This window comes from Sciurus vulgaris (genome assembly GCF_902686455.1).
Source record: "Sciurus vulgaris genome assembly, chromosome: 4".
Classification (NCBI taxonomy): domain Eukaryota; kingdom Metazoa; phylum Chordata; class Mammalia; order Rodentia; family Sciuridae; genus Sciurus; species Sciurus vulgaris.
The window spans coordinates 137,636,122-137,780,300 of record NC_136464.1 but is presented as its reverse complement, the minus strand read 5'-3'; the positions used below and the strand labels follow the sequence as shown (position 1 = coordinate 137,780,300).

The window sequence follows — 144,179 nt, the reverse complement described above, 5'->3', positions numbered from 1 at the left end:
ATTTAGATTCAGTTAAATATGGATTAGATTATGAATTATTGATTAAAACAATTGATAACACTTCTTGCGCACCATTATGCATCTGGCCTTATGTTAGATGCTTGTCATCTCACTTAATCTTCTTATTAAGTCTGTGTAGTAGGTAGCTTTTCTTATTGCTTTTTCATAGATGAGGAAACTGAGGTTTAGAGAGCATTTTGGTTTGTTCTTGCTGCTATAAAAATACCTTTGGGTAATTTATAAATAACAGAAATTTATTACTTAAAATTCTGGAGACTGAGATCAAGGCATCAACAGATTCAGGATCTGGTAAGGGCCTGCTCTGCTTCAAATATGGTTCTTCTCACTTTGTTCTCACATGGCAGACAGGGAAGTCAGCTCTTTTCGACCTCTTCTTAGGGGTTTTAATCCCATTCAAGAACACAGGAACTCATGACCTTAATATCTCTTAAAGGGAGGTGATTAGAGTGTAAGTTCTAATATATGAATGTGGGGTGGGGTACCAACATTCAGACCATAGCAGAAAGTGTAAGTCACTTGGCCAAGGCCATTCAGTTGGTAAACATTATGGCCTAGATTCTAAACTTCATGATTTTTCTGTTAGTTCTTGAGATGAAATCTTCCATTTTTTAATAGAACAAAGACCTGAGGAGGCCCCACATATTGGCATTTGAGGATTTATTTTAATGAAGAGGCCAAACATCAAGAAGCTTCTTAGAGATGATAAATATGAAATTAAGAAAATGCAAGGATGGATGCAGAAGAGAAAAGGCCCAGAAAATGAAGCCAAGGAACTAGCAGGATAAACAGGGAAGCAACAAGTCAGTGGTTTAGGACAGGACAGAGGAAGGGGAGGTCACAAAATGTTGAGGAAACAGGAGAAGCGAGGGGCAGCCACTGTGTTCTTTAAGGAGGAGAATCAGAAGGAGCCATGTGAAACCTGAACTGGTGGTTATGAGGGAATTTATTGGTAGAAACAAAGATTTAAATCGCATGCTTCATGTTAATCTAATTTACAGTTTTAGGTAATGTAAACTAAGGGTAACAAATTCAGAACAGATGGCAGGAAGCAAGATTTACAGATAGCAAATCACCAATGTCTATGGAATGGACACCCTGCAGGGACAGTTCTCACTTCCAGGGGGCTTCATGACCCTCAAAGGTAATTTACATGTGACAGTCATGGGCAGAAAGCACCTGCTAACAAAGTTTCCGGCAAGAGTCTGTTGACTCATTTGGCATGATTTGCTGATTATATTTTGGGAGAAGCACAATAACCTCCTGATAGGAACATTGTCTCAATGACTTAAAAAACAGATGTAGTGTGATAATCTAATGGCAAACCCCTTTCCTCAATTTTCTCTCCAAATGTTTGCTTCTGCTTTGGAAATCTGTTTGGAAGTGTTTGGGCAAGCACTGTTGTGCATGCAGCGTTGGAACTCACTCTTTGACTGAAATAGGTATTGGATGGAAATCAGATTTGAAAATTTCTCCTCCCATTGCCACTCCCATCAAAATGTTAAGGCAACTGTTCGAAATACCAGATTTAAAGATGGTTTTGATGGTGGCACACAGCACAATGACACTTGGATAGATGAAAGACAGAACTCTGTGTTACTTACAGTTCCCAAGGAGAGAAAGCTGCCAGGCGGGGCTACACTGAGGTTTGCACCTGGGGACAGGCCAACAGCTGGTTGGAAATGTAGGGGGCGGTTTGTGTCTGGCAAAGAGAATTTCGGTAGAAAGTTTAACAGGCTTCCTGGAGATGGGCTAATTTCAACAATTCCTTGGGGTCTCTGGAGTGAAGATGCTGTCTCTAGTTGTTTGGTAACTGGCCCTAAGGAGATAGGGGTGTTGCCTAGGACCCTGGAGAGTGGAGATCTTATAAGCAAAGTGGTAAGAGTTGTGTTTTAATAAATAACTTGCAAGAAGGATGCAGAGTTCCTATCTCTGATTTCAAGAATGAGTCAACACAGCACTTGTGAAATATTAAATGACACTGTTAGGATTGCCGAAGTACTGGATCTTGAAACTGAGGAAGAATGTTTTTTCTCAGGCTCTTTCTGCCTTTGAATTTTACAAATGCTTGAAGGCGTTAAGACCCCTTGTAATAAGGGAGGTGTTTATATTCTCTTCAGGGATTCCAAACTTTCTTCAGCTGCTCTATTCTTGTTGCGAATCCCTTATTCTTCCAAAATCGTCTTTGCATTATTCACCCATCCTTCATCCAGTAACCATTTGCCTCCTCTTCCTTGATTCATTTTTGCCTTCCATCCCTACAACTGTCACCTAACCTCAGGGCTACATTGCTGCATAATTATTTTTATACCTCTTTAAACCTCTTTCCCTTCTTATAGTCCAGGGATCAGCAAATTAAAGCCTACAAGCCAAATCAAGGATATGCTCTGTGTTTACAAATAAATCACTATTATTTATCTATTAATTACTTAATTAATTAATTTTGGTACTCGGGTTTGAACCCAGGAATGCTTAACCACATTCCAATCCTTTTATATATTTTATTTAGAGACAGGGTCTTGCTGAGTTGATTAGGCCCTCACTAAGTTACTGAAGTTGGCTTTGAACTTGTGATCCTCCTGCCTCAGCCTCTCAATCTGCCGGGATTACTTTACACCCTGGTGTGCCACCTCGCCCAGCCTATAAATGAGTTTTTATGGAAACACGATCACACACTTGTTTATGCATTATCTATGACTGCGTTCATGTTACAAGGGTCAAATGGAGTAGTTGCAACAGAGTCTGTGGCCTGCAAAACCTGAAATATATACTGTCCATCTCTACAGAAAAAGTTTGTCAACAGCTGTGTCTTGTATATGATACCAAATATCTGTTCAAAATTCAGATTATGTCAATCTAGGAGGTAATGAAAGAAGAGGAAGGAATGATGGTCATTGAGTACTTCCTGCAGCTCTGCACTGGACACTTTACATAAATAAAACCCAGGTTTACATACTCAAAGGAGTAAGCAGTACAATTTCTTGTACTGTTTTTTGAAATGTATCAAGTTAATTTTAATCATAATTTTTTTAACAAAATCACATCCTCTTAGATGTAAAAAATTTAATCTCAGTCAACTTGACTTTATTGTCTCTTCTTTCCTTGAGATTTTATTTGCCCTCTGGATGAGGAGAGGTGTGTAGTACCAAGATTTTGCATATGCTGTGCTGCGTCTGATCATCATCATTAACTTCATTCCCTCCAGGTCATTGTCACTCACCCAGGAAGGTCTTGCTACTTTGGGTCTTGTTCCTATTCTGAAGGCCCCTTTGGGCATGCTTGTCTTTGTATCTTTTCTGCCATTCTGGGGTTTCCAGAAAATGTGTGCTACCTGGGGTTTAACCTGTGGGAAGCCTCATCTGCCCCCAAGTCCCTGTAGGTACATGCAGTGTTCTACTGCTTCTTGGTTACACTGAGCCAGGAGAATATAGTAAGACTTTTTTCTGTTCTAGATTCATATCATTTCTTCACAAGGATCTTGCTGACTCCTAAGAAATGAGGCACAGGCCATTTTATCATCTCCAATCCTATGAATCTATTCAGTGGTTCTCTTTACTCCTCCCAGAGCTTGGCTGGATATAGGTTCCCCTGCCCCTACCCATTATCTCATTTAGTCCATACAATAGAACTGACAGGTAAAGATTTCTGCTTCCATTATGTAGATGAAGAAATAGATACAGATGAGTTAAGTGTTAAGTGGTGGTAAAAATACGAATTCTGGCCTAACAGCCCCCAGATGAGTGTTCTTCCCTTGATACTGCACTACAGTATGAATTTTACTCTAAGGTTTGACTCTTGCATCTCTATTCTGCTCTTCTTTCTTGTTTAATATCTACTCTGTAAGTTACTAATCTTCCTGCTCCCTTTGGTTATGGTGATTTCATAGCTTATTGGGCTACATGAATTATGAAATCAAAAGTTAAAAATGTGAACTGAACAACTCTATATTTTCATGTGTTCACTTAATCATAGAACAAATATTCATTGACCCAGTGAGTACAGAAGAGTGTATTAAGCACTGTATTTCTCTTTCTATATTATATGGTTAGGATCCACAGGAAGTATATAATATAGGAATAGAAAAAAACATTCAAATAGTCTTTGATTACACAAGATGTATTGTTAATACAGTTGAATTCATAGCGCAAGAAATTCACTGTAGTTCCACAGAGAACATTTAAGTTGCATGGAGGAAATCAGAAAGGTTCCAGAGAAGAAGTGATATCTGAATTGGTTCTTCGAGAATGATTCTTTGAGTGCAAAAGAAGATATGGAAGAGCCTTTCAGGTTGAAGGCACTGTGTAAGCAGAGGGATAGGTAGAAAAAGAATGTCTTCTACTACTGGGTTGGCAAATAGATTGGAGTGTTAAAATTACAAGGCAAAAGGAAGGATGTAGAAGGATATGGGCCTCAAAATATAAATCAAGACCTGAACCTGAAAAAACATCTAATGTCTTGCTTAGAAGTCAGAACAAAAGGGAACCACTGATGACTTCTGAAGAGGGGAGTGTCACTGTCAAAACTCAAGTCAACGCCTTGGTAATTCTGGCATGAGATCTGTAGTGAGCGAGAAGGACATGCAAATCTTTGGCTAAGATTCGCAATGCTGATTATTTCTATATTCAAATGCATTGTCTATATTACCATGTTTTCACATAACATGGGCAAAGTTGTCTCACTCGTGGGTGTGAGAATGAGTAGAGATCCAGACTGCAGCCATGTCTGGATGCCCACTGAAGATGTTGGTCTCATTAGTCCAGAAGTACTAGTTCTTCTTCTTTTTTTTAAAAATTCCTCTTTTATTTTATTTATTTATTTATTTTGATTCATTTTAAACAATGGGATAAAACTTATTTCTCTAGTTGTACATGAAGTAGATCATACATGTTTGTGTAATCATACATGTACATAGGGTAATGATGTTTGTCTCATTCTGTTATTTTTTCCTTCCCCCACCCCTCCCACCCCTGTTTCCTCTATAAATCCATTCTTCCTCCATTCTTGCCTCCCTCCCACCCCCCATTATGTATCATCATCCGCTTATCAGAGAGATCATTCGACCTTTGACTAGTTATTTAATTTCTTTTATAAGTGTTTTGCTATTTTGTGATGGATAATAATGGACATGTCAGAATAACTATATTACAACTTTCTGAGAAATACTTACCTACTACAGATTATGGCGACCTAACTTTTAAGCTAATGTAGTCTACCCTTCTTGTGAAACCTATACTTATTACTAAGATTTGTTCTAACTACTTTTCTTCCTTCCTTCCTTCCTTCCTTCCTTCCTTCCTTCCTTCCTTCCTTCCTTCCTTCCTTCCTTCCTTCCTTCCCTAGGTAAAGGATGCTACATAAACAGTTAATTCTTAATTTGCTCTTTCAGGCAAGTCTTTCCAAAATCTTCTGCCATAGTATACATTTCAGAGGTGATTATTTGTGCTACAGCATAGTTAGCAAATGATCTATTTTCATTATAGAAACAGTGGAAGGAAAAGGAAAAGAATAAATGCAAAAATGATCAATTTCCACCTTTGACCTCATCATTTAAAATAAAAAAAAAGTGTGTTTCCTTACTCTGAACTGTGTAAGGCATTTGGATTATAGATTTATTTGAAAAAATGGGTTATATGCCACAGGCTGGATGCTGTATTGGAAGGTTAAGTTCAATCCCAGGAACACATCATTTAATCTTAAAGTCAAACTTAAACTGTGTATTGCAGATATCAGCAAAACTTTTTTCACATCTAATCTATGTAAGGATTGTAGTACATGCTATGGATGATACAAACATATTTGAGACAAGGCATATGCAATTGATTAAAAATTGTTCTGTCAGTGTTTGCTAATCACATTAATAGAAACTAAGGATAGATTTACTTAATATAGTATTTAACAGGCCAATAGAGGGGGAGTTTTCTATTTTCTATTAAAGAACTGGTGGGGATTAGCCTCTGTTGATATGACATCTATTACTTTATTCTCATGTCTGATCAGCCACAATTTCATTCATTTAAAATACTATTTGAACAGTGATCTGAGATGGTTAAAAATGTAAAGAATATTTTTAATTTGTAGTGACTTTTACTTTGATTAGTTGTTAAATGAAGACAATTTCCCATAACTTGTTTCAGAGATGAGAAAATTATTTATGGATGAGCTTAGTCCATTAATTATTTCATGTACCTGAAGACCTTTAGGGAATGCTGTGACTTCACAACATGGCCCTAGAGTGTTAAATTTTTGCATTTGATTCCTGGCATTTGCCGAAGATGAGTAAAATTGGATGACTCCCTGTTGACTATGCATCTGAGGCAGCCACTGTGTGTTATTTCCCTAGAGAGCAAGAATTCTATAACATCCTGATTTTAGTCAAATTATACCTCTTTCTCCCCTAAGATTTTCACATGCAAGTGGATTAGATAAACTGTATGAGTTCATAGTGAGAACCCTCTGGGAATAGATAAATATCCCTATATTGCTTTAAAGATTATTTTTAATTATGGAATATTTCAAACATGCAGAAAATCATAGAAAATAATTTAATAAAAACGATTGACCCTGAACCTAGATTTAATAGATATTAATATTATGCCATATTATTTTGCTTCAAATATTTTATTCTCTCTTTTAAAGAAATAAAATAATTATTCATCCAGCTGACTCTTCTCCTTCGCCTCCCTGTCTCCAGAAGTAGTTTTTATTCTCAGTTGGTTGACCCATGTCACTTCCATAAATGCTTAAGATTTTGCTTGCTATGTAGACATCAAGAAATGAAAAAATACTGTTATTTATGGTTTGTAATTCTGCATAAGTGACATCAGAATTTGTATATTGCCTTTCACAGTCAGCATTATATTTTTGAGACTGAAGCATTTTGATGCATGTAAATCTAATATACTCACTTTAACTATTGTATAATATTTGATTGTCTGAATCAATCATGGTTTATTTAAAATCTTTTTTTTCGTTCTCATCACTGGGATTTCTTTTGTACATGTACATGTTTTTTTGGGGTGAACACATAAAAGGGGAGTCACTGTGTCATGATTTAGCATAGGCTCCACTGCTGAAAGTCAGCTAATCTGTGATGGCACAAAGAAATTTTTGTAGACATAACGATCCAGAGCATGTGCTCACGTTTATGGGTGTGTGACAGTAATTTGTATGTGTCAACCTGACAGGGTCACAGGATTCCCACATAGATGGTTAAACATTATTTTGGGTGTGTCTGTAAGGGTGAATCTGAAAGATATCAGCATTTGAATAGGTGAACTAAGTAAAGCAGATGGTTCTCCCCACTGTGAGTGAGCCTCATCCCAACTGGAAGAGAACAAAAAGATGGAGGAAGGAAGGATTTGTAGACTTTCTGCTTGACTGCTTCAGATGGGGGATATCTTCTCTTTCCCTCAGAGGTCCTGATTCCCATGCCTTTGAAGCCAGAATTGAAGACAGGCAGTTAGTGTAGACAGATGATCTGGTCAGCTTGAGAAAATGGAGGCTGATTTGGATCCGGAAGTTGGAGACCTCCCCTAGGAGATTGGAATGTTAATGTCTCCAGAGCCCTTTGATTACCAAGACTACCTGCCTTTACTGCCCCTCCCAAAAGGTTGCAGACAGGGAGTTGTTAATTAATGACTTCTGGGCTGCTTCCTGCCTGGATCACTCCATTTGGTCCTTCCCTCTGCCCATCTGCTTCTCACCTTTTGGCCATCCCACCCGCATCTCCTAGGCCTAGTCACCTACACACCAGGAAGGAGAGAGATAAGGGGGGAGAGAGCAGGAGGACAAAGAAAGTAAAATATATAAAAGGGGCAGAACGCTCTCACTTCTTGAAATACCAGAACACCAGTTATGGTCCCCTTCTCCTTCCTGGGAGAAGTCTGTGTTACTGAGTTTAAATAAAACCTGTATTATATGCTTGCCTCAGAACTTCAACATTTGCGGAAGTAGAACTTGTTACCCGTAACTGGCAGTATCACCTTCATACTGGGATTGGAATTTATACCATTGGTTCTCCAGCTCTCAGGCATTCAAATTATATACTGGCTTTCCTGTGTCTCCAGCTTGCAAATGGCAGGTCATGGGACTTCTCAATTTCCTCATAACCACATAAGTGCCAGTACTTTACAATACCCTCCTCTCTTTCTTTCTCACTCTCTCCTAAAATATATACCCCATGGCTTTGTTTCTCTGGAGAACCATGAGTAATACAGGGTGGTTCTCCTCAATGGGGTGACTCAGGGACTGAGGGACTCAGTCTTCTTTTAACAATGCTCCCATCTTCATCCGTGTGCTTCACAGTCTGGGTGCAGCTACAGGAAGCGAAAGACATCATGAAGGAGACAATTCACCCTTCTAAAAAAGCTCTAGGTCAGAATTGGTATTAACCTCTTCTAGTTTTCCCAGAAGGATAACTGATTCATTATTTGTGCTTGTGCTTTGGGCAGTTATCTTTGCTATGGAACCTTCCATGGTAGAGGAAGAGTTATCTTTTCCATGGAACCTTCCATGGTAGAGTTGACCTCACTTTCAGGTCAACTTTCATACAACAGCCTGAATTATTATGGAAGACAAAACTGGCCTAGGTTTCCTCCTATGGACTAAGGCAGAGTCTGTGTAATCACAAATATGTTGTCCTGTTCCTGGATTAATACATAAAACCAGATGGAGATTCATACCAAAACATAAAAAAATCAACCTTGTTTCTTAAGACAGACCCTAATAGTTTGTGGGCTTCATTCAAGCTACTCAGATCTGGATTGTAGGTGCATAGGCATGGCTAAGGACAATACTGCAGCTGGCCTCATCCTACTACCTAGAGTCCTATTGATATCAACCTTAATTAAATGCTGTATGAGGCAAATTGACAGCCTCCATTGGTATGATTTATCATAGTGACTGATTAGTTGGTATAGTAATAGAAAAATTTACTAGAAACAGAGATGATGTGGAAAGGAGAATGTGTATTATTGGATGACAGTTCTCTACCAATCTCTGATATTTCTGCACAACTTGCAATCAGAGGTAGTAACTACCATCATTCTGGCCTATCGCTGTCATGCCTACCTTTTCTGATGATCATGACTGTCTTTCAGGAGAAATGTGCAGTCATGCTTAGTGTCTATTATATAATAATTTGATTCCCTAGGCTTAGAGTTCTTGTCCTATAATTCAACCAACTGTGTCTGCTGGTATTGCTTTGTCCTCCTCAAATCTCCCTGTGGAAACTGGAGCATAGGGAACTGGTACAAGAAAATGCTGATACTCTGGACATTGTTATTGCTATGAGTAATAAAGACCTTTGCCTCTGACCCAGGAGTTTTGTGTCTTCAGTTGGCATCCATGATAATGTAACAGGCTAACTTGTTAGCTTTCAAGTAGGGTAAAATGTTAGATCTTTCAAAGTGCTTGTCAGTGATAAAATAAAGATAATACAACTTGGGTGATCTTGGGAAAAGTACCTAACCACTTCTGTTACTTTGTATATTTTTTGAGTACAGGGATTTGGGCTATACTGTTAGGACTTTGAGTCAAAAGGATATTCCATATTGTAGTCCATTGTTGAAGACATAGAAGATATTTTAAATACAGTCTCTAGGTTAGCTAGTGATTTAAGGAAAATCTACATTTTGGGTGACCTCTATTTCAGCAGACTGTAAATCAAAGCAGTTCTGACCATTGGGATTGTCTGAGAAGTATCGAGGCAGTATGAATCTGCATTTTATTACCTACCAAAGAGTCAGAGAGATCAGAAACTGAGCAAAGGGCACTGACTCAAGGCACTTAACTCAGGACTCCTTGTTTGTTGTGAATATCAAATCAGTTGACTTTTTTGTTGGGTGAAGATGTTACACTGGCAAACTTGGTTGTTAATGATACTTCTCCATGTGAGATTCTATAAGGCTTGACTAGAGGGTAGAGGGCAGGGAGAATCCCAAGTGAAAAGAGGCCAGAAGAGATCTGTTTATTACAGGGTCCTGAGGCATGGCTGTGACTGAGGCATTTGCTCTTTGCTCCTCAAATAGTTCTCTAACTCAGATGCCATTCCTCATACACATGACAGGAGGTGATGGGTCAAACATGGGGAGGACTTGATTGACAGGGCAGAGGCCCAAGCCTGGAGGGAAGACAAGGGGGAGGGCAATGAAAGACACTGGAGAGGGAAACTGCTGCTCAGGCAGAGGCAACCCAGTGCTGGAAGAGCTGGCTCTCGCCCTCCTTTCCCTAATCTCTACATTCAAGTTATGTGCCTCAGGGCCTGTGAGTCATCTTTGCTCATTTACTGCTCCTTTTCTGGAACACTGAGCAGCACTGGCTTGACTGGGTGTACAGATACCTTTTCTATTTCTAAGGCCAATGAAGGAAGGGACTCCTGTCCTTCCCGGTCATGCAGATAGAGGGTTTTACGAGGGCATGTCTAGCTGTCTTTCAGGTCAGAATACTGCATGCATATTTTTTAACATTGTAAGAAGGTGCTCAATCCTCACAAACTCTCTGAGGCTCTTAAATATTCTTGAAATGCTGCTGCTACCTTTTCACGCAGAATTTTATCCTCCTATGAAGTGCGTTTTCCTCTGCATTTTTCAGGCCTACAATTCTCTAACTTAAAAAAAAAAAAAAGTAAAAGTAAGTTCAGCTATCAAGGGAATTTGCTTTTTTCTCATTAAGACCCTGAACCACAGGAGTGTCTGATTAAATTAACCACAAGGTCCAGAGCGCAAGCAGTGTTCTGTTTAATCTTCAATTTTCTTATCCATACAGGAGCGATGCAAACACTTTTCTCCCTTCCCATTATGCTGGGTTCCCTTGGCACGGAATACTTCCTTGTTGCTGGCTCTGAAAAGACATGTGTCTCAGAGAATGTCGTCAGGGTTGATCAGTGTTATATATCTTTGAGGACATTTGTTGCCTATAAAACAAGTTAGGAGAGGGAGGAAGAAGAGCATATTTCATATTTTCATAATCACATTTACTCTGAAATAAGGTGTATCCAAATATTCAATATGTGAAAAGGGAGCATCATCTCTGCTTTTTCCTCTTCCCTTCCCACCTGACGGCATTTTTTTCTCACCTATTTTATCTTTTCATTTTCGTTCTGCACTTCACCTTGTCCTCCCCTCTTATCTGCTTCTCTCTGAATTTATTAATCAGATCATCCATCTTTACTGTGTAGGCAGAGCCGTCACCACAAATCCTGCAGCTTCTCAGAATGACTATAAAGTAAACCTCTTTCAGAAGCCTCAGAATGGTGACTGGTTGCATAAAGTAGATTATGCCTGTCTGGAGTTCTCTAGAAATTGTTGTATTCCACTTATTACCTGTCTTTGAAATGAAAATATCAAGATAGTTTATCTCTGAAATGCCCCTCTCCAGACTAAGGTCCAAAATGTAATAGTATCATGAATTCTGTTTAAAACAAAATCTGTTTATTCAAGATACTCTCTTCAACACTGTCCCTCAGAAATACTCTCAATAAAGCTATACCTTTTAGTATTTTTATTACCCTAATTTATTGAGACCAAAATCAATTTATTGAGCCAAAAGAATGCTTGATATTGAAGAGATGGGGAGGGAAGAAGGAAGGGAAGAAGTAAGGGAGACAGAGTGAATGACTTGTTAATGGGTTTATAATCTCTAAGTCCACTTGAAGATGAAAGCATTTCAGAAATGTGATTTGCTCTTTTGTTTCTGTCTCTGTGTTTTACAAATGTATACCACCTGAGAGACTGAGGTTGTCCATTTCTCTGAGGATTCCACTTCATGCCCTGTATGACTAAGACTTAAAGACAGAGAGATCTAAAACCAATCACTTATTTCTTTCTTCTCAGATGAGTAGTCAGAATTACTAGAAAAGTTAAGGGCATTTCTTACCACTGTCCCCGCATCTACAGCAATGGTTCTCATCTGAGGAAGATTTCCCCTCACTCCCTCCAGGGGATACTTGGCAATGTCTGAAGACATCTTAGAATGTCACAACTGTAGGAAGGGGACTGTCACTGGCATCTTAAGGGTACATAATAGAGGTACCACTAAATGTCCAACAATGCCTAGCACAACAAAGAATTTCCTGGTCCTTAAGTCAATACTACTAAGTAGGTTGAGAAAACCTGATTCACACTAATTAGACACAGGGGCAGGTGGTGAAGGTGAGCCACTAGGAGAGAAGAAAAAAAAAAAGGAAAAAAACAAAACCAAACCAAACCATTCAGTCTCTTTGGGCATTCGTAAGCAAAAATAAAAAATAACAGAGGAAACAACCCTCTCTTCCCATTGGTTTCTGACCTCGTAGAATCAGAATCCTTAGGAGGAGAACCTGGCCATTTATATTTTCTCTAAGTTCTACAAAATATTCTATTTTAATAAGCATAGTGCTGTGAATTTAGTGCTACTCAGTGACTTACTTGTCTTTGCTGATGGTTATCTTGGTGATTGCCCAGCCGATCTGCTCTTGCATCAATTTGGATCCCAGCCCATGTTGACATTTGTTAGAATTTTAAAAATATTTACTTTCCCAATTGTTGTAAGTAGATATTTTAGACATGACTGTGAATAATCTGAAAAAGTGGCAAGCTGTTGCTATAAAAATTTAGCACAAGTTTTCATAATAGAATTTTAAGATTTTGGACATTCAACCTGGGCCTCAGATTCTTATTGCAAAATGGAGATAATAGTAAAATCATCACCTTTATAAATTCAAATATAAAATTAGGATATGTAAAAAGTACTTAATAAATTGAAATTAAAGAAACATATTGATATAAGATTCTTACTATTTGACCCTTATATATACATGTCATTTTTGATAACTTGAGCCTTTGAACTTGACCTTTCATTTTAGAGGGCTTTTTGAAAACTGTAAGTTTTGAGAAAAAAACTTTCTACCCTGATGCCTGAATCCTACACAAAGACTGCAGGCTTTGTGTAACCAGAACTCATCAGTCCCATGGATCTATGCTATTTTTCGCATTCAGTGTTTAAATATTTTGAAAAAAATCAGTTGCTAACACTTAAAACTCAAGTGATTTCACTTAAAAACTTGAAATTCTGAATTATGTTTAACCTGCATTCCCCTAGTGCAGCAGTTTCAGCTTAGTAACCTTGTCTAAATCCATAGCCATGTAAATTTGTCATCCTGCTTTGCAGCCATGGCTTTCAAAGTTTGGCCCAAGGCCAACAGAGTTAGCATTGTTTGAGAATTTGTTAGAAATGTAAATTCTAGGTTGTCACCTCAGACTTATTGAATCAGAAACTCTAGAAATATGGCTTACCTAACTGTTTTCTTAAACCTCCTCAGTGACTTGGGAACTCACACTAAATCTTGAGAACCACTGCTATACAACGTCACAGTCAAATGGTCCACTGCCTCCTTTCTGAGATTCTCTGGTGTCGCTCGGTAAAGCCAATCTTGTGTCTAATTGTTATAGACTTCTGCCTTTTTCTGAGCCACACTTTATTTTTCCTGTGCCTTTCACCATTACTGGCTTTTCTTTCTTGGCTCTTTTTGAACTTGTAACTAAGAAAAACAATATCCTTGTGATTCTTAAGTTTTCACCCAGCAGTGGCCATTTGTGAAGAGAACCCTCCTGCCCCCACAGCCTTCTTCCCTTTGAGGCCATACTTAACTCCTGTCTGGTGAGTTTATCCTTAAAAAAACTTCATTTCTCCTCTTTCAAAACTAGGCAGTTATAAGCAGCCCTGGAAAGAATGCAAATTTGTGCTTTTATTTTGACATTTCCTCTGACATTGATTAGATGATTTCTGATCTGTTTATTGTTTTGTACAAGAGTGTGAAAACTTCTAGAGATTACTCTCCATTGGTGTTTCCTTGTTGAGGGAAAATTCATCATGTAAAAACTAACTGTTATACTATGAAACCAAATTCTTGTGAGATTTGTAAATTAAATTTTCTTTCCAACTTTTGTTTAATATATTCAGTGTCACCTTGTAAGGCAACTGAGATAATTTTGTGTACCCTATCAATTTGTTTCTTGTTTGACATCTGTGTTTGTTTATGTAGCTTTCAGAAGTGGAGAATTCTGTCACCAATTAATGTTGATAGTTTTGAGTTAGAGAGAAGAGTGTATGCTTACAAATGAAAGTTTTTGTTTTTAAGTTGTGTTTTATTGTAGCTGAGTGTGTTCCAAGAAATATTCATTGACTTTATTGAATACTTCAGTTGGGTAATGGAATCACAGGCTTTCAGAGCACTAGTGCTTGAATACAATTTTATTTGTAAAAAATTCCTCTGCTGTTGAAGAGTGGGGCAATTGAAATACATTAAAGGAAGATCTTTAAGTAATTTACTGAGTGTAATATTTCCTTGTGAAGGTAAACCACTGAGGTAAGGAACTTTTGAAGGAAATTGTCCATCAATTTGAAGGATATTTGTCCATCAATTGTCCAGTTTGGTTGAAGAATCGCCTATGGAATGTGTTCAAAATATTTTAGTAGCATTGAGGTTGGGATAGGGAGAATGTATTTTATAACCTTTTCCAGGTGATTTTTAATATGTAGCTGAGTTTGGGAGCTTCATGAAAATCACATATTGTTTCTTCTATGAAGATTCAGAAGAGAAAAAAATTTCAGCCTGTGGAATCCGGAAATATGTTTCTCCAAAGCATCTGCTACCTTTTGAACTGGTGGGCATTATAAATCTTACAAATTTTTTTCCCTGTTTCATTTGACTATTAGTAATTTCAGTGGTAATACTGATTCCATTGGCTTTTGCTCAGGATTGGATTTTCTACAAAATATTTGTAACCTATTTTTTTAAGCCCTCTGGCTTTACGTTTGTATCTTTTACATATTTTTCTTTTTTGTTTTTTACTCTGATATCTGTTTTTTATTTAATTTTGATCCTATAATTGTTTTGTTTTTTTTTTTTTTTTTTGGCACCAGGGATTGAACCCAGGGGCATTTAACCACTGAGCCTTTTTATCATTTTATTTGAGACAAGGTCTTGTTAAATTGCTGAGACAGGCTTTGAACTCATGATCCTTCTGCCTCAGTCTCTGGTTATGATCTTATAGTATTTTAAATGATTTTTGAGGTCATAATAAATATCTTTTAGTCTTAAGAATAATATAAACAAATATAATAATTATAGCAAAAGGACGGTCAAGTTATTAATGGGGCTCTTTTAGGGAGTATTAATTAGTAATCCTGAATTGACTGCTACTTTACTTTTTCCATATATAGTATTATTATTCTTTAACAGTGAACTAAGGAAAGAGAACCATGTTTGCAGAGTATCTAGAATTATGTGTTATATTCCCCTTTATGGGTTTTATAGTGCACATTACAGTTTAAAGACTCTGAAAAGACCTGCAATAAAGACAGTTAAAAAATCTTTAACCCAACATTTCCCAAACTTTTCAAAACTAAGGAATCCCTCTCTCCCCCCAGAACACATTTAACATTTCCAGAGCAATATTTTACTTGCACAATGGTATATTATTACTATGTTTGCAAGTGTTGAAGTCGGTATGAATGAAAACACTGATTGAACAGAAATTATTGGGCACAGTTGGTAGAAACAAACTGAATTAAGTGAGTAAACTTCTAGAAATGTGTGCCAGTCAGTTGGTACTTGTGAAGAAAAAGACTACTGCATATTTGTGTTCTTTCAGTCACTGAAGTAAAAGAACCAAAAGCTCCAATTTGAAGCACAAGCAAGTTAAGCTGAGACACTAACTCATCTTTACTATGGGTCCATCTTCTCGGTACTCATGCAGTATCCCATGATGCTATTAAATGAGGTAAATGGTTATCTCCTCTAATGTCTGGGGAAAAATCTGAGTAGGTTTATGTGTTGGACAGAGGTTAAATCAACTGGGGAAAATTTAATTTAAGAATATGAAAAAGTTGAACTGTCCCTGAGGTTAGGAGAGTTCTAGGTTTTGCAGACATATTATTATTCCTGACCACTTTGGTCAGAGTGTGCCTAAATTATTTCCTACTTATATTTCCAGGAGAAAAATAACAATAACAATAATAATTTTATTCTAAGGAAATTCTGCTCTGGTGAAGGAAATTTTTCATGTGACATCTTATTGGTCACTTAGTCATTTCCACTCAGAGTCCACTTTAAATCATGTTACACATTACCTTACCTCTAAATAAATAAAAAGTTGACAGGACTGGGGAAAACCTGATCTAATACAATTCAGTTTGGAAACAGCTAATGTGCGAAGCTGTAACTTAAATTATTTATGAAAATAAACATTGAATCTAGTGCCTAAACTATTCAGAGAGGACTTAACAAGAGACAGACATGAAATTGGAACAACTAGTACCATCTGTTCACAGGAAACTGTTCATTGTAAGAAGGTACCATACTTTATTGTGTGGAGGTGCCATACTTCATATTGATGGGAAAGTGTCATATCAATAAGAACAAGACCAGTCAATGCAAATTCTGTGACCCAGAGAAGTAAGTGGGCTGAAAGAGTTTGGGTAATCATTCACAAGGTAATTTAAACTCCTGACATCTCAAGAAGGCCAAGTTCATGATTTCTTTCATCATTAAGTTAATCATTTGATCCCATTCTCCTCTCCTGGGAAGATTTATTAACTGAAAATCTTCTCTGTCAGTCTCTCCTTTCTAATCAAGAAAATCCACCTTGTTTGATATCTCTTTGTCAGCTTAGTTTTGTTTAAATTAAATTTCTGGTAAAAACCCTATCCAAATGGTATTCTATATAAAAGAAACATCATCTACCTGAAGCCATTAGTAATAATATGCAAGACTTGACAATCTAAATATATAATTTTTATATGGAACTGGGCTTCATATAGTAGCTAAGGGAAGAGAAAAATTGAAGACTTAAGTTTACAGATTAAAAAGATTGTCCAGGGTATAAAGGGGGTCAAGGTGTTAGGTCTTAGCAGGATGATGCTATTTCTTCCTTGTCTGTCACACAATTAGAAAAGAAGCAGAAAATGTAAAGATAAGGAATGTGAGGTAAGGTTGGTGTTGTGGAGAGAGCAATGGCCTGGCAATCTGAAGAACCAATTCCTAATGCTAACAGTAAGAAACAACATTACTCTGATTACCTCAACAGGTCCAGGATAGTATGGTATGCTTGCTATATCTTGTCATTTAATCTCCATAAAGCCTCTTTCAAATGATATTAGTATCTCCAATTTGTAGGAAAAGGAGGCTTAGAAAGGTTTAGTAACTTCGTTAAGGCCACATAGTAGTAAGTGAACAGGCTATAATTCAGATTCAGAATGCTGCTTTGTCTCAAACTCTCTGCTCTTATTGTTCTTATTTCCTTTCTTTGCAGATTCCTGATTTTAAGAAATGGACTAAAATAATCTTCTAGCAGAATGATGGTTGCATTGGTCAGAGTAAGCTAAGTTGTAATGCAATATTTAAAGCAATATTTAAAGTAACAAAACATTTATTTAGATCCTACGGTTGCAACATTTAAAGTAATAAAGACATTTATTTAGACCCTACAGATACAACATGGGTCAGCTGAGATTTTTATTCTATGTGTCCATAGTCCTCAGAAACTCAGGTTGATGGGTTACATGTCTCTTCCAACTCAATGGGAACTCAGTAGGAAGAACAAGTATTGTGGTCCACAGTGCAGAATCACTGGTCCAGATGACTGGCTGCATATCATTTCTATTTCCAACTATATGAGGTCTATCAGACTTGGCCTCACCCGGCCACAGGGAAAGCAAGAGCACAATTTTACCAAGCCTCCTCTTACCAAGGAGGCGAGAAGCAGGTGGGTGAAACAATTGAATGACAACCCAGTGGTGGTGCTGGGTGTGTGTGGGGGGTGATTTTCTTTATTCAGAATGATGTCAATTTTCCTCCTTACTGTTTTCAGTTTCCTTTCCCATCAGTTATTGGTACTTTCAGCTTAAGTTCTATGTAACTTGGTTTCCCAGCATGGATTATCCTATTCTCTTCCCTGCCTCTAGCTGGTTGAGTGTTGATAGATTAATTCCTTGACCTCTCCAGGCCTCACTTTATCAATCATAAAATAAGGAGTTGGATTAGGAAAACTTCAAGAGACCTGCCAAATGGAACATTATGTGACTTAATGAGAAGGCAAAATAATCCTTCTCCTTTGATTATCTTGCACTGACCAGGCAGGTAACATAGGCTATGTGGCTGGGGAGACATAATCCAGCAATGTAGAGATAAGAAGCTGAGGATACTGGTGCTGAGCTAGGAGGGATATTAAGGATGAACTGCTGAGGTGGAATTTAGGCTCCAATCCAAGAATTCAAAGGCAGGTAAGAAATAGTGAGGAAATGATCAAATCTAGGATCTTCAGATTTTCATTTTTTATTTATTGGTCATTTAGTGATTACTATGTGTGTATATATATATATGAAATTATAAATAGAAAATTCTATATGTGGAATTTTTTACACACACACGCACACATGTATACATATACATACACACACACACACACACAAGAGAAAACATTTAATTACTAACTTGAAAGTTCAAGTACCAAGTCTCTTTTTAAGATATCAGTGAAATACACCTAGGGCTTGTTTTACAGGTAACACACTGTGATTGTGATTGTTACATAAAAATGTCTTTCACCAAGTGGCAAGGTAATTAAATTACAGAATAAGATTTTCCAAAGCTGAATAACTTCTCATTAGTCAAATCAGAAAAACAATAGAAATAAGGGACAGCAATTGTCTTGGTAAGACATGTTTCCAAGAATTCAGACCTTTCTCATTGCTCTAACCTGCATTTTTAACTCATACATCTTTCAGAAAGCACACTGATTCATGCATTTGGGTGTATGAATTTAGCAAAGCAAGGAAGGCCAGAGAAAATGTACAGTTCTGATGTGCCACAGTTAGGGAGAGCTCTTAAGATGAAGACAAGATTATTGGTAATAAAAACATGGTGTACAATGAATCAAAATGCAATCTGTAAAAATAAATAAAAAGAAATAAAAAAAGGAATGATGGAATACAGACTTTAGATCCTGTAAAAAGACTATGGACATATTGGTTCCACTTACAAATGTATGAAGAATGTGCCAGAAAGTAAAGCTCACCTAAAGAAATCAAAGGTAAGAAATGGAGAGTGATTCCTGATCAGCTAGCTAAGAAACGTGCTTAGGTCCAGATCCATGCTAAGACATGAAGCCATTTTATACTTCTGGAATTTTCCATTACACGAGAGAATAATTTTCCTTTTGTTTAGGATAGAGTTCCTTGTATTTCTTCCATTTGCATCAGAAAAATGGTTGACTTGTACATGGGGTGTGGATTAGTGTGCTGAGATTCAGAGAAATCCTGATAGGAGACAGTTTGAGCAAAGACATCTAGGTAGAAAATTCTAGAGTGTTTTCAAACTAGACTGTACATCAAATGGAAAAATAGAAGGTAGGTCTAGAGAGGAAGTGCTTTGAATTTTCTAAGGAGTGTGAATTTTATTCCATAGAAAACGAAGAACAGTGGAAAATTTGGCGCAGGACAGTGAAATGTATGAGCTGTGCTTTCTGATGTTTCCTCTACATAAAGCAGGACTTAGAAAGAGGATATTTAGTTTATTTTAAAAAAGAAAACATGCAAATCAATAACCAGTCACTTTGTAGTAAATGGGAAGTTAGATTATATACGGGATGTGATAGGAGGAGAAAGTGAGGAAAGATTTTGAGATTTTAAGTTTTTTCACTGTCTGGTGAAATGGTCGACACTGTATGTTTGAAAGACTGGTTAGATAGAGGAAGGGAAGAATTCTATAGGCAGAATCTTAAATAGAGAGGAAGTGAATACATTGATGCTGATAGGCTAAGGATATGATGAATCCCTTAATGTTGACAGTGTAGAAGAAGGCATATTCCTAATCAGTCTTTAGGATTCAAACTCAAATGATATTTGCATGCCTGAAACCTAACTGGTGAAAGATGATTCCCTTTTCTATTAAACTGATGTTTTTTATTTACTTATGCAGTGCTGGAGATCAAACCCAGGGCCTTGTGCATGCTAGGCAAGTGCTCTACCACTGAGCTACATCCTTAACTCTGATAAGTTTATTTTGAAAGAAACTCCTTCTAGACCTGGGAAAGGGTCAGCTGTAAGGCTGCTTAGCCCAGGGCAGGCACTGGCAACCTGTAGGGGCAGGCCCAGGTAGCAGGAGGTGAATCTCAGGGCTGATGGTTATTATTCCAACCATCTCACAAAATTCCAGTAGGCTGTGTGTTTTTCTTTTCTCTTCTCCATTTTCCACCTTTTCATATGATGTCTCTTAATTTCCTAGATATACACATTGCCTTCTCTTTCTTCAGGTTTTCTGAAGTACAACCCAATCTCTCCTACCCCTAAACCATCAGTCCCATAGGTTCCACTGCACCATTATGATTAAATTTGCCTTCCTTTAGAACCACTGATTTTCAAAATTGTTTCTTTTTCTCTCCAATTTTTTTCTCCTTTACTTGCAAACCTAAGTAAAAAACAACAACAACAACAAAAATTAAAGAGGGCCTGATTGTAGCCTAGTATCAGGAGAAAAGTTATATATATATTCACTTGGCAAGACTACAGCACATAATTATTTAATCAAACTCTAATCTTTGTGTTACCATGGGATATTTTGTAGATGCGGTTAACATTTACAATCAGCTGGCTTTAAGTAAAGGAGATTACAGTAGATAATGTGAGCAGGCCTCATATAATCAGTAAAAAGTCCTTACAAATAAAAACTCAGGTTTCCTGGAAGACGAAGAAATTCTGCTTCAAGACTATAAACTCTGCTCCTCTTCAAGAGTTTCCAGGCTGTGGGCATGCTCAACAGATTTAAACTTGCCTGCTTCCACGTGCATAAGTTACATGTATAAGTTAATCACATCATGTCAATCAATCAGGCAATCAATCAATCTATCAATCATCTGTTTGTCTACTTATTTATCTATGTATGTGTCTATCATCTATCCCCTATTGGTTCTGTGTTTCTGGAGAGCCCTGTCTGACATAAGCTCTTTCAAATTATCCACCGGTGGTATGATTGTCTAACAGCTAAATTTAAGCTAAGATTAAACACCATTTGTGAAAGAGTACTACGTATTTTCAAGAGAAACTTAAGTTTGCTTTCATGGTGAAACTTCAAGGGGGTGCTTCCTAGTCCCACTATTTGTATTGTTTCTTATAACTAGAATTAGGAACATCTATTGGTGGAGTTGCCATAGATCTGATCAAGAGCTGAAAGTGTCAACTTAAAACCTGAAACCTAAATGGTGAAAGATGATTCCCTTTTCTATTAAACTGATAAGTTTTTTATTTACTTATGCAGTGCTGGGGATCAAACCCAGGGCCTTGTGCATGCTAGGCAAGTGCTCTACCACTGAGCTACATCCTTAACTCTGATAAGTTTATTTATTTATTTTTTTAATTTTAATTAAAAATCATAAATTTACATAGGGCAATGTTGTTTGATTCATTCTGTTATTTTTTCCCTTCCCCCCTCCCCTCTCACCCCTCTTTTTCCTCTATACATTCCTTTCTTCCTCCATTCCTACCACCCTCCTTATCCCTAACCCTAAACCTAACCCTAACACTAACACTAACCCCTCCTACCCCCCCTTATATGTCCTCATCCGCTTATCAGCGAGATCATTCGTCCTTTAGTTTTTTGAGATTGGCTTATCTCACTTAGCATGATATCCTCCAGTTTCATCCATTTGCCTGCAAATGCCATAATTTTGTCATTCCTCATGGCGGAGTAATATTCCATTGTATATATATGCCACAGTTTCTTTATCCATTCATCAACTGAAGGGCATCTAGGTTGGTTCCACAATCTGGCTATAGTGAATTGAGCAGCTATGAACATTGATGTGGCTGTATCTCTGTAGTATGCTGATTTTAAGTCCTTTGGGTATAGGCCAAGGAGTGGGATAGCTGGGTCAAATGGTGGTTCCATTCCAAGCTTTCTGAGGAATCTCCATACTGCTTTCCAGAGTGGCTGCACTAGTTTGCAACCCCACCAGCAATGTGTGAGTGTACCTTTTGCCCCACATCCTCACCACCACCTATTGTTGCTTATGTTCTTGATAATCGCCATTCTAATTGGGGTGAGATGAAATCTTAGGGTAGTTTTGATTTGCATTTCTCTTATTACTAGAGATGTTGAACATTTTTTCATATATCTGTTGATTGCTTGTACATCTTCTTCTGTGAAGTGTCTGTTCATTTCCTTAGCCCATTTGTTGATTGGATTATTTGTATTCTTGGTGTAGAGTTTTTTGAGTTCTTTATAAATTTGGGATATTAGCGCTCTATCTGAAGTATGAGTGGCAAAGATATTCTCCCACTCTGTAGGCTCTCTCCTCACATTACTGATAGTTTCCTTTGCTGAGAGAAAGCTTTTTAGTTTGAATCTATCCCAGTTGTTGATTCTTGCTTTTATTTCTTGTGCTATGGGAGTCCTGTTAAGGAAGTCTGCTCCTAAGCCAACAAGTTGAAGGTTTGGACCTACTTTTTCTTCTATAAGATGCAGGGTCTCTGATCTGATTCCGAGGTCCTTGATCCATTGTGAGTTGAGTTTTGTGCAGGGTGAGAGATAGGGGTTTAACTTCATTCTGTTGCATATGATTTTCCAGTTTTCCCAGCACCATTTGTTGAAGAGGCTATCTTTTCTCCATTGCATATTTTTGGCCCCTTTGTCTAGTATGAGAAAATTGTATTTATTTGGGTTTGTGTCTGTGTCCTCTATTCTGTACCATTGATCTACCTGTCTATTTTGGTACCAATACCATGCCATTTTTGTTACTATTGCTTTGTAATAGAGTTGAAGATCTGGTATTGCGATACCCCCTGCTTCGCTCTTTCTACTGAGGATTGCATTAGCTATTCTGGGTTTCTTATTCTTCCAGATGAATTTCATAATTGCTTGCTCTATTTCTGTAAGGTACATCATTGGGATTTTAATTGGAATTGCATTGAATCTATATAGCACTTTTGGTAGTATGGCCATTTTGACAATATTAATTCTTCCTATCCATGAACATGGGAGACCTTTCCATCTTCTAAGGTTTTCTTTAATTTCTTTCTTTAGTGTTCTATAGTTCTCATTGTAAAGGTCTTTCACCTCTTTTGTGAGATTGATTCCCAAGTATTTTATTTTATTTTTTGTGCTATTGTGAATGGGGTAGTTTTCCTAATTTCTCTTTCTGAAGATTCAGCACTTACGTATAAAAATGCATTGGATTTATGAGCATTGATCTTGTAACCTACTACTTTACTGAATTCATTTATGAGTTCTAAGAGTTTTCTGGTGGAATTTCCAGGTTCCTCTAAATATATAATCATGTCATCAGGGAACAGGGATAGTTTGAATTCCTCTTTTCCAATTCGGATCCCTTTAATTTCTTTGGTTTGTCTAATTGCTCTGGCTAGAGTCTCAAGAACAATGTTGAATAGAAGTGGTGAAAGAGGGCATCCCTGCCTTGTTCCAGTTTTTAGGGGGAATGCTTTCAGTTTTTCACCACTTAGAATGATATTGGCCATGGGCTCAGCATAGATGGCCTTCACAATGTTAAGGAATGATCCCACTACCCCAATTTTTTCTAGTGTTTTGAGCATGAAGGGATGCTGTGTTTTATCGAATGCTTTTTCTGCATCTATTGAAATAATCATGTGATTCTTAACTTTATGTCTGTTGATATGGTGAATGACATTTATTGATTTCCGGATGTTGAACCAACCTTGCATCCCTGGGATAAAACCCACTTGATCGTGGTGCACTATCTTTTTAATATATTTTTGTATGCGATTTGCTAAAATTTTATTGAGAATTTTTGCGTCGATGTTCATTAAGGATATTGGTCTGAAATTTTCTTTCCTCGATGTATCTCTGTCTGGTTTAGGTATCAAGGTGATATTGGCTTCATAGAATGAGTTTGGGAGGGTTCCCTCCTCTTCTATTTTATGGAATACTTTGAGAAGTATTGGAATGAGCTCTTCTTTAAACGTTTTGTAGAACTCGGCTGAGAACCCATCTGGTTTCAGATTTTTCTTTGTTGGTAGGCTTTTGATGACCTCTTGTATTTCATTGCTTGAAATTGATTTATTTAAGTTGTGTATGTCCTCCTCGTTCAGTTTAGGCAATTCATATGTCTCTAGAAACTTGTTGATGTCTTCGAGGTTTTCTGTTTTGTTGGAGTATAGATTTTCAAAATAGCTTCTAATTATGTTTTGTATTTCACTCGTGTGTGTTGTGATATTTCCTCGTTCATTCCGAATTTTAATAATTTGAGTTTTCTTCCTCTTTCTCTTTGTTAGAGTGGCTAAGGGTTTATCAATTTTGTTTATTTTTTCAAAGCACCAACTATTTATTTTGTTAATTTTTCTGATTGTTTCTTTTGTTTCAATTTCGTTGATTTCGGCTCTGATTTTAAGTATTTCCTGTCTTCTACTACTTTTGGTGTTGGTCTGCTCTTCTTTTTGTAGGGCTTTGAGCTGTAGTGTTAAGTCGTTTATTTGTTGATTTCTACTTCTTTTGTGAATGCGCCCCATGAAATAAATCTTCCTCTCAGTACAGCTTTCATAGTGTCCCAGAGATTTTGATATGATGTGTCTTTGTTCTCATTTACTTCTAAGAATTTTTTAATTTCCCTCCTGATGTCTTCTGTCATCCATTCATCGTATAATAGTCTATTATTTAATCTCCAAGTATTGGAGAAGTTTCTGTTTTTTATTCTGTCATTTATTTCTAATTTCAGTCCATTATGATCTGATAGAGTACAAGGTAGTATCTCTATCTTCTTGTATTTGCTAACAGTAGCTTTGTGGCATAAAACATGATCTATTTTAGAGAAGGATCCATGTGCTGCTGAGAAGAAAGTGTATTCATTCTTTGTTGGATGGTATATTCTATATAAGTCGGTTAAGTCTAAATTGTTGATTGTGTTATTGAGATCTATGGTTTCTTTATTCAATTTTTGTTTGGATGATCTATCCAGTGGTGAGAGAGGTGTGTTAAAATCACCTAGTATTATTGTGTTGTGGTGTATTTGATTTCTGGAATTGAGAAGGATTTGTTTGACGTACATGGATGAGCCAATGTTCAGGGCATAGATATTTATGATTGTTATGTCTTGCTGATTTATGCTTCCCTTAAGCAGTATGTAATGTCCTTCTTTATCCCTTCTGACTAGTTTTGGCTTGAAGTCCACATTATCTGAAATGAGGATGGATACTCCAGCTTTTTTGCTGTGTCCGTGTGCATGGTATGTTTTTTCCCTTCCTTTCACCTTTAGTCTATGGATATCTCTTTCTATGAGATGGGTCTCTTGCAGGCAGCATATTGTTGGATTTTTCTTTTTAATCCAATCTGCCAGTCTATGTCTTTTGATTGAAGAGTTCAGGCCATTAACATTCACGGTTATTATTGTGATATGATTTGTATTCCTAGTCATTGGACTCATTTTTGTTTTTTGACATGATTTGGTTTCTCCTTTATTTGGCTATTCCTTTAGGCTAGTTCCTCCCATTGCTGATTTACATTGTTGTTTTTCATCTCTTCCTCATGGAATATTTTGCTGAGAATGTTCTGTAATGCTGTTTTTCTTTTTGTAAATTCCTTTAGCTTTTGTTTATCATGGAAGGATCTTATCTCATTGTCAAATCTGAAAGTAAGTTTTGCTCAGTATAAAATTCTTGGTTGGCATCCATTTTCTTTCAGGGCTTGGTAAATGTTGTTCCAGGCCCTTCTAGCTTTTAGGGTCTGGATTGAAAAATCTGCTGATATTCTTATTGGTTTCCCCCTGAATGTAATCTGATTTTTTTCTCTCGCAGCCTTTAAAATTCTGTCTTTATTTTGAATGTTAGGTATTTTCATAATAATGTGCCTTGGTGTAGGTCTGTTGTAATTTTGCATATTTGGACTCCTATAAGCCTCTTGTACTTACTTGGTTTTCCATTTCATTCTTCAGATTTGGAAAATTTTCTGATATTATTTCTTTGAATAGATTGTTCATTCCTTTGGTTTGTTTCTCTAAGCCTTCCTCAATCCTAATAATTCTTAAATTTGGCCTCTTCATGATATCCCATAATTCTTGTAGATTCTGTTCATGATTTATTACCATCTTTTCTGTTTGGTCAACCTTGTTTTCAAGATTAAATATTTTGTCTTCAATATCTGAGGTTCTATCTTCCAGGTGATCTATCCTATTGGTTATGCTTTCTATGGAGTTTTTAACTTGGTTTATTGTTTCCTTCATTTCAAGGATTTCTGTTTGGTTTTTTTTTTCAGTATCTCTCTTTATTAAAATGTTCTTTTGCTTCCCTTATTTGCTCTTTTAACTGTTGATTGGTGCGTTCATTTAATGCCTGCATTTGTTCTTTCATCTCCTCGTTTGCTTCCCTGATTGTTTTAATTATGTACATTCTGAACTCCCTTTTGGACATTTCTTCTGCTGTGCTTTCATTGGGTTTTATTGATATAGTATCTAGGTTTGTTTTGGACATTTTCTTCCCTAGTTTTCTCATATTGGTCAGAAGTCAGTGGGACTCTGTGATATTGTAGATTTCCTCTATTGGCTTATAGTGTCCCTGTAGATTTCCAGTGTATCACCTACCAGCCTTCAGTAGCCAGAAGTCTTGGTTTAACTTGATAATGTAGTGCTTCCGAAGAACGCTGCCCCTAGCCCACTAGTGGTTCCAGGGAGAGAGACCTGGAGAGGTCTCTTGCTGCCCAGCCCTGGTCCCAGAGGCTGGTTGCAGGTCGGAGGTCTCCACTAGCTTGGGGACTTGTGGCTGGCTCTGTGTCGACAGGCTCTGACTGGGCGGTTTGCCCTGAGAAGCTAGCCTAGAGAGGCACTTCCTGCCAGAGGGGGCTGGGCTGCTTGGGGAAGTCCCTGGCACCCTGTGCTGGTCACTGAAGCAACCTGCAGGCGGGCCGGAGCTGGCAGCGGGGCGGGCCGGAGCTGGCAGTGGGGCGGGCCAGAGCTGGCTGCTCTGCAAGGCTGGAGATTCTGTCCCTGTGGGAGTAGCTCACCGCCAGAGTGCACAGAGCTGCCTGGGGGAGACTCTATCTGCCCTGTCCTACTCTAATAAACCGCTCGAATCCGGGCCTGCTGCCCAGCTGAGCTTCGCTGGGTGGGGGAGACTCACCCTGTGGTTCTATTTTAGTCCGAGTCTCTCAGTGCCTCCCCTACTTGGATCCTGGGTTCTGGAGCGACTGGAGATGCAGTCACCCTCTAGTCCGCCATCTTGGATTGCCTGATAAGTTTATTTTGAAAGAAACTCCTTCTAGACCTGGGAAAGGGTCAGCTGTAAGGCTGCTTAGCCCAGGGCAGGCACTGGCAACCTGTAGGGGCAGGCCCAGGCAGCGGGAGGTGAATCTCAGGGCTGATGGTTATTATTCCAACCATCACACAAAATTTCATTGGCTATCACTTAAATATAAGGGGAAGCTTGCTAGGCCAAAACCAAAACATTGCGAACCTTGGAACTAGGGATTGGAATGAGTTCTTAGCTATCACTCAGTCCAGCTTTCTTTTAATGATGATGAAATAAATATAGGTTCAGGGAAAATTAAGCATGCAGATGATTGCAAACCCACATTCAGTGGAATAATAACCTATCTTTTTGAACTTCTTTTTTCATTTGAAGACATTTCAGTATTTTCTTTATTGATAAATAGTTTTCTAGAACTTTTTTTTTTTTTTTTGGTCTATACAATATTCCCTCATATGTATGTGCCAAAATAGTTAAATTGAATATCTATTTGGTGCATTTAAGTTACATTTCTACTTTCACATATATAAAAGCTATTATAAATATCCTTACACAAAAGTCAAAAGTCTCTGTACATATGTTTATCATTCCTGAGGATCTGAGGATCATTTTGGAGAAAAGATGTTTCTGGATCAAAAGATATTCATGTTATGAAGGCTTTCATCCAAGTTTCCAAATTATCCTCTGGGGGAGTCTTACCAATGTCCACTACTTGGTGATGGCTGAACCTATCCTCCCTACTCTCACATACAATGTGTTTTATTTTCATAAAACACAATATAAATGGAACCTTGTTTTAATTAACATTACTCTATCAGCAAAGTTGAACTCCCCACACCACATTTTATTGTCAATTGTTTTTTCTTTATGCATTTTTAATATGCTTCCCTCACCTTCTTTTTTTTTTTGCTGTGCTGAGGATTGAACCCAGGGCCTTGTGCTTATGAGGCAAGCAAGCTACCAACTGAGCTATATCCCCAGCCCTCCCCCACCTTTTAATTGGAGTTTATATTTTGTTGATTTGTAGACATTTTTTCAAAAGGTGAAATAGAGTATGCAAACTTTCTCAGTAAACTGTTTTATGATTATTGATATTGTCATTGTTTGTTTTGTTGTGGTAGTTGATATTCTGGAGTCTGCTACTAGGTGCTATCTCCTACTTAGGAGGAAACTACAAAGTTGTCTCTGCCTGGGGTCCCATAACACATGTTAGAATGATCAGAAGGTAAAATGTATCTATATTTCTTTGGGAAAAAATGCACCAAAGCATATCCCAATTATGCTGTTGATTTTTAAATCTTTCATCTGCATCCTTTAGCCAGCCTCTATTCTCCCTGGAATAAAGTAAAATGTGGTTTATGCTTCAGGCAAATGTTTAATGGCATGCAAACCACTCCACCTCTTTAGTTTTCTCTCTAACTAGGCACTGGGATTCTTTCTTTTCTTGGAAATTATGTGAAATTGACCTCAGAGAATACATAAATTGCAAAGTGCCTCCTTTTTTTATATAACATTTTACATTATTCCTATTTTTCTCCCTCTAGAAAGTGTGAAATTATGTATCTTAAAATGGAATCTGTGTAGCAGTTTTTTATCTTTTTAAATATTTATCAGTACACACTGTTTACTTTTTATGTTTCATTCTTGAATATTGTGTTTTATAGAAGACTATCAGAGAGTTTTCTTTTTCATTTTTATAGTAGGCCTCAAACTCTTGTGGGCTTGTGGCTGAATTCTTCCCCTAGGTCAGGAGTAATGTTTATGATTGGCTACTGTATCATGTGGCTTTCAGTAAGGAAAGGTGGTCATCTCGCAGATATTTGGAATAGTCATTGGAAGTGACAACTGAAAAACATGTATCAGACTCTTTTGTATGTTTGGTTATGGAAAGTTTTATTCCTCCAATGAATATATGTAACTTGCTTAACATAGTTCCTGACACTATGTAACAAAGATGGTAGTTATCTTTTGTGTCAGTCAGGATTCTTCAAAAAAAAAAAAAACAAAACAGAACCATTATGATTTTACATATGTATGTGTACACATAAGACTTAAGGAATTGGGAATTGACTCCAGCAATTGTGGAGGGATGTGTTTGAGATTTGTCTGCTGGGTCAGCAGGCTAGAGTCTTAGATAAGAGTTGATGTTGCAGTCTTGAGTCTGAAATCTGTAGGGTAAGACTCAGGCTGGAAACAGGTAGGATTTTTGTATTCCTGTCCCCAAACAGATTCCTCTTACTCTAGGAAACCTCAGGTTTTGCTCTCAATGCCTTCAATTGCTTAGGTGAGACCAAATAATTTATAAAGGGACAGTTCCTTTACCTAAAGTCAACTAATTTTAGAGGTTAATTAACACATACAAAATATCTTCATAACATCTAGCCTGATGTTGAATAAAATACCCAGCATTATAGCCCAGTCAAGTTGATGCTTATAATTAGCCACCACACCTTCTTCTACACTTCTTCTTTCTGGAACGTAAAGGGGAATAGATCTCATTCTGTGTATGGGCTCATTCCTATAATCCTAGTGGCTCTGGAGGCTGAGGCAGGAGGACTGCAAGTTCAAAGCCAGCTTCAGCAACTTAGTGAGACCCTGTCTCAAAATTTAAAAACAATAAAAAATAGGACTGGAGATATGGCTCAGTGGTAAGCATCCCTGGGTTCAATCCCTGGTACCAAAAAAATAAAATAAATAAAAAAAAAAAAAAAAAAGGAAGCAGAGGAATCCTTTCCTAACTCAGTTTCGTGAACTCACTGAATCCATTTATTAAACATAGCAAGAAGCAGATGCAGAAGCAGAAATTTTATGAGCAGAATGCAGTGAAACAATGCAGTGTTGTTTTTGGATTTTTGGATTTTTGTTTTTCCTGTGCTGGGAATTGAATCTAGGGCCTGATGCATGCTAGGCAAGCACTCTACCATCAAGCTACCCCCATATCCCTATAGTGCAGTTTTGAATAAGAGAAAGAAAAGAAGATTTTGTGCTGGTTTGGAAAATAAGGAAGGCAGGAGAGATGAAAGCACCCCACAGACACAGCTGGTGCCTTCTTGGGTTGCCCTAGTTCTGCCAGCAATGACTTCACAGTTGTATGACAGTGGTAGGTTGGAGGAGAGCAGAGCAGGGATGTGTTAATGTACTTCCCTGCTACAAAGTGGATGAGTGATAGGCTGGGTGAGGTAAGGCCTGTCGTGATTCTCTGGGAGCATCCTCTATAGGTCCCCAGAAATACCCAGATCCTTCTTCGGGGTAGCAGTATAGACTAAGACCAGGGTTCTTGCTGAGTTCAAATTGAGAATGGGCACTGGAGAAACAGTCTCCAGGAGCAAGAAGAGAATGGGCTTGAATGAGTTCCTCATGTGTTGGTGGTAAAGATGCTTAACCTTTCAGCTGCACCAAGTATTTAGACTTATAGGAGGATGATAATATCAACCCCCAACCTATTAAATAGGGCAAATGAGTTAAAATGATGATAAGATTTTAAATCCATGTCAATCAGCAAATTCGAAGCACAGCACTATAATTAGAAACTCATGATTACTCATAAAATATCCTTGTGGGCAAAATTAACGCATATTGAAAAATTTTAGCACTTATATTAATCTCGGATATAGCCTGGTTCAAATGAGTTGATTTCTTTATTCTGAGTCCAGTGGGCAAATTATGTATAAGGGTAGACTCCCTTTAGAGATGAAATTTTCTGCTGTTTGGTGCCAATCTTTGTTAGGTCATGGTCAACAACTTCAATTAGAAAACTTAAATCAGTGACTTGGAGAGGTCTCCAAGGTGCCACTTGTTTAATGGAGAACATGAAAGACTGCTCTTCTAGGGGATTGATATGTGGCTACTTGCTTTATTAGATGGTGTCACTTTCTTGTATACTTTTGTAAGGCCAGTTCACGTATCATGAGCTTATTAATGTATGGTCAAGTTCACTGTTTTAAGTCAGATTAGCAGGAACACATCCAATGGCTGATTTTCAAGAAGGGCTCTCAGGATTTGCATTTAGGCAGGCAATGTATTTGCTGAAAACTTTATTCACTATCTTTTGAAATATTCCTTTTTAATACTTATTCATTTTGAGCAATACAAAACAAATGCACAGTAATTACTTTTTTTTAAATGGGGAGTTTCCACTTTTTCAGTCCCAAAATCCTAAGACTTCCCATATTGGAGTTTACAAAAAGTGGTACAAATGACTTAAATGCTGCCTGGGTTATTTATGTAAGAGACAATGATACAGCATGGTTATAACAAGGGCAATGAATTTTGGAAGCTGAAAAGTTAGCTATGTAAGTCATATATGGAAGACAGGGTGCTGAATCTTTCTTTGAATTGTTAGTCTGGTATTTGTTTAATGTGATTTTTCAGAAAAAGTTATCAAAAAAGCTTTCCTTATAAGCAGCCATATGACCTCCAGGAGGTGGTTAAGAGAAATGTAATAGCAGATTTGATATAGTATAGGTTATGTCTTTGGCAATGATCCAATTTTTTTTCCAGTCTTTACTCACTAGGGAGTAAAATTATTGCCTCATAAAACAAGAGAAATGTCCAGTTATTTCTTAAGTAGTACCCTATTAAGTTTGCCACTGTCACCAGTTCCTTCCACAACACTAAAATCTTTGCAGCCTTGTGGTAAGGAAGATGTTACCTTCCCAGTTTAGTGATTCAAAGACCATTATTTTGAAAAACATATATTTCCTTGAAAGACCCGATTTTGAAAGAACTAATTCTTAGAATGATGTTCCAATGAATCACCAGATTCAGAACAGCATTTTTCTTTGAAAACATTTTGCCTATGTCAAAACTATCAGCCCAGGTATAAAGAAGTAAGCCTTAACGTTCAAGAAAAATTTATCATTGAAACGGTTTGATTATTGAAATGCATTACAATGTTTAACCATAAAAATCATTGAATTAAAGTTCAATATATTTGGAAAATCTGAATAGACATCCCCAATTTCCATTTGAACATTGCATTGTGTAGAATTTCCCTTTAGGCCATAATGAGAGTTATGGTTCCCTTTCTGCTTGGTTGGCAAATAAAATTCTGTTATTATGCACAAAGTCTGGATGAATTGAATGAATTGAATTTATTCGAGGGGATGCAATGGCTTCTATAGAAGAGAAGGTCAACGGTCATTTAAACTTCTGTTTTGGTTGTTAATTGTCAAGAACTAGCTAGGAACTAAGTTTGAACTTAACCAAAGATGGTGTAAGATTCCCAAACACACAATCTAGTCCCATGAGCTTCTAGGTCAAGTCTCTAATAACCAAACCCTTTGCATCCATTTTGAAGGTTCCTTAGATGGAATTCTTGAATACGGCTACATTGGCTCTGGAATTTGTATTACCACTTTGGTGTTCTTCTTGGCTCAGCTGTACAGATTGAGATTGGTTAAACTGCAAGCCATAGTCTTTTAGGTGGGTTCCTTCAAGTGCTGATCTGAGAGCAAGACTTTGAGAGAATGAAACAAGAAAAAGAGAAAAGCAGTTAAATATTTGTTAAAGAGTAAGTTAACTCTGAAGGCAAATGGGATTCAATCCACTAAGTCCCTAAGAAACCAAGAATAGTCTGAGAATTGTCCTCTGGAAGTACAGAGCTGTTCCTCATTAGTGGGGACGTTGCCCCCAAGGGAGCTAACTGAGTTGTACTGTGGCCTGCTAAGGAAATTTCTAACGGGCCAGAGAAAGGCCTTTCCCTGGAAACCAGCAATGAGAAAGGGTATTCCCAGACAACAGGACATAAGGGAATTTTCCTTGACTGTGCCTGTACAGCTGGCTGGTAGTCTCTTCCCAGGAATAGATAGGCATCCACTTTGAGACTGAGGCAAAGGAAAAGAAGTTATTTCTTTTGTTATTTGTGAAAACCTTTTTATGGAACTAATTTTGCATTTCTTGGAAGCAATACAAATTATTCAAATAATGTTAAGAGGCAGCTACGCATGGGTTTGTGTGCCAACAAGTGGTTACAATCTGGAAATAAATGGATACTCCAGTATTATTAATACATTCAAGACATTACTTTGTCATAGAAAAGACCAATTTGTAAATCTTTCTCTAAAAACCCAGGAAATTTCTCTCAAAAAAATGCCTTTACTTTCAAGAAGGAAACCAATAGTTCTAAACAAAGGAATCAGAGTCAATAGAGGAGAGTAGGATTTTAATCATTCTGCTTGAATCAGATATGTAATCATTCAGCCAGTGATGAATATTCATTAATAATCGATCAATAAGCTATTTTTCCTATCTCTTAGAGTTGGAACATAAAAATGAAGAAAAGTAAACATTTTTAGTTCTTCAGAAGAATAATGACCACTGCCAAAATGCTCAACTACCTTCAAAAATAATTCATTTCTGCAGAAGAGTATCATACACTCTTTCTTTAAGGATTGCCCCCCTCCATCACCAGTATTGGGGCTCTACAAAGCCAATGAGAATTAGGCATTTGTGCAAAAAAATTCTTTTTTCCCCAATGTTGGTTATGTAAAGCAAAATGGTACTATAGCATTGGCATGGCCCTTCAGTGGACTGACTGGGGACTTCTTTTGTAAATACAGACTTGCTTCTGGATTCTCCTGAAGAATATAATGCCTACATTTCCATGCTTGTGTGTGTATATGTGCAAGCAGAGCTTTAGATTTGTGTGTGCCAATCTGAACATCTTAGGTTTTTTCCAGTTAGTTCCGCTCCTCTAGCACATCTTGCAAACAGAATGTGGTGATGTAATATGGTCTGTTTGATTTTTGATAGTTATAAATAGGTGATCTAAATACTTTGGATTCATATAAAGTTTGGGACTTTTTAATTTTGTAATTTAAATATTTGGTTAGGCTGTTAACATAAATAAATCAGGTAGCTAACATACTTCTGTGTTTTCTCTATGCTGCACAGATGTGATATTAGAGAAAGAGGATTGCTCAGGCATTCAAACAGATTTTCTTCTTTTCTTTATATTTGTTTATTTCTTTCTTGTTAATTCAGGCAATTTAAAGGAGCATACAACACACATGAATATATATGAATACATATAATTATGTATCAAACAAATTTTTTTCTAAGTTATCTCTCAAAAATTTGAAATCAGTATTCTAGGGAACTCTTAAATCTTAAAGAGCTTCTTCTTTGTTTATTTTGAGATTCTTTAATGAATACTTACTACATTTTTCCTTTAAAATATGTTTCGTCAAAACTTCTTAAAAATAATTTTTTGTTATTTTGATACTTATTCATTTTTACAAGTTTGAGGTGTTCTATATATTTTAGTTTAGTTTTTGCTAAGTAAAAAGCAATCTTTTCTTTCAACTTGTGAAAATGAAAACAGGGAATTCCTTGCAGCAATATTGCCAGAATAGTCTTTATATAACTGCTTTTCTACTTGTTGTTAGTATTATCAGGACTGGTATCCACAGGGCTTAGTAAATTTTGAACTTTATAATTTAAATCCAATCTTTTTACTCAAGACCACTTTCTCTGTTCTTTGGATTACTGGTTCTGGAAGCTGGGAGAGAAAAATGTCCTTCAAAGTAGGACTCTTTCTGCTGGAAGTGTTGGTTTTATATATGCTGTCTCTCAGCCTTCCCTAACGATTTTTAGCCGAAGGGTTTGAAAGCAGGTGAAAAGACTGAAGTGGCTTTTTACTTGTGTGATTTCGGGTGAAGAGTCTTCCAAACCCAAATCACTTTCCTTTTCTCCTCGAAATGTGAATTTGGTGCTGATGAAAGGGGTCATGCAGATAACTGTCAGCTCTGTAAAGTGTTTTCTGGGAAATACATGGCATATGGATAAGAAAATCTCCCTCTTATCTTGTGATATACCTCTGATTTTAAAGATTCTCACTTCATAGACCAAAGGAACAGTTTTCTATGAGTGACTGTAGATTCTTAAAAACCTCAACCAAAGCTCTGAGAAAACATGGGTAGCACTTCAAATGCTGATTGAAATGGGTTGCTGAACTTTGGGAACTGGACGACCTTGGACTTTTATGTATATAAATAATTGTACTTCCTTTAAAATACATACTTGGCATATGTAAAATTACTAATGTTCATATATATATTCTTGTTATTTTTAAAAAGTAACTTTGAGCAAATAATCAAATATCTTTAAGAACTTTGTCTTAAAGGATTTTCATGTTTGTAACATAGTCTGAAAATCTGAATGATTTTAAACTGGAAAGAAGGTGACAAAATAGTCCAGAGTTCTTCCCTCCCACTTTGAAAGTGCTTGTGGATAAATCGATCAGAGCACCCAGAATCGAGGTTCCTGAGGTTCCCAATGGTGTTGCCAATCCATGTGTATTTATATTACTTTCTGTGTATTCTTTTGCCTTTTGTGCTGATAGAGGAACTTAGGCTCCCAAACTGTTCATTATGTTCTTCTTAAAAACAAAGGGATATTTGCATCTGGGACATGAAATCCCTGGGACATATTTTCAACCTATTTTATTCCATGTCCGAGTCTGTGGCTTTTCCTCTTTGAAAGATATTTGTTGCTGTACGGGTGGGTCCAAATCACTGAAGGGAATGGGAGATGAAAATGTTGTGGCTTGGAATATAAGGAGATATTTTTAACAGTGATTTCCTGTTTAAAATGATTTCTGGCCAGTATTCTCCAAAATTCTCATTAAAATAACTATCCTGACATTTGGAAAGGCGAAATCCATAGTAACATTAAGAACTAAGACTTACATTTGCCAAAACTTTTGGGGAAAATTCTACTAATGGCCAAACTCATACAACTCTGTTGAAAATCATATGGCTGAAGTGGTTGAGAATATAGACAGACTTGTTCCCAAACCTAGTCCTGTCCCTGTCTTTGTGTGACTTGGTGGTTTACTTAACCTTTTGGTGTCTGAGTTTGCTCACCTGTAAAATGGAGGTCATGACAGACTCTCCTTCACGAAATTGTTGTGAGGTTTAAATGGATGAACACATGCATTTGTACTCTTTGAACAATGTTTGGAACCCTTGAGCTGCAGGAGATGTTACTATTATTATTCCATGGCCTGACGGTAGCCTGTCTGCTTGACATTAGGTGGAAATATTCTTTATCCTCACTTGCTCTCTGGTGATTCAATCAAGAAGGACTGACTGACAAGAACACTGAGAAGCCATTTATGTACTACATTGTCTTTTGAAGCAGTCACTGACGTTACCTTCTCCCAAATGTGTACAACTCAGCAAAGCTCTTTTTTGGCATAAGACAAAATGCAGCTCTCTTGACAGCATTGATTTCTCCTGGCTTAGGCTCAACGGGATTCTTATGAATGTCTTTATTCTTATTATCGCTTCATTAAACAGACATGCTTTATAATATCATAATCAAGCTGTGATGAAGTCTTCATTTTACCTGTGGGGAACTAAAGTTCAGAAATGTGAAGTGAACTAATACCATGATTGAGAAAGGAACTGAGTAGAGTTCAGACGTCCCTTCAATATGGTGACCTTCTGCAAATGTCTATCTTCCTGTTACTTTTGGTTCCTTTCGATATAATTGAGTTGAACATCTGTTAGAGGAGTTTGTAATGCATCCATCAAACATCAACCAATGTATCCATTTATCAACTATCTTCTCACTATATGGTTGTTCCAGTTTTTAAAGGAATGAAATAAAGAAAAATGTCTACTTATGCAAGAGATGTAAGATATGGAGAAAAGAGACAACTCATTAAGAAATTCAAATTCTGCTTCTGTGGTTTGACTGTTTGAGTTTGATTTGGGTCCAAACACCTGTGCTCTTATTTGTATCTCCTTGCATTAATATGCACATGCATTTTTATTTATTCCCTTGATATAAAATACATGCTATCAATAAGGTGCAGCTTAGTAAAAAGGTTAACATCAAGGTAGAAATAGTTCTGCATGTTCAGGTTTTTCATATATATCAATTTATTCTTGTGATCTATTATTTGTTCTAATTTACTGAGTAAACTTTTAATAGATTAAAATTTTTGTTTCTGTTGTTCTGTTTTGTTTGCTTTCTGAACCATTATCTCAATAGAATAAAGTTTGTTTTAGACAATAGATTTGTTAGTTCTCTCATGAATATGAGCCCAAAGAAAGTCTATGTTACAATTTGTGTAAATTAGACTAAACCAGACATCAGCAAATGTAAAAGTACTAAATGAGCTAGCTGTGCCTAGTCGTTTGTTAACTCAGTACTGTCCCTGCTCATCTTCTGTGCTGGGTTCTGATTACAGTGGTTGAAAGTCTGTGAACTATATTTTTTCACAATCCTTTGTCAGTAGGATTCTAGCCTAGATTTGCCAATAAAAGGCATCAATGCATGGTTTTGTGAAAGAGAGACTGAAAACATTCTTCCTCTCCTAAGTTAGTAGAGGGCGGGTTGCAGGATTCAGAAAATGCCTCTGGGCATTTCCCTGTGAAGTATTTACCTGATTGCTTCAGGCAGCTGTTATTCTTCTAGCAGTTTCCCACAATTCCAGTCAGTTTCCTGATTCTGAAGCCTATCAACAAGTCCGGGAACTAGAAGCAGCTTTCCCAGTCCCCACTCTTTCATCCTTCTCATCACACATTTTCCTGTATTAAATCTTGACTTGCTGGAGAAGCTTAAATTACCTTTCTCTTTGCTGACCTGACTCTCACTGCTACACTGACTTTAACCAAGATTAATTCACTTTGAACTTTGTCAAGACAGCTCAACTTTCTGGCTTCCCATTCTTAGAATGCAAACTTACAATGGTAGGACCTGTTTTATGGAATTTTGATGCTGGCCAGAATGTGCTCTGGAAAGATGTTTCTTTGGAAGTAAGACATAGGGAATGGTTTTATATTAGTGAATAACCATCCAGACATGCTTCTGAAGAGTTATTTGTCCAGTTCAATCTCAAACAAAACAAAACAAACCAAAACCAAAAAAAAAAAAAAAACAAAAACAAAAACAAAAAAAAAAATAATGCCACATTTAAAGATTGTATTTTACATAAAAAATATAAAGTTTTGCACTGTTTTTAAAAGTCAGAAGATCTGACAATGCTGGTCCTGTATTCTTCCACAGCAGCAGTTAGCTGGAGCCAAGCCTTAGCTCTAGCATTCTTGTCCTGTCCTCCTGCCTTTTCAGGCTATGTCATCTGTCATGTACCACCCTAGTTGGTGCATTTCCATTTTTACTGTAGAGCAAAATTGTTTTGAACCCATGCTTCTATCAAAAGAGCTAAAATTAGAGATGAAGAAATAAGGCAATATATTTTTAAAAAATAAGAAAGAACAATGTTCTATGTGGAATTATTTCTATAAACCTATTGGGCAATTGCTCATTCCCTTCACTCATTTATTTCATTTGTCTGTCTCCTGGAAGTGAGGTTATGAGGTCTGGTCTAGTCTCTAGTGCTGGTTTTTCATCTTATTTGGGTCACAAAGCCTTTGAAGAATATCATAAAAACTACTGGACACTTCCCCAGAAAAAAAAAAAAAAAAAAAAAAAAAAACTGCAAGAACACAAACACATAATATTCCGATCACAGGTTTCTTTGAAGTCTTGCATGTAACTAAGTTTAATAAGATCCTTGGCTCCAGAGCAGTGCTTCTTGCTAAAAGGCAGGTTCAGATTCAATAGGTCTGACAGTGCCTGAGATTCTGCATTTCCAACAAGTTCTCAGGTGATGCCAGTATTGTGGGTCTGGGGTCCATACTTTGAATAGCAATGTTCCAGTGGTTCTTAAATTTTCTATGAACATTAAAATCTTCTGAACATGTCCTTAAAAAAAAAATTTAAAAAGACAATGCCCAGGCAGTAGTATTTTTTAAATATCTCCCATCTGAGGTGTTGGGAACATCTGCTGTGCATCAATGGTCATTTACAGTAATAAGCAGAGACAGGTGGAAAGGGCTGTTAGAAGGGCCTAGGTATCAGGTGCATGTTGAAATGTTGATAAGTGGTGCCAACTAAGGAGGCAGGATATTGCCAATTACTAACTACTTTATTTTTCCAAGACTGACTAATTCTTTTTTCAGCAGTGAAAAGAGTAGCGGTAACTCAATGCCCAAGAGAAATTTCCTAATGACCTGCTGTCCTTGGAATCACACAAATTGCATAACAGAGGTTACCAGTCTTGGATTCACCTACTGGCCATTTCCATAAGCATGCCAGGAACTGGGGAAAGAAAAGAGAGTTGGATAGAAATGAACTTCCTGGTGGTTGTTTATCATTACCTTTTTAGACCTGTCCTAAGTCACAAAAGTTGCCATGGTAGTATTTATGTCAAATGAAAACTGAGTTTGAAACAGTGCCTATCGCCAGTGTTGGGGTGGATGCTTTCTTTCTCAGGCAGTCCGTTATAGTTTAGGAAAAAACATGACTATAACACAAAAGACATGTGTCCATGACACTGCTTGATCTGGGCTTCAAAGACAGAATTGAAAGCTGAACTTCAATTGGTGTCGGATCAGTGGAAAGAACTTCTCACAAATGATATCACAGCCTGGGTCATTAATGTTCCTCTCCCTTCACCTTACATGGCAAACTCCATGTGCATGCCCCTAATTAGTGAAGCTTGAGCAGAGCAGACTTCTGATGCCGAATGTGTGGAAAATTTCCAAAGAAGCATTTCCATTTTAAAGAGATCTTAAAACATTACCTGAATCACTTCCCCCTTTAAAAATTCTATTCCTGCAGGGAAAAAGGTAATTATATGCATTTAGATATGGTTGACTTTTGTTAAAAAAAAAAAAAAAAAATCCTTAGTTGATACTGCCTAATCACAAGGAATTATTTCATAATTATGAAATAATAATAGACCTAAAACTCTAAGGTTCAAAGAAACCCTTCAGTAAAATTTAGTTCCCGATGCTTATATGTACTTACTAAACGGAGTCTTAAATTTTGCAATAATTTTTTTCCTGTTAATTTCACAATTAAACTTCTCTATCATGTACCATCAAGCCATTAGTCAGTCATCGCCTTTTGTTCTGTAACTTCTGAACATCTGGTAGTTATGTAAAAATGGACATGACATTTAAAACACATCTCAAAATCTTTCGGAATATTGCTCTTTTCCATCTGACTCACACTTCAGAGAGGAGGAAGCGAGAGATGGAATCCTCCGAACAATAACAAATTGGACTTCTGGGTGACAAGTGGTGAGGCCTGGAGGAGCCAGCAGCTGCCAGCCATCCCCTTTCCCTGTGAGGTCATCATCTCTAATACACACCGTTTTCTTCACACAATAGACTTGCACCTGTCATTCCGCTGGGAATGACAAAGAAAATATTTTTCTGCTTCCATCTACTGTGTTTTCTTGTGATTTTCTCTTTTATCCAACGCCAGAGAACAGATGTTCTGCATCAGCTAAGGTCGGATTTACATTGTTTTGGCTTTTCAAGGAGTGTTTTAAACCTTCCTGCTGATGATTTAGCATAAATTGTTCTTGTAATTAGCGTGGTTAATGAACTCCCCACCTATCTTTTAGTAGGCAATTATGAAGCTGGTATATATTATTAGCAGGTACTGTATAAAGATGAGAGGAGGACTGGTGATTATGGATTCTGTCCTCATGTCTCTAAGACCAAATCCCAAACGGTTTAATCATCATCAATGTCAACCTTTGCCATATCTTCATTCTACATGCCATATATTATAATGCTGCATTTACATTCCATCTTGACTTTGATATTTGCTCCTTCAGAATAGAGGTGCCCTGATTAGACAAGGCGACTGGCAGTTGAAAAAAATGTTTTTAAAATATGCATGTACAATGAACAATTTTCTACTAGAAGTTCTCCTTATCTTTTACTAAGTTTACCAAAGACTTTTCAGTTTTATTTTGTTAGACATGGTTATGACTAGACAAGACAATCTAAGGCAAAAAATGACAATTACCAACAACTCCTTTTTGTATGTGGTCCATTTGTTTTGGGGCAGGGGAAGGGAGACAAGAAGGAAGGATCTCTTCGTGAAGAAGGTGAAATTACTGAGTATTTCAAATGTCTAAATACACTGTGTGTGTATTTACTCACAATTATTGCCATTCTCTTTCTATACTCCTTTGGTCATTTCATTTCAACTAATGCTTAAATATTATTGGGCAGCCATAGATATCATGAATTTTTTTTTTCTGAACCAACCATTCAACCATTGATTTTCATGTATTTATTATTAATCTATTATGTATAAGTCACTGTAATAGCAGAGTGGGGGGGGGAAGGAAGTTTCAAGGTATATAAACAATTGTTGACTAAGCTCAAATTTAAAAAAAAGCATTTTTGCATAAAGTTTACAAAAGAGTAGATACTTATTCTAGGCACAGGTGCTTGATCTCTCTAGTGGGATTGGTAGAAAATACAAAAAAAATTATATTCAGTTTCTGTCTTTCTAGTTTATCATAATTCTAATTAGGAAAATTGGATCATATTATATGAAAAATGTAAGAGCCAGATTTGAGAATATTTTTAAGATATAACACTAATACTAGAAGAGTTTTAAGACATTGGATGATTGCTTGTCCAGTGCCACATCTATTTCCTACCATTCCAACACTTGACACGGTTCTGTTGAAAGATCATCCTCCCTCTTGGGGGCCTTAGGCGTGGCATGTCTCCATGTGCAGTTGCTTTTAATACTAATAATCAACGTATCCTTAGATTCAGATTATAGAGAATACTGGGGAGATTTCATGGTGCTGGGACATAAAATAACATAAAATAAAGTTAAATATTAATAGATGAAATAATAAATAAGCAATTATGATTTGCTCAAATTTGTAAGGAGCCTGTGATTTCTTTAGTATACAAATTCTCTAAAAGTTATATATAGGCATATGAGAGTGTATTCTTCTGAGCTTTGATGTGGTATTTGGTCTTCATTGCTTTCTTAGTGTTTGTGATTAAGTTTAAGGATATTTTTCCCCACTTAATAAAAAAATAAATAGGTTGATCATAAGTACAATTTGTATTCTTCCTATGTCTAGTTCTTTAAAAATCAAAATAGAGTTTTAGTCTGCCATTGAGTATGTGAAATAGAATAAATATTAACTATAAGCTGATTCTTTGAGTCTCTGTTAGTAATAACAAAGACTTTCCATTGTTAATAACTAACATTAGAGTCTTGGAAAGGGTAACTTCTATAGAAACTTAATGATGTATTCTTTCAGGGAAATTAAAACTAAACAGAGCACGGTACCCTCTACCTTGCTGGGAACTGTTTTTTTTTTTTTTTTATTTAAGCTATCATACAGTAAGAACATGTTTCTTGAATAAGATCATTAATTATACTCTTGAAGATTTTTTACTTAACATATTCTTGTATTAACCTTGAAATGATGTAATCGATACCAAAGAAAAAACATACAAAAAGATTCTGTGAACAATAAAGATTCAGATTTAGCCTCAGAACACTTGGTGTCTCTGTGTGCTGTTTCTCCACCACACCGACGCCTCCCATCCAACTAGGATCCCCAACTGCTGCTAGGGCTGGACCCCGGCCTTCCAGTGATGCTATACACATTTATTAGTATGGTTTCCAGGGAGGAAGCACTTACTGCATGCTGGAGTGCTCTTGAAAAATTTTAGTAAAAAAAATAATAAGTGGTCCATATGTCTTACTTTACATTAACTCTATATAATATAATGCTAAAGAACAGAATATTGAGGTATACATATTTCATTTTAACATTCTGAACATAAGACATTATGGTGTTTTTGATTGTCAGGGAAGGGTTCATTTGGTATCTATAATCATCTCAAATATCAAATTTAATTATAAGAGGCTGATGATTTTGGATATTAAAATTAGAAAATAGGGTATGACAGACAGGGTTCCTGATTGCAAACAATAGAAACTGACCATTGTTCAACTTGGCAAAAAAGGAATTTGTAGGAGTCAGAGAATGGATAAAAATCCTCAAGCCAAAACTAGGGAACAAACAGAAGCCAGGGGATCCTGGGCTACCAAGGAACTGGGGAGTTAGATCTCTGTGATCTCTGCGCTTAAAGCTCTTTCTGCTAAACACTCAACTACTTCTTTTCCAGCCACCTTGATTGCTCTGGCGATACTGTGGGGGACTTGATGAGGCCCCCTTTCCTTGCATTCTTTCCTCAAGTTTTAGGGACCAGAGGAAGAGCTTGTGATTGACTAATTCTGTGTTGTGGGCCTGGCACCTAATTACCAGAAAGCTGGGAGAGGGGGATCAACACTCTTCTGCTTCCTTGACATTTACTGCTTGAGGAAGTTGGCAACTTCCCTTGGCAACAATAAGAGGCAATGACTGATAAGAATTTGTATGAGCTCTCCAAAATGCATGGCTATTTATGGTGTATTTATAAGCATAAAATTTCTTCTTACTCCACTATGCTGGACAAAGTTGGAGAATCAGGGCCTTCTCCCAAGGGACACACAAAAGTGCATTCCCCGTTTCGAGATGGTTTTTGAACAGGACAAGTCTGCTGCATGACGATTGGAACATGTTCCTTCTTGGAACATGTTCCTTCTGTATGGTTTGTGGGAACCACTTTTCTGAGCCTCATTCTCTTCTTTAAAATGCATAATCCATGATATTAGGAAGATTAAATGAAGTGATAAGTGTAGAAACCGTTTGAAAACCGGAAAGTGCTACACAAATATAGAAATAATGGTTAACCAACACAGATATTTATCTAATATAATCTTAGAATTCCATAAACTTAAATTCACAAGACTTGAAAATGGTATCTCAAACTGACCATCTCAGAACCATAGTGTATGCTCTTGGCTGTCTCTGAACATGAAATATTAGAGTAATTCTCACAGGTTGGTGGGTTCTACTAATTGATTTTGTATGCTGAGTGAAAGAATGAATGATTTTTTCACCTTTGCCAGTTATTTAATGGAAAGCAGTTGGAGAAGTGTCACCACCATCTTCAATGCAGCCAGTAGAGTAAATATTTGAAACAGGATTCCAAATGTAAATAAATGGAGGCATTTCAGGACATGCTGACCTACTTCAAACACTGAAAGACAGATCTCCACAGGAGCATCCTCAGAACACTCTCTTGGTGTATTCTCCTGAGATTATACTAGTTATCTCTGAAAATCCTTCACTGTGCATTTTGTTCCCAACTTCATACTTTTTATTTGGCACGGGTGATGGGAAGAAAACAGGGACATACTATATTACCATTTGTATTTATTCTTTGGACTGATATGGTTATTTTCATTTGTAGTGGGTTTGTATTATGTACAAGAGGGGTCTTTTTATGAAGGAGATACCTTATATGAGGGTGGGCCAGAGCAGATCTGCTTTAAATGATCACTTCAGAATGGCCTTTTCTGTGTCAAGCAACTCTGCACAAAGCTGGCTGTCAAGTGACACAGTCACATCCATCAGCTTCCCAAGGACTGAGATGAGTGACCTTCAGTTCACTGATGCCTGTTTAATTTTTTTATGTTGTCTCCTTATAGTGGCCAGGTGATCGGTCTCTTTGGAGGGTCCTGGAGTATGATGAAATACAACCCATTATTGTCTATCCAAGGATGGCAATGCTTCTCCTGTGAGTTTTGTCCCTAATACAAAGATGAAGAGACAGTGAGCTCCCCCTTTGTAGAGACCTGAAAAGCTCCCGGAACTGGCAGGTTCCCAATTTTGATTTTTATTCTAATTACATAGTGAAAACAATTCACAGAATTTAGTGTCTAATTTGAGATATTTTAATCTTAGTTTCATCCATTAATTTGTCAAGACCATATTGAGAGAGAAATTTGAAAGTAAGTTCTCCTTGTCAAGAAAACCATTTCAAAACCTCAAAGAAAAATCTACCTTAATCATATATTCAATTTTCCCCAAGCACCCTGAACAAAGAAGATCCATAACGTATGCATGAATCTAAACAATAATTCTTATTTCAGATAGCAACAAGTCAAACTGGGTGTAATCTGAACCCCTGTAGCCAATTAATAATTTCCATATCCCATGATAACTATACAATGTTAAATTCAGTTCATGCATGTCTCAGTTTGCCCATCTGTAAAATGAAAATTTGGGACTATTTGATCTTTAAAGTTCCTCTTAGATTTTTATGTCCTCTCCTTTTTTAAAAAAAAATTATTTTGTTATCATACTAGGTAATAAAAGCATTTCTATCATTATTATTTAGTTAGTCTAGTTTTGCTAACATTTATATCTTTAGTTATCAAAGTATAGAGTTCTTTACTCTCAGACTTTCAAATTAAAACTTACAAACCCTAACTCATGTATGGAATGAAACACAATAAGCTGGAATAACGTGCATCTACATTGGGTAAAATAACCAAACTTCTCTCTTTATCTTTACTTTCTCTCTCCTCCCCAAAACCATACAAGTACATTCTTTGTATCAATAATATCCAAGGCTAATGCATGTAGTGTGTATATGTAGTAGATTCTCAGTATATACAGAGAGAGGGAAATATTGAGTGAATATTCAAACCACATATTTTTATGCTAGCAGATGGTCTTTGATGGTCAAATAAGAGCCAACAGAGCAATACAGTTCTTGTGATAACAAAGCATTATCAACTCATCATATATAGCCTTTTTATGCATGGATAAAATATATGTCATTGTAACAGCATAATTCTTCTCTGCCATTACCATTGGTCTTCACTAGCACCATCAAAGGGTATTTTTTAAAATTGGAAAGACATGAATCGTGTGAGCTTGATATCTGCATTTTTATAACTTCTGCCCCTTCTCCCACCACTGTCAAAACCTATTTAAGTCTCTGTGCTCTTGCTTCTCAAAGCAGCAGCTTGTGATGTGATGTAGGAGCTGAGGTATGAGAGATGCTCTGCATTAGTGGATAAGCTTGCATTCTTACATAGGAACAGGTCATGTATTTGGTAGGAAATCCTTCTTGTAGAATCCAAGCAGAGTTGGAGGGCAGAGGACAAAAATCAAAACAGAAGCTTCTGTTGTTTTTTTTTTTTTTACTCCTTGTCGTTTTAGGAAATTTCTTTTATCACTTTGATCATGCTACTTTGTGGAGTTGTTTGGGCAAATCCCCACCGTTAGATAGGCCCACTGACTTCCACCTAATAGGGTCATATTTATGTGACTGGAAGGGCTGCCGTCTGGCTTCATTCCCTAGGAAGTAACTCTTGGCTAGTTCTGGCAGGGACATTATAAGCTCACAGGCTTTATCAAATCTGTGAAACCAAGTGTGATTTACAGCTAGAGTTGGGGCAAAGAAACATACAGCAGTTGGATTCTAAAATCAGAAACTTCCTCCCTGACGAGGTAGAGAGAATTTGAGTCAGAAGCCAACAAATAAGACCGATTTCAGCTTATCTTGAAAATTTCCAGACTTATTCATAAATTTGACAGGAGTGCTATCAGAGAGAAACACTTTGAAATGATAAAAAGTAAACACTCGACGTGAGACCCAGAGATGTGGATATCTTTCAGATGGCTGGGCTTGAAGCAGAAAGCCACAGTGACAATAGAATATGATGCTGCATCCTCTCTCTTTTATGTTCCTTTAAACTGCCTCTGGAAATGTGGATGGGGTGAGAATTATTCAGTCAAAAATGTACTTCGAAATTTTAAAATAAAAATAGGGAAGAAGGGTGGATGGACTAGGAAGTAATGAGAATCCTCCCCACCCCCTTTTTATAAACAGAAAAGTGTCAGGAGAACAAATTGACATGAGTTCTATTCTGATTACTTTTCTGAGTAGTTAATGATGAAATTGAAGGGATTTCTTTTCTCTTTGGTGACTAATGATAAGGGAGCATCATGTACTCTTGTAGCAAAATCAAATAGGGATGGTTGGATGATAACAGAATTTCCCACGATTATCCTATTTGATAGTTTTACAGTATTATGAAGAAATTGTTTAAATCACCTTTGGAGGGAATTTTTAAATCTCCAGAGGAAATGATAGGTTCATCTTAATTTTAAGTCCCTTCAAGCTTTATTATTTTCCACTCTCCAGGAGGCCCATAGTTTTGAAAAAAATATTTCTACCAAAAATAGCATTAAGAATTCATTCATATATGTGTACACACACACACACACACACACACACACACATATACATATCATTATTTGTTGGTACAGCTTCTGCCCAGCTTGTAACAAGATAATCGGCATTGCCATGCTGAATTAAAATAATTCCAGCCTAAAGCAAAGGAATATGTACCTGCTAACCTGAGTGGTCTTATCAAGAATATATGTGAGTGTGCATACGTGTGCATGTTTGTGTGTTTTTGAAATGCCAAGTGTAACTGGAGGAGCCTCTTCTTTGCCTTCAAGAGTATCTAAGTGACTTAAAATCCATGCCGGAAACCATTGAATATCTCAACTATATGAATAAGGAATAAGTAACGTATTTCAAAGTAGTCCCAAGCCAAACGTTGAAAAAATATTGAGTGTATAAGTATGGTAGAAAAAATTTTTGCAGAGGGCTATGGGAGGAAACCTTTCTCTTTTTTTAGTGGGTGATAGTCCCTGTCATGAAGAAGGCTGGGCAAAGGCAAATGTAGTCTTCCACCAGGAATGCATAGACAATTCAGACAAAAATAAGAACCAAGGGGGCCATTCTCTGTAGAACAATCAAAATGATATTCATAACTCCAGAATCAGAGATTGGTTTGTTATGAAGTGTTGAATGAAACACTTGTAAAAGGAGAGGTGAGCTCTGCTTAGTTGTTATTCCTGAAGCTCATGTGACTGGCACATGGTCTTTCTAGTGCCAAGAGAGTGTGAGTGTGTTGGGGTGGGGTAGAACTAGGACAGGCACCAGACCTTGTTGCCACATTTGACCTGGCAGCCAACACATCTCCAAAACTAACTTTCATCCCATGGCATGGTTTTGAGGATGAAATGGCAAAGCTTTTTTCTTCCTGATATTTTAATTTTCACTTCTCCCAAGGAATCCTGCCATATTTTTAAGTAGGTGCAACACATAGTACTTAATTTATGCATTTTAAGTAAGCAGATCTGACAAAACAATAAAAACTGCATAAGGTTTATGTGGGCAAATTGCCACTTCTTGAACTTTGGAATTTGCATGCACAGTAAGTTGGGAGTGTGCTAATTAACTCTATGCACATGCCCAGAAATAGACTAAAAATATTGTTTCCGTCACTGAGAATGTGTTTACGATACGCCAAACTAAATGCACCTTCAGATGATATATCCAGGTCAAAAACAACTGTGTATCATAATATTTTTAACTTCTTGGTCTCACCTTTTTTCATTATTTGGCACAATTGTCCTGAGAACATTCTCTGTTAGTGGTTGTCAGCTATGTGGGATAACAAAGTAGAATACTTGTTTTAACCTTTATTATTCCCTTTGGGGAAAATTGGCAAGCAGCATACTCCATGCAGATAAAATATTAGATGCTTGACCCCTTGGATAAAAATGGAATCATAGAACCTTAGAGAAGGAAGTATATTTTGGCATAAGCTACTAAAGCAAAAACGCACAAATGCAGGAATTCAGTCATGAAGAAAATTACTTCTTTCTCACATAACAGACCACAGGTGAGCAGTTCATGATGGGGAAGACACAGCTCAAGGCAATCATTTGGGAACCCAGGTTCTTTCAGTCTTGTTGCTCCATCATTCTCTGGGCTATTGTCCACATCTGTTTAGTTGATGCTGGGTCACTGTCCAGTCCAGATGCTGTCCAGTGGAAAAGGAAGAGAAGAAAGGACAGATAGCTTCACTTTTAAGACAGTGCAAAAGGTGGCCACACTGTGTCCACTCCCATTGGACAGAACTCTGTCAATTAGTAGAGAGGTACCATAGCATAGGCTGCCAGAAATCCAAAGATATGATTCTACTTCTCACTCTAACTGCCTGACAAATCCACAGATATGGGTAAAACATGCTGGATATTATGGGGAAACTCCTTAACAATTTTCCTGCCTTCATTTCTATGGACTTAATAAAGAATTGATAAAATTTTAAATATAATTTAAGAAACATGAAACAGCTCTCTCTTGATCTATGAATTGAATGAATTAATGTGACATTCATACAGCTTAGCTATAGTTCATAGGTTCTTTTGAGTGTCCATTTATTTTGACAAAAATAGAAAAGGCACACTATAAAGTTTGTCCTTGTAACTAATGAATCTGAATTACCTTAATGATGGTAAAAAACGATCCATTGATTAGTTCAATGAATGCTATGTATTGAACACCTCCTGTGAGCCTATCATTGTGATTAGTACAAAGGATAATATAAGGCTGAGCAATTGCATATGTCTCAAAGGTCAATGTGGATAAAATTCTTGGGTCCAGATATTTAGAGAAATTATAAAATTTGGACATTTTCTAACCAAATGAAGGACTTTTACTCCAATCCTGTGTTAGTTAGCTTTTTGTCACTGTGACAAAGTAACTGAGGGGGAAAAAAAAAAGAGGAAAGTTTTATTTTGACTATATTTTTGAAAGTTTCAGTTTACGGTTGGCTAGCTCCATTGCTTTGGGCTTGAGATGAGGCAGAATATTATGGCAGAAACGCATGGCAGAAGAATACTTCTCAGCTCATGGCATGGGGAAGGACAGAGGGATAGAGAGAAATGGAGGGAGAGAGAGACATTGGGGACAAGATGCAGTCCCTAAGGGCATGCCCCCTAGAACCCACTACCTACAAACTAGGTCCCATTTCGTAGAGTTTCTACCACTCCAAATATTGTCATCAAATCATGAATCCATCAATGGATTAATCCTCTGTTGAGGCCAGAGCCCTCATGATCTAATCGCTTCCCAAGAGCCCCTCTGAATACTGCCATTTTGGGAACCAAGACTTAAGCACATGAACCTTTGGGGAGTGTTCCAGGTTCAAACCATAGCAGACACTTTTGTATTACCATGGGATGTGGCATTCCAGAATCTTCCATTTTATATGAGAGATTTTGAGAGATAGAGATAGAGAGATAGAGATAGAGAGAGAGAGAGAGAGAGAGAGAGAGAGAGAGAGAGAGAGAGAGAGTGACAGAGAAATTGATACCTGGAGACCTCCCAGTTCCCTAATTAGTCCAATGAATGTTTTGTGATCACCTCTGATGCATCTTGTAAGGTTCTGGTGAAACAGTGGTGGAGAAGATAGCTCCTGTCTGTATGAAGCTTATGTTCTATATCAGTGATTCCCAGTCGTTGAGTCCTGACCCATTTATACTTGCTACGTTCCTCATCTGGCAGCTGCTATAACTGTAAACATGGAGGCTTTCAAACTTTTTGTCATTAAATTGGAGGCCTCATTCTCAAACCCTATTCAAAAAGCATGCTAATTCAGTGTGAAAAAGAAGCAGAGACTCTAACTATAGGAAACAATCTGGAGTCCACTCAGTGATTCTGAATCAGAGATTTTAAAGTGGATCTCAGAGTCTCTTTTCTCAGAAGCTTCCTGTGTGATATTCCATGAACAGTCAATTTGGAGAATTACATTTTTTTGCACACAATCTGTTTCTCTTTCAACATTTTTAAAACCCATTTCTTGCCATGCATGCTTAGTTGTTGGTCTACTAGTTTATTTTTTCTTTTTAATAAACTTAAAGCAGTTTTATTCAATTTAAGACAAGAATTTTTGTTCAAAATGATTCTATTGATTAAGATAAAAGTCATGGTTTTCTAATCCAACAGCAATTACTTTTTTTTTTTCTGGGTGCATTTTATTTATTAGATTTTACTGGTGACAACTTGAGCCCTTGTGAGAATTGTTACTGGATCTTCCCTCCATGTTTCTCAGTCTGACACCATCCATAGGTTGAACTCTCAAACGAATTTCAACAGAGCATTTGATCTCTACACTAAAAGATAGAGTCTTTCCTTATCTACCACCAACCTAGTCTTGATTTTGAGTTAGCCTTTAAAGCACTTTTAACTTTCCACTGTATGCAAGGCAAAATACACTATAAAAAAATACATTTGTGTATATTCTTTTTAAAAAGAGGGACTCAAATTAATCTCATCACTATGTTTAACATGCATCTATAAGAAAAAGCACCAGCATTCATCAATCATGTGAAGCCCTTCTTATAGCCAGAGAGCTGATCAATTTAAAGACATTCACTTGTTTCTCTGTGCACGGAGAGCGTGAACTTTTCATTGCATTTTAATTCATGTTTTTCCTCTTTTATTGTCACATTACCTGTCAAATATGAACTTTGTATCCAAAGGTTCTTTTGCCTTATATAGCATTGTGAATGTTTTGTTAGCTATTTTCCTTTCCTTTTACATTCTTTCTCTCTTCCCAAAATTGCATAAAAATGGCATTTTGTCTTCCTTTGTTTTAGAAAAGATACAGTGTTAAACTGAGGGAAAATGAGTCTTCCTCCTGAAGCCTGTTTTAGAAAGCATTGAAAATATATAGAATCGATTTGCTTGACTTTAAACCACCCAAATTTGAACATCATTCTGAAGTTAAAGCTGTCCCCAAGGACTGATGACATTTGATCTGCCTAACAGCGATGGTGCTCCGTTGAAGTTGTTCTTTCTATATGGTTTCAAAGTTGGAAGCTCAGAAAATCCATTATAGGCAGAGTTAGAGCAGAAATAAAGGTGATGACATAGCCATTTGAGGTGACAAAGGTGCCCTTCTTCAGAGGGTTTTAAGAAAGTGCATAATGAGGACAATTTTGGAGCCATGCCTCTGTGGTACTCCCAGCTGCCTAACTCAGATCTCCAGAGCAGCTCAAGGATGAAATGCAGGGTGACCTGATTAAACCCACACAACGCTCCCTCTGACCCTCCTCCATCTCGCATCTCAACACCTCTCTTTAATGCTGCCCTCATTTCGTGGGTCTGATTGAGCCCTGCTAATATAAGGACTACGTTTCATGATGCCTTTCCAAAAGGATGCTGAGTGGCACCGAGAACTGATTTCTCTGCAGAGCACAACACAGAATGAGAAAAAAGTATTCCTTGCCATTGCCACATAATGAAGAGGGATTGTAGCTACTTGTAGCATCACTGAAAAAGTTACCTGTTAACTTCTATTAGAAGTCATTAAGCTCTTTTCCCCTTGGCTCCCAGCCTCCTTGATAGCTTTAGCCGAGCAAGATCTCCAGCCATTCCCAACAACTGACGGGCTCTGTCAGGCCCGGCATTTAGACTGTTCTATGCTAAGCTCAGGGAAATCTTCTATTTTATTTCTTATTCCAGACAGCCAGTATCATCTGTCTTTGGGGGTTACTGTTGGTAGTCTTGTCACTCAGACTCAGCAATAGGCATGAAGGCTCCTTTGATTATCTTTCTGTTCCTTAACAGGCACTATTCTGTTACCTCATTTGCCTGCTAAAAACCCATAGAGGTTCCTGTTTTGTAAAATGTAATTTTGTTGCAATTACTGTCAAATATTGAATTAAAAGTGGTTAGCTCATTAACAGCTCCCCTCAACAATCGATTAAAAAGTTTTATTTTTTATGTGAAGATGACTGGCATTTACATATGAACTCTTTTCTCATCTTTGGTATCTAATCATAATCACTTGGAAATGCTCATTTTTAACTTGATCCTTGAATTCCTGGGACATGGAAGGGGCACACAGTGGGAACAGATGGCTGTAGCATAAAACCACTGCTGAGGCAGAGGCTGGATCTGGAAGAACCAGCTGAAGGCGTGGGGTACAATATCAAAGGCAGGTGCCATCTCTGGCTACAGAGGAGACCATCAGGATGTAAGAGGGTGCAGCATCCTGATGTGGTGGTCAGAGCTCAGCTCTGAGGAATACGGGAGCAGATGACACTTGAAAGTACAAGGCAGGTGGACAGTGGCACTGAGCACAGCACAAATCAGAAAAAGAGAAGTTAATCCTGGAGCCCTGGGGTGAGACTTCAGGTAGAAAATGGCCAGATTACAGCAGGACTGTCTTGGAAGGAGATGGAGCAGTAAACTAGGCAGAAGCATTACATGTAATAATAAAATAACAGTAAAAACATGGCCTCCTAATCTATGCTCACTATGGAATCCAGAACAATCTTTAAAAAATATAAAGTGGATCATACCACTCTGCTGTTCCAACTTTTCAGTGGCTTCCTAAACCGATGTTTATTAATCTCAAAAATGCAAAGGGATTCCTCAGAGATCTTGTTAAAATGCAGCTTCTGGGGCAGGATCTGAATTTGTGCATTACCAGTGAACTTCTGGGTAGTGTCCAGGCCACATTTTGAATAACATGAATTTTGAGTATGATCAAAACTATTTGGCCCTACCTCACTGGGTTCTCAGCTTTGCCTGTCCATAGTTCAGCTACCCTCATCTCTTTTCCATCTCACAGATCTTGTGATTTCTGCTTGCTGCACACGGAGGCCTTCTTACAGCCTGTCTCCTCCTCCTCTGTTGAAAATGTCACCTCCTCAGAGTGACTTCCCCAACCACCTTATTCAAAGTCTCTTGTTTCTGATTATTTTTTTTATTAAAGTACTTTTAATAAAGAATTATTTCAACTTCTATCATAGCTCTCCTTTACTCAATCAATACCCATTTAATTTCATTTTTTAAAATATATGTCCCCGATTAGATATAAACTTTCAGGAAGACAGCAACCATCGTTGATGCATTTTCCACTCTCCCATTTTAAAAATTTTACCTATGAAGTAGGCACTGTACCACACACTTTACCTTTATCTTGATTATTCCTAGCATCAATTGTGCATGAGTTACATCTTTTTAAACATGATTTTACAGGCAGATTAATAGGCATCCTTTAAAAACATGAGAGACATCAAGCATTAGAGCAAAATAGAGATCCAGAAAATGATTCTTGCATGTGTTACCTCTAACTCTTTGCCTAAGTTTTACCCCTGAATAGAGATGTTCAAACTGTAATGATCACTACCATCTACATGTTCCCTGTAGGTACAATGCCCAAGTAATGATGATTCTTTCTTTTCTTGATCCTTCCTTATACAACTGAGATAGGCTTATATCAAAGACAAGTGCTAAATACTAAGGCAGAACAAAAAGAAATTCAGAAAGAAAATTAACCAGAGTCATCATCACTACCAAAACTACCACCCACTGCTGGATATTGTGTTCCAACCATGGGCTGCATGCTTCAAAAATAAGACCAGTAAAAATGACTAGGAAGAATTTTCCAATTGCAGGGCAAAGGTTACATACCTTGAATGGACCTGTGTTCCACTGGATCATCTCTATCATCTGTAAACAGGGGCAGGAATCCTCCGGCCAGGCTCATTCCCTGCTTTCTATAAATAGGATTTCTGGTAAGAGTACATTTTGACAGTATTTGGCATCTGGGGTCCATGTACAGCTTTTCCATGCAAGACAGGGCATTTGTAGCCCTTGCTTCATCAGGGAGGGCAGGCCAGAGTTGAGAAGGAAGCATTCAGTTTCCATTGCCCTGGATGATCCTGAAAGGGGGCATATGAGGTCACTTACATAATTCTGTGTACAAGTAAACATTTCACTCCTTATTGTGGAAGGAAGAAAGGAAAAGGAGGAGAGTCAGGTTCTGACTCTGGAGCCTCTTCAAATGCTGGCTTAGCTGCTGGCCCTCCTGGAAGGCAGAAGTGCACTGGGGCCTGCCATGTGCTTGTTATTTTTGATGGATTGCAATCTAGCTGCAGGGCAGGAAGCTGAAACCCCCAGGGTCACGTTGTTGTAGCTCGAAAAGATGTTGAAGCTTGAAACATTTTATTGTAGCTAGACCCGATGAGAGTTTCAGGTACTGACTTCAGGATCCCTTACTCTTCCTTCTTTGTGTTCCCCCTAGATATAAAAGAATCACTCCAAATTGCATTCCTCTCCCACACTCTTCCATGTATACACTCAAGCTGAATATGAAAATTGGTCTGTAATTGTTGGATATAAGCTTGACTAGCTTTGAATTAACAGCTAAAGCTGTATTCATTAATCTGAACAGGGAAGAGCAGGCAGACTGTCACAACACGGCTCAGTTCAGTAGTCAAGCAGAGCAGGTGAGAGAACAGGGAGGCACTTTGAAAGTGCAGCAGCCGATCTCCATCAGCCCCATCAACCAGTGATGAAGAGGGGAAGGCAGCCAGCCACAATATTGCCACGAGATGGATGGCATCCCTCAAAGTCCACTGTCCCAGGGGCATCCCAGTGATGATCGATGGTTATCCACAGCAATTAAACTTCAGGGCTTTAAAATGTCATTCTAGAACAGAATGCCATCTCATAAATGTGTTGTTTAACATTTATCAAACAAGTGGACGGGGTGGGGCTGGGGAGATGTGGAGGCATTCTTTGGGGAAATAAGAAAAGTTAAGCTTTGGGAATGGGAAAACCATGTCGATAAAATGTGATGCTCTTCTATTGTGTTCTCTTCATCATTGAAATAAACTGGAGCAGAACCTTTTTGCAGAGACTCCAAAATGCTGCTTAAGTGTTGAGATTCAGTGGGGTATGGTGAAAAGAATGGATAATAAAGTTTTGGGAGGAGCAGTTTTAAGCCATTGCTCTCTCTACTTAGGATGATATACCTTGGAGAAATCAGAATCTACCTACCTAAATAGGAAAGGCAGGTGGGAATGATGAGTTTAACCCCCAGTGTGTGTTAGGACCTCCCAGGAGCTTTAAAACATACCAGTGGTTGGCACGCACCTGTAGATATTCTGATCCACTAAGTTCAGGATGGGACTGGGCATGCGTATAGTTGTGAAATCTTCCCTGGTGGTTAGGATATATAGGGAAGAATGAAAGCCAGTAAATGAGATAATTTCTAAGTGTTTTCCACTCTAAATTTCCATGTTTTTATGGAGATATCCCCAAAATAGAAGACACTTATTCATAAGAAAAACTTTCCATCAGAACACATGGTATCAATGGTTGACAATACAATGTCGATATTTTTTCTGACACCAATTTGTATTTGTTTGATTCTATATTGAATAGCTCTTACAATTTTTATCAAATTCAGTTAGTCAGGTTCACTGGGACAAAGCACAGTGAGGGCCGGGACTGGAGCGTCACCTGAATGTCAGCCTCTAGGAACCATCATTGCAGAACAGTTCTTTGAACATCAGAAAATTGCTGATAAAGTTGTCAATCCTCCATCCTCTATTTCAGCCTTCTCTCCTGTTTATTTCTCTATTCTGATTAGTTCGGTGGTGGCTTAAAGTTTTTGAAATATTAATAGATGATTTTAAGTTTCTGCTGTGTTTCCTTCCTTCTCTTCTTTCCTACAATTTGCAATGTTAGGGCAAGGATGGAAAAAAAGAAAGAGCCATACACAAATTTGAATCCCTCAAACCTGGTTCCTTTAAGGAGAATGAAAGGGAATGAAGAAGAGAATAAAGAGAAATGAAGGGGAGATGAGAACACAGACTTCTGTGGGCTCAGGAGATGGAAGCCTGGACTTGCTTTGTAGGAAGAATGATGGGGAGTGGCAGGGAGGGAGCACAATCTAAAAGAGATGCATGAAGTCTAAGGGAAACAGTGATTAAATGAACTTTCTAGATGGAGATCCCTGCAGTAGAAAAGCCCAGAGAAGGATTGCTATGGGGCTTAAGAGTACATGGCATAGGTAACTTGTCAGATGTTCCCATGTATCTAAGCAACAGCAAGAATCTTCAAATCCAGAGGGGTCACTGGGGCAAGACAGTCTCAACAGCAATTGTGCAAGTTGATGACAGAGCCCCAGGCCAGGGGATGCTTGTAAAGATGAGTGACATCAGACTGGATTGTCCATGCCTTTGCCCTGATACTATGTAAATTTCAAGGAGCAAATGAACTGCAATTGTGTGTTGGAATATAAATTAAGTCATCCATTAAATATCATTGAGAATATAACCCCTATGCTACTCATTCTGCTAAGAGTAAAAGATATAAGTGAAGTTTAGTTCAACACATACATGTAGTCCCTTATGATTGGTGCAGCTGTCAGAAGTCTATGGAGTAGTAAAATAGATTCACATTTAGAACAAGTGTTCACTCTGCACAGAGAATTCTGTTGCTTTAAATGAAAACAGGTAGAGGAGCAGGCTGGTAAGAGATAATTCCATTTGCAAGAGAAGAATTCTAATCTATTTGCATGCCAAAGTGTGTAGTTCTTTTCACTTTATTGTCACTCCATTAATCTAATTTCAAAAGGGAAGATTCAAGCTGAAAACAGGTTATTCACATTTCAAACAAACTCCATAAGCATAATGAGTGAGTAAAGCATTCAACTGTTAGACTTTGTTGCTTCTTCACCAGCTGGAGACAAGAACAGGGAAGGTCATGCTATTTAATCTTACATAAGAATAGAGGCATATAGTTGGGGTTGGAGAAGGAATTATTTTGAGAAATGACAAATAATGGATCTTTTCTGTATCGGGTATTTATGTAAAATTTGGGATAAGACGAGCAGTTCAATGGTAACTATTTCCATCTTGTTTTAGTCTGCAGAATGACTGACTGAACGAAAAACTCCACTGTAAATCAGGAGAAATAGCTAGAGTCATATAGACCAAACGCCATTCTACAACACCACACAGAGGCTTGGAGCAACTAGAAATACTTCCACCCCAGGAATTTCCAGGACATCTGGTAAGTCAACAACATTATCACAAACATTATGGCCAACAATGTGAGTTTTTTGCAACAATGTATTCATTTCCCAAATGTTCCAGCTGAGAAAGCCACACAGAACATTCCCGCCATCTAGCAGATGGCTAATGGGGAAGCCAATATTTTCTGTGGAAACCAAAGTTTCTTCTAACGTTAGACATTTTCAGCACAATGAACAAATAAGCATTTGTTTTTGTATTTCATTCTCTCACACTCAGAAAGAGAATGTATTACAGACTATTAAGTTTTAAAAGTGCATAAGAAAAATGGTTCTTTCCTTGAGATTACAAAGGTTGTTAAAAACAGAAATGTCTTGTAGTGGTGAGAACGTTTACTGCTTTCTCATAAGGCATGAGATGGAGGAGTTGAAACATGAGATGGAGGGAGAAACTTTGAACCTTTATTTATTATTACTATTTTCATTATTATCATTGATTTGTGGGGGGAAAATATAGTATATGGTTGGAAATGATTTACTATGGGATTTTTTTTTATATAGTCATTCATTCTGCAGACAAGAACAAGATGGAAACAGGTATCACTGAACTGCTCATCTTTATCCCCAACTGTACACAGATACCTGGTTACTCGTGGGATATGGAGATATCAATGGGCTTTGATTTTCATAGACAATGAGACAAAATGAACAAGGTTGAGTCCCACATTTATTTTAGGGAAGAGTGGGAGAAAGTGAGAAGCAAAGAATAAAACATGTTACATGATTAACACTGAGCTAATACATCCAGTTTCACAGACTACACCTTCCAGGAAAGTGGGGCAGTTCACTGAATATATTTTGTCTTCATTTATTATTGCTGTGATTTGGATCTAACCTGACCCCCAAAGGCCCATGTGCTGAAGACTTGATCCCCAGACTGTAGCACTATTGGGAGGTAATAGTACCTTTAGGAAATGGGGCCTAAAGGGGTCACTCAGGGTGTTCCCTTGAAGGGGACTGTGCAACCCTGGCCCCTTCCGCTCTCTCTTCTCACATCCCAGCTCTTATGACATGAACAGCTTTCCTCTGCCACATGCTCCTGATATGATATTATGTCTTGCCACAGGCCCAAAGCAACAGGGCCAAATGACCAAGGACTAAAACCTCTGAATTTGTGAGCCAAAATAAAACTTTTCTCTGCACAGGTTGACTTATCTCAGGTATTTTGTCCCAGTGATGGAAAGCTAACCCAATTATTAAACATTCAAGTAAATGTATAGAGAAATTGCTTGTAGCAAATACTTTCAAGAGTGGGAACTTGTTATGAATGTGTACTTCAGTTTACTTGCTTGTTTTGTTGTTTAAGGAGTTTGAAGGTCCAAAATGAAATTCCCATTTTTCTGATAATAAGGGAAAATGCATATTTTTATGTCTCTGTTCTCTGACTAAAACCTCTTTTCAAACCACTAATTTGATGCTGCCATGCAAAAACTTTGGCATATAAAATTACACTTATTTTTACAACAGGCTCCAGAACTATGCAATAACAGATTTATGTTGTTTTAAGCCATCTAGTTTGGGGCTTTGCTACAGCTGCCTTAGGGAACTAAAAACCTAGGCGATTTCACTATGCTGATCTTTGAACTGCATTCTTGTCACTTCCCTATATTCCAACCTTTAATACCTCTAAGGGTAATTATGGTATTTGCTAAATGCCTCCATCAAAGCGTGGTGCACATAAGTACCAAGTCTTGTATCTACTTCACCCATTTTGTTTTCCTCAAAGCACTATTTAATGCCTCCATGCTAACATAGTATTTTTTTTTCATTTTTTTTATTTTATTGTAAACAAATGGGATACATGTTGTTTCTCTGTGTGTACATGGCGTAAAGGCATACCATTTGTGTAATCATAAATTTACATAGAGTAATGTTGTTTGATTCATTCTGTTATTTTTTCCCTTCCCCTCACCCCTCCCACCCCTCTTTTCCCTCTATACAGTGCTTCCTTCCTCCATACTTGCCCCTCTCCCTAACCCTAACTCTAACCCTAACACTAACCCTTTCCTCCCCCCATTATGTGTCATCATCCACTTATTAGCGATATCATTCGTCCTTTGGCTTTTTGAGATTGGCTTATCTCACTTAGCATGATATTCTCCAATTTCATCCATTTGCCTGCAAATGCCATAATTTTATCATTCTTTATGGCTGAGTAATATTCCATTGTATATATATACCACAGTTTCTTTATCCACTCATCAATTGAAGGGCATCTAGGTTGGTTCCACAGTCTGGCTATTGTGAATTGAGCAGCTATGAACACTGATGTGGCTGTATCTCTGTAGTATGCTGATTTTAAGTCCTTTGGGTATAGACCAAGGAGTGGGATAGCTGGGTCAAATGGAGGGTCCATTCCAAGTTTTCTAAGGAATCTCCACACTGCTTTCCAGAGTGGCTGCACTAATTTGCAGCCCCACCAGCAATGTATGAGTGTACCTTTCTCCCCACATCCTCGCCAACACCTGTTGTTGCTCGTATTCTTGATAATCGCCATTCTAATTGGGGTGAGATGGAATCTTAGGGTGGTTTTGATTTGCATTTCTCTTATTACTAGAGATGTTGAACATTTTTCCATATGTTTGTTGATTGCTTGTAGATCTTCTTCTGTGAAGTGTCTATTCATTTCCTTAGCCCATTTGTCGACTGGATTATTTGTATTTTTGGAGTAGAGTTTTTTGAGTTCTTTATAGATTCTGGAGATTAGTGCTCTATCTAAAGTATGATTGGCGAAGATATTCTCCCACTCTGTAGGCTCTTTCTTCGCATTGCTGATAGTTTCCTTTGCTGAGAGAAAGCTTTTTAGTTAGAATCTATCCCAGTTATTGATTCTTGCTTTTATTTCTTGTGCTATGGGAGTCCTGTTAAGGAAATCTGGTCCTAAGCCAACATGTTGAAGATCTGGACCTACTTTTTCTTCTATAATCTGCAGGGTCTCTGGTCTGATTCCGAGGTCCTTAATCCATTTTGAGTTTAGTTTCATGCATGGTGAGAGATATGGGTTTAGTTTCATTCTGCTGCATATGGATTTCCAATTCTCCCAGCACCATTTGAGATACCCATAGACTAAAGGTGAAAGGATGGGGAAAAACATACCATGCACATGGACTCAGCAAAAAAGCTGGAGTATCCATCCTCATTTCAGATAATGTGGACTTCAAGCCAAAGTTAGTCAGAAGGGATAAAGAAGGTCATTTCATACTGCTTAAGGGAAGCATAAATCAGCAAGATATAACAATCATAAACATCTATGCCCCAAACAGTGGGTCATCCATGTATGTCAAACAAATCCTTCTCAATTTCAGAAACCAAATAGACCATAACACAATAATACTAGGTGATTTTAACATGCCTCTCTCACCACTGGACAGATCTTCCAGACAAAAATTGAACAAAGAAACCATAGATCTCAATAACACAATCAATAATTTAGACTTAACGGACATTTATAGAATATACCATCCAACCAAGAGCGAATACACTTTCTTCTCAGCAGCACATGGATCCTTCTCTAAAATAGACCATATATTATGCCACAAAGCTAATGTTAGCAAATACAAGAAGATAGAGACACTACCATGTATTCTATCAGATCATAATGGTTCGAAGTATTTTATTTAATTTAAAAAGTTGCTTATTGCTAAAAGGAGCATTATGGGTATATCTGTATAACTTGATATGATTTTTCATGGAATGGATATGAAAGCAAACTCTTAATAATATATTTGGCATATAAATCCTATCGTTCCTATGACTGAGATTGAGATTAATATCAGTAGTTCTGTAGTAATTCATTTTAGAAAAAACAGTGCATCTTAAAGGCCTGCACACACGAGTCTCCAAACCTTCCATCACTGGAGGTTCTGCTGTACATTGGGGATACACAGGGAGAGCATCTATGATGCAGATCACTGGAATGGAGTTTTGTTAACTGGATATCCTTAGTTTTCAGTGCATTATCAGTAGTAACATGACATTTTCTTTGCTTTATGGATGAACAACATAGTGAATATGTTCAAATAAATGCAAATTGGGATACAAAATCTCATGGAATTAACAGTATGAATAGATACCAATAATGTCTGTTAACTCTCTGCCAGGTACTCTACTAGATGATTTACCTGTATCACATTCATTTCATGGGTGAAAACCCATGAAGTTGATAGCACTTTATCTCCATTTTTACCAAGAGGAAAGCTGAGGCTCGGAAGGACTGAGTCCTATGCTGCAGAATACAAACTTTTATCAGTGGCCCAAGAAATCTGATTCCAGTGCTGACCTTCCCAAACTCTTTAAAAAACTTATATTTTATTCTGAAAGACTGCATTATATATGTGTGTGTGTGTGTGTGTGTGTGTGTGTGTGTGTGTGTGTGTATATATATATACACACATATAAATATATAATTTATAAATATATATGTATATTTATATATAATATAAACACAGCCTGGTCAATGAGCAGACAGAAGGTTGACAGTGCTCTAGAAGCTTCCTATACCACCCCTATGATCATACACCTTTGGATACCACTTCCTTACCTACAGGCAGACCTTCTGATAATTGTGTTGACCGTATCCTTGCTCATCTGTAATTTTATTATCTCAATGATGCATGCTATTTCTCTCTCTCTCTCCTCCCTCTCTCTCTCTCTCCTCCCCCCCTCTCTCTCTCTCTCCCCCCCCCCCTCTCTCTCTCTCCCTCTCCCTCCTCTCTCCCCTCTCTCTCTCCCTCCCTCCCTCCCTCCCTCCCTCTCTCTCTCTCTTTACCTTGCATTCACTGCCTTTTGCAGTGGAGGCTCTGATCTCATTTCCTATCCTTTTCCTACTTGAACCTGGTCCTATAATTTCTACTTGATTTTTATGATCCCAATATACTACATACAAGGCTTCTTCCTTCATATTTGTTTCAATAAACTCCTTCCTCTCAGCCTCCTCTGCTCGAAGTCACCCTTTCTTTGCAGCCACCTACATAGGGGTGCTTTTCTGGTGGGTTTTCTTTAGCTCCTTCTCCCTGAACTACTCTAGTCCTTGTATCGATTCCACCCATTTTTAAATCAGCAGACATTCTCCAGGTACCTGTCTAGTGCTTTCCTCAAAGCACTCTTTAATGTCTTAATATCAGAAGTCTTAAGGTATTTGCCACTATTATTAATATTTTATACATATGAATTTCTCTTTTCAATGCAAATCTACGAAACACATATTGTGGCTGATGTAGATTCTCTATATGATTATCCCTCTGATCAATGGGTTCTGTATCTGCAGATTCAACCAACTACAGACCAAAAAATACTGCATTTGAGCAGAGTGCAGTGACATGCATCTGTAGTCCCAGCTACTAGTGTGACTAAGGCAAGAGGATCACTTAAATCTAGGAGTACAAGACTAGCCTGAACAATGTAGTGAGACCCTGGTTTAAAAAAATACTGTGTTCAAAACTTGGATCTGTATTAAATGTGTACAGATTTTTTCTTGTCATTATTCCCTAAATAATACAGTATAACATTGATTCATACAACCTTTGCATTGTAGTAGGTATTAAAGTAGACGGAAGGATGTGAATAAGTTATATGCAAATACTGTACCATCTTAAAGGACTTGAGTATTTGTGGATTTTGGTATCCACATGGGTCCTGTAACCAAACCTCCATGGATCTTGAGAGATAAGACTGTATATAATAGGAAGTGAAATATACAAAGTCCCTTCCCTCATGGAACTTACATTCTAGAGTAGAAAGACAAATAATAAACAAGTAAACAAAATAGTAAGTGGAATAATTTCAGATTATTGTAAACACTATGAAGGAAACAAAGCAGGGGTGGGGTGATGAGAAAAGGGGGTGTACTGGCAGCTGAGATGTTCTCTACCATCTGAGCTAATGAACTTTCAGTCAGCACAGCTAATGCAAGGGCCCTGGGGCAGAGATAAGCTTGGCATGGAGCGGGTGAGAAAAGAGGCGGGGGGGGGGGGCAATGGGATGCAGAAATGGTTGAATGATCACATGGATTTGTTTAAGTCCTGGTAATGAGCTACGATTTTCTTCTAGATGCAGTAGGATACCACTGCAAAGTTTAAGGAATGGGAAGTATGTACATTCATGTTCTTTTAAGTTCTTGCCTTGCTTTGTCTTTTAATTTTTAATGTACACGTCTTTCCCTCTAACTAGAGGTTGGATGTTTAGCATTGCTTCTCTGTTGATGCTGCTAATAGTGTTGAAAATCCTGCATGGATGCCCTTTCAGGGTTGTAATTATACTAACTCTTTATTTCAGATTTTAGCAATGTCAAACTTTTCTGAGAGCATAAGTATACTCAAAACCCATCAATTCGGTAAAGTTTCAATTGGACAACTGAAGTAGCTTTATGTGGTTATTATACTGTCAACAAACATGACCTGCCTCCCTAGCAACACGAGAAGTGCCAAAACACTTGTTAGTTGTTCAAAATCTAAAGTGTGCCTTCTTTACGATTAGGGGTAACTTGATGAGACTTGAATTTCAGCTGACCTTTTGTGCACTTCTCAAAGCAAGACATGCAGAGCTAAGAAGAAGAACGGAGATTTCTGATAAAAACTGACAGACATAGCCATTGCCTTTCCAGTTAAATTTCCTAGGGACTTTGTGCATTTCATCTCCATACGGTATGTGCTTCTGAGAATTTTAAACAAGCAAAGCAACTGTCAAGAAGTGAAAATGAACCCTAACCAAATTTATCAACTTACACAAAACTGAGACATGAATGTAGAGGGTAGGGTGGGGGGAGAGCTATTAATAATAAAGAGATTTTTTTTTTTGACAGCTAAGAGCATGCATCTAGCTCTGAACATTTATGTGTTTAATACTTAGATTGCTCTTTATTATTTAAATAAGCAACAGTGTGCTTCAGAAGTTGGAAAAATGATCTGTGAGTCTGTGAAATGAGGCAGGTCAAGAGTAGGGCGTGTGGCTGTTGCCCTCAGGCAGGGTTTCTCAGGACCCAAGGTACGTGGGTGTAGGAGGCATTGGTGCTAGCAAGTCAGGACTGGTTATTAGACAAGGGTCCCAGGAACCACTGGCTCTGAGGGAAGCGCTGATGCTCTGATCACACTCCATTACACCTCCATATTACTAATGAGCCAGATTTCCAGAAGGGAGTGTTCCCTTTAAGTATGCAATTTTATACTCACCAGAATGACTTAACAAATGGGTTGTACTTAAATGGCTCAACCGTCCAAGTGCCAGTCACTTGACCCTCAGACTAGAGTTGTTAATGACTCACTGCTCCAAGAACAGTGTGAAAAACACGGATCAGGAGATGCTTTAAAATAATTTTACTTGAAGATGGAGTTTTAGGAGGAAATGGTAGTATTCTAGTTACCTGGTACCTAGTCTTCCATGCTGAAATCAGCAGACTTTCCCTAGGCAGCTACATTCCTAGTTGCTGGGAATTTAATGGTGAGCAGGACAGAATGGGGTGCTGTGTCTATGGAGCATTCAGACGTGGTAGACAGGAAATACACGCATAGTAAGGGCTGAAGACGTAAATCCAGGCAAGTTGTATTTAAGGTTCATGGAGGAAACCAGCAAGATTATAAAACAATGAAATAATTGAACAAACAGCGTTTGTCGTAATTTAGGCAATAAGGGAAAGTCTTGATCTAGATGTCTCCATTTTGCTGAGACATGAAATAAGAGTCACGAGAATATAGGGGTGGGGAAAAGTCATGAGAATACTGAGTTGTGTTCTAAGCACTGGAGATGTACTTAAGCATGCAGACCTTGCAGGGGAAAAGGCTCGGGCAATGTGAGATGGACCAAAAGACTCCACAGTCATGGGAAGATATGAGAATTTATGCAAAATGCAGTTCTCAGCTGTTGAAAGTTTTCAAGTACGGGGGAATATGCTCAAACTACAATTTTAGTGTATTTCCTCTGCATTTCTAAAAATACCCAGCATATTGATATAATTTGGAGTCTTGACAAAACCACTGCTGTTCTAAGATATCAATTTTTCTTCTTATACTATTCTATCTAATATTTATTGAGTGTCTACTATTTACTATGTAATAACTATGGACTTGTAAAGAATACACAAACTTACTGCTTTTGGGGGGAGATTACTGTACAAAACCAGAAAATCCTTCATATTTATGATCCATGTTCTTTTAACCTGGAGTTCAGAGATTCTATGAGCTCAAAGGGGAAGCAAGTCTTTGACCCTGAGAGTCTTGAGAATTTCCTTGAAGAATCCTCCACCCCCAGAATTCTAGATTGGTCAGCATATTTTAATATTTAAGTGGTTGAGAGACCTGGCTACAAAAAAGCCCCATGTAATCATTGCAGATGTTATTATGTATTTGACGTGTGTGTGCGTGTGTGTGCACCTGCGTGTGTGGGGTTGACGGCAGGTAAGCCCAGCTCATTTCAGTAAGGGTCAGCCCTGCCACTCTGACTCGATCAACTTTTTACCATCTTCTCACCTAAGAGTGCTCCACTTCACCAGTGTTGTTCAGACATGCTGTGATCATCTCATAGAATTTATGTCATTTGGGGCAGCAGGAAAAGACGGGTAATCCAAACTCTCCATGTTAAAAATTATATAACAGTAAAGAGCTAAACTACTAGCAGATTTCAAAAGGAATCTGGGAGGATCATAAGTCTTCCTCAAGGGATTTTTTGTTGTTAGTTTTGATGACTTAAAATCTCTCTCCATTACGTCAACTCGCAACTCGCTTTCCAGAACCCTGAGGGATGGGCTTCCTGTTCTCCTAAAGAAAACCGAACGTGCCTCGGGCATGAAGACTTATTCTCAACCGGGCTTTTATCTTGTTGGAACAGTCTGCTGACAGTATCACCCTTTGTCTAACTGGGCTTCGTGCTGCTGTGGTCGGCACTAAAACCAGAAAAAGAGAGAGAGCACTGGAGATCCTTTTGCTGCCACAGGCATAAGCCATTATCTTCATCCTGCGAAAAATTGCCTGATTCCTTTTCTTGATAAAGCTAGACATGGGTTTAAAAACATGACTTAAAAACATAAACCTCAAATACCTGAGTCCTTACTTCTCTTCCTTTATCATTCTCCAGAGCCTTTGAGAATTGAAAGGGGGTGGGTAACTGCTTGTAATGAAATGCACTTAAAGAGAGGGAGAGATGTTAGATCTCATTTTTGAGGCATGGTTGATAGACGCGTTATCTCTGGAGGGCTTATTCAATCAAGAGCCCGAGCTGCTGAAGCAAGCAGAGATTAAGAGATGAGGAAAGGGTTTCATCAAGGTACCAAAGCACACTCTGCCAGTGAGGTGAAGCCTTCTGTTGACTTCCCTGTGCTCTGGCTCACCTAGAGCACACACTTCCAGATGGATGACTTCGGGTGATGGTTTCCTGAGTGACCTCAAAGCTTGGTCTCATGCAAAGCCCTCATGGTCTCTGCCCTGCACACCCTACCTATTCTCCACACATGCCCAGTCTGTATCCGTCCCCAGTGTTCCATCAGCTGCAGACTCTCTTCCATTTACCTCTTTTTGCCTCTGTTCCTGATACTCTTATCACACTTAATGACCCAAGTCAAATGCCATCTTTTTCATAGCCTGATTCAGATCATTGCCATTTATTTTCTCTTCCCAGAGATTTTTGCTTCTATTTTCTGGTTTTAACATTTTCTCATTCCTTTCTGCATTCTGGTTGTGTTTCTCTATACCTGCTCCTCTTCAGACTCAATGCACCATCTTCATTTACTATGCATTTTTCAGAAACTAGAACACCCAAAGAACTTTTATTGAATCATCCTAATAGGTACAAGGGCAATAGAGAGAAGAAATTCATAATCTCTGTTCTCATGGAGTTTATATTCTGGTAGGAGATAAAAATAAATAGGAAGCATAGACAGACAAAATAATAACAAATAGATACACATGGTAAGTCAAACAAAAGGTTCTGAGATAACAGAGTCCCTAGGAGAGAGGTCATTTCAGTAAATAAGGTTTAGGAGCAGGTGTCTTTGTAGAGTTGACTAGGGGAATAAGAAGTGGCCAGTGGGGCAGACCCAATGGAGCATTCTAGAAAGTAAGATTAACAATATCTTGAGGAAGGATAAAGCTTGGTGTTTGCAAGGTCAAAGTCATTTTGTGGGAAGGAGAGGAAAGGCAGGAGTTGGAGTTGGACAGATAGGCAGGAGTCAGATGATCAGGACAAGGAGCTGGAACTCTATTTTAACTGTAGTGGGAAGCTGTTGGAGAAGCTATTGTGTGATTTAGGTTTTTCAAAGGTAATCTAGGTATTTGTTGAATTAAACTCTGTCTTCAAAAGACTAAGGCTTATTTACTGTAGTTGATTCTTTATGCTCTTTCTTCATGTGAAATATTTGCAGAGTTCGAGGACTCATTGAATAAAACTAGAAAACCATTAACAACCAGAAGAATACTTTCATGTTGGTTATCTTGTCCACTTAGTTTTAATTGTCTCAATTCTACTAATTTATGAAACAGGTTTTTCCAAGCCATCTTCATGTGTAAATGAACAATGGAGAATGGGGCCAAATGAGTTTAGGTGAGTGAATTTTTTACTGAATTCATAGAACATAGTTTTTTTTTTTTTTTAACACAATAGAACAATAACTTGTCCTTGTAATTAAAATCTCCTCCCTTTTGTTTCTTGCTTCATCCAGCGTTACCCCTCATAAGTGCAAAAGATTCTTTTATTGTCCTAAGCAGGAGTCTGCTCATACCTGGAAGTAATTTAACATTTTCAGATTTCTTTGTAGGCTGAGAGAACTTTGCTGGTCTTTCTTCCACTAATAATAAATAAGTGGAGTGGCACTGGATTTCCATAAAGTAGTTAAAAGGAGTGGACAGAAATGTGATAGGAAAAACAACTTTTGGACCTAAATGAAGGAGAGTCAAAAGAACAGACTTTATGCTTAAAGAGATTCAATTCTATTACTTTTAGTAATAATGCAGCAAGCTTATATTGGTAGCCACCTATTTGTAGCTAAGAATACTGAAAATAGTTCACACAATGAAACCTAACTATAAGGCAAACTGACATAAACCAAATGTTCATGATAGATCCACCTACTCATCACAAATAGAACAGGATCTGCAACAGTGGGAGTCTAGTCCGTCTCTAATTTTATTCTATCTTATTGGTACACATCCTGATTAGATTGGAGATGGAGTAAATGTTTCAATTAACTTAAACAGATAACAACTCCAGGATGAGTTTCTAGGTTCAAGGTCCTCTGGGAGAAAATGCACCGTTTAATTTAACAAGTATGATTGGTGGTGAAATTTATCATGAAATCGGTTTGCTGAACCTTCTAAAACTTTTGAAAATAAATTTTGTGGTGATGATCACTGAAAGAGGTGAAATTATTAGATGCATATTAGTAGCCTTTAAGCATTTTATGTAGTAATTCAGTAAAATTGATTTTTACCCAAGCCCACTATATCCACTTTATTGGCAACATTTCATCTGTGGGTTGTTGTTGAGACATTTTTACTGTTTACCAGATGGGGTAAGATTTTTACAAAACTTAAAACATCTGCTCTCATTGCAGTCCAGTATGATCATCTATTTATATTTTTTGAATTATATTATTCATTTTCTTGAAAATGCTTTCAGAAGGACACGTTTATATGATATTTGCCAAAGACATTTAACTTTTCCCTACTTTTTCCTTATTTATCTGCTATTGGCATCAGCCATATTGTGAGTCATGAATGTAGTGAAATATTTAGATATATCTCCTATTTATGAAATATTTGATTTCACAAATTAACTGTTGTTAATATCACCTCTACTGTCCTATATACACCTGCATGTAATCATTTCAGCATAAATACACAATACAGAAAACAATTTTAGATTGTGCCAAGGGTCTGATCGACACCAACGACTTCATAAAATATTCTGGGAATAATGCTGATCCTTAAAGAACAGAAGGAAAAAATAAGTCAAATAGAAAAAGAAAGAGAATTATTTACTGGGATTGAATGAGTTAATAATAAAAAATACTTTTGTATAATTTACAAAGCACTTTTTCAAGTGATCATCACAATCAAATGTGGATGTTACTAGTGTCTCATTGCATAAATGAGAAAACAAATGCATAAGGACAATGTACCCAAGGTCAGTAGTAAAGCCACTGGGACTCAGACCACAGTCTTTGCCTCTTCCCATTCCACCATGGTCAAGTTTGAAATCATGAATTCTTGAAAGCCTAAATGGAGGCACATAGGTTCGTGACCCTGAGAGGTGAGGATGAGGACTCTCCTTATGTTTAAGAGTGGTTCAGAGTGTTCAGGGTTGAAGCTCCTCATGAGTCATGATGTCTTTCTAGGAGTACTGTGTGAGCTGGGTTCCCCTAAATGCATGCCTAATCCTAACCTGGTATCTTTGAATGTAACTTTATTTGGAAATAATCTTGGCAAATGTAATCAAGTAAAAGACCTTGAGGTGAGATCCTCCTGAATTTAGGTTGAGCTCTGAAGTCAAGGTCAAGTTTCCTTACACAAATAAAATAGAAGAAGACAAACAAACAGAGGTCACCCATAAAGATGTAGCTTTGGGCCAAGGAACACCAAGAACTAGTCAGAGACACCAGAAAACAAGAGAAAAACATAGAATAGATTCTCCCTCAGAACATCTATAGGGAATCAACCAAAACAACTTAACACCTTGATTTCAGTTTTGTACTTCTAGTCTCTAGAACTGTGAGAAAAAGTTTATCTTTTTTTTTTAAGTCACCAAATTTGTGGTGTTTCTTATAACAGCTTAGGAAACTAATACAGCTAGATTCTCTTTAGAAACCATTAAAAGAATAATGTACCAAAACTAGAATTTGGAGTATATTTGTTTGATACTGAAAATGGGGGAAAATGGCAAGATAACCAAAAGATACTGATAGAAACAGAGTAAGAAGTAAAACTATTAGTGGAAGCCAACAAGCCTTTTCTGATACTCCTATTGGCCTATTTTTCCCCCCTGCAATATGAGAAAGAAGTGTGAATGTGATTCAGGAGATGAGCAACCTAGGATATCTGCTAATTAATTATGTGACCCTGGGGAAGTCACTAAGCTCCTCAGAATCTCCTCGATGAAGCTGGTGCACTTCCAGTTTGACAGTGCACTTCCTCACCTGCAGACCAGTTGGCTTAGCACTGTCATTCACCCTGGAGTGGAAGACAGCTTGATAGAATGAAGGTTTTGGAACTAAAGCTTGTGGGGGCAAATCTTTCCTCTTCCCCTTACTAGATGAGAAATCAAAAGCAGGCTGCCAAATCTCAGCCTTGTTTCCATTCTGTTAAGATCATTATACCTTCTCTAGAGGACATTGAATGGGTTAAGTGGAATAATGTATGTAAAATAAATGTTTTGCACATAGGCGGTTCTCATACTCTTTTTTCCTCCATTAAATTTTAACTTTTGTCTCAATTCCTTCCATTGTTGTTGTTGTTTTATGTTATCTCAATGCTAGAGTCTTTCCTAATTACTGACAAGCAGCATTTTTAATCTTTTTTTAAAAATTTGTGTCCTTGAAAATTTTCATCCTCTGTGAGCTTTCTGGCTCTGTCATTTTCGTATCACCAAAGGACAAGAGGATATGTATTATATTTCCTTTCATTTTTTTTTTAAAGAAAACAATACATTGACTAAGCTATACACTCAGCACATCCCAATTTGAAAATTGCTGAACTAATATTCTAACATTGACTCACTCACTAGAAACCGTGTGCTGACATTGCCTGACAAATAGAAATTTTGACAAATCGTCTCTGATTTCGAGGAGGAGCTTTTTAAAGGAGAAAACATTTTCTGTATATCTATAAAGCACCTAAAAAATCATACATTTGCATAAAATTAGGCCTAAGAGTAATACTATAAGAAAAAACAGGGACCCATAAATAATGATAATGCATAGGACGCTCTTAAAAGCTGGATGAACTATACTATTCAGTATCATTGGTATTTTCCAGTTAAAAGGAACAAATTCCAGCAGCCAATGAATTTTGAAATATATCTTTAATTCATTGCTCATCTTCCGAAGGATAGTCAGATATATCACTGAGCAGCACTTATGAAAACCCTCACTTTTCCGTTTCCACCACACACTTGAAGTTGCTCTGGAGAATTCTCTGCAGCTCCCAGATTTCAATTTCTGAACCCAGAGTCCTTTCTCCTGTCCAGATCTACTGTGTTCCTTCAAATTCACATTGACCTGTCCTATCTAGCTGCATAAACTTCCTTCTGTTCAAAAGCTAGTGGGAGGTGGGTCATGGTGGCACATACTATAATCCCTGAAGTTCTGTAGCCCAAGGCAGGAGGATCACAAGTTCAAAGCCAGACTCAGTAACTTAGCGAGGCCCTAAGCAACTTAGTGAGACCCTGTCTCAAAATAAAAGATCAAAAAGACTGAGGATGTGACTCAGTGGTGAACCACCTCTGTGTTCAATCCTTGGTACCAAAACAACAGCAACAACAACAACAACAACAAAAAAACAAAAAAATCCCAGCTGTAAGGTGGAGGGGATTAGCCTAGGCAAAGTCAGAATTCCTTTTCTTGGGCTATGGGAGAGGTCATGAATGTTCATATAAAGATTAATTTTTAGTTCCGTCACAATATTAATAACTTTATGATTATACATTTATAACTTAAAAGTACTTCAGGTGTAGTAGTACAAATCACATTTTCTCTTTAAAACACCCTGTAAGATTCTTACACTACATCATTATATTTAGGAGACTGAGTCTCCAAAGAGGTTTCTGACTGAGAGAAGTGTAGAGGGAGAACTTGAACCCAGAGGCAAATAATCACTGAGTCATATTTGTAATCCTTTTCATTTTTTTAATTTTAAGACAGGGTCTTGCTAAGTTGCTTAAGGCCTCTATAACTTGCTTAATCTGACTTTGAACCTGTGATACTCCTGCCTCAGCCTCACGAGCCCCTGGGATTACAGGTGTGCACCACTGTGCCCAGTTTTGGCTCATAGTCTTAAAGGTTCCAGTCTACAACCAATAGACCCCATTGCTTCTGGGCTGTGGCAGTTAGCACATGGTAAAGCATAAGTGCTCATCTCATGGTCAGCAAGCAGACAGAGAAAATAGGGCTGGAGTCTCACTGCCACTTCAAAGACTCATCCCCAGTGATCTAAAGATCTCCTAATAGGCCCCCCAATTCTTAAATGTTCCACCACTTCCCAAGGGACCAAGTCTTTAACACATGGGTCTTTGGAGGAAATTCAAGATCCAAACTATGACGCCCAGTTTTTTCATTTCTAACCCTGATCTTTTCCCTGTCACTCTGCATTATCTATCTATCTATCTATCTATCTATCTATCTATCTATCTATCTATCTATCTATCCATCCATCCTCGCTCTCTCTCTCTCTCTTACCCAGTGGTCCTCCATATCCTCACTGTACCTTTTGGAATGACAATGTAACTCTTGGTCTGAGAATAGACATCAGGAGGCAATAGTCATGGATGGTTGGCATCTCTTCAACCACATAGTGGTGTGTGATGTGAGCCATTCCTTACGGTCTACCAGCACTGAAGCTGTCAGTAATTTCTAAAAGGTCACAATAACCAAAGGGAAACTGTCAGATGGGAGGGCCTAAAGGGGAGAAATATGGCAACGAGACAATTTTATGGGATGGAAATGCTATAAAACTTTACTATCATTTATTCCTAATTCCACCTTACCTGAGTAAAGCATTTGACCCAAATATAATGCAATAAAATAAAATGAAATAATTAATTCCCCAGTCCATAAGTGGAAATCAAAAGCCAGTGAAGAGGGAGCTTTCCAAGTACAAAAAGAATCATTGAAAATATGAATAAATTATAACAGATTTTGCTATTAATTAACCATTCCATTCAAAGACCTCTCTTGGGTAGAAACAGAAGAGGTTTAAGAAACTTCTTAAAACCTTCTTGAAAGTTCAGCAGGGTCAGATTCTTATTCTGTGCTCATTATAATCCTCATCTCAGTTATCCTGCTGAAAATTATTTTCAAAACACAAGCTTTGTTAAAAATGAATTAAGTAGAAACATAAGATATCTCTTCCTAGATCAACGTCACTAAACTTTTCCTGAGCAGAGTCAGATAATAAATGTTTTAGGTTTGAGAGCCATATGGTGTCTTTCACAACTATTTAACTCTACATTGGCAATTCTAAAGCAGCAATGGACATAAATGAATGATGTGACTCTGCTCTAAACGTCATTTACAAAAATGGGCAGTGGGATGAATTTGGTTCACTGACTGTGGTTTGTGGATCCCTTTTCTAAATCAAACCCCAGACGTGTGATTTACTGAATTTAAAAACAAGATAAAAATCTGTGTGTGCAGCTGGACATAGCTACATTAATCTATCCCTATTTCATTAGTCTATATAATACTATCAGTTCATTTTTCTTTCCATGTGATTTCAGAAAATTTATTTATCCTTCTATAGCAAAGAAACAGAGTTTCAGTTCTCTTTAAGGGTCAGTTTGCTTTGCAGGGGAATGGAAGCAATTGCAATTGGAAAAGCAAATATTCTCCCTTACCAAAGTTTTAAAATAGAAAGTGGAGAAATAAAAACTTCATTAGCAGCCAGAACTGAGCCTGAGATGCTCATTGATTTTGAAAGCACCAAATAGGTGGAAAAAAAATGAATGCATCAATCTTTCAGAATCAATGCATCTCTCTGCAAATAAAGCTAACTTTCAATTTCAACTCCATTCTCTCCTCATCCACCAAAGAGACACCAGAAACCAGCCCTCCCTGAGTTAAACTGCAGTATGGTGCCTAGCAAAGATTCTTGGTATAGAAATTCCCAATAAATGGCAACCACACCGAAAACTGTAGAAAATGTAACACAAGATCCATAGAGAAGCCCAGTAAATGGACAGGAGGTGAACATCTGCGAGCTGTCTCTTTCAGCACCTGACCTTAACAAAATAGCCTATAAAGTATCACTCTCTCATCAGTGCCAACAGGCATTTGTGGAGAGATAGATAAAGCTATTTTCCAAAACGGGGAATATTGTGGTGTGCTCGTATTGAAATGACAGTTTCTTTATGGGATAGAAGATGGGCAGGAACACGCCAGCCAGGTAGTTGCCCCTGTGCCTACCACAAGTAGAAGGTCTATAATGAGATTCCAAATTAGATTGCTGAACCTCAAAGACAAGGTGCTTCACATCTGTGAGATGTTCAGCTTGACTTTATAATGAGTTCACCGAGCAGAATGAACCACACTTGAAATCAAATACTTTGCATGCAGGATGAAATAAGTGGGGATCAATCATAGTCAGGGAAGTAGCAATTGCTCTGAATGTAATGATATACTGAGCTAGAGGGAAAAAAAAGTGTAAGTGTAAAACAGAGTGCATGAAAGAACCAGTTTGTGGATAACACAGATGGTAACTTCTGTGCTGGGACAGAGCTGCATGTGTTAGTTTGTAGAGATGATACCTTTTGTAGGATGGAGAGAAAGATGAAAGGTCCATGCTGTCTACCCACACACATCAACCTGCCCAGTAGGCAGCCATGAACATTGCCATCTTAGGAAGCATTTTTCTGAGTACATTCTTCTCGCAGACTTTTAGCTGGTGACAGCCATAGGAAACCAAACAAATAAGTCTTGGTAACAAGGTTGTTTTGTTTTGCACACAGCTTAGATTCTAGATGAAGCCAGGGTAGCCCACCTGTGGCATGACTGAGTGTCAACAAATGCGTGAGACAAACCTCCGGGTTACTTTCTTCCCTGCAAGTGGCCAAAATGCTGCAGAAACTGGAAAGGTTCCCAGAAGTCAGCTCTTCTCACTTCTCAGGCAGCTTACTGGAAGAATCCCTGAGGTGAGCATCGACGCAAAGCTCTGCAGGCCACCACTCCAATAACCTAGGGCCTTTTATCCCAGCCATACTGCCATGATTAGTGTACCTGCCAGGGCCAAGGTCCTCCCAAGGCAGGGGTCGGCCACTGGAAATAATCAGGGATGCCCCAGGTGTGACCCGTTCTCAGAACCAATATCGTTACCTGTTTCGATATCTTGTGGGGAAATGTCACTGGAGGCCTCATTAACAGCAGACAGTACAGAGAGTCATAGTATAACTTCTGGCCTTTCTGCAGGATTTGAAGCTTATATTACAGAAGGAAGAAAAAGAACAGATGTCATGACTTGTCTTTTTCTTTTTTCATCCTTGCAACTGTCACTCATGGGTCCCAAACAGAATAAAAAAAGCCAAAAGGAAGCCTGGTGAGTGGCCTGGTCTGGTAGGTCATGCTAGTTTGTTGCAGTCATTGCTTTTACTGGAAAAGACAGTGACCCAGGGTTCTTCTCCCTGCTTTTCCTTTTAAGATGCTCTTTTGACTGACACAGCCATTTGGCTGTCAAGTCCCATCCAGATCCCAGTAGACATCTGCCTGGGTCAGCACTGGACATGGCCCTGCTGCTGGCCTCGGGCTGCCTTCTGGAGTCTTCTGGAATGCTTTCTGGAAAGTCACAGGGAAGCAAGCAAGTGTGTTTCATCCTCTCTGTCCCTAACTGTATCCACTAATGAAAGTTTTCTGCTTTGAGGGGAAAAAGAGGATGTCCTGGCTGGTGCTGTCTTGCTTCCTGGTAAGATTACAGGACTGGAAGGGAGGCACATTTTGGACAGCAGTCTGGCTGCTGCTATAGTTCCTTCTCTACCTCACCCTGCAATTTAAGCAGTGTTCCCAGTTCGTCAAGGGACTAGAAACAAGAGGGATAAGATGAAAAGGGTTTGGGGTGGAGCAAAGTGGGGCACATGCTGTGTGAACACAGCTAAACAATGCTATTGGGTGGGAGGAAAAGGTACCTTCAAAATTACCTCATCGAATAAACTTGCTATGCAAAATCTCCCAACACTGTTATTCTAGGGAAACATTAAGGAAATAGAATGGTCGTTGCTGTTTACTAAATGTGTATACAGAGGTGGTGTATATTATATGTACATGCAGAGGTACCACAGTTATGATACATGGAACACAACAACAGCCATTGCTCTTGAGGAGACAAGGAGACTATGGTCTGTCATTAAGATGAGTACCAATCAATCCATCCAGAACGTTCAAGGGCATACCATTATAAGAGGTGCTATTGTTCTGCTATTTGTCTCCTGCTCTCTTTCTTTTAAATTTATTCCTCTCCAATTCATTGAATTTTTTCCCCTTATTCTTGGACTCTCTTAGGAAAAGTTCTATGCACTTTTCTAAGTTGACTCTCAGTTTGCTATTCTGGTCCATGTCCTCATTCCTAGGGGAAAGACATGGATAGAATTCTTGTGTGTATGACTGATAAAGCCTTTAGAAAAAGAGATAATGAGGCAGAGACCAACAGAGACTCAAAAAATCTCCAGCATAGATATAACACAACAACTATGTCATCTCAGAAGAAGTCTTGCCATTAATATGCCGGAGATGGGAGTCCTTGTCTGAGTGATCAGGCAGGTGGTCAGCGTTTATCGAGGGCCTGCAGTGTTGCAGACAACTGTCCCAGTCACAGTAGGGAATTATATGAGAACAAGGCATTCTAATAAAAATAAGAGGGACTGAACAGAAAGTACTGAAAATACACAGAAAAACTTAGAGACACATGTGTAATCTGGTACATTGCTAGCTGAGAGCTGAGGATGTTGCTACAGTGACTGAAAAAGCCAGAGCCTGCAGAGGATAGTCTGCTGCTTGGGGAAGCAGCTTTGGAATTTCTGGACAAATTTACATCTAGTAGAAAAGAGACTACTAGATGTTGAGTGTGCTGGAGTAGTGAAGGAGAAAGCTACAGGAAGAACCTCATTGCTTGTGGATTTTCTTGCCCCGTCTACTCTGGGACCCTTTCCAATACATGTTCCATCTTAGCTTGGTGTGGACATTTTGGCATAGTAAGCCCTGTTTCTGTGAGTGCCAGAAAACCTGAAGCTTTAGGAAACAAATGTTGCCTTCATCTAAGCACAAGTGCATCACTGTGTCTTCTGTCTTATGAAGTGACATCTAAATGAAGAATTTGATTTCCTTTATCTTGTGTGCCAGTAAGATCATAGCAGCATGTTAGCACTCTCTGGCCCTTCCAACTTTGCTAGGCAGTTCAAATGTCATTGACAACTGATAAATAAATAGGCAATAAGTTCTTTCAAAGCTACTATCTTGAATGTTTTCTTATTTATGATTATTGTCCCAAGCTCACTGTCAACTTCTTGGCTCTGTGGTCCTGCTTCAATGTGTGTTTATGTCCTTTGTGTCTGGCAAACTTTTGAACTCCTTTGGAGTTTTTGACAATAGCTCCTCAGCAGCTAGCTCTGCTTCCTTGCTTGGTTTCCATGTTTCCAGCATAGCAGGGAGGGGTGAACATCATTATTGGCTGGGTTCTTTTCCTTCTCTCTGCCTTCAGCCTCTAACCTTCTTGACCTCCTTCCCTATACCCCTGCCCTATTGCCCCCACCCCTTACACCTCATCAGAGGAGGTCTGTTGACTTTCTGTTAATGTGACAAAATCCTTGGGGAAAATCAACCTAATGGGAGGAAAGTTTCTTTTTGGCTCATGTGTTCAGAGATTTCAGTCCTTGATTGATTGACTGCATGGCTTTGGAGCCTATGGCAAAGCAGAACATCATGGCAGGGAGCATGTGGCGTCTGGGCAGGGGGTGGGGAAGAGAGTGAGAGAAAGAGAGAGAGAGAAAGGGAGGTTTGGGTTTCAATATCCCCTTCAAGGGCACTTCTCCAAAGACTTAACCTGCTCTCACTATGTCCCACCTCCTACAGGTTTTATCACTTCCCAATAGCACCACAGACTGGCCACCAAGCCTTTAGCACTTGAGCCTCTTGGGAACATTTAAGAAGCAAACCATAATATGAGTATTCAGTTACAGATGTTCCAGTTATTAAAGTTCTTGTACTGATTAAGGAAAGAATACTGCTAAAAAAATTTCCCAGAGTGAGGAAATAATTTTTACGAAGCTAAAATACTGATCAGATAGGAGGGGTCAAATCTAGGGAAGTTCATTACCCTTATTATTCCACTAGTCTTCTGCTAGGAGTGATTTTGCCCCTTTTCATAAGGGAGAGTTGGTAATATCTGGGGAAATTTTTGGTCACCATAACTGTATTGGGGAAAAGCAGAAGGTTTGCTACCTGTATTTGTCAATAGAGGTCAGGAAAGTCCCCAAATGTTGTTCAATGCATTTGTCAGAATTTATCAAATGTAAAATATCTATCATGCCTTACATGAGAAACTCTAATCTACCTTAACCAGGACAAAGTTCAGTTGGTTACATTTAGTAATTCAATTCACCTGGGAAGAAAAGGACATGTTTTCCATAGCCAGAAAGATGGATGTAATTTTCTTTAGAAGACATTTTTTTTCTTGGCTCCTCCCCTTACTCAACTTCCAAGAAATGATCTATACCAAAGATCAGCAAATTTTTCTGTGCCAGATAGTAAGTGTAGTAGATTTTTTTGGGCTAAAAAGTGAAATTGAGGATGCTTATATAACAAGAGAGAAAACTTCTGTCATTTCCCCTAAGTTTGCCTGAGATGCACAGTTCCTTGAAGGAGCTGTGGTCCTAAGAAGCATTCTCTGGAGAAAGTACATCTGGCTTAAAAAGGTGGGACTTTCAAAATTGACTCCTGGACTGATTCCAACACTTCATGTTAACAGCAAAGCCCTCAATATTCAGGTGGCAAGGAGACCTATACAAAGGCTCAACAGCCTGCTGGAGGGGCAGATGCTAAGTGTGGAGTGTGGGGCACAGGGTGGACACCTCACTTGGTCTTCATATGCCTCAGTGGCCAGCCTGCTCAAGTGTGCCCACAGGATCTAGAAAAACAGGAGAATATGGCTTGTGGGCTATGGTTTGTCAACCTCTGATCTTTCACATTCCAGATTGCATATCTTCCCATCTTCCATTTTCTCTGAGAGGATATTTGATTCAAATATGAGGAGAATTTCCAAATATTTTTGTAGTTTTTAGAAACAGCAGAACTTGACATAAAAATGGGGGAAAATCACATTTAGGGGTTATTTTCTCTAAATGGAATCAGCCCCATTCAGCTGCACCATATGAACTTTGAAACTGAACCATAGAAACTTTGAGTTTCTAGCCCTTGAGGGGCACTCTAATCATTAAAAGGGTCTGCATCCAATAACCTACTACTTTACAAAATACCCGGAGACTATTAGGCAGAAACTGTTCTCCATTCCCTGAACCTGGAAGTTAATAGGGGAATATATGGGTCTAATTTTATTGGTAGAATAGGAAAGAAAGTTAGACTAAATAAGCTAAAGATTTTAATATATTTTTAAACAAAAAGACAAATAATTATTAGAAAAATGCCAAGACCCATTCTCAGTTCCTTTTCTTCATTCTTGTTGGAAGAGCTACACCCTCTTTTCTATGCTCCTTCCACCTATGTCCTTGGTACCCATCTATTTTTCATCTCCATGGAAATAAGCTCTTCAACAGTCTCTTCTTGGCATCCATCAAAATTCTCCAGAAGCACCATTGTACCTGGTGAAAATTTTAGAAGCATTCTCATTGTACATATTTGGAAATAACAGATAGTGCTTGTTACCACAAGTACAATGTAACACTCTAGTGGAGATCTTAGAGAATGCAGGAGAAGATCTATTTACTTGTTTATTTTCTGCTCCTCCTCAAATTGATGTGTTCTCCAGGTTTATGTCCTCCACACTTTTACCTTCTTATTCCATGTGATTTACCTAGAAGGAGCATGTTTACTGGGAAATCTGGTGGTTACAGTGTTGGATACGTTGGCGAGTGCTGTTGCATGGATTGTATAGAGGGAAAAAGAGGGGTGGGAATAGGGTGGGGGAAGGGAAAAAAAATCGAATGAGACAAACATTATTGCCCTACATACATGTATGATTACGCAAATGGTGTGACTCTACTTTGTGTACATCCAGAGAAACAACAGTTGTACCCCATTTGTGTACAATAAATCAAAATTACAAAAAAAAAAGGATGATAAAAGTTCATGTAGGTGAATTCATTGCCTCCTACAGCTTAGAGTGTATGAAGAGTGTAAGAGTCCAAATCTATTCTGGAAATTCTGACTTTTCTTCAGAATTGTACTCTTAACATCCAGTTCTTTATTGGAACGCTCTTTCTGTATGCCCCTTAGGTATCTCAAGGCCAACATATCCAACACATCCAACACTGCACTATCTTTCCAGTAAATACTTTCTTTCTGTACTTATAGAGTTTATTTTGGCCAAGATGTCAATTGTGCTGGGACTGAGAAATCTCTACTATTTCTGTGCCAACATTCACTCACTCCATGATCCTAACTCCTGGGACCATTCCACCCTCCTCATTTGATATACAACTGTGCACCAAGATTCTGTTTTCTTACTATTCTATTATTTCTGTCCCATTGTTCCTTCTCCACTGTCAACACCTTATATAGATTTTCATCATCTTTTATCACGATTATTGTAATAATATTCCAGTTGGCTTCCCTGCTGAAAGTATTAACCCTCTTCTCAATATTGTAGTTGGAGGTGCCTGTCAAAAATGAAAACCTGATCATGTTATTTCCCCATGTAAACCATGTAAACTTTTTTCTGAGATTCTTATACCCCTTGAAGATAAAGTAGAAACTATTTATATAGGGTCTCCCATTTTCTGCTTCTATATTACTGGCAGGCTTTATTTGTTTCCTAGACTTACTAGCACATTTCTTTAGTGCTCTTTTCCAGGGACATGCACTCACAAATATTTAATGTCATACCAAAACTTCCCTTAATTTTTGATACTATTTTATAGTTTAGGAAACTCAGGCAATAAGCCTTTAGAAAACAGTCCAAGATCAAACAGCTGGGAAACTACATGTTTGGAACTGGAACCCAGATAGTTTGATTTCAGAACACAAATATTCTTTGTCTCTGTCCCCACTACCAGAAGAGGGAAAGTGTTCAGGAGCACACTTTTCCCCCTCCTGTTCTTCTTTGGGCTATAGTTGAACAAAATTGGTTTAGTGTTTGTTTTATGACACACATGTGATATTATCAAGCATGTATAATTTGTTATTTTTAATAATATAATAAATACTCTAAAATGCTACCTAATGCACAATTTAAGACCTTGATAATATTCTGAATCTAAAACTATGATCCATTCACTTTGTTTTCTTTCTGCTAGTTCCCTGAAGTAACCATCATTTTGAATTTACTTTTAAAAACAGTCTTACTGCTATCATATGTCTCCTTAAAACATATATATTCCCATTTTAGATATATTTTATTTCAAAAAAGCTATCATGATTTATGTAATGTTTTGGGACATATTGCGGAGATTGATTTTTGTTACCATAGTTTGATCATTACAAAGCAAACAATCGTGCAAATATATGTTTTATTGATCTATTCTTCCACGGATTGGCTTTGGATTTTAGCCATGACTTTGTCACTTGTGAACAATGCTACGGTATACATGTTTCTTCATCCATATGCTGTATCGCTTTCCCTTCTGGTGACATTTAAGGTCATTTGGTCATTCAACAAGTATTTATTAAGTACCTACTATGTGACCAAAATTGTTATAGGTACAAAAACAAAAAACAAAAAAAAAACAAAACTCAGAAAAAAAATTCACTCTCATAAAGTTACTGGATAAGATGGATAAAACACAAGTAAAAAATATATATATATAAAAGTGGAGAGCAGTTTATTCTCTCATCTGTCACTTAGCAGTTACTACTACAGCAGCTTGAAAGTACTTGCACATGAGATTTGATTTCTCCATATCTTTGCTCATTTAGTTCATTGTACACAAAATTTCTTTTGATCCCTCATTTTTCTAGCTAACTTTTGTTAGCTTCCTTTTGTCTTTGGAGATTCAGCTCAGCTATGACCTGCCTTGTGAAGCTTTATGTGATAACTCTGACCAGGGTGAAGACCCCTTCTTTGTACTTACATAGCTCCGTATCATACCCTTATATTATTTCTTCCACTATACTCCTCCTCTACAGTATGAAATCAGATCTTAATTATCTTTTACTAGCTCTATAAAAGGTTTCCAATAGATGATTATTTAAAAAACAAAAACCCTAAAATGACTCCTAAAATTCTGGGAGTGTATCTTCTGTAGAAATCTGATCTTGGGATTTGGGGGTAAGAAAGAGTTTCAGCTCTGTGTAGGAGAATTATGAGGTACAAATTATGATGAGACAGTCTCTTTACTCATGAAAAGCAGATGCAGTCTGGCCATGCTCTTACTCAGAGGAATGAGACAGGCTTCTCATTAATCTACACAAGATACATATTGTTTAAAGATGGTCGTAATACCTATTCCTTTTATATAAGAGATCAAAATGGATTCAGAAAAAGAAACTTCAGTCAAGGGGTTTGAAAACAACATGATTTGCTGGAAAGAACAGTGCCCTAGAAATCACCTAGAAGTCCTAGGTGGTGTTTGTAGAGGACAATGGGCACAGTGTGGGTTGTGACTGAAGGACAGGAGGACAGAACTCTTACAGTCACCCCTTTCATTCACAAGAGAGTTTTCTCATTAAGGGAAAAACACTCCCCAATTTAAACTCTCACTTGGCCCAAAGTTAAGAAAACCTGATATTGCTTATCTTTTGATCCCTGATCATAACTGAAGATATTGGCTGTATTTCTTATGCCTGCATTTGTTTGCCTTTATTTTAATGATACTTTAATATGAAAAAAAGAGCTCCCCACTTCCTACTCTGCAGTACATCAAAGAAGACCACACTAATTTTCACCCCAAACTAAGTAATAGGAATTGGAGAGTCTTTTGAGAGCTGGAGAAAGAGTTGGTTTCCTAGGGACAGGAAGATGAGGAAAGGAGGAGAAAGGTAAGGAAGAATTTGCAGAGAAGGGAAGTCAGAATACAAAAGATGGACTGGGCAGCGAAAGATTTCTAGGTGGTATGAGACCAGAAGTTTGAAACTCAAGGCTTGTGTGTGATGTTCTTAAGATAAAGAATAGTTTTTTGGTACCCAGTGTAGAGTAAAGTAAGGAAGAAAGAGAAGCCAGTGGGCTGGCAAGATGCTCAGAAAGCAAGATGAGGGAGAGTCCGGAGTCCATGGAAACAAGAAACTAGAGAGTGTTAGATCAAGAGGAATCTAAGGACTCTTCACTTCTCAGACTTCCTGCTGCTTCTGGGTTGGATAGGACTGTGGCTATTTTATTTGCACATTCAAGGAAAAGGTGACTCAGGATGGCAAGAGTTCTTGAAGAAGTGTCCTAAGAATTGCTTAGAATTGTAATAGGTATTTGTAACTGAATACCCTTAATGAATTGCATGTTGCAAAGGATGCTGAATAAAACCAGGACATTTCAATGTGGTCCTAAAACACATAAGTATATAGGTTTAGCATCACAAGATTTCTTTCTTCTTAAAAAAAAAAGCATATATATATATATATATATTTTGCTTTTGATTATTTTAGACACATATTTTAAAATATTAGAATTCAGAAGAGGTGACCAGGAAGAATCCATTTAATCAGATAACAAGTGCAATGGGATTTGCATTCTTTTCTTAGATCACCCATTATTCAGGTGTGGAGATATAAAATCCAAACAAAAGAAAAAATATCCACTGTACTTTTACATTTCCATGTTTGGATAAATTTGGGTTCAACTCCCAAATAACAATGGTTTAATTAATGTAGTGGTTGATTTTTCTTTCACAGAAATGAAGGCAGGGATAAGCAGCCAGAAACTTGGCTAGTGCTCCTATTGTCACTGGAGAGGTGATTTCTTTGTGTCTTCTTGCCTCATCAGCAATGCATGTCTTTTCCTTTGTGATCCAAGATGGCTGCTTCTGAGCCAGCTGCCATATTACCATTTGAGAGAGTGTGAAGAAGAATTGATTTGAAAAAGGAAAGCGTGTCCACTTAAAAAACATCCTGGAGTTGGAGTTGTTTTCTTTTCTTTTTTTTTTTTACTTTTGACTTATGCTTACATTCCATTTGACAAAATGTAGGCTGGGAAATATTGCTTTATTCTGGGCAGACTTGTGCCCAGTTTAAAATCAGGGGTTGCAGGGAAACCTGTAATTTCTGTCACCAATTTCCACATAGCCTTAACTCTGGAGCTATATTACCATGTAGAGATGGCATTGAAAAGCAACAATCAAATGGCAGGTATAATTGACAGATCTTTAGGAACTGGATAACATTCAGTGAGTGATTTTTAAATAGTCCTCAACAGATGTTAATTATCATTTTGTTTTGGACAGGACAGGAGAGAGAATGGGAGTGAGGGAGAAAGAGAAGCAGAAAGAAGGTAAGAGTTCTTGGTGTCTTGTCTATTAAGGAACATTTAAAGAGCAAGGCATACTTTCTCTAAAATATTGATTTTTCATTTTAAGTTAGAGCCAAATATCAATATAGGTAAAATTGGTAGTTCCCAGAACTGATGAGAATTCACAGAGCTTAACAAAATGAATGCATGGCTTGATCTTACTCCAACATATTTACAGAGAAAAGAGTATTGATTAACTCGCTTTAGGACACCATCTGTAAATTGCTATTGTTTGAAATAGCCTTATTGCCAACAAGTTAGCATGTGTTGTATTTTGTTCATTAAATGGGAAATCAGACTTTGTATTATTTTGTTTATTATAAGGGAATTCTCAAAACTTTGCTGGTTTTGAGAAATAGCCTAATATTAGGGGTGTCAAGAGGATATGTTTTAATATGTAACATGTTATGAATTCTTGCCATAGTGGTGAAATCATAGTTCAATCTATAAAATAGTGCAATTTCTCTGCCTTAGTTATACACTTAGGAATATTAAAAGTATTGTGTATTGCTTGTTTTTAATGACAAAGAAGAGAATGTCATGATAAAATGATATCTCATAGTTTTATATTGATTACTGAAAGATAAAAACCCAACTTCTGTGAAAACAGGATGATTCCTGGGGTATCTTCACTTTGTTCTTCCTCTGAATCACTTTAAATCCAGCTTTTATTATTTGGAATCACAATTTATTAAAAAAAAAAAAAAACAAACCCTGTAGATACAACAGTGTCTAAAAGCGTTTATGCTTTAAGTGTTTTATATGTAACACTTAGTAATTACTAAGTTGACATACTTCATTTATCTAAATTTATCCAGCTCTAATGAAAGCTGCCCACATAATTTTCTATTGTGGATGACAACCGTGCAGTTATATCATGACTCCACTTATTTTGGAATAGCCCCAGAAAAACCTAGCAAGGCTCTATGTATTTTAAAACTGCAGACCATAGAGAGGCTTTGTATCTATTTCAAGGTATTAAAAATTAGGAAAAAAAATAGTTTACCTTAAGTTAAATTCTGGAGGAAAGAATTAGCAGAAAATCTATAATAATGGTTATAAGTGGGTTGTATCTAAGAAAATTTTGCTCTTTATTTTGTTGGTTTTACAGAATGGTAAAAAGTAAGATTCAAATAGTAAATTCTGGATATCTCAGGGATTAAAAGAAGATTTCAGGAAAATGCAGAATAAGAGTTAATATCCCATAGCTCTTTCCCAGACATGTAGATTTAAAGGAATCAGTTAACATTGGACTCAAGTTCAAAAGATATTAGTAATAATCTTTTATAGTTCATTCATGAAATTTATATAATTAGTAGCACAAGTGCCAAATGAATGCTAAAGATATGAATATATAGGAATTGAGAGTTTTCATGGTTAGAAAGATTGAGGAAGCCATGAAAAAAGAAAACTCCTGCTGGATTGTGATGGGCAGATAAATTAGAGGCATGTTGATAGAGAAGGCAGAGGGGAGCATTTCTGGAGGATGTGATGAAGGAGCAAGAGCTTGGTGGTGGGAGTTAGTAAGATGCATTCTGATGTCTACGAAAAGTAGAGCATTCATTCAGGGGTAAGGATGGGAGTGATTAATCTGGTTAGCATGTGGTAGATTTTGAACTTCATCCATTAGCCTATGGATGAAAGTACCTGTATCTGATCTAGAAAAATAATAAAAGTGGAGTTTGGGAGGATTAAGCTGCAAGTCCTACATGACATGGTGATAGGCTCCATTAGCAGACTGGAAGAACACAGTGGCTTTCGAACTTGCTGTAGTTTGGAAACTTCACCTGGGCCAATTGTCAAACATGTAGTACCTGGAACAGCACTTGGAACATAGTAGATTCTCAAGAAACATGCGTTGAATTGAATTGAATTTTTGCCCATTATGAGTCTATCCAAGTCCATGTGTTATTTGTTGAGGTTTATGAACCATCATCATCATAGACATTATATTTTAATAAGAGAGGCCAGAAGACTATTAAATCTGTCAAGATTGAAATTTAAAAAATTATAGAAATTAATTCATCCATTCATCCATCCATTCATTTACTCCAACTGAATATCTTCCATTTGCTTAGAATTCCTCTGAGTGCCAGAATGCAGAGGTACCTAAGACAGACAAGATCTCTGACCTCATGCAACTTACCTTTTTATGACAAATATCCTCTACCTCTTTTTTCTTTTCTTCCCTTTCTTTCTTACTTTCTCTCTCCTTTCTTTCTTCTCTCTTCTTTCTTTTCTTCCTTCCTTTCTTTTTCTTTCTCTTTTTTCTCTCTTTCTCTTTCTTTTTTTCTTTTTCCCTTCCTTCCCTCCTTCCTTCCCTCCTTCCTTCCCTCCTTCCTTCCTTCCTTCCTTCCTTCCTTCCTTCCTTCCTTCCTTCCTTCCTTCCTTCCTTCCTTCTTTCTTTCTTTCTTTCTTTCTTTCTTTCTTTCTTTCTTTCTTTCTTTCTTTCTTTCTTTCTTTCCTCCTCCTCCTCCTCCTCCTCCTCCTCCTTCTCCTTCTCCTTTTTCTTCACCAGGGAATGAATTTAGGGGCAATCTACCACTGAGTCACATCCCCAGTCCTATTTTGTATTTTATTTAGAGACAGGGTCTCACTCAGTTGATTAGCGCCTCACTGTGGCTGAGCCTGACTTTTAACTTGGGATCCTCCTGCCTCAGCCTCCAGAGCCCCTGCGATTACAGGTATGTCCCACAACACCCAGCTATCCTCTACCTCTTTCTGGAATAGAATTTCAAAAGCACTTGGAGCTGTCTGAATGATAGGCATATTTTTGTTACAATAATGAGGTGACTAATGGTGAGCCAGGAGATAGCTTTAGGATGGGGTCTTGTGACAAGAGATCCCATCAGGTGATTAGAACTCTGGGTCAGTCCAATCTTCAGGGAAAGATGGGAAGCAGGAAATTGAGTTCAGTCACATGGCCAATGATCTAATCAATTTTGCCTATATAATGGAAGTCCAATAGAAACTGTGTACATTAATGCTTGGTGGAAGACAGTGGGCTTAGTGGAAACAGGGTAATGCCCCCTGATCCCATGTGGGAAGGGCATGGAAGTTCTATATTCCCTGGCAGGCCTCACCTTTGCATGTCCTTTACAATAAAATTATCATCATAGGCATAGAACTTTCCTGAGTTCTGGAGCTCTTGTAAATTATGGAAAACAGTAAGGTTGTAGAGATCCTTGACTTTATAGGTAGTCATTCAGGTGTGAAGGTGGGTCGGGGATCCCCAAGTATGACTGTCATCTGAAGTAAATGTAGTCTTGTGTAAAAATGAGTCCCTAACATGTGGAGATCTGTAAAAATTACAGTTAATTAGAAACAGAACTGAGATGGATCGTAGTATACCCAGTTGAGGCTAGCAATAGATCATATGTACATATGATGCTCTTAAGTGTTAGGCATGATGCATTTTAAAAACAAATTTTGAATGATGGAGGTAAGGCTTAATAATTTTGGTAGAAGCTGACTTGATTTCCTCTTAAAACACATTATTAAAAGGTCTCCTAGTACCCCACCCCTTCTTTTGTTACTCATCCTTAGAACTGCTTTCAAGAGCCTAGAGAAGAGAAGAAAAGGAAGAGAAAGGAAGGTTGGTGACATTTGGATGAATAGAGATGAAGGTTAAGGAAGAAATAGATCCAAATCTCTGCTTGTATTCTTCAGCTATTTTCTCTAATGGGCCATCCAAATAGGGTGGGTTTCCTGTTGCTTTGAAGTGATAAAGATATAAATTTTGCTGGTATCGTTATTACTAATCACAGCATCACTGATGTTCCTTGCTTGGTAGTTTGTCAAGGTCATATGTTATTTCATGGGCCCTCAAATAACACCTTGAGGGAGATTATTATTTTTTGCATGTTAACAAAGAAAGACAAACTGATGTTAGGAATTAAGAGATTTACCTGTGTTTTTAATAGCTAGAGACAGTCTGAGATTCAAACTCATGACCTTTAACCAGAGATCACTGCTCATTACACTAAACCAAAGTGACCCTTTAAAATCCAGGACATAACTATTTTGTTTTGTTTGTGATATGTGATGATTAATTTTAGTCAGTAATTTGACTGGATTAAGGGATCCCTAGCTAGATTACAAAACATTATTTGTGAGGATGTTTCCAGAATTGATTCAATTGATATTTGAATCAGTGGCCCAACTGTGGAAGTTGTTCAGTTAAGGAAGATTCCCCCCTCATCCATTGTGGGTAAGCACCATGAAATTGACTAAGGGCCCAGATAGAGAAAAAAGGTAGAAGAAAGGTGATTTCTCCTACCCCCATTCCCATTCTTGATCCCTCCCTCTCCTGCAACTGAGACAGTATTCATCATCTCTTGCCCTTGGACATCAGAACTTCAAGTTTTTATGACCTTCCAATTCCAGGACTTGGTTCAGCACCCTCCCTGTCTCAGGTCTCTGCCTTTAGACTGAGATTTACTTCATCAGTTTTCCTGGTTCTTAGGTCTTTGGACTTGGACTGAATCATACCACTGGCTTTCCTGGTTCTCCAACTTGTAGCAGATCTACTGTGGGACTTTTCAGTCTTCATAATGGAATAAGCTAATTACCATAATATCATAATATGTCCCCCTTAAATGCTCTCTGCCTCTCTCTTTTTACATATATATATATATATATATATATATACACACACACACACACACATATACACACATATATATACACATATAAATATATATAGGTATGTATATATATATAGTTATATATATAGTTTTATACACACACACACACACACACACACACACACACACACACACATATATATATATATCTATTTCCATTTTCCTGAAAAACTCTGACTAATACTGTTTGATTGTTTTTCTCATCCTCATTTATTTGAATTGTAATAAAATTCTAAGTCATTATTAGATAGAATGATTAATGGATCCTAAGAGAGGATGGGGATAAAATCTGTAATTCAACCCCATGAGCAATGCTCTGTTTCTCACTGACCACCTAAGGGTCCAAAATAAAAAGAAGTCTGTGGAACAAGGAATTAACCAGGATTTTTTTTTCAACAGTGGAAGTTATTTTACCAGACATGTGTGCCCCCAAACAATGCCTGTAAACTGTAAGTTGGAGTTGAGAACTATACAGAAATTTAATGAATGAGTTCTCTAGAAAGTAATGTTCTTTTTTACTTTGTGAAATGTCCTTCAGTAATATCTAAGTAAGTATTAGTGAACTGAACCTATTAATTTGTGTTAGACATTTTGAGACTGGGTGGGATTTTGTTGAATTTCAGAGCTCAGTAGGCTTCTGTTGACCAGCATCATGAGCAACTCCTCTTTGGAACAAGGAAGAAGACAGCTGTAGTGTCCTTAGCTATTTTAATTGAAAGTCATACCAATTTTCCTTTGATTAATATCACGTTTAAAAATATCTTCGTGATGAATTTTTCTTACCTTTCAATCCTTTGCTGCTGAGGTGAGGAACTTGAAAATGGTTTTCTTACAGTAGAAATTCATTTAGCATTAAACATACACAGGAAAGCAAATTTACTACTTTTCTTTAGAAATGCATATAGAAGCCAATGAAATGTGCTAATGTGCTCCCAATTAGCACATTCATTAAGGACAATTTTGAATGCAGTAATGAACTTTTTGCTTCTGATTGAAGATGGAACTCACAATGATAAATTAGTGAGTATATTTGCCGAAAGTTTCCAAATTATAGGGCTGAATGAATACTACTAATAAAATCATTCACCACCCACATGAAAATGGCAAATATGAGTCTAAAAAACCTGAAAAAAAAAATCTTTCACATAAATGTAGGTCTTTCTCTGAGGAAAGGTCAGGTAAAAATTAATCTTGAATGTGATTCTTGCTGGATGTGTCTAACCAGGAGTTGGAATTTGAGGAATTAGTAGTCCTAGACAAAGATGACTCCCATTAAACGTAGAATGAAATGAGAAAATCTTGTTTAGAGTTTGTCAGGTGCTGCTTAACATTGGAGGAATCACAAAGCTTTAGGCCTGTTAACCAGCAAGGGAGGGAGCTGGCTAGGAGAAACAGCTTCTGTGCAGATCATATTAGAAGTGGAACCCTGGAGAATGCTCCTGTTAAGTTCAACTCTGATACAAGTGGTAGAGGGTGCAGCATGAAAATAAAAGTAGGAGTTGCTGCTGCTGATTGTAGGAATAGTTTCATTTGTTGAGCTCTTAATCAGACATTGTGGTATATATATTGCTTATGTACTTTTTTAACCACATGCAATTATCACTATTCTCTTTCTTCAGAGGAGAAAACATGGATACTGTTCTTATGGAATTTATTTTATATTTTCAAGGTCATTTAGACTCTATCCTTCCCATAAGATCCCTTTGGCTTGGAAGGCCCTCAGTCTGTGTATATTTTTTTTAGCTAATTAAGAAAAGATCCCTGCCATGACTGTCTAGTATCCAAATTCAACAGCACATCAACTTTACTTTGGTTCTTTTTTTAAAAATCATTTTATAGTTGTGTTTTTTATTTCTCCTACTCAAAGTTCTTCAAAGTTAGAGAATGCTTTCTGTTTCTTTTGAATCCTCCCCAGACTCTCTAGTATAGTGCTCTACATAGAATAGAAATCCAATAAATTTTGTTGTTCAGGGAGATGAGACTCTATCATGTTTTTAAATACTTCTGAAAAAATGAGATTCCTCTGCCTCCCTTGGTAACACATCCTCAGGTCTATCAACATTAACTGTCAGGAAATTGCCCTTGCTTCTTATCTGAATACTTGGTGCCATTTGCTCTCTTTACCGAGTCTTTCAAACATTCTTTGTGATAGCCCTTCATACACAAGGAAATTTTATGTCTTCTTTCAGCTGTTCCTCAAGACAACATAATGGGCCTTCAAGCTATCATTATAGATTAGTTTTTCTTTTAAATGAATGTTTTCCATTTAATTGTGTTCAAAAGAATTAACATCAGAGGAAACATAAGCAACGAAACAAAATCAAAACTAAATTATTATTCTAGTTCTTTTGTATTGCTCAAAGAAAAGACATGACATATGTATATTCTCAAAAATGGTTGTAGTGATTGTTTCTGAAGGTAGTGACTTGATTGAAGGCTCTGGGAGCTTGGATTCTTCTGTAAGTATACTCATTGATATTTCTTTTCTTTTTTTCTTTAGAAATTACATTTTAGTTTTGTTCAAATAACTTTTGATTAAAGGAATAGGGAAGGGAATATAAATCTGAAAGTTACCAGACTACTTTTAGCAAAAAAGGTTGAGATTTTAATTTCAGTTTGAATATGTTTTCCCTATGAATACAGAAGTTATATTTATAAAGCTAGGTTTTCTCATGGCAATACACAGAAGTATCAGTGCTTATAATGGATATATTTCAGTATTTTCCCTGAGCAGACCCAGCCCCTAATCCCTGTTTTAAAGTGTTCCTTTTAGTGTCACATTGCAAAATTAATCTTTCCATTTGCTCCAGTCCACCATTTAATACCGCTTGACTCCACATAAAGCACCGTGACATGAGCTTTAAATAAAAGCCGGATAGGGCTAAGTTGTGTGCATATTGTGTTTGGGATTAAGAAAATAAATTCGACAGGTAATGGAGTTGGATTTGACTGTTCCATGATGCTAAACTGTGAGGTGTCATGTCAATCATGCGTCCAGGAAATAGAAGCTGTAAAAGGAAAGTGAGATGTATTTCAGATGCCTAATCTCACAAGCAGAAGGTTAGCTCCTCAAGGAAGGGTAGTGTTCAGACTGCTACTCTTCATTTCTCTGTAGGGTACTCCAGGAGTTCAGGCCATTGTACAAATAGGCTTATTTGCTTGGGGATTAGCTAGGTTTCCTAGGAGATGTGATAAAGAAACCTCTGCAACGAATGGGCAGTTCCTCATGTTAAATAAAACTTTAAAGCAGTGAGAGAATGAATGTGGAGGCAGTTAGAGAAAGTTTTCTGCATATTCCATAGATAAAACATGTCATTTACAGAGTGTTTCCTGCATATTTCATAGATAAAACATGTCAGCTATATATGAGAAATAGGCCTTGAAATATTTCTTGCTAGGGGAGTTACCAATAACATGAAACATTCACTTTTATCCTTGATGCCCAGGAAGTTTTCAACTCAATTTTATATTCAAACACAATAACTCTATTAGTCTAATTCTTTGATTAATTTTATTCTGTCTTGGTACTGAATTTAATGTTTTCCCATTTATTTTAACTGTCTTAGCTTTTAATCATAATTCTTTCTTTGAAGAAGGTAAAATGTAATTAATACATGACAAATAAGATGTCCCATACAAATAAAGATTATCTGTCTATCCATCTGGTCTGAAGGATGACACCGAGAGTACTTGGAGCCGAATTTGCTGAAGTGTATGATTATGCATTTAGTCCAGAGTCTCAACTTGATGTGCAGTGCTTTTACTGTGCAATCCCCATTAATGCTGATTGTCCAATTTAGTGCTTCATTAATGAGCCATAGACCACTTGTAAATTTCTGACTTACAGAATCAACCACATTTTAAGTTTTATTCTCCTGGAAATGTCTTCACCTGACAAGCTGATAATAAATTGCATTCTTTCATCCTATTAACCCTTCTGTCATATCAACTTGGGCTATGGACAGTAGGAATTCCCTTTTCTTAAAAATGTCTATTATTGGAACGGGGCTGTAGCTCAGTAGTAGAGCACTCGCCTAAGCCCATGTGAGGTCCTGGTTTCGATCCTCAGCACTACATAAAAATAAATAAATAAATAAAATAAAGATATTGTGTCCATCTATAACTTAAAAAATTTTCAAAAATTCTAATATTTATAATAATAGTAATTCTAAGAGTAAACTATTGTATGATACTTACTGTAGGACGATGATGATAATGATTATTATTACTGTATGAATATTATTTGGATGATGCTTGAGTTTTAGAATCATTTATTGATGGTTTGCAATGTGTTAGGTATACTGTTGCAAGTGTTCATCATGCCTTAACTTATTTAATCCACCTAACACTGTGATGCTGCTACTCTTAGTATCCTCATTTCATTGATGGTCCAATGAAGAGATGTTAGATAACTTGCCTGGAGTTGCAGATTTGGTAAGTATAGGAGCTGGAAATTTAAGCTAGGAAGGTCTATCTTTACAGTTGCCTTCTAAAACCCAATCCTGGTTTCTTTTGTTTGTTTGGAATTTCTGCAATCTACCAAGTGCTGGAGACTCAAACCCGGGTCTCGAGCTTGAAAGGCAGGCACTCTACGTGATGGGCTATATCGCCAGCACTAAAACCTAATCTTTCAGAGTAAGTCTATATTCATCCCTAGGAAGTAGAAAAGGGCTTTTCAAAGGAACTGATGAGTTTTCTACAATATCCAAAGCAGCTTCACAGAAACTAATATTTACATGAATGAATTATTCTTTTGCTTTCTTGTGAGAACTCTTAGCATCTGTCTGCTCAATTGCTCCATTAGCTCTAAGGTGGCCTTCTCTAAACTATGTCTTATATTCAGAAAACTGACAATTTGAAGATAAGCATTGACCAACTTTAAAAGAGAATATTTGAAATTCTTGTCAATGAAAAGGACAGTGTGGCCAACTGGGTCAATACATTTTGAAAGCAATAAGTGATGAATATGCAAATATCACTGGCAGTTGTGATCAATCAAGTAAATAGAATGGAGAAAAATATATAAAAATATTGGTAAGACATTTGAGAATTTGACTTTGATAAATGAAAAGACACAGAATTATTTTCTGCCTGAAGCCAGAAGAAAAAGTAATTATATCTGAAATGTGCTTTTGCCCAATTGTGCCAGTCAAAATCATGCTCTTCAAAGTCCGTGTCTTCAGAGAAGTTTTTCTCATTCCCCAAGTCCTCTACAGCATGTTGTGCTTCTCTGACATTTTCTCTATGACAGCACCTTGTATCTTAGCTTTCTGTATATTGCTCTCCCATACTATTTTGCAAATTTTCTGTGGGCAGAAGATTTTTAAACTTTTGTGCATGTTTAGAGGCCATCAACAAATATGCATGGATTGAGTGCCTGACAGTCTCAGATGGTCCCCAGTGGTTTTTGTCTCTCTGAATTGGGTCAATAATACATTGGGGAGTCGATCTGTAAAACACATTCATTCCATGAGTTGTAATAAGTGGATAGATCCTAAAATTATCAGAGAAAATTAAAATGAAAAAGCAATTACATATGGACAGCCTAATAAAGAGAGCTGCCTCACCTTGCAAGTCAAATTGGATAAAAAAGTTTTCAGCAGAGTATCAGAAATCTTCCATTGCTAAATGAAATACCTTCCTGATGAGTTTAAAGATTTTCTTATTTATATTACCAGAAAACAACTAACTTAAAATATAATAAGTTCCACACCATCTATGAACTTAGAATGATCACATTATGAGAAATGAAAAAAAGTCATTTTTAAATGGTATATTTACTACAGTGAGAACTGAAGGGTGAGACCACAACAGAATTTATCCTTAAATTATTCAAAAGTAAGGGAGACATTATGTAGTGAAAGAAATACTTACATGGTTAGAAGGGGAAATTCTTTTAGAAACTTCAAATATAATAGACTTATATATCCTATATTAGTAACCTGCTTTGTTTATTTTGATTCTTGATTTAGCAAATATACCTTCAGTTTGCTAATTTCCCTTTCCCCATTCTTTGACACTATTTGTGGATGCCTGGATGTTAGACTTAATCATTTCCGTTCCACTTTAGTTTTATATCCTATTGATCAATGCTTTGTAGGTTAATATCTGATTAATTATAATTTTCTTGTAAGAATCAGTTGTGTGAATCAATTTAACAAAATTTGTTCATTCCCAAGCAATAATCCCTTTTAGACCAATTCTTGCCACAGTGCCTGCCCAGTGGAGGGCACCATTTTCATACATATGGTTAAGACTCCAAATATATGCACAAACTCCCTCATGAGCTTCCTCTTTGTTTTGATTAATTTTTGGTCAGACCATAATAGTCACTCTCCATTGGGCAAGGTATTTGCCAGATACTACTGTTATGTCTGGGCTTATTGATTGGGTCCCCTGAAGCCATTCAGAATATTCATTGGCTTTAACTCATTTACAGGTAAGGTAATTGGCTGCATCCTTCATATCTGTTTATCCAAAAATCTCTTTCATCAGGTAGTCACATAAGAAAACAGAACTTTTCTTCCAAAGATAGTGCACATCTTCAAACAAAAAATTGTGTATCTTAGCCAAACTTTGTCTTTTAAGTATAACATGAAGTATATATGTATCCTAGGCTCATGATTTTCCTCCCTATTCCTTCCTTTCTTTGTCTTCCCCTCCTTCTCCTCCCCCTCCTCCTCCTTCTCCTCCTCCTTTTTCTTATTCTTTTTCTTTTTTGGTACTGGAATTTGACACCAGGGATACTTTATTGCTAAACCACATCCCTAGTTCTTTTTTAAATTTTTAAATTTTGAGACAGGGTATTGCTAAGTTGCTAAGGGTCATGTTAAATTGTTGAGTCTGGCCTTGAATTTGGGTCCTCCTGCCTAAGCCTCCTGAGTCACTGGGATTACAGGTGTGTGCCACCGTACCCAACTTTTTGTGCTTCTTTTTGATCTCTTTTAATCACTACCATTCACGATGTTTCTTGATTTAAAAACTAAGAGTAGCACATTAAATTCTTGGTTGCTTTTGGTAATAGCTGAGTAGCCAACACTTGATGAATGGATTTTACAAAAACAGAAGCAAGGTAAACAGCTTCTGAAGCTATCACGAAGGTCAGAGGAAGTCAAGAAAAATCATTTCAATATACCTAATAAAAGGTCATAGTTTTTCACAATGAGTGAGAAGTGAGTTCCACAAAAATGAAAGAGTCTTTAAAGGTTACCCTTGCACTTCTGTATTGTAGTAGAAGTGTTAAATGGCACAATATTGAAGCTATTAAAATTTATATTGGTTATTATGGAGATTTGCATAGAAAACATACTTTTTCTTGAGTTGAAAATCCTTTGGGAATAAGTTTGATGCCAGAGAAGATGTGTAACTTAGAGATATGTATATTTCCTCTGTAGGCTGGAAGGATTGGGTGGAAAATGTTTTTTTAAAGTGTCTTTTGCATTTTCATCCATGGGTAGTAGGAGAAAAAGAAAAAAAAAATCACCGCTCCACTTTTCTTGTCCAGTTCATTAATCATATTAGCAATGTTTAGGGAAAATATAAGACAGAACAAAATTCAGTTCCAACTGGCCCAGTGCAGCACTTAGGGTTTCTAGACTACACTGTATGTAATACTAACATATTGTAAATAATTTCCACCAAAGGAAAAAACTCTGTAAAATTTTTCCAAATTTAATGTTTTAACACTTTTGAGTTCATTTTAAGGAACATATATTTGCAGGTTTAAGTGAGAGAACAAGAAGAAATTTTTAAAAATTTTGTTAAGATATTGTGTAGGTAAGGAAATATTATCTATTATTAAGAAATTAGAAATAGTTACCTAAAAGAAAATGTGTATTGCATTAAGCTAATGATGATCATTTATTCAACTGATTCATGGCTTTGGTTATCAGCTGTGTCTGGCTCACTACCAAATCTATCTCTAATCTGGTTTTACTTTCAAGAGTCAGGTTCAAGTTCCAACCATTACTACCTAATTTTACTGCAATTTCTCTTGTCTCAAGCACACTCATTATCTTTCTGACATTCCAAATTGATGTGCTTCCCTAATGTTCCATTGCTGGAAGTGATCAGGCCTTTGTCTGCATTCCCTAGGTGTGGAACCTTGAAGTTCCCTTTGACTGACGAGTTATCTTCAGCTCCATCTCACAAATCAGTCACTAAGTCCTTTTAGTTCTCCCTGCAAATTTCTCTTTGCTCCATTTCTCTTTCTACTCAGACTACTACCTTCTTCTGAGTTATTATGAAAGCTTCCAAACCTATTTTCCTGAATCTAGACTTTCTTGCCCTTGTCTACTCTTTCACTGCCCTCAATTAAATCTTACTGAAACATTATTGCCATGAAAAATTTCCTTTACTCAAAAGCATTCAGAGATTTTACCTTGCTACTGGGATTAAGCTGAATTGTTTCTATATAGAAAATGAATAAATATTAATTTAACATTAAGTTTTGCCATTTTTTACTTGGGATATAAAAGCAGGACAGAACATATGCCCTGATTTTAGGGGAGTAAAGTCTAGTTCAGAAAATTTAGAAAATAAACATAAAAGATAATTGTATGAAAAATATGAGACAAGTAAAAGACTGAAATGACAAGCGTGACATGTTATGACTTGAAGAACTAAATGCAGACTGTTTGCTCCATTAATATTCTTCCTATCCAAAATAGGCTATTTGTTCTTTACTCATGTATATAATTATTTGCTGTCTCATATTACACGTTTTGTATATGCTTGATTTAAATCCCAGTGATATGTTATGTAAGGTCGTGGCTATACACTAAATGCTCAATAAACAAATTCTGAAGTGAATTAAAAAGGAAAACATTTATTCAATCATGATAGTATCTAATTATAATCATATATGATTACAACACAATATTCATCATGAAAATTGCTATAAGTAAATTATCATCAGACCAAAAAAAATCTAGATAATCATACAGTAATGATGAATAACACATGGCATCATAAGCAAGCCCAATAGTACACTTGTTAAGCTCTTTAAGAGTATTTACACTTTTCTCAGATTGCATATTGAGAACATTTGATAACAGCTAAATGAATGTTTGGAGAACATTTTGTGAAAAGAGTGCAACATCATGATTAAGAACATGGGCCTTGCACTCAGAGCCTCCCAGATAATATGTCTGTTTTTCCTTGGGGGAAATCTAAACAATAGTTTGCTTATTATGTAATAATCACGTGTATTATTATATTTTTGTATATATAACATATACAGAATAGAATTTATTTTTATATTTTCTTAGAAAATCTAAGGATGTTTACAAATGAAAAAGAAAGCAGATAAGAGAAAAATTATTGAAAACAGGTGATAATATATGATGATATAATTTAATCCATAGTTATTAAACATGAAAATCATGATTGGAAGCAAAATTAAGAAATTCAAATAAAAAGAACAGAGTTTTTAAGTTTTAAAGATGTTTTTAAGTTATTGAGTCATGTTATTGGAAGACTATTGGCCTAGTGGTTGAATACTACTTTTCCATACATTCTATTCACTTCATACTTATTTATTCACTCATATTCAGGAATAATTGTGTAAAACTGTTCTGAACAGTGCTTGCCTTCAGGGAGCTTGTAATTAAGCAAATAATTAGAGAACATTTTTGATTAATATATAAGGAGAAATGCTAAGTGCTATTAAGATTGTATATGAAGGAGACATTTGTAGTTTGATGGGGATCAGAGAAAGCTTTCCAGAGGAAGTAAAATTTAAATCAAAAACAAAGTATAAGAGGCACTCATTAGGTGATAGGAAAGAGTTATGCACAAAGGAGATGCAGAGTACCTTAGAAGAGAAACCTGGAGCTCCAGGGATTGCCAATGCTGCAGAGCCAGGCGGGGAAGAAGTAGGGAGTTATGTGAGGGAGGTGGGAGGTTGAGTTAGGGGCCAACTGGTCCAAGACCTTGATATCCAAGTCATTAATGTTGGGCTTTGTTCTAAGAGTAACTAGAAAACATTAAAGGATTTTATGCAGAAGGAAGACAGAACATTTGTCTGAGTTCATTACTAAAGGAATGAATGAATTACTGTGTTACTTTGGATAAACATGTACATTTCAGTTTTTTAAATCTTTAAAATAAAGGCAATGATAATGAGAGTTCTAAGAAAGAAAATGGGATAATTAGTGAAAGTATTTCTAAATGAAAAATGTTGAGAGAGAAGGGGGAGGGAGAGGGAGGATAAGAATGAGAAATGGAAAGGTACTGTCCTCAAAACCTGGTCCATGGCCTCAAAGTATTTAAGATTCTCCATCTGTAATACTGACACCATATTGGAGGGCTTCTAAGGTCAGGGGTGGGAAGAAGAATATAAAAAGTTGTGAATGACAGATAAGAATACAGGAATTAAATGATCCCATTTATGGAAATGGAGACCGAACATTTTTGTCTTACTGCTTCAAAAGATTTTTAGATTTCTGTTACAAAGAGAGAACAAAAGATGATGTCAAAAGAATAAATAATTTTATTACTTGACTTTTTTTTGGTAAGGGGTACTTCTTAATATATAAATCAGAAACAACTCTGCACAGTGACTATGACAGGCCTATTGAAGGGCCCGCTTAGAAAAATTTCTTCCTAGAACATTAACTTTATGTCTAGATTTTAAATCAGAAAATCATGGGGCCATAAGGACGGGCAATGAAAATATATTTACTTTGGGTCTCTGACCTGCAGTAAAGATAGCACCTAATTGTTTTGGTCAGATGGGATTCCCTGTCCAGTTATAAAAGATACCCTGAGCAGAACCTGTTTTATTGAAATGATTTTTGGAATGAACTGCCAAGTCAGAAGAAAGCACTAAGCCAAAATTCTGGGTGATTTTAGAGCAGTCCTTGCATTATAGAAGCAAGAAAGATCCCAAGAGAACAAAGTCAAAGGTCATGCTGATATGTTGATTTATCCTGAAAAATCTATAATGGATTTGACCGGAACAATCCTAAATGTATTTATCAAGCACCCATTATGCAACTGGCACTGTTTCAAACAAACCTTCCAGGTGTTAGAAGACTGGTCATTTTCCGTAGAGAGGAAAATTGATTTCCTACCTAGGATCAACTTTATGGGGAGCAAGCTATTTGCTTTATTTATGGCTTGAACTCAGTTTCCTGCTGTAATAATTCAAATTCTGTAGGTACAGACCTCCTACTTATTTAGATATTGACTAGAAAGGAAGTCAGGTTAGGGTTGGCCCTGCTGCTGATTGTAGGGGGTTTGGACTTATGCTAATGAGTGGGGTCAAAGCTTTCAAGGATTTGTTTTCATTACCAAGGCCTACGGAGACTTTATAGGACTCTTGGTTGGGCTTCACAAATAGAGCAGGAGTCCATATGCTCCATGCTGACGGTTATTTGTCAGGTTCAAAACAAAACTAAATAAAGCAAAACTTAATGGAAAAGTTTAGTTTCTTAAAATAAAATTCTGTATCTGAATAAATAGAAAAAAAGAAGGAATGTTGAGCAACTCAGGAAGCATATTCATGAGGAGGTGAGACCATAATGTTATCATGGAGGTCAAAAGTTCCAAGTTAACCTCAGCTAAAATGGAAATTGTGTAAATTTTTAAATTATTAGCAATTGAGTTACATAGTCCAAGCAGTAGCCGAATTTAAGAAAGCAAAATCACAAAGAGTTTTGATGCCTTCTCTAAAGTAAAAAACGTCCTTGAGACTTTACCTTAATCATTCTTGGAACTTATATGTTCTTTTTACTGACAGCAGAAAGTCAAAGATCTATGTACAAATCAATTCTCAGTAAAGATAGACACACTGCTGGACTATAACAAAGTTATGGAGAAATTCACATGGAAATAAATTGTAGAATTTGAGAGAAAGTAGACATGATATTTGTGTGTCATGTGAACCATAGAGTCCTTCATAAATATAAATAATAAATAGATTGCAATGGAAAAATAAGAATTTTTTTTTTAAGACAAACTGACTTTGAAATATTTGAATGAGTTTTCAATTACATGAACAAGGCCAAATTTTTTATCTGTCTGGTCATTAATAAACCTACTTTTCTTTTCTTTTTTTTTTTTCTTAAAGAACTTTATTCACCTAAATTTTTATATCCACTCTCTGCCTTTTATATGGGAAACAATACCTTTAAATTTGTTGGCATGTTTGCAAAATACCTGCAAAATTTCTGACCTCCAAAATTTTAGGTTCACTACTAATATATTTAACTTACTTTCATTTTTCTTCATGGATTTTTTTGAAGGCTGTGATATGTTCCCTTCCAACTCTATCCCTTATAAATCAGATCCACTTAACATATGGAACTACATCAAAACTATCTTACTCTTTTTTTTTTTTTTTTTGTAACACTAGACATCATTCTCAAATTAAATTAGCAATCTCATTCATTTTATGAGCTGGTATTTCACTGCCTTTGGATGGACCAACAATCTTTAACCATCTGTTGAAGGCAACAGAAGGCCTTTGGTGTGTACCTGAATATTGATCCTCAGTGCTATATATTTGTTTAAAGGTTTCTTTAAGAACTTTTAAAAATCTGGCAGGTCAATAGAAACACATGGTGGCAGTTCATCCAGTGAGCAATTGTTGAATGCTTACTGAATTTACTGCTAATATGCTGAGGAAGGAGTTGTCACAAGTATTTTTCTTAAGGGAGCGGATTTCACATTTCTGTGTTAACAGTAGTGAGTGAAAAGAATATAAATAGGCATCACTTCTGCCTGTGGGAATTTTAGCACATTAGACAGGAAATGACACACACACCTTGCTTCTCAAAATGTAGAGGCATAGTGGAATTCTTTCAAAGCTACAAGTGAATTCTGAGCAGGTATTCTCTATTATCATAATTTATGCCTCATCTATCCAAAGGAAATGAATTTGGTATGTCAAAGAGATAACTACACTCCCAAATTGACTGCAATATTTCTTACAATAGTCAAGATATGGAATCAAGCTGAGTGTTTATCAAAGATATATAAAAAAAAAGGCAATAGAGTACTAGTCAGCCTTAAAAAAGAATGAAATACAGTTATTTGCCACAACATGAATGAATTTGAAGGACATTGTGTTAAGTGAAATAAACAAGGCACAGAAAGATAAATACTGCTTGATCTCACTTAACTGTGGAATCTAAAAATGTCAAACAAAGAAGCAGAGAGTAGAGGGAGGCTACCAGGTATTGATGGGGAGAGAGAAGGACAAAGACAGATGTTGGTCAAAGGATACAAATTTTAACTTAGGATCAAGAAGTTTGGGAAATCTGTTATATAACATGTATATAACTGACTGTAACTGAAAATAATGTATTATTATATACTTGAAAATTGCTAAAAGATTAGATCTTAAATGCTCTTACCAGAAAAGAATGATAAATATGAGGTGAGAGATTTGTTGGTTTGATTTAATCATTTCACAGTGGCTACATATATCAAATCATTATGTTGCACACCATAAAAACACACAATTTTTATTTGTCAAGAATAAATCCTGTGGGGTGGAAGTACTCCTCACTTTACAGTGCTTGGAAAAGCCTCAGGCCCGTCGAGGCGGGCTATGAGCTATGTGATCATTCATCTAGAAGGTGATGCGCAAGGAAGAAGTTGGGCCAGATTCTAGTGATACAAAGGTAAATATACATAGACTTCACCCTTCAAGAATATATATTCTAAAGAATAAATCAAATTACAATTTATAAGACAGTGTGGTAAATGTTACAATAAAATGTGAAAAAAATGCACTCTATAGAAAAGTACATTTGAGCAGAACTTGCCAAAGTAAGTTCATCAAAAGTGTTCTTCATCCACTCTCTGTGGGTGAATGTCTTTTATGTGACTACATAGTTCTAGGTAAGGAGTAGTTGCATTTACAAATGAAGAAACTGAAGTCATGGGAAATGCAATTCTCAAACCACTCACCGCTGGTTAATCTATATGCTTGGCAAAGCTGATTCAGCAGAAACTTCTCAAAAGCAATGTTTCAGTTTTTTCAGATCTAAGCAGAGCATGTTATATAAATGCCACAGAAGTCAGCAACCACAGGTCAAGCCACAGTTCAAATCCCGCCAATGACTATTTTTGTAAATGAAGTTTTACTGGAATATGGTAAAGCACATTGTTTTACGTGTTGTTAGCGGCTGCTTTCCTGTTACCAGGGCAGAGACAAGATGTATGTAACAGAGACCATATGAACTGCAAAGTGTAGAATATTTACTATTGTTTAATATTTGATGACATTTTCTGCCACGTCCAGCATGCTGGACGGGTTTGGCGAGAGAGGTGAAGGGGATTGGAAAATAAAGATTCACAGACAGATATTGAAGATTAAGCTGGGATCAGGTGGAGCTCTGCTCTTTAATGGAGAGTTACATCAACAATCTTTATTTATATATGTCTCATTCTCAGGCTAAAGACTGTGCAACCATTATTCTTTGTATTTAGGAAAGTTACAGAAACTAGGATATCTATGTCGCTTTCCACAGTTGCAATCCATAGTTGCAAATTGCAATGTTAGGAACTTTGTGTAGCTCTTGAGAAAGTCCATTGTTAAAAGTTACTAAAAGGCAGGCAGGAACTAGAGAAGCATAGCTGGTGAAACATTGTGGGGTTGTCTAGCATAAGAATTCCTCTATTTCCAGGGGCTGTGTGCCTGAGATCAAGGTCAGAGCTGATAGGAATGTTGCACAGAGCCTCCTCATGCAGGGCATTGCCACAGCAGCTAAGCCTCCTGTGCCCTTGCACAGAAGCATTCCCAGGCACAAGACATGCCACAACCATGAGGTCATCAGAGACCCCCAATCTCAGTCACTGCTCTGCCATCCTCTGTCACCTCTCTTCACAATTTTCTTAAAGAATTAGGTAGTAAAGTAAGATCCTTGTATCATCTAATCCTTCTATTTTTAATTTTATGAGCAACCCCCATACTGTTTTCCATAAAGATTGTGTTAGTTTACATTCAGGTCAGGAGCATTTTACATTCCTATCTTCTTTCTCTGAACCCTAAAATCTAGAGATTGAATTGTTGAGTGGAATTTGGGTTTGGAAATATGAGTAAAACATTTTTAGCAATAATTTAAAAGTTTTGATCCTAGAACATTAGGATCCTAGAACATTAGAAAATGTTGACTGAGAATGATGCCTATCATATTGTGAAGAATAATTGAATGTGGTATACTAAAGGTTTAACAACCAAGGAGGGATACATAGAAGTGTAAAAAATGTGTAGCATATTTTTTGTATTAATTTCTAATATAAGTGTAATGAATATAGATAGCTACTTCTTCATAAATTCCCTCAGAATCTTTGTAAGCTTCTCTCTCTACTTCCCCATACTTTAGTTGCTAATAGCTCACATTGGCAATTCTCCTTGGAGGACTTTATTCAAAATACTAAAGACCTCCCCCATTAAAGATTTTAAAATTTATTCTAATTAGTTATACATGACAGCAGAATGCATTTCAACTAATTGAACACAAATGGAGCACAACTTTTCATTTCACTGGTTGCAGTCATACCATTCGGTGATCATACATATACCTATGATAATAATGTCTGTTTCATTCCATCATCTTTTTGATCCCCATACTCCCTCTCTACTTCTCCCTCCATTCTGCCCTATCCAGAATTCCTCCATTCTTCCCTTGCCCACCACCCCTCATTATGGATCAGAGAAAACATTTGGCCTTTGGTTTTGGGGATTGGCTTACTTTATTTAGTGTGATATTCTGCAACTCCATCCATTTACCTGCAAATATCATAATTTTATTCTTCTTTAAGGCTGAGTAATATTCCATCCTGTATATACACACCACTGTTTCTTTATCTATTCATCTACTGAAGGGCATCTAGGTTGGTTCCACAGTTTAGCTATTGTGAATTGAGCAGCTATAAACACTGATGTGGCTGCATTATTGTAGTACTCTGATTTTAAATCCTTTGGGTATAGACCAAGGAGTGGGATAACTGGATCAAATGATGGTTTCATTCCATACTGCTTTCCAGAATGGTTGTACCAATTTGCAGTCTCACCAACAGTGAATGAGTGTACCTTTTTCCACACATCTTTGCCAACAACACTTACTGTTGCTTGTATTCTTGATAATTGTCATTCTGACTGGAGTGAGATGAAGTCTTAGAGTAGTTTTGATTTGCATTTCTCTAATTGCTAGAGATGTTGGATATTTTTTCACATATTTGGTGACTGAATGTGTATCATCTTCTGTGAAGTGTCTGTTCAGTTCCTTAGCCCATTTATTGATTGGGATATTTGTTGGTTTTTTTTTTTTTTTTGAGTTTTTATGTATACTGGAGATAAGTGCTCTATCTGATGTGCATGAGGTAAAGATTTTCTCCCATTCTGTAGGCTCTCTCTTCATGTTATTGATTGCTTTCTTTGCTGAGAAGAAGCTTTTTATATTTAATCCATCTGATTTATTGAGTCTTGATTTTATTTCTTTTGCTTTAGGAGTCTTGCTAAGGAATTCAGGTCTTAAGCAGACAAGATGAAGATTTGGGCCTGCTTTTTTTTTTTTTTTTTTTTTTTTCCTATTAGGCACAGGGTCTCTGTTTTAGTGCCTCTGTCCTTGATCCATTTTGAGTTTTGTGCAAGGTGAGAGATGAGTTTAATTTCATTTTGCTACATATGGATTTCCATTTTTCCCAGTACCATTTGTTGAAGAGGATATCTTTTTCCAATGAATGTTTTTGGCTCCTTGGTCTAGTATGAGATAAGTGTATTCATGGGGGGTTTGTCTCTGTGTCTTCTATTCTGTACCATTGGTTTATGTGTCTATTTTGGTGCAAATACCATGCTGTTTTTGTTACTATGGCTCTGTAGTATAGTTTAAAATCTGGTATTATGATGCCTCCTGCTTCACTTTTCCTGCTAAGGATTGCTTGGCTATTCTGGGTCTCTTATTTTTCCAAATGAATTTCATGATGTTTTTTTCTATTTCTATGAGGATCATCATTGGGATTTTATTTGGAATTGCATTAAGTCTGCATTAATGCTTCTGGTAGTATGGCCATTTTGACAATATTAATTATGCTTATCCAAGAACAAGGGAGAGCATTCCATCTTCTAAGGTCTTCTTTAATTTCTTTCTTTAGCGTTCTACAGTTTTCATTGTAGAGGTCTTTCACCTTTTTTGTTAGGTTGATTCTCAAGTCTTTTATTTATTTATTATTTATTTATTTATTTATTGTTATGGTAAATGGAGTTGTTTTCCTAATTTATCTTCCAGTGGATTCATCACTGAGTTAAAGAAATGCATTTGATTTATGGGAGTTGATTTTATATCCTGCTACTTTGCTGAATTCATTTATTAGTTCTAGAGGTTTTCTGGTGGAATTTTTTGGATCCTCTAAATATAGAATCATGTCATCAGCAAATAGTGACAGCTTAAGTTCTTCTTTTCCTATTCCTATCCCTTTAATTTCTTTTGTCTGTCTAATTGCTCTGGCTAGAGTTTCAAGGACTGTGTTGAATAGAAGTGGTGAAAGAGGGCATCCCTGTCTTGTTCCAGTTGTTTGAGGAAATGCTTTCAGTTTTTCTCCATTTAGAATGATATTGGCCTTGGACTTAGTACAGATAGCTTTTACAATGTTGAGGTATGTTCCTATTATCCCTAGTTTTCTAGTGTTTTGAACATGAAGCAGTGCTGTATTTTATCAAATGCTTTTTCTGCATCTATTGAAATGGTCATATGGTTCTTATGTTTAAGTGTATTGATATGATGAATTACATTTATTGGTTTCTGGATGTTGAACCAAATTTTCATCCCTAGGCACACTCCATCATGGTGCACTATCTTTTTAATATATTTTTGTATGCAATTTACCAGAATTTTATCGGGAATGTTTGCACCTATGTTCATCAGAGTTATTGGTCTGGTTTTCTTTCCTTGATGTGTCTTTGTCTGGTTTGGCTATCAGGATGATACTAGCCTCATAGAATAAGTTTTGAAGGGTTCCCTCCTTTTCTATTTCATGGAATAATTTGAAGTTTTCATTATCTCCTCCCTGATATCTTCTGCTACCCATTTTTCATTCAATAGCATATTATTTAGTCTTCAGGTGTTCAAGTAGCTTCTATTTTTCATTTTATCATTCATTTCTAATTACATTCCATTATGATCAGAGTAGTATCTATTTTTTGAATTTGCTAAGACTTGCTTTGTGGCATACTGTGTGGTCTATTTTAGAGAAAGATCCATGTGCTGCTGAGAAGAAAGTATATTTGCTTGTTGATGGATGGAATATTCTCTATATGTGGACTCCACTATTCCTGATCTCTACTTTAGTCTTTAAACTGTATCTTTCCCACTCCTGCCCTTTCGACTTCCTAGTCTGGAACTTCTCCCTCTGGAGGTCCTAAGGGCTGGGTGCTGGGACCTGTGTGCCTGTTGTGGAGAGCTGTCCTGTATCGGGCAGAACAGGACCAAGTGTCGAGAACTGCGGGCTGGGTTGGTGCCTGGGGTCCACGGGGCTGGGAGATTGTAGGTACCTTGATAATGGGCTTCCAGGCCCCAGCCTTTGTCCCAAGATGGTAGTTGCCCCAACTAAAGGTGGGGGTGGGGGGTGAGAGCGGTAGTGGAGATAACCCGAGATGGCTGTGAAGGTGTCCCAAGATGGAGGTGACCACTTTCAGAGATGGTGGAGTGATGGCAGGTTGTGTGGTGACATTGGACAGCCTGTTTGGAGATGCAATGCTGTGGCCTGTGGTGCTGTGGCAGGAAGCTGTGGCCCTGTCTGGTGACCCCAGGTGGAGGCTACCACATGGAGGGGGATATGGCAGAGGTGGCAGTGTCTCAAGATGGAGGAGCCCGGGGAGCCCTGTGTTGGTAGGTTGGGAGCCGAGCGCAGCAGGCCCGTTTTGTTTTGTTTTCTTTTGGTACTGGGTATTGACCCAGGGATGCTTTACCATTGACCTACATCCCATCCCCAGTCCTTTTGCTTTTTATTTTGAAACAGGTTCTCTCTATGTGCTGAAGCTGGCCTGAAGTTTGTGATCCTCCTCCTTCAGCATCTGGAGTTGCTAGGATTAAAGGTGTGGACCACCTCACGAGGAAAGTACTAGAGCCTTTTTGCCAGCACGTACAGGGTTGGAAATGCCTGGGGGGTTACATGATGTGGTCCCTAGCAAAGGTGGGTTATAGGAGTATTGAAATCCAGCTGCTTTGCCTCAAGTTCAGACAAATACTAAGGTATAATCTACACTTTAGAGCTCCCATGTGGGCTTAGTTTGAGCCTGGTATGTTGTCTAAAAATCACAGTTTGCTTGGCTTCTTTCACTTTGCTATCCTGTGTTCACATTCCTTTACTCTTCCTCCAAGAAACCTTTCCTTAATACATCACTTACACATAAATCCTTGTATCAGAGACTTTTCTGGGAAACTAAGACATCAGTGAATATTCAGTTAAAGAAATATTTCTACCTGGTCCTTCTCTTTTCTTCCTCCCCCACTCCTTCTTTCCTTTCTTCCCCCTTCTCTTCCTTTCTCACCCTAACTTTCTTTCCTTCATTAATATTTTCTGGGCCACACAGCACCCATGACCTGTACAATTTGGGGTTGAAATGGTCTTTCAGCACCTTAGCAGCAGGAAGGGTTTCACTGCAGCTGTTTCTTTGGCAGGAATTGTGCAGCTTCTATGTTGAGTTCAACCTGAAAAGTGCTTCCCCACTGAGTAGAAGTCATGAATTGTATAACACTCCCTGTTTCATATTATTAAATATCTACTCTGACTGAGTAGCATCTCTGGTTTAATTTTTTTTCCCCACGAAGTATATATTTTTCTTGACATATAAGCCACATACAGAAAAGCACACAAATTATAAAAGTACAGTTCCATGAATATTGCAAGATAAACAGACCTGAGTAACTACTGCCAGGTCAATGAATAAGAACCTTACCAGAACCTAGAATCAGCATGCTGCATCTTCCTGGTTATTACATGCCCTTAAAGGTAACTTCTATTCTGAATGCCATCAATGTTTGGTAGTGAAGAGCAAATCTCACCCAAAAAGAGGTCTGGAATTTATTTTAGCTACTCACCAAGATGTTCTGCAGGGCCCTGGATGATTTGTCTGAGAGCAGGGGCATGACTTGCCCTTGGACTTTGGTCACAGTAAAGTCAGACAATCTGATTTATGGTGAGGTTTAGGGACAGAGATCAGTTTTAAAAATTTGTTCTAATTTCTTATACATGACTGTAGAATACATTTATGCACTTTAATATATCATATATAAATGGGGTATAATTTCTTTTTCTGATTGTACATGTTATAGAGTCACATAGGTCATGCAGTCATATATGTACATAAGATAATAGTGTCTGTTTCATCTAGTTTTGATTTCTGTGAAAAACTGGAGACTAAAGATATCAACTCAAACCTGCAGGACTGGCTGAGATTAAAGGTCAACCATATAGGCCATCTGGTATCATGTCCTACTAAATACTCCAAACATCAAATGTTGCAGTGAGCCTCTCTGGCTGGCCATACACCCTGTATATTCTCATACACCTATTCCAGGACTGCAAAGAGTCTCAGTGAATAAGGAGGCTTCTCATTCCCTTCCAGATTCCTCCTCATGTTACTTTTCCTTTGCCAATTCTAATTTGTGCCCCTTCTTTTAATAAAAATATAAACATGTGCTCTTTCCTGAGTTCTGTGGGTCCTAGCAAATTGCAAAATCTGAGGTTAACTATGGAGACCCATGAATTTGTAGCCAGTTGTTCTGAAGTTAGAGTAGCCCTGGTTCCTCTGAACTTGTGGTTGATGACTGAAGAGAGCGATGACTTGTCGGGACTCTGTCCTTTATCAGTACAGTTTGCTTAACTCATTGCAACTGTAGATACATTTGAATGTATTTTTTAAACTTTATTGAAATGGGTCATACAGCTTGTCTACTTTCATTTTCTGACTTAAAAACAATTTTTCAATATTTAGAAGTAATTTCTTCTGTATTCATACAGATTCTATTATATGAGTGTAACTTGCTGTATTTATAATTTACATTGATAGGTACTTGGATTGTTTCCCCTTTGTGATTTGGTAAAAAGCAATTCTTCTCTGAATATTCTCATGTGGGTTCTGGTGGACATAAGTATTCTTTATCTTGGTTATACAAGAAATGCAAACATGGCATCAGTGTAGACTAGTTCAGCTTCAGGTTATCTTGTGCAACATTTTCAAAGAGATTTTGTCCATTTCCACTTTCACCAGAACAGCATGAGAATTTCTGATTGTTTCCCATTCTTGTCATCCTTGTCAGTACTTAGTATTGTCTGTCTTTTAAAATTTAGCCACTCTAATATATGTCAATATACTCAAAATTGTATCAAAGCAAGCAAAAATACTACCATTTGTTCAAGTGCATTCATTTAAAGAAAATTTGCAGGTTGTGGCAATGAAATGAGATATTGCATGAGAAAAGTAGGGTGGCAGCCCAGAAAACTCCAACAAATTTCCAAATTTCCCTTGGAAATTCTCCATGGAACTACGGGTACAAACTAGAGATTACAGTCTTATCTGGGTTCTAAAACTGACCAAATGTGAGAAAGCTAATTAGAGATATCAAAACTCACACTTTTTTTTTTTTTTTGCAAGAAGATGCACTATCACACATTTAAATTCTTTAATAAATGATTATAGAGATTTCCTATTTCCTCTTATCTGAATTTTTGAAAATTTTTGGTCAGTCTTGTCTCTTGACATTTCTGGTATTTTTTTTTTAAATAAATCTTAGTAATAGTTACTAAAAATTTTAGAAGTGTAGTATGTTATTTTTCTCCATGAAGTATTAAGTTTCCATTAAAATTAAATAGCTAGTATAATAGGGACTGCAGTGATCTCATTCAAGTTTTCAGCCTTTGTGGTGCTTGCCTATTTCCCATGCACCTTTTCTCCTGGGCTCCGTCCGCTGTTACTGTGCTTAGCTGAAAACCTGGGGAGGTTACAGAGGTGCCTCATGGATGGGGTTCTCTGATCACCATTTCTCATTTGCCTGTCACTATGAGACTCCTGAGAAAGCTCTGGTTTAAGCTTTGAGCTTCCTACCTGGTTTTATCTGCTTAGTTTAGTGGTCTCTCACTACTCGCATGATCAAGGAGGAAAAGAATGAAAGCGAGGATTCCTTTGAGGCCATCTTTTTCCCTAAGGTCTTGGTTCCTCCACCTGGTTGTTTTAAGAACTTAGAACTTCAACTTCCTCCCATTCCAAGAGAAAAGGTAAAACTCTGAGCTACTGCTTTCTGCTGGGCAGCCTTACCTGTGCCACTGAGAAATCAACTTACATCTTTAGGGGAAAAAGTGGCTAAAGAATTGGGTTCAACTCAGTTCATTTTCCCTTCTTTTTGGGATTGTAGCACCTTTGTGTGTGTGTGTGCGTGTGCGTGTGTGTGTGTGTGTGTGTGTGTGTGTGTGTATCTGTTCACTGATGCCCTTAAAGTGGTTTTTGTTGTTGTTTTGTATTTTATTCAGCTTTTATAGTTGATGTCACCAGAAGAATTGACTAGGTACCATCTAATCTGTCATTATGAGAAATGGAAATCCTGTCCTGAAGGTTCTTCTGATTAACTGTTTCATTTACTCTGAAGAGCAAACTAGTATTTTTGTGCAAAATTAGTTGTTCTACTAAACACAGTTCTTATTATTTTTGTCTCTCTTCTCCAAGCCATGTAATCTCCATTTAATAATCTTGAGTATTCCTTTGCTCCAAAATAGACAAGAAATACCTCCATTTTATTAAGCATGTGACACTTCTTGACTTTCTTGTGTGTGCATGTGTGTGTGTGTGTGTCCTTTTCTGTTCCTGATTAGGATGGAAGATTTCTTTTAGGGTAGGATGCGAACCATATGCTTGACCTTAGTGAAAGTGTGATTTTTCACTGAAACTAGTTCTTGAGTTATAACCAGATATCTTAGAGACACTGAGACTTATTCTTGTAACTTGTATATATACGTTGAAGGGCTGTTCATTTTTTTTTAACTTCTAGTTTGTCTCTATTTGAAATATTGACTGTCATTAAGTCTTTGCATTAATATTGTTTTCTACAGATAGAAGTTTTGCTTTTGTTTTTGTTTTGAGCATTAGTAATTTGCTCTTGACTAGCTAATGCAAGAAAAGGTAAATAATTTAAAAGACATAAAAAAAAAAACTAAACAGTAACTCTCTTGCTATTGTTCCATAGATCAGTTTCTTACCCAGAGAAAAATCATTCTTATTTTCTGGTGTACCCTTCTAGAGAACACTAAGATCTGTACCAATTAAAGTAATACTAGTTTTAATATGCAAATATGTTGTTCATTGCTTTTTTCTTTCCTTTTTATTTTTACACTTAATTAATGTTTGTGATTGTGTGTGTTGCTGTGTTAACCAGCCTTTAATTGAATGTTTGTGTTTTTCCTAATATTTTATTATAAATACTGCAACAAGCATTCTTAGTGTTCACTTTTCTGAACATCTGAAAGGACAGCTATAAATAAATTCCTATGTTGCTGGTCAAATGTTTTGTGTGTTTATTTATTTGTTTTATTCCTATAGAATCGTACTAACTTCTCAGAGTCGAATGACATGATAAATTGCTGGATTTCTTAGTGTCTTAAAACTTATGTCAAATTTTATCTTATAAAATGTGTAATCAGCAAGTTTAAAACTTTTAATGAATCACATGGAACCCAATGTAGTTTTCGCTCAGTTTTAAAATACTACAATAAAAAAGGTTGCAGGAAAAAAAATAACTGTATCACATGTTTTTTATCTTTTTAAAAAAATGGTCTTAACTTTCAGTGTATTTTAAATTGAAATTAATTGTGTAGGCTAGTCATATCTAACAAGGCAACCCTGATGTCTTCTAATATATTCTCTAACAATCCAATATTTTCCAGATCTAGTTCCAATAACTGTAACTATTTAATTCTGATCCAAATAAAGTTTTATTAGGTAGGAATTGGAGAAAATAATTAGTGAGTGATTGGAAACATGGCTTAAAAGAAAATGACCCAGCAGATCTGTATTCCTCACCAAAAATTGGGGACAATTTATTTCCAAGCTCTGTGGTAGACAGAAATCCAATCAAGAAATGCACCCTTGTTTAGAACCCTCTGATAGACTTTTAGCTTTCAATTGTACAGGAGCCTGCAGACAAATGACTGCTTTCTTTTTTCTTTTTCTTTTTCTTTTTTTTTTTTTAGGGTGCTAAAATGCTATGGTTCTCGAGGTAGTAGAGAGACTTCCAAGGAGAAAGAGAAAGAAATGGACTGGCTGTGTGCTACCCAGAATTTACAGCAGGGATTTCTCTGTCACAGGGAATTCCCATCTCTTCTTTGGAATTATGAGTTATCTGTGCCTGTGTGTTCTCAGTCACACAGCGACTTCCCTTATTTTCATTTGTATTTTCCTTAATTTTAATTCATGCAGCAAATAATACCATGTCCTTTGTGTGGCAACTCTACCAGCCACTGCCAATAAATGTGCATGTGGTATAATAAAGAGGAAGGCACTTGCAGCCCTCAGAAGGATCCCTTTCGAAGGAAGTTGGGAAATTTAACAAATAAATACTGTACTATACAATTGGAGCAATGGATGAAGAATTTGAGAGTGCTATAGAAATGTAGAAAGCCTTCAGAGGTTAAGTGGAGACTTACCAGAGGAACAAAGAGAAAATCTCATTAGTAAAATGAAGAGTTGCATGAAGAGGAGAGTCTTGAGAAATTCTAAGCCTATCCCTGCTCTGACTGCATGCAAAGGCCTGTAGAGCTCAAAATTTCCACAGATCTACTGTATTTTGTTTCTTTTTACAAAATGAACAAATCTATCACACTTACTACCAGATGTATGCTGATTGAAAAATGACCAGAATTCTTCACTCTTCCCCATATCTATCCTCTTTACAATAATGGCTTTGTAAGCCTTTCCCATTGAGAGATGGAATCTTTCCCCTCTTACTTCCTGAATCAGGGTTAATCTCGTGTCTTGCTTTGGCAACACATTATGGTAGAACAAAAGATGTGTCAGTTCAAAGCCCATCTTCCATTCTCTTGGAACCCTGCCTGCACCATGAGATCAAGCCTGGACTAGCCTCCCGGAGAATGAGAGACCAGATGGAGCAGCGCCAAGTCAACCCAGCTGTCCTAGCCAAGGCCCCAGGCATGTGAGCAAGCCCAGCTGAGATCAGGTGGTCCAGAATAGCTAGGCCCCAGACTCATGGGATATATAATAAGTGGTTATTATGCTAAGATACCAAGTTTTAAAGTGATTTGCTATACAACCACAGTTAACATCAGAGGATGTTTATAAGAATAAATAAAATATTGCACATAAAATATTCTACCCAGAGTCTACCACAGAGTAAACAGTGAAAATTATTATTTTCTCATATGTTTCCTTAAGTATCCTCTAATCTATAGGTTCCCTTTTCCACCTACATACACATTTCACCTCTCTGTCTTCTATTTTTCAGAACAAACGATTGTCTTTCTATCAGCGATTCCCATAGTCTGTTATTTTGCTGATTGCATACTGTGGCACTGATAATATGGTCTTTTTGCACCATCTATTTCTTATTAAGTGGTGATGAAAATTATTATTTTTGAAGATTAAGGTCTGAGAGTTAGTTTATTCTTTTGACTTGAATGTGCACAAAAATACTCATGAAATGTGTTCTATTCCATATCCAGTGACTTAAGCTCATGATGAAGGTCCTGAAGTGACTTGGCCCACTCGGTGTAGGTTTGCACTGGTCACTCCCTTTTGTTCATGTCTAGAGTTTGCTGCCATTATCAACTATCCTATCCCCAAGAGAGGCTTGACATTGCCAAGGTAGTTGACTGGGAACATAATCTTCTCATCAGTGTGACAAATCCTTAGAAATTCATAGTTTTCCTCTTCTTAATTAGCTAAGGCATGCTTTGACACCAGTGCCGTGGGTGCACCTAAATTCTATGATGGAAGCTTCCTTTATATATTGCAGTTTTATATGGTTGAATATTCTGAAATATTGGAAGACAGGAGGAGGGGCCAGTTCCTACCAAGTCTGGAGTAGTAACAGGAATCTGACGGTCTCCTAGGGGAAGCACCATTATTTTGCTGTTTGAAGTTCCTTTAAGCTCCTTCAGATAATTTATGGACAACATCGGCTACAATCTTCAGGTTTTTGCTTGACTTTCTTAATAGTCCAGATGACTTTTCCTTTGGATCCAGTTACCTTTCATTCAACCTATATGACTATCCTTCTATAAATACTAGGGAATAATAATCTTTTCTATTTCAAGTTTTGTGCTAAAGCAATCTTTAGAGTTCTACCAGAAAACTTATTTTAAATAAGTATAATAGTAATAATAGTATAATAATTGTTAATTTATCAAATCTTCATTAAGCATTTGCAATATGATGATGCCATATAATGTCTAAGTTTGGGCTGGGAGCAAAACTTGAGATATGAGGTAAAGATTTGAATACAAGTGATGTATTTCATTTGGATGCATGGAGCTTTATCCTATGGGAAAATCTGAGAAAAGAAGTAAAACCCAAACATCATAATTACTTTATGTAAAGAGTGAGGAGACTGAAACAATTCCTGAGTCATTGCCTAATGGCTGCTGTAGAAGGCAGGCAGATGTTGATTTTGCATGGGATAGTGACTTTTCAAGATTTTTGGAGAAGCCAGGCGTGATGGTGCACACCTGTAATCCCAGTGGCTCTGGAGTCTGAGGCAGAAGGATCATAAGTTCAAAGCCAGCCTCAGCAAAAGAAAAGCGCTAAGCACCTCAGTGAAACCCTGTCTCTAAATAAGATACAAAATAGGGCTGGGGATGTGGCTCAGTGGTTGAGTGACCCTGAGTTCAATCCCTGGTACCAAAAAAAAAAAAAAAAAAAAAAAAAAACATTGTTGCAGAAAATGTCCTGAGCACAAAATATATGTAGTAGCATTGTGAATCTGTCAGGGAACACTGGCAGTTATAAGATAATGAGTAGAGTACCAACATCATCTGCTGGGACTAAGCGTTTTACATATATTATCTCATTTAATCCTTACACTTCTACAAGGAAATGATTATTATGTCTGAATAAAGAGAACAACTGAGGTTAATATTATTTGTGACATTTTATCAAGGTTATATACTAGTGAGAGACAGAGTCACAATTCAGATCAGGACTTTGATCAGAATCTAATGATTCCCCAACTGTCCCACAACTGCCATTCAACAGCCAAGGTTATGACTCAGGGTCCTTGGCATGCAGCCTTGAGACCTTTCGCTGGACCCATGTGGTCATTCTCATTCCCTGCACAAACTCCCATCTCACCTTAGTGCCTTAGGAGTTGGATCCCCTGAGTTAAATTCTTCACACACATCTCTCTTGAAGGCATTTGATGCTACTACTTTATTTTGATGTGCCAGACATCATCAGACGAAAGTCTGCAAGCTTCCCCTTTCAACTTGTCAGCTGCCCATTTCCAAACCCAGTATTCTGGGGTTATCCCTTCTGACTAAAGATGCTTTATTATCTTCACTGATAACCCTTTTGCTTTGAAGTTGCTGTCACATCTACAGCAGGGTCTTTTTACACATTGTTCCCTCTTCCTGAACACATGTCTTTCCCTGATAACCTAGCTGGCTCCTATGCCGCCATCTTATCTAAGTGCCATTTCCTATTCTCTGCTGACCTTACTGACTATATTAAATTGAAGGACCAACTAGCTCTCTGGCACAGCACTAGTTGTAGTTACAATTTATTTTTTGTTTCTCTGAGGAGTCCATTAAAGGTCTGAAAACTATCAGGAACGACAGACCACGTCTGATTTTGTTTACTACTGTATCCACCTCACTTAAAAGATAGAAGGTGCTCCGTAAATTTTGTTGAATAAAAAGAAGAATGAATGCATTTCAGTCACAAAGCACCCAGGTCACAGAGAACTCTCAATATTTTGTACTTCATCTACTAGGAAATAACTTAATAACTTTGGGTCTTGCCTCCATATAGACTTAACTTGTCACAGTCTATGCCTAACACTAAAACAAACAAACAAAAACCCCAACAAAGCAAAACAAAACACCTCACACATGCCCTCAGCCTTTCCCAGGGACTGTATCCTACTATCCCTACCAGTGTTCCTCCATTTCACAGTCCTGCCTCAGAATCCATGGTAGATTGGTTCCAGGAACCCCTAGGAGGGCAAAATCTATGGATGCTGAAATCTCTTACGTAAAACAGCAGGATAGGGTTTTCACTCACTCCCATGTAGGTTAATCCATCACTAGATCACATGTAATACCCATTACAATGTAAATGCTATGTAAATTGTTGTTATACTGTATTGGTGAGGGAATAATGACAAGAAAAATAAGTCTATACATATTCAGTACAGACACAATTTTTTTTTTTCCTGAATATTTTCTGTTTGGGGTGGTTGAACTCATGGATGCAGAATCCACAGATTCTGAGGGTAACTGTACCCCCAGAGTAGCCTGGGATGAATGAAACTAAAAGAATGAATCTGTACAAATTTAAAGAATAGACTCTCTGTCTATTTAAGTTGCTTTTTTCATAATAATAAAAGCATACGCATGAGAAAAGGGCATTGTCATGCCATACACGTCAATCAGTAAAACCTCTAATCTCTGCTTTCTAAAATGCTCAGACTGAGACTTGAGGTTGCAAAGGTACCCTCTAGTATGCACCCCCACTCCTGCACCCACTCATTGAAATTTGTCTTATGAAATGTCAGCTGGGCTCTCCCCCAACCCACTTATGCCATTTAAACTTGCTATACAACACTTGCATGTCTTAAGTTATCATTATGTAGACCCTTGAAATACATGCTTCAAAAGAAAGATGTTTTCATAAACATGAAATTGAATGCTGCAAATGGACTCAATATTTTTTTAAAAAAAATTGTTGAATTAGTTATGAATAAGACAATTACAAAAGAGAAAGAATCATAAATACCTAGATGGATTCTGACCATCACAAATCTTAGGAAACAGATAGTGGGATGATGGAATGATACATTTTGATAAAGCTTGTGCAAAAATCATGAGATAAAATTTCATATAGGAGATGCATATTTCATTTTCTTTTCACATGTAAAATGGGAATAGAAAAACCCCACAGAGAGTTCTGAAGATCAGCTATAGTAATTCTTGTGAAGTGTCTTGCCCAGTGCCTGGCTCATAGCAAGTGATTTGTCTATTTTCCCTCATGTCGTGTGTGGAAACACTTTGTAAATGCTGGTATATAAATGTCAGTTGTTGTTCCAAGGGGCCAGGGAAGAAGCTACCAGGAAGGGGGCCAGAAATGAAGAGCCTAGAGATGAATCCAAAGAGAGAAATTGATCACGGGTCATTTGCAAATGTTGTCTAACATCAGGACTCAAACTACACAAAGGACAAAGCCCTGTTAGGCTCAGGCCTGCAGAAGCTTGCTTTTTAAATTTAATTTAGGGGCTGAGCTCAGAACTGAATTGATGGAAGATGAACTTGATCAGGTTCACCAGAAGGTGCAAATACTTCCGGCCCTGCTGGGTGGGTTGTTGACAAAGGCTATGGCCATGACAGTCTTTATTTGGAAGACAAAGTGCAGCATGCAGCCCTGGGTAAAAAAAGCAGGGGAGACAGCTAGTGATGCATCAAATGAAATAACTCTCTGCAACCACAAGAGGAAAACTTTTAAAAAATGAAGAGTTTGAAAGTAATTTTAACAAATTCCTGTGGGTCAAGGACTCACTCCCAAGCACAGATTGCTGACTGGAGAGGTTTCACTTTCTGCAAACTACTTATTTGCAGAATCTCAATGGGGAACAGATCCTATCCTTTCTTCCTGCTAAGAGCATTTAAGCACTCTGCAGAAGCAGAACGTTCTGGCATGAGCTTCACGAAGTGTAACCTCTGGAGAATGGCAAGCAGGCTGCGCTGGGGACTGGGCACATTTTGCATAGTGTGTATTACGCAACATCGACCATTTTCAACCACCAACAGAAAGTGTCATCTCTGAGGACAGTACAGATTTTGGGCAGAACAATGATACTTTGATGGCTGTGCCTGGCTTCCTGGTGCATTGAAGAGGTTAAACCCTGAAAATGCATGAATATGAACAAGTCAGCTGACTGGTTGACTGTGGTACATGACAAGGAGAATTGGGAGGAGAAACAGCTTTAGGGTAACTTCTTTGAAAAATTCCTTTTGTATCTGATTCACTTAGATGTTTCTTGAGAACTTTTAAAATGCAATCAGAATTACCGTAGAAAGTAATAAGAAAAACCAAATAAACTATCTGAAAGAAAATTCACCCAACGGAATTCTTGTTCTTTATCATCTTTTATGTTTTTCTTTCTTTCAATGCTGTCATTTTTGCCTCAACAATGAGTGGAATGTCTTCACTATACTCTGAGGGCTTTCTGTTTTACTTATCCATGGACAGTGAGCATCTGATGTGGTACCCAGCACACACTGGCTCCTTAAAGGGAAAAAAAAAAGGTCGGGGGTGGAGGACAGAGAAAAAAATCTAAGTTGTCCTAAAAGAAAAATAAGTTCAACCAATATGAGAGTTATGTGCAAAAATCTATGTGAATAAATTAGTTTAGAATTCACTTCCTTCTGGACACTGATCCTTTGTCAATTTATACGCTTTGAGAATTTCTTCTCCAAATCTAGGTCTTATAATACCATAGCTTGAAGACATATTGGTATAAATGAATTTGGTTCTTCATTTGGCACCCAAAGCATCTCTAATCCTCACATAATGAAGGATGGTGGCAGAGTTTAAGTTCTGCCACCTGCTATCAAGGCCATGCAGTTCAGTCAGGAGCAGAAAGATATTTCTTTATCCCTGTACAGATCTGAACTTAAGGCAAGGCTTTTGAGCAGATGAAATGTTTTTGGCATCTTCTCCTTTCATCTGTTTGCATATAGTTTGCCCAAATTCCTATTACTTTCATTTCTTTGTATAGTCCCTCTTTTCACACTCCAAAGTTATTACCCTTCCTCACTTCGTCCTCTCGAAACCCTCCACAAATAGTAGAGAGACCTTCAATAAACTTATGTATGTTTGCATATTTAGGTTCTTAACACAGAAGAGATGGAATGGATTGGTAGAACTCCAAACCATGAAATTATTATCATTGTCATTAATAAATTAATTTAAACAAACATTTAAGTGCTCAAATAATATTAATTCAAATATTTACCTTCCTTCTTCAAATTCTGGAAATACAGATTTTCTAAATCCTCCATAGCTTTTTCCCACCATGGTGATTTCCAAGAGCCAGGGAACTGAATGCCCGGGGATGGGAGAACCAGCATGGACAGCCATTTTTATTTGCGAGTCATTTTTGTGTCCATTGCTCAGTTTGGGACTATTGGCAGTGTTTCTAGAAGAAAATTGTCTACTTATGAGCCTAAAATTAAAGTAGTCAGATTTTTAAAGTGTTAGGACACAGGGAAAGACAGATGTAGGTACTTAGAGATGTACTGGTGATTCATAGTAGAATGTCAATGACTCAGGAGAGAGGGCCTTCACCTAGACAAAGGGAAGAGAAAGGCGGTGACAGCTTATGGCCAAGATTAAAGCACACTTCAGGACTGTAATTTAAAAACTAAATATGACTCATTTAACAGAAGCCAGCTGTGCGTGTGTGTGTGTGTGTGTGTGTGTACGAGAGAGAGAGAGAGAGAGAGAGAGAGAGAGAGAGAGAGAGAGAGAGAGAGAGAGAGAGGGAGAGAGAGAGAGAGGGAGGGAGAGAGAGAGGAGCAAGTGTATCACTTTTGTTTTCTACTCTCTGGGACTTGGCTTAAACCTGTCCCTGTGAGAAGCACTCAGCCATAATGTAGCACTTTTCATAGTGCGGTGTGGGGAACCCTGGATATTCCTGAGACTATTTCTGAGACCATTTTAGAGGATCCATGAGGTCCAAAATATTTTCATAATGTCATTTAGTACTACATGTGTTGACATTAGTACCAATGGTACAAAAGCCATGGGAGGGGAAATTGATGGTGTCCTAGCACAAATCAGCGTGGTGGCACCAGATGATACTTGGTGTGATGCTCTTCACAGTCACTTTCAGTTAAAGACCTAACTACCAGGTTTATTTAAGAATGTCCTTGAAGAAGTAGGAAAAAAATATCAAATTGATTTCATCTCGACCTTTGTGTATGCCTTTTTAACATTCCGCATGGCTGAATGGTTTGCTTGCATAAAGTACTTCTGCATACTGAAGAACAATGGTCATCTCCAGAGATAATACTTGTGCAGTTGTTTGAGTTGCGAGCTGAACTAGTCACTTTTTTTAATGAAACAATTTCTACTCAAAATTTGAATTACTAGCTGATAAATTATGATTATTCAGACTTGTATCGGCTGACATTTTATCAAACTGAGTGAAATGTGTCTGTCTCTTGAAGAATAACAATTGATAGCATTTGTTGCTAGTGACAAAAAGGAGCTGTCAAGCAAGAATGAGAATTTTGGAAAATGTGTTTCTATCATGGTGAGTTTTTTCCAGTACTTAAGACTTTCCCACGAGATGTAATAATAATAATGGATGTTCTTTTTTGATGCTGTATAATGAATTAATTCAAGATTTTCCAGATGACTAATGTATGGTATTACAAAGTCACACATTGGTAAAAGGTCTATTCAAATTGCAAGGGAGAACAATGGATTTTAACATAACAGTATAAAAAGTTCACTGATATAATTTCATTATGACTAACCTTTAAGAAACAACCACTAGTTGAATTTCAGTTGTGAACTCTCACCATGAATGGATGAGATAAGGAGCTGTTTGAGCACAGTCTTACTTTCTGCTCAAAGTGTGTGAAACAGATCTCACCTGATCTCGGGGAAGTTGGGGGAAAGCATTAACTAGTGCTGCTCACATCTGAACAGTCTGAAATATTTTACTCCGTCCCTACTCACGATTCCTGGGGTTGCTTCTCAAGGTCTAAAGTTGGGAATGTCTTGTGTGTTCAGATAGTGTTTCTTCTTCTCAAGTCATAAAAATCATCATGGCTAAGAAATACCAGATGGTGTGAAAAAACGAGGAGCCATTGAAATCACTGGCTATTGGGGAGAATGACAATATGGTCAAAGAGTCCCTGACAGACTAACTATTCTGTGGATGAGATACACAGCTCTTTCTCTTGGTTATAATGTCACTAGGGCAAATAGTGATTTGTCTACTCTTTACATTTATGACTGGGGATAAGGTCTAATATTTATAAATGCTAATTTTCCATGCATTTCAAAATTTTCTTTGGAATATAGCTTATTAGACTAAATTTTAATAGATATTTACATATCTCTAATAGTAAGCTGAATTATCTAGGGTTTTATGGTTTTGATACTTCTAAAGTTTTCAGCATCAGAATTTAGTTTGGCTCCTTAGTTTACATTCCAACTAGAAATATTAGGAGAGAAAATGATACATGAATCAGTATGGTAACATTAGATAGGAAGAAACATCATGAAGAAAGCTTAAAAGAGTTAGGCTTAAATAATTCCCTAATTTGTAGCCAATTTTAAGGTTTCCAATTCTAAGATGTTGAAAGATCAAGGACTTTATATGATATAGGTCCAAAATTTTCATTCAAGTCCAACATCCTCCTTAAAATGTAAGTTCCCCATTGTAGTCTTGGGCCAAATGTAAACACTTTTGGAACACTTGCATAGAGTTGATCAAGTTTTCAAACTTTCATGCAATTAAAAATGCTATTTTGAAATGATCCCTCCTCTAAATACTCTGAATATAGATTGTGCTTCTGGAACTAACTATAAATAGTCAAATGACACCCAAATGGATTTGAAAATATCTCCAATATCCACCAAAGGTTCATGTTGAAAAAAATTATAGTTAATGTTTCCTATTCAAGAGGGAGAACCAAAACAATTCCTCTTGGCAGATTTTTCTATAGCTCATCAATGGGAGAATGTTTTTGCCAAAGAAATATGCAAGTTTGTGTCTGATTAAATAAGAAGAAAACTTTATTGCTGTTATAGCTTTTTTCTATTTCTACCTTTATTCATTTCATACTCAGTCAACCAAACCTAACCAAGACTCCATGACTTTCAATAAGACAGTAACCCTCTGAAGCAGCTTCCTAGTTCTGTGATCTTATGAGTCCAAGATGGTAGGGATGGGTGAAACTTCTGTCATACTCAGGTATGTGGGTGAAGGTGGAGGAGGGGCTTGGGCATGAATAAGCACAGGAGAAGTGTTCTTCATGACAAACTAGAAAAATCCATCCTGTCAAAACCGCATGTGTTCCTGATTTATCACTATGATTACGCCGAGGTTTTGCTTTACAGTATCCTGGATTTTAAATTGAAAGTCAAATATTATTTGCCACAAGAAGCATGAATTGAATAGTTGGAAAGTTGCTAGCAAGGCCCAGCATGGTGAATTAGTATCTCGATGATAATGAGCCCAAGTAGTTGGTGGGTCACTTGGCTCATGTTGCTGCATAGTTGGAGTAGGCTGTAGGACTCTGGGTACTCCAAAGCCCATGGATTCTAGATTAGTTCAAATGGTGTGACAGCTAAACCTAGGGGTTCTTTTACTCTTTGGGAATAGCAGCTCTATTTTAATTCCTCTACTTGTATGCAAACTGTGTGCAAACATAATGTAAAATAAAACAGTGCAGCTGAAGAGAAATAAAGTCTGCATTAGGAAACAGCACGTGAAGAACGTGAGCTAATATCTACTATGGGCTTAAACTGTGCCTGAAACTGTGATAGGTACTTTATGTATTTTCTTAGTTAATACAATAGCTTTTATTATCCACATTTTGCAACTGTGGAAACTGGAACATTAGGAAACTAAGCAATTTACAGAACTTCAAACATTTACAGCAAGGTTAGGAATAAAATTAACTTTCACTGAGTCCCCACTCTGTGGCTCCACATTATATTCTCTGCCTGGGACACATGGTTATGATATTTCAGATTAGTTTTTACTATAACACTTGGAAGTCAGCATTAGGGTCATATTTTAAAGGGAAGTAACTGAGTCTCAGAGATGGTAAATGAACTGACCCGAGGTAAGAGAAACCACTCAGCTGCACAATTCAGCTTTGAAAACATGACTTTGCCTGAAAGCAAAGCCCATGGTCCTTCTACTTTTGTGTTCAGGCAGATGATTTGAGAACCTGAAGGGGGAACTGATTTTCAGAGAGAGACCTACACCTTCAAAGCTGTGCTGGGAATCTCTTATTTCCCTTCATAAATTTGCCCACTGCTAGATCCTTTGTGGCCCTTTCTTTAGTACTGCCTGACCTGTCCTGTCAGGCTTTGATGGTATGCAGAACTTGACCCTAGCCCATGCAGCAACGGGACAGATTGCAACATCAACGGTACTACAGTTTCCCTCATGTGGCCTTGGAGGGAGGCTGGAACAGGTTCTGCATTGCTGGCTCACTGCCCCACCACCTCCAATCCTTTCGGCCACCCCCGAATGAAGACAGCTTCAATACTCATCATTCAGCACGTTTGAGGTTCAAAACGGGCTTACAGCCCACGCGACCAATGCTGGAGGGATGGGATGTGTTCTTGCCCTGGTTTCTCCTAAGCCGTTGGAACGGCGTGGTTGCCTGTTAGCACGAGTGAATTCCCTTTGCCGTGCGCTTCGCAGGAAGCCTATGGGAACGTGCACGTGATCACACGTTCTCTCTCATTTGGGTAGCACTCAGATTTGTTTGGTGCTGAAAGCTGTAGCTGGTGCCTCACGTGTGGTTGCTGAAAATTCATCAAGGTTTTTTCTAGGAATCTTTTAAAAACATATCTAAGGAAAGGTGCAAAGCTCCAGTAATACAAGTAATGAAAGAAATGAATGTTTTCTTTGGCTGTCCATTTACCCTGTTTTTAATCAAATAGCTTCAGGAACCAAGGGCTGACTCAGAATTTCCTCTATCAGCCCTCAAAGGGTAGTATAGGAAGCAGAAAACCCCATAGGATAGATTCAGAGAGCCTTAGGTTCAACATGGACTTTCACACTTCCTGTGAGGCTGACATCACTCCCCTGAAAGGCTATTCCTTATCTGCAAAGAAATATCCTTATCTTCATCTCAAAAGTTAAGAATTAGCACATCAAATGTGGAAACAGCTCGCAAAAGACTTACATTAAAAACTTGATGAAATCTTCTGTTGTTTGATGAAATCTTTCCTTGTTAGCTGTGTAACCCTAGGCAAGTTACTTAACCTTTCTGAGTTTCATATTCCTCTTCTATAAAACTGAAAACAGTACCTACTATAAACAATAGTTGTGTGGATTACACAACATGACATAGTAAAGCACCTGGCATTATTGGCACTCCTTCATGACAGCTTTTATTATTACAAAGTCTTTCCAGGTTCAACTGGAAAGAGCTTAGGTATTACTAAGGTAATCATGTAATCCTTGTTGCCCTGGACAGAAGTTACTTATGCCAGATTCTAGAAAAATCATTAGCAGCACATTCTTCACTCTCATAATGCTTCAAATGAATTCTGTGGTAATTCTAAACCTAACCAATATGTGGATAGCAGTCTGGCCTGTTGAGAAGGAGAGAGCATAGTAAGCAGTTCCTTACCTATAAGAAATGTTTGTCTCATTCTTCCAGTGGGGCAGTTGGTTATGACTAGTTAGGTATTATTGGGTCACTGTTTATTATTTTTAAGCACATAACCATCTGTACGTAAGTCAGAAAATGTATTGGCACAGTTTTAGGTAAGGTTGTTACTTCTTTCTTTGCTCACTTTCCATTTATTGGCATCCATTTTTCAAGAGCACATGGATTTCTTGCTGCCTTGTGACCATCCCAAGTTACCTCCTCGGTTAGCTCCATGGGATGGCCCTTTGAGTGGCTGCCTACATAGCTTCCTGCACAAGCTGGTGTCTCTCACTCCCAGCAAGCACACCTCATTTTAATTCTGCTGCTGGAATCATGCTGCTACACCCGAAAACTAATTTGTGCCTTGTGAGCTTGGCGAGCTTTGCTGTCTCACTTTGGACCCATGACGTAGGTACAGGCAAGTCTGGGTCCTTGTTTGGGGGAAAAGGTGTAGAGCAGGGAGAGATATTGTGATGGGCTGACAGATCTGACTCCATGAGAATGTTATAGGCCAGACTGTAAGGGAAATGACTAAACAGACTCCATGTTATGTAGGAAATAAACTTCTCCCATGGGAACACCCTGCCTCTGTACCCATTCTCAGTTACTTAGCATGACATGTTTAGCAATACAAAATGACAATTCTTATGTAAAGGAAAATTGCTCTCGTTTGATCTCTATTGCTCCTAACCAATGTACCATGTAAACATAATTGTGTGGATGTTAGTAACCATTCTGTAGTTTGTACCTAGGTAAGGGTCATTTTGACCCACTTCTCCCTCTGTTGATGACCTCATGATGCTAGTTTGTAATTTCAAATCATAGCCACAGACACTTATGATTGATATGATTTTGGGTATAAGAACCCCTACAACCCTATGGTCAGGGCTATTCTCCCAATAGCCATTTTTTGGGGCATTGTGTGAGACAGTCAGCTGGCCAGCTTAATAAAGACTCTCAAATTTGGACTTCTCAGTGGTGACCGATCTGTTCTTAAGTTGCGCCCCATAACTATATCTTCCTGAATCTTCCCTTGACACTGTCCACTGTCTCCCTGACTGCTGCCTCCAAATCCATCATATCCATTGTCTTCTTCATTTATGGAGGAGCAAATGAGAAGCAAATGGTAGTTTTCTCTGCCCTTAGGAGCTACTAAACTTTGAATAGGATCTGAAGGGCAAAACCTAGTATAACTAGAAGTATCAGGAGGGGAGGTCTCTCCACAAATCCTTCTCTTCTTCTTTTCAACCAACTTTAAACTTCCTCCTCAGGAGAGGAGAAGGAAATCAAGTATCCTAGGACCAACATTATTTCCATTGATTGTTGTCTCACTCTTGGTATTTAACCTTTGATCCAGTCCTTTGAAATGTAGGTCATCTTTTCTAACAGCCACTGTGTGGAGCTAGTGAGGAAAGAAAAAGGTACTCCATTATTTCATGTGATTGCCCTGAGTATATATACTCAGATCACTGTGATACAAGTAACTTGTTCTTTCTTTAATTCCTCCAACACAGTAGAGATTAGCCACATATAGTTTTTTTAAAAATACACATATGTTGTGGTTTAGGTCTAAAAATGTCCCCCTGAAAGTTTTTTTTGGAAGTGGAGATTGAATTCAGGGGCACTGTACCATTGAACTACATCCCCAGCCCTTTTTATTTTTTAAGACAAGCTTTTATTAATTTGCTAAGGCTGGCCTCAACCTACAGAGGTGCTGGGATTGCAGGCATACGCTACTTTGTCCAGTGAAAAGTTCATGTTTTGAAAGCATTATATAGAAATCTTCTGAAGTGAATGATTAGATTACAAGAGCTGTAGACTCATCTATGAACTCATCCACATGTGTGGTTGGAGGACAGAATTTTCCTGAAAATAAATCAATATACACATCTCCATTGTCTCCAAATTCTGATAGATTTCCTGAGTCTTCTCTTTCGGATTATTCGTTTGGCCTGTTCTGTTGTTCAATCTTCTTGTTCAGTTTTCACATCAGACTTTAAATGTTGTAGAATGATTTCTTGCTCTCCGGTTCTAAGCTTCTCAGAGCAGCCCATTTTTGTTGTTGTTTTAATGAACGCGCTTACTTCCTTTGTTTTATTCCTATTTCCTGAATTGCCTCTTTTTCCTCCAAGTGGTTCTTATTAATCTTGGTACTTCTCTTTTATGCTGTTGATTTTCCCCAAGTGTCTAGTGCTCATTGGTTGTCCATTCATACTATGATCAGTGTGCGTAGCTAGTAAGTGCTTCTTCTGCAACTGTGTTCACTGCTTTTCCAAAAGGCCCCTGATATGGTTTGGATATGAGGTGTCTCTGTAAAATTTCTGTTAATGCAGGAATATGCAGAGGTAAGATGGTAAGTTCATAGCAGCTATAACCTAATCAGTTCATCCTAGTTTTGAATGGATTAACTGAGTGGCAAATGTATGCATGTGGGTGGAGGAGAGGCAAGGCTGGAAAAGGTGAACCACTACGAGTTAGTCCTAGAAGGGTTCATCTTTCCTATGGGCCTTTTCCTCCCCCTCTCTCTCTCTCTCTCTCTCTCTCTCTCTCTCTCTCTCTCTCTCTCTCTTCTTCCTTCCTGGCTGCCATGAGGGGAGCAGCTTCCCCCCAACAATGCTTTAATGCTTTTCCCTCATGATGTGCTGACCTTGGACCCAGAGCAATGGTATGGACCATCTATGGACTGAGACCTCTGAAACCATGAGCCTCAAATAAACTTCCTCCTCCAAATTGTTCTTGTTGGGCATTTTGGTCACAACAATGCAAAAGGTGACTAAAACAACTGGATAGGGACCTTTTTGGTTCTGGGTACTCTACCGTATAGATTACTTCATTTTAATGAAACTGAGACAAACATTATTTAATTTTTGTTAGGTCCAAATTATTATTACTCTGTCTCATCTCATGTCACTCTGTTATTTCCACATTTGCTGACTAGGAAGTCAGGGAAGAGTGTGAAGATTTGGGATCCAAACCCTGTAATATCACAGTTATATATTTAGGAAAATGCTTTCGTGTAAGCACCACAAAACAGAGTTTTCACTTACCTCACTGCATGATCATGCTCACCTTTCATGCATTTTCTATGACTAGGATAAAAATTGTCATGGTGGAGTGAAATTCAATTCTGTATAAAATAATACTAGTTAAGAAACAGACATGGATGAAGTAAATACTATTTTTAAATTTATTATCCAAACCTCATTTTTTTTTTTTTGTATTAACATTAAAATACCTCACTTGGATTTATTCTCAGCTAATACTGGAGTCAATTTAAACACCCAATCCACAATGCGACCGCAGAATAGGCCAATGTCTGATATTACAGCAAATACATATGAAATCTGTCCCAGTGAAAAAGCTTATTAACATTTAAAAAGAACTAGATCCATTTATACTTTGACTACAGAATCAACGCCAGCTGAGCAGAACTCACTGTCTGTCATCCTCAACCTTTTCCCCTCTTTTGCATTTACTGAAGTCCTTAAATATCAGCAGCACACTGAAAGTTCTCACGTAAATGCACCAAATGAAATTCCATCTTTAGCTCCATCCCTCCCAACCCATTTTCCCCCATGTTCAAATAACATTGAGGGGATAATTTTCAGTAAATTGTCAAAAGGAAAGGTGACAGTCCATTTAGCAGTCAGTTAGATGCTAATTAGTACTCAACTAAAATGCATCAAAATTTGAGCACTCCCAATTGAACACTTTGAAAGATAAGCATTCTACTAATTTAACTCTGTTGTAGTTGATTGCGTTCTTTCACAGCAGAACAAACCATGTTCCAGTGCTTTCCAACACTGATTTTTTAACCCAAAGCTAGAATGCCTATCTAAGCATGCCATTTTTTTTTTTTTTTTTTTTTTTTTTTTTTGATTAATGCTGTGTGGGGTTTAAGCTATGAGAATGTCTCTCATGACACAGGAATTAAAAAAGACTGTCTTGTACTTTTTGAGACCCCCATAGTTAAAGTAAGACACATTGGGAAGGTAGAAGAAATATAAACATGAGAGATACATAAATGTTCTAAGAAGTGGATTACAAATGTGGCAATTTGTCATCAAGAAGCTGAACTTGGATTGATCTTCCCAGAGACAATTTTAGTCCCTTTCAGATGTTGGTGCATTCAGGTTCGGAACTGAATCTGTCATTAGAATTAGCCATAGCACTATTCAGAACTTGACCAAAACTTGAGCCATTTTACCCTGATGAGTTGAATTAGTACTTTCCTCAGAATTGAATCCACACAAAAGAAAGAAAGACATAAAGGGGGGTAGCATTTTTAAGCACTTACCATGAAACATTTTTCATATGAGTTATATATAGTCACAACCTTGACCCAGAGTTGACAGTTCACCTGGAAACCTGGAAGCTTGGATTTGCATCCTATTTTCTGCTCCCAAATCCAATGCTCTTTCTACCCTGGCACATTGAACTCTCCAATTCTTATTGAGACGAAACTCAAAAGCACTAATGGAATCTTGGAAGAAAAAAGAGTTGTCCTATTTAAAAAAAAAAAAAGAAAAAGAAAGAAAGAAAAAGAAAATAGGTCAAAATATCTTCTAGAATCACTGAATTGTAACTGTTCAAAGGTTTTGAGAAAGGTATGGAAAGGTACAATCTGAACTAGCTTTAATGAGGCTAAAGTGACTGTGTAAATTTCATTTGCCATGAAAATTGTTATCTGAGCTGAGAACTTTCCTTCTTGCTTCCAGTTGTTAGTTCTTTTATGCCACGGCTCCCATAGCAACGTGGTGGGTGAGGCTGAGAAGGCTGGGCTTTCTGGAGAGTTAACAAAACCAATGGTATGTTAGAAAAGTGAGATAAGTTTATTAAGCACCTCCCAGTTGCTGGAATAGGTACCTGGGGAAGGAAGATGTTGAATATTTAAGAGCAAAGTCTTTGTAGACCAAGAAAAGAGTCAAACTTTGTAACTTGGTCAGTTTCCTGCTTCCTAAGTTTGACTCTGTTGCTTTGGGATGGAGAAGAAAAAAAAAAAAAAAAAAAAGCAAACAGGATCTTGGAAGAAATGAAATTTAAATAATACCAAGCTCACAACTTCCCTTTCCTTGATCCTGCACTTCTCCCTCAAAATACATTTCTCTACATCTGATAAGCAGGAGATCTGGATTCTACAGTGCTCTGTAGACATTGAATAAATTCCTTTACTTCTCTGCGGTTATGCTTTTATTCTATTTAGTAAATGATCTCAACTATATTTTCTGCATTAAGTTAAAAACCGTCGTGATTCTATGATTCTTATTTCTTATTAGAATATTCTACTACAGAGGACAATGTAGGACCTAGCCCACCATTGATACGCAATGAAAAAAAAATCACTAAATGACTAATAATCCTTTCGTGTGATTTGATTATCTTTTATGAATTTCCCATCTGCAGGTCTAATATAGTACATAATATAAAGTAGATTCAAGATAATTATTGATTAATTACTGACTCCAAATAGTTTGTGGATAGTTTTCATAAACCTCTATGGGTATTATTAACAAAATGAATCTCCCTTTTACATGACCATGACCATTTAGGCCCCTAGTCTATCATGACTCTTAATTTTACCACTGTGTAGCTATCTAAAAGAAATACGTACGGTAATGATGTCTGTCTCATTCCACCATTTTTCATAACCCCTCCTTCTCATTTCCTTCTACATAAAGTTCCTCCATTCTTCTCTCACTCCCCTACCACCATTATATATCATCATCCAATTATCAGGGAAAACATTCTGCCTTTATTTTCTTGGGATTGGCTTATTTCACTTAGCATGCTATTCTCCAATTCCATTCATTTATCTGCAAATGCCATAATATTATTCTTCTTTATGGCTGAATAATATTCCATTGTGCATATATACCATAGTTTCTTTATCCATTCATCTGTTGAAGGGCATCTAGGTTGGTTCCACAATCTAGCTATTGTGAACTGAGCTGCTATAAACATTGATGTGGCTTGATTACATGATTGGTATGAATCTGCATTGTGTACAACCATAGAAACAAAATAATGTACCCCATTTGTGTACAATGAATCAAAATGCAGTCTATAAAAAATAAAAAATAAATAATTACAAATAAATAAATAAAGTGAGGACTTAACATGCTGATGTTACAAGAAATAAAAAAAAATAATGTCCATTTGCCTCAAAAGGGATGTATAAAAATGCTCATAGCAAATTACTTTTATTGGTTCCTACTTAAATTTCACCAAAAATAGAATGGATTAATTGTGGTATGCTGTGTCCAAGATGGCCAAACTTGCAGTTTCAGTGAGGGGCCATGCAGGAATAGAAAATAAAGACTCACACATGCAGATTGTGAAGATAAAGCTGGGATCAGGTGGAGTGCTGCTGTTTGATGGAGAGGCAGATCTAAAGAGTTATGCCAGCAATCTTCATTTATTTATTTCTCATTATCAGGTTAAAGACTATGCAAGCATTATTCTTTCTACTCAGGGAAGTTACAGAATTAGAAACATTTATGCAGCTTTTCCACAGTTGCAATGTGCAATGTTAGGAGTTTTGTGTAACACTCAAGGAGATTCATTTTTTAAAGTTACTGTTAAGTGGGCAGGCTCAGGAGTAGCAGAGCTGGTGAAACATTGGGTTGTCTAGCATGAGAATTCCTCTATCCCTAGGAGCTATGTGCCTGAGATCAAGATGGAAGCTGATAAGAGGGTTGCAAGGAGGCTCCTCCATCAGGGCGTTACCATAGCAGCTAGGCGTCCTGTGTCCTTGCACAGAAACATTTCCAGGAGCCAGGCGTGCCACAGCTATGAGGTCATAGCTGTGACCCAATCTCAGTCACTGCTCTCCACAGTGGTATAGTCATATAAAGTAATATGATAGCAGAGATGAACAATCTACAATTACAAACACATGGACATCATCATCGTGGTGTTGAATGAAAGAAAGTAGAAATACAAGATACAAGAAAATCTAGGCTGCTCAGTTCCGTTTATATGGAGATCAGAAGGAAGTACAATCCACTACACCTTTTAGAAATGCATGTCTACATGGAAATCCTCAAAGCAAAGTAAGAAAAGTACTGCCATAAGTGAGGCTCATGTTTAGAAGAGAGTAGAGCGTTTTGAGGCGCGGCCCTGCAGAATTCTTCTGAGGTCCTGGCAGTGTTGTTTTATGATGTGTACTGAGTTGGAGAAGAGTTTGCCATTTCTACACCTTTCTGTAATGTATGTGAGATTTCACAATGAGAATTTCTTTTTCTTTTTCTTTTTAAGAAGTATATGTAAAAATTCCAGGCCCCTGAGTAAGTGCTGCATACAGGATAGCTGCCTAATAAGCATTCCATCTCCCTCTTCTTCCCCTGATTAGCTCTGCACACCTAATCTGAAAAAGCAATGAATAATCTTAGTGTGAATGCCCAACTCAGACATCCATTCCCGGAAGAAAAGGTGCCTTGAGCATTAGCAGATTGCACAGGCAAAAGGTGTTCATTCTTGCCTCATCTGATTGCCTCTTACGCCAGCATCAGAGTTGTCACACGGGTGACTCTGAGTTTCAGAGCCAGTGAGCACCCTGACGCTTCGTAATTACAGAAACACATGTGCTAAGTCACTTTTTGCTAAGCCACGATGAGAATTCTCAGTGTTCAATCGCCCTCAAAATTTCTCATCTCTTCCCTGGGGTGAGGTGCTTTGGTTTAGCAGCTGCACATGGGGATTGCATTTAAATCATTTAAGGTCTGGAGTTTGCTATCTCCTAAAAGCAGTCTCTTTTCTTTTGGCATTCCTCAGGCACACCTGGATTTTTTTTTTTTTTTTTTTAACTTCAAAGTGAGGAATATCCTCCCAAGTGGAGGAAACCTTTGGAAATACATTAACTCTTTGCATGCACTGGTGTACTTCCTGGTGCCTTCTGCCTGCCTTTTCCTGGACTGTTAAGCACTCCTTGGCAGTAGCTCTTTTAAATCATTAGCTATCCATTTCACATTGTAGCAGCAAAAGCAATAATACAGAAAGTCAGGTGTGTGGTGAGCTAAGAAGTAGTGGTGAAAAGTACACAAAAAAGTTAAGGCTAATTTTACTTTTAGATAATGTGGCCTCTCTGATATAACATAGAGGCCTTTGCCCTGCATTCCCTAGTTACTGAATTGCTTGTACAGGTGGCTGAGCTTTTCAAGAAACAGAGTAATGCTTTAGACTGTAAATTTCCTTAGAATATCATTGCATTGAAAAACTCTGGGTTATAGATGAGACATGTCAGAAAATCAAGTTTGTTTGTTAGTTTGTCAAGAGGTGAGGGAGATTAGTTGATGGGATTTGTGGCTGAAGCAGAAAGGAAATATTTTGATGCTCCAAACAAATTTCACCATTTAGCCATACCAAAGCCTAACACTGTTTTTAATTCTTGACCTGCCCATTGCCTTAACTGTTTTGGAAATATAAGAGATTCTTTTCAGTTAGCAAAAATTAAAACAGGAATTTGAGACAATGGAAGGGGATTTGGAAGAACAGAGACGCAAAACTGAATCAGGTTGAGCCTTTTTGTATTTCATGTGGGTTTTTTTCGCCCCAGAAAATACTGGGTAGTTGTGAAAGAACAAGCTTCATGTGTATTTTTCCATGATAGGCATGAATGACTTTTCAAAGCAATGTGCTTTGACAAATATCTGTCAAGCACCCACTGTGGGTCAGGTACACATTGTTATTTTTTAGGGACTTCTAGAATGGGTGGATGAGTCTTAGTCACTGCCTTGCATCATTAATCACTGTGTCTTAAGAACATAGGAGCTGTGAGATTGTGCAGTACTAGACACTGCAGGCCTGTGGGGAATTTGGATGGAGATTGTTAGAAAACACAGAGGAGGCTGGACTCTCCCCAAAGTGAATCTGCAGGCTTAGTTCCCAGGTTAGACAGAGATCTCATTCATCTCTGGTGATGCTTTTGGGGCTAATTTGCTAGTCACTGAGACCCCCCTCCTCTATATTTTTCCCACAGAACCATCTGCAGCTGGTGAAAAATGACCCACTACAGCTGGTGAACATTTCCTACCTCTTTTCCTCTGACTTCACACAGCTGTGACAGACGGTGCCCCAGCAGGGTCTACTCAGCTCAGCTGCCAATGGGGAGCGCCATCATGATGTTCCTGACTTCAGATCTGGCACATGGATTCTGTTTGTTCTAGCCAGGCTCACTCACCCTCAGGAGCTGCACACTGTTAGAACTTGGCAACAAAAGTTGTTGACTATAGGATTGGAAAATCTTTTATCATTAATGTCATAAGTCTAAAAAAGGCATGAGGAATCACCCAAGTCAACCCCTTTGTATTTTAGACAGAGGAACTCTCATAGTTGCAGAAATTCAAGGTTATATACTGGTCAGTGAGGAATTAAGACTAGGGCCCAGTCCCTGGTCATGATCTTCCATTCCAGGTCCATTCTTCATTTTATTAAGTGTTTTCCTGAATTCTTATGGAAGATGCTAAGGAAAAAAGTATCCACTTTTTGGAAACTTTCTGCTTCATATTTCAGCCTCATTCAATGCTTATGTTGGCTACTTTCATTGGCCTTTGGTCTACGATGTTAAGAATGTTCTTAGGCTTCTTTAAATATACATGCTGATTTATGTTGTATTTCTGAGCAGACTATTCCAGAATAAGTATTCAAGACTATAAGCAGTAATGGGAAATGTTTGGGATTTAGGAACTATTGTGCCTGAAATGGAATTTCAGTTTACCATTTACCAGTCATATGATCTTTTTCTGTCTTTAAAGAAATAAAGGTTTAAACTTTGATGAAATCCAGTTTATTACTATTTTAGTAGTTTTGTAAGAAATCTTTGCATAACCCACAGTCACAAAGGTTTTTTTTTTTTTTTTTTTCTGTTTTATTTCAGAACTTTAATAGTTTTAGCTGTTCTTAGGTTGGTTATCCTTTTGGAGTTAAATTGTGTGTATGTTGTCAGGTAAGGATTAAGGTTTATTTTTTTCCTATAGATAAACAAGTATTTAAGTGCCATTTGTTGAAAAGACTTTTATTTAGTGAATTGACTTGACATCTTTTTAAAAAATCTGTTGATTGTAAATTATTTATTTTTCATTCTCTACTTACACTAATGCCACACTTGCCTTCATTATTACAGCTTTGGGTTAAGTCTTGAAAGCAAGTAAAGTAAGTATTCTGGTACTATTCAAGAGTATATGGTTGTTTGGGGTTATTTCAGGTCATTTTTCCTTTTTGTATAAAATTTAAAATATCTTGTCAATTTACATTGGATTTATATATCCAACTAAGAATGACCATCTTAGTCTTCTGAATCATGACCAGGGCATAGTTCATTTTATTTAGATCTTTTAAAATCTTCATTTGCAGTGTTTTGTAGTTTTTGATGCCCCGTCCTTGCATATTTTTGTTAAATTTATCCTTAAACTTTTTTTTCTAATGTTATTGCAATGGAGTTCATTTTTTAAAGTTTATTTTCTAAGTTATCATTTCTCATATGTAAAACTTGTTGATTTTGCTATGTTGAGACTATATCCCAAGACATTATGGAGTTCACTTTTTAGTTTTAGTAGGTTTTAATTTGTAGATTTCTTTGGGTTTTCTTTTAACACTACCATGTCCTCTCTATAGTTTCATTTCATTCTTTCCAATCTTTATACTTTTTATTATTTTTTTCCTGAACTTATTGAGCTGGCTAGGTCTTTGAGTGCAATATTAAAGAGAAGAAGGGGAGAACAGATATCCTTGTTTGTCCCTGATCTTGGCTAATAAGCACTGATCCCACACAGTTGAATGTGATATTAACTGCAGATATTCATAGATATCTTTGAACAAGTATAGAAAACTTTCTTTTATTCCTAGTTTTGAGAGGTTTTTTTTTTTTTTTTTTTTTTTTATCATAACGTGTGTCAAAGACTTTTGCTGAAAACATCATATGGTTTTCCCCCTTTATACTATTTATGTAGTGAAATATATCGGTTGACTTTCAAATGTTAAACCAGCCTAGCCATTCTTGGGATGAATTCCTCTTGGGGATACATCAGATTCATTCTGCTTTTTTTTCTGTTCCCAACCCCCCCTTCCCTTTATTCCTCTTTGTCTAAGCCAATGAATATCTACTCTTTCCCTTACCCCACTTCTTATGTGTTAGTATTCACCTATCAGAGAGAACATTTGGTTTTGGTATTTTGGGATTGACTTATTTCACTTAACATGATAGTCTCCAGTTCCATCCATTTACCAGCAAATGCCATAATTCATTCTTCTTTACAGCCCAATAATATTCCATTGTGTATATATGCCACATTTTTTTTTTACCTGTTGATCTGTTGAAGGGCACGTAGGTTGGTTCCAAAGCTTAGTTATGGTGAATTGGTCTGCTGTAAACATTGATGTGGCTGTGTCTTTGTCTAATTTTTTAAGATGGGATTTAAAATAATTAACTTTTAGGTTTGTATTTCTAGTATGGGCATTTACCATTATAAGTCTCTCTAATAACTATATTAGCTACATCTTTAAAATTTTTATTTGTTCTATTTTTACTTGGTTCAAATTTTTATTTAGTCATTTAATTCAAAATATGCTATAACTTCTCATGGACTGTCTTCTTTATCCCACTTGTTATTTGAAAGTGTGTGCTTTAATTTACAAATATTTGTATTTTTCCTAGTTATATTTTTGCTTTGGATTTCTAATATATATGTTACATATAAGTATATAATAATATAGATTCTCTCAATGAGAAAATTCTCATTCTTTGGATATTCTTTCATTCAAAATATCTTTATTTTTCTGTCATTCTCTTCATGAATATTTTGACTCAGTGGAAAATTCTTGATTGACAAGATTTTGTTCAAGTGTTTCAGCTCCTTAACAAAGTGTTCCAATTTCTTCCTGGCATGCATGGGTTTTCGAGAAGTCAACTGTTAGATTGAGCTTCCTCTGTATGTAATGTCATATCCCTTGCTGATTATAAGATTTGCTATTAATATAATATTTGACTTTTTAAGTAAATTTTTGGATGCTCTAACCTAACTTCAGAGAAAATAAAGATTCTGGGAGGAGGTGGTGTCTACTCTGTACTCAGGTTTCAATTTAAAATCTCCAAAAAGCCTACTTAATCTTCTCTGGAAGGTTGCAATTGGGGATTGATGTATGCATGCATGTATGTATGTATGTATGTATGTATGTATGTATGTATCTATCTATCTATCTATCTATCTATCTATCTATCTATCTATCTATCATGTATATGTTTTTTTCCCCAGCATAGTAATAGACCAAATGGAACAAGAAGAAGCAAATGGAACATTGAAAACTGAAAAATTCAGTATCTGAAACTTTAAAAAAAATTACTGTATGGACTTAATAGCCAAACAAATATGACGGAAAAAAGAGAAAGTGAATTTAAATATGCAACAATAGAAACCATCCTTGGGGACTTGTTAGATTATATCAAATGGCCAAGTTTATGTTTAATTGGAATCTTGGAGTAGGAAAAGTGTTTGAAGAAATAATGGTTGGATATTTTCCAGATTTGAAAGAAAAAAAAAAAAAAAAACACTGTACCTAACACAAGATATTCAGTGAGCACCAAGCAGAATAAAATGGAAAAGCCCTTGCCAAAACCTACTTAGTACCCTAATGCTTCATACAGAGGTATGACTTCCTTTATTGAGCTAGGATAACTCCCAGATTTCTGGTTTGAATCCTTGAATTGGTGAGAATACTTTTTTTTTTTTTTTCTTTTTGAAATGGAGGATATTGGAGAAGGAATATATTAACAAGTAAGATTACTAATTTGGTTTCAGGCTTTTGGATGTTAGGTACTTGAGTTATATGCAAATTAGAGTATTCAACATACAATTCAGTATGCATAAGAAAGTTTTTAGCTGAAAACTTCATCCTTGGTGCTATTGATAGGAACACTTTTTTCCTTGTTATTTGTGAATTCATAAAAAAGAAGAGAATTTCCACTTTGCACAAGAAAAATTTTGAAGGAATACTTCCAACTTCTCTTTGTCTCCTCACTGATGCCTGTCTTGGAGAATAATTGAATTATTCACTGGTAAATGTTGTTAAAGAAGCTGAGTGTGCTGGGATCTGCTTCCTGAGTCTGGTCTTATCAGCTCGCACATCTTTAGGACAAACTGTGTTCTACTTGACTTGGATTCCAGTGTTAGTGTTTGTCTTTCTCTGCCTTGTGAGTAGAGGAAAAATCATGTCCAAGTTTTGAGTCTTCAAGGGACCAAACCGAGCTGCAGATCTGAAATTATTTTATCAATAAATTAGGTATTTTGACAGGGACTAGTACTTTTCCTGTCTTCTGTCTTACTTGGTTCTAAACTCAAACATAATAGATAGAGTGGTGTTTATTGCTTCTCCTGTGCTCAAAAAATTAATAATAATATTTGATCTTTTTTTTTTTTTTTTTGTAATGGGGAGAGTGCAAATGCAGTCCCTACTATCATAAATTATGCAGTTAAGTTTCCCATGTTTGAGGAAATCTCAGGGGTCAGCACATCTGGAATGCAATGGATAAGGCTTGCCCTGGAAAAACCTCCTTCGTGATCATGGTATCTCCCCTGCCAGGTAAGTATATTATTTTTTAATGAATTACTGAAACCTGGATATTTTCAGCAAATGACCTAGTTCGGATTTGAATGTAATTGGCTTTTTAAACTGACCTCTTTTAGTACTTCACAGTATTGACTTTAAAGAGGGGAAACAGTTAAACTTTGCACTTTACAAGTGATTTCTGGGTAAACTAATTAATTATTACCTAGCGGATAATTTCATTCAGGTGCTCTGTCATTGAATGAGCTAACTAGAGGAATTGAAGAAAATAATTTCAGTTGTTTACAGAATTGCAGAAAACATTGAGTTTGACCAGGATATATGTATTATTGGCTCTCTGTGTAACGTCAGCAGGTCCCCTGTTGACACCTCCACCTTAGGCCACTTCCTTCACTCAAATGTCTCGGGAATGTCCTCTGAATTCAGTGAAGAAGGCTGTGTAGATGTTGGGTCTTCTTTTCTAGAACATGGGATGTTGACAGCTTAAGAGAGTTTCTCCTAGGATTAAGCCTCAATCCCCTAGAATTAAGGCCAAGATTTTTGGAGTATATAGTTATGGATATTACACAACACACTAAAATATCTTTACTTCATGGAAAGCATGCAAAGTCGAAAAGAGCATACATTCCATAGGCAAACAGCTTAGCTATTGCCTGTGTGATGATGGTGAAGGTACTTGACTTCCCTAAGCTTCAGTTTCGTCTTTCATAAAATGGGACAATATTGTTACTTAAACGTTTCTGATCTAGTGTTACATATTGATATGCATTCATCAAAATTCCCATTTTATTGTAGAAGTTCAACTGTAATTTCCATACACTCCTGATTTTAGAGTTACCTGTGTGTTCAATCTTCAGTAGTACATCCACCGTGGTACACACAGAAGTGAATTGCAGATTCAGATGTTTGGCTATACTAGATAATAGTGTTTGCAGAAGCCATTGGAGAATTGACAGTGTACGAAGGCGTCAGGGGTCAGAGCAGGGGATATGGAGTCAGCTTTGGAAATGCTTCTGTGATTTACTATTTCTGTGACCTTGCAGAATTTATTTATTCTCTCTGTATTGCAGATACCTTATCTTTAAATTGAGGATGATATGAATAGCTTCCTTATTAGGTTGTTAGAGGGATTAAATGAATTTCATATGTATAAAGCAGCTATATCGGCACTTGGCATATTGTAAGATGATGTGATTGTTAGAGATGATGATGATGATATCACCTCTATTGTCTGGTTATAGGTTTTTTCTTCATAACAGTTTTGATGTTGAAAGTTGGTTTTCTTTTCAACAAATTAGATATGTGACAAAGAGAAACCTGAGTGATGTTTTCTAGAAATCCTTGACTCTGTTGGCAGGCAAGACTTAAGAATGAACAAAGGAAGTGAAATGTACTAACAGACTGGACAGGTAGGTGCTAACCATAAGGAGAGCATAGCCACCAGCAATGAGTACAGAAATAGGATTGGGCCAAAGCTGTGATATCTGAGACAGCTTTACTATTAGTCAAGAAATCCTACCAAGAGGAGAGATAAATAGTCTTTCTTTGCTGGACCTCTTACTACCGTTAAAGAACTGAGAAATGAGGTAAAATGGCTTAAAGGCTTTCCTTCATCCTGAGGTGTACAGTTTCTTACTCAGACTTAAGGTCGTGGGTCTCATTCAGTGACTGGCCTTGAGACCCAAGAAAAAAACCAAGTCAGCTATGCCTGTGGATATAAGCAGTCAGAGCAGAGGTATCCTCAGCACAGCCAAGGGCCCTCACAGAGTAGGTGCTCTAATGAACCTTTCAGAGCCACAAATCCTCTCTCTAACTTGGAGGGAAGTCAGAAACCTACATGGGAATTAATGAACCAAGACAAACCTCGCGGTGGCAGGCTTAAGTCAGAGGCCAGGGCACAGAAACCAACCACAAAAATCTGGGAATAAAAAATTTATGGTAATCACTGGTGAATAGAAATTGAAGCAGAGAATGTTAGACGTTACCTAACCTAAGTTGTCAACAATCCACGGTTGCTCAAATTGTGCTCAAATTGGGTGCTCATGATCTTAGTCTGAAGATACAGTGTATGTCACTCCAAATTGCCTTCAAATCTTATTTTTCTTTTAGATTTGGAAGCAAACGTGAAAATTCTACCTGCAGTTGTTCATATTGTTTTGTGGAAATTTTCTTTCCTTTCTCTTTTGTTGGACAGGAGCTAAATTAAATATCTGGAGGAAAATATTTTTTCAAAAATCCACAAGTTAGGTTTTTATGGAGAAGAAACTTGATTACTTAGAAGGGCCATCTGCAGTGGGCTTACTTCCATTTGGAAAAAAAATATTCAAAACATGTTTAGGACAAGATGAGAATAGAAGCGGTAGGAAAAGCAGCAGTCTATTGTGGAGAATAATTTTCTTCAAACTACTGCCTTATCCTTGTTATCAAGTTTCATTAGAAAACCAAGGATGAAGTGAACAAGATTTCTCTGGCAGAATGGATGGGGGCAGTTGATGTTGCAGTCATTCATGTGACACTTGGTTGTCTGAGTAGACAGGTTTGTCTTGCCTTCTGTGCATGTTGGAGTGAAGAAAGGTGTATTCACTTATGGTGGTGCCAAGAGGCAGAGTCTGTGGCTGGCTCTTGGCTCTGCTCACCTTTCCCTTGGGTAGAATTGCCAGACTATTTTATCTGAAATACTGGGATGAAAAGCCCAAGTACTTATTAGAGTGAGCAAGAGCACATGGACAAAAATGATTTAAAATAGGGGCCTTTCTTTCCACTGCAGACTCAAACAGAAATTTAGTAACTGTAAAAATGGAGTTTGCCAGTCACAGAAAGAAACATAATTTCCAGATTATCCTGTGCTCTATTTAGTTTTATTATTTTAATTGGTGTATTATAGTTATATATAATAGTGAGATTCATTATGCTATATCCATACAGGCAAATAACATAATTTGATCAATATCATTTCCTATTCATTTCCCTCCTCCTCTCCCTCCTCCTGATCTGCTTGTTCTATTCAACTAGTCTCTAGAAGGAAAGATTTAAAAATACCTAATACTGATAAACTGACCAAATATTTGGAGCAAAAATAACTTTCTTCCTTCTCCTTCTCCTTCTCCTCCTCCTCCTCCTCCTCCTCCTCCTCCTCCTCCTCCTCCTCCTTCTTCTTCTTTTTAATATCTATATGGAGACAGGGTCTTGCTTCCACTCAGACCATCTCAGTGAAGACCAAACATAGCATATCCCACAATAGACTTCTCCTAGTGAAGCACAGAACAGAAAGAAATTAAGTTATCAAATAGTACTCTTGTGATGGAAAGGAATTTTTATAGGCATATGGTCACTGAAAAACCAAAGAATAAAATATAATATAAAATCAAGTTCAACATAGAAAAATTTAAAATCTATAATTCCAAATTTAAAGCAAATTTGGCAAACAGAAAAAAAAATTGGAACAAGCATGGTCGTCAAGAGATTATGAGCCTTAAAATATTCAAAACTCTGAAAAGCCAACAGTAAAATCTTATTAGAAAAATGGGAAGAAAAGATATTTTAGATAAAAAGCAAATGGAGAATAAGTGAGAAAATATATTCAAACACTGTGAGTAGCAATTTTTCACTTACTAGATTGGCAACATTTTGAGGAAAAAAATACTGTTAAACAGACTTTTTCATATGCTGCTCCTAGGCTTGTAAATATTTTTAAAAGCTTTTCTGCAAAGTGGCTTGGAAATGACTATTAAAGGTACAAAGGAGCACAAATGTTTTGAATAGTTGATACCACATCTGAGGACACTTTTCCTATGAAAAGAGGATGATGGGATACCTATGTAGAACTATATGTTAGTACAAAATCCATTTCTTTATATTCGTCATGTGGAAAAGACCAAATTATTTTAATCCATCCAACGTTCAGTCTCCTCATTTATAAATTGTGTCTGATAGTGTTACCGATTAGCAAAGTTTCTGTGAAGAAGTGTGACATAATGTACATTAAGGAGTAAGCCTGTGTATAGCAATTATAAATGTAAGTGACATTTTTGTTCATATTATTGCTGTTATTTTCATTGTAGTTTTATTTGTAAGAATAAAATGAGTGGAAACAAACATTTTCAAAGAAAATTTTATAACCAGAGTAAATCTTCACAATATAAAGTGAAAAGGCAGCTATATATTTAATTATAATTTATCAGGACTCATGAAAGGAAATATACCAAATCGATAACACTGGTAACTACAGGATGTTTCATTTTTGCTTCTCTGTTCTTTTCACAAATTTTCACTTTTTCTGGAACGGAAACATTTCTTTCCCATTCTAAAGATCCCTAAGTGGATTTTTAATAGGACATTAAGGTGAAAAACTAGCCCTTTCCATAATATTCTAGAGAGGTTCAAAAGAATAAGGTCT

General features: G+C 37.3%; 1 long non-coding RNA gene across 1 annotated transcript; it reads left to right on the top strand.

The window, feature by feature from the left end:
• The first annotated feature begins 57,574 nt into the window (after nt 1-57,574).
• Nucleotides 57,575-113,921, top strand: LOC306659140. The gene is made up of 3 exons (XR_013763226.1): nt 57,575-57,695; nt 84,928-84,974; nt 113,834-113,921. It is a non-coding gene; the product is annotated as an uncharacterized lncRNA (long non-coding RNA).
• Nucleotides 113,922-144,179: the final 30,258 nt, after the last annotated feature.